At 45.5% G+C, this 144179-nt stretch overlaps 2 protein-coding genes across 6 annotated transcripts; one reads left to right on the top strand and one right to left on the bottom strand.

The window, feature by feature from the left end:
* Window positions 1-32336: 32336 nt before the first annotated feature.
* Window positions 32337-94256, bottom strand: ZC2HC1C (zinc finger C2HC-type containing 1C). The gene is made up of 3 exons (XM_086937509.1): window positions 94155-94256; window positions 77919-79482; window positions 32337-34427 (listed from the first exon to the last, which is right to left on the bottom strand). Exons 2-3 carry the CDS (start codon window positions 79461-79463, stop codon window positions 34158-34160), a joined length of 1815 nt encoding a protein of 604 aa, XP_086793635.1. The 5' UTR covers window positions 79464-79482; window positions 94155-94256; the 3' UTR covers window positions 32337-34157.
* A 79-nt stretch (window positions 94257-94335) lies between these two features.
* ACYP1 (acylphosphatase 1) lies at window positions 94336-143788 on the top strand. Of its 5 annotated transcripts, none has more exons than XM_086936611.1 (4): window positions 94336-94430; window positions 105005-105117; window positions 116083-116170; window positions 143208-143788. In XM_086936611.1, exons 3-4 carry the CDS (start codon window positions 116087-116089, stop codon window positions 143421-143423), a joined length of 300 nt encoding a protein of 99 aa, XP_086792737.1. In that variant the 5' UTR covers window positions 94336-94430; window positions 105005-105117; window positions 116083-116086; the 3' UTR covers window positions 143424-143788. The 5 variants fall into 5 exon arrangements, with proteins under 5 accessions (XP_086792737.1, XP_086792738.1, XP_086792740.1 ...); XM_086936612.1 differs by having other exon boundaries at window positions 116078-116170; XM_086936614.1 differs by having other exon boundaries at window positions 94340-94361.
* The last annotated feature ends 391 nt before the right edge of the window (window positions 143789-144179 follow it).

The following is a 144179-nucleotide window of genomic DNA, read 5'->3' as shown; positions in this document are numbered from 1 at the left end:
ACTACAGTATTTATTATAGAAATGTTTTATATCATTACTAATTTTTTAAGATTATTAAATTTATACCTTTATGAAATTTATGTATTATAAAACAATATAGCTTTAAATATTATTTAATAATACATAAAAAGAAGATTTTGGTTTAAAAAATTAAAAACTTAACATATTAATGAAAATGTCTCTTAAGTATGAAAAAAATAAAATTAACTTTTTAGAAAAAAGAATGTAAGAGATATAATTCATGAAAGTTTTGGTTCCCACGGTTTTACATTGATTTCAATGGGTAATATTGTCCTTCTTTTATTTTCAGGATATTTGCTATGAGTCCCGCGGTACAGAAAAAGAATGTTGAAAAGAAGAAGAAAGAAGATATAAAGAAGGGAGAAGAAAACAGAAAACAGGTAAGGAGACAAGTAAGTAAATTTACAAGTTATAGATAAAAAAAATAAGTAATGCATATTTAATTGAATACAATAAAAAGACGATAACATTTTTATAATGTTATTATTTATTAAAAATTCATAGTAAATTTGTTGGTAATTAGTACAATTTATTACATATTTTTTCAAATTTTGAACATAAGGAAAACATTGTGAAAATATTCAAAAACAATTTTTTATTATTATTAAATAAAGTAGTCCCTTTTTTATCGTTGCAGCATTCCATTACGCAACGACGTAAACGTGAGCGTAAGCGGCCATTTTGAAGAGTATCCAAGGTGGAAGCAGCTGGAAGCTGATCTGCGTCCAGGTAGGAAACATTTTAAACTTTATTTTATAGAAATAATTTTAAAAAGGTATACATTTATTGTAAGGGAAGGATAAGGAGAGGTTGCTATATTTGAAAATGTTATGTACGTAAAAAAGCATGTCGCTAGTCGTATATCTAGAGTATGCCTATGTCGGGTCTGTGGGAAAAAAAGTTCAATAACTTTATCCTGTTTTGAAAAAGTTGTGTTTATTTGAAAAATTGTGCAAAGTTATTTATGTTTATGACTTATGTTATCGCTACGGATGCAATGTTTAAAAATGCATTTTTGACATTATCGATTACTTTTGGTTCAGAAAAGAAAGAGAAAAATTATGTTAAATTGTTGAAAAAAGCTTCTTTGAAAGTAAACAGTTGTATTATCAATGTTTTTGGTTATGGATTGTTTTTTTAGGATTTGTGGTGTTGTTGAACACAGAACAGAGAGATTACGTAGTATGAAAGGGATTTGTCGGTTTTTAAGAATTAAGGTTAAATAAAAAAATGTTTTCGGATTTTGTTGGCAATATTTTTGAGAGTTATTCTTTTTGTCTTTTTTTGAAAATAGTTTATTTGTATAAGGAGAGTTCAGATTGAAAATGTTATTCTTTTAAGTAAAGATTGTTTACATTGCAGTTTTTTTCTAACGTTGAATGTGGAGAAAAGATTCATTGAAGAAACAAGAACATTTTTTATTACACATGGAGTGCTTTGAGAAAAATGAACTTGTACAAGTGGAGTATGAAAATGCTTTGAAATATTTTTGGATAAGGAAAATTATTATTACATTTTATTTTGGATTAAAAAATATGTTGTGGCCTTCTAGAATATGCCAATGAAGATGGGTGAATTTAAAGAAATCCAATCTGAAAAATGATGGATTGCTTTAAAATTTTGGAATAAAAAATATGTTGTGACCTTCTAGCATATGCCAATGGAGATGGTTGCATTTTAAAAAATCCAATTTGAAAAATGATGGATTGCTTTTTTGTTTTTGAAATGAAAACAAATTTAGAAAAAAGATATTTTCAGTATAGAAAATATTTTTACAAATCATGCTTACTTATGTGAAGAAGCTTAATTTTTACATTTTTTGTGAAAAGAGAAGAACAGAAGAGTTTTACTATTTATCAAAAATGCATTTTTAAATGATTCAAAAATTGGAAACATATTTTGAAAAATACAGGATTATTTTTCATACTTAATGAAAAGAAGAAATTTATTGGATTATTTGGATTTTTGGATAGATTTGCAACTAAGGGTTTTAAAAAGTTGCATAAAGGAGAAAAAAAAGAAAATAGAAGACAATTTAAGGTAAGGAGACCCGACTGTATTTTTTGATAATTAAAAATTTAGAAAAATGTAATAGCCAATTAAATTTAGAGAGGATTAAAATTTGGAGCAAAGCAGGAAAGTAATGTGTAGGAGATAATTAAAAACTAAGAATGTTAGCAAGATTTTCCAGGTAATCTAGAGCCACACACAACGTAAACTGTTGTAATAGTGCCAATAGTCTCTCGGACATTTCCTTTGTTTTTTGAGTAATTTGTGAGTTTAGACTACCTGTTAGAGTTTGGGAAATTCTCATTTCCTGAAAACTTTGCACCTTCTTCAAAGTTTACAAAAAAGAGTAGAAATTAGGGTGGGGTTTTCCAATTAGATGGTTGAAGGAGTTATGCCATCCCTCAATGGCATTATTTGTTTTTGCGTCTCCCTGTAAGCAACTCGAATAACAGTTCCACCACTCCACATGGAAACGTGGCTTCCTCCTGCGACCCGATCTGCTTAGGTGTCCAATCCATGTGTCTTCCATATAATTTAGAATGGGTGCCAATTTTTCCTCATTTGCAATGTAATAATCTGATTCTGTAATGGCAGTGTAGTACTCGTCTACACTTTGGGGAGGGACAAAACAAAGAGCAGTCAGTTTTTTTAACTCAACTTGTAGTTTGCTGTCTGAGGAGTATTCTGTAACTAGGGGTGTTTTTGTAACTTACGCCAGAATGCCTGGGAAAAATGGAAGAAACACCCCTGAATTTGGGTATCCGTGTACGTTTTAGTGATCACATTGATCATGCTCAATTCAAAATCAATAATAATTTTCCTAGGGCTTTGTTTTGATTTTGATTTTATAACTGACAAAAGTTCAGTGTACGTTGCAGAAGGCTTATCAGGCAGCAAACTATATACTAGGGGGATCACACTATTGTTAATTTTAGCATGTATAGTATAAATTTGGGTGAATGGACGGGGGCGTACTTTTAAACGTCCCATCCATCATTCAAACTTCACTAGTTTCAAGTTTTAGAAGGTTGCGGGGTGTACTATAAATTAATATACGTTTTTGAGGGTTTTCATTATCATGCAGAAGGAAAGGTTCATCAGCAAAATAAATAGTAAGTTCGTGAGGAATAACTATGTCAGAAAAGGTATGAGGTGTATTTGTTTGTGTATTACTTGCCTGCTTTTGACGTTGAATAATTCTTCTCAAATTATGGATGGTAGGCATATTACTAGCTACATGACTAGGGACATGCTGAGCAACCTCTCTTAAAATGGATCCTGTAGAATCATTGGAGGTGCTTGCAAGTACTTTCATTTTGTTCACCGTTTCTCTGACATCAATCTCCATTGCAGAGGCAGAGTGGTTATGGTCAGTTGTTTTTACAATGATATCATCAACCGTAAACGCTCTGCCGCTGCAACGGATTGAAAAGTATTGCACGCACCTCCAATGATTTCTAGGATAACTTATCCTTTCCTTACAATAAATGTAACCTGCATGATTTAATAGTCGGTTTCCTTTTCTGGACTTAATGTATTTCGCAGTTGGATGAGTAGACATTTTCTGCAAGGAAAAAAATTGTTCTTACGTTTGTGCATATGTTTACTTTAAATTTTTAAATATAAATAAACACTTTCTTGACTGCAATATTTTATTGGAGTTAGATTAGTAATTGAAATCTCCACATTATCCAGCACTTTCCCTACTGCAGCACTTACCAGGAGTTACAATAGTCATTAATACCCCCACACTATCCAGCACTTTCCCTACTGCAGCACTTATCTGGAGTTAGAATAGTAATTGATACCTCCACATTATCCAGCACTTTACCTACTGCAGCATTTATCTGGAGTTAGAATAGTAATTGATACCTTCACACTATTCAGCACTTTCCCTACTGCAGCACTTACCTGCAGTTTGATTAGTTAGTTATACATTTACACTTTCCAGCACTTTTCACTACGACAGCACTTTCCTGGAGTTAGAATAGTAATTGATACCCCAACACTATCCAGCACTTTCCCTACTGCAGCACTTACCTGGAGTTGGAATAGTTATTGATACCGTTACACTATCCAATAATTTCCCTACTGCAACACTTATCTGGAGTTAGAATAGTAATTGATACCTCCACATTATCCAGCACTTAACCTACTGCAGCTATTTATCTTGCACTTTTTAAAATGTGTTTCACGTGTAATGGTATTTATTTACCTTTAAGATTGCTGCTTGTATTTGTGGAGTTTTTTTGATAGCTTGTTTTTCTGTTTTGTGGTTTCTTTAGATGTGGAATTTAGTATTGTTGAAAGATTGATTTGAGTTTCTAAAAAAAGAAAATAAGAAATGTAAATGTTTATTTAGTTTTTTGTTCAATGTTGCTGGATTGTCATGAGAAAATTAGACATTATATTTATTCATCAATATTCTTACAGCAGTACATTATTTGAGTGGGAATAGATAATTGACACCTTTACACTATCCAACACTTTCCCTTACTACAGCACTTTCATGGACTTAGAATAGTAATTTATACCCCTACACTATCCAGTTCTTTCACTACTGCAGCACTTACCTGGAATTAGAATAGTTATTGATACCCTTACAGTATCCAGCACTTTCCCTACTACAGCACTTTCTTGGAGTTAGAATAGTAATTGATACCCCCACACTATCCAGCACTTTCCCTAGTGCAGCACTTACCTGGAGTTAGAATAGTAATTTATACCCCCACAGTATCCAGCACTTTCTCTACTGCAGCAGTTACCTGGAGTTAGAATAGTAATTGATACCCCCACACTATCTAGCACTTTCCCTACTGTAGCACTTAACTGGAGTTAGAATAGTATTTGATACCCCCACACTCTCTAGCACTTTCCTTACTGTACCACTTAACTGGAGTTAGAATAGTATTTGATACCCTCACACTATCCAGAATTTCCCCCACTGCAGCAATTTATCTGGCATTTTTAAAAATATTTTTTTCGTGCAATGTTATTTATTTACCTTTAAGATTGTTGTTTTTATTTCTGGTCGTCTTTAGATCGTTGGTGTTTGGTTAGTCTTCTTCAAAGATTGTTTTGAGTTTCTAAAGGAGGGAAATATGAAATGTGAATGATTATTTTGCTTTCGTTTGAATGTAGTTGGATTGTGAAATGAAAATTATTCATTTTGTTTTTTTCACTTTCCCTACTACAGCACTTTCTTGGAGTTAGAATAGTAATTGATACCCCCACACTATCCAGCACTTTCACTAGTGCAGCACTTACCTGGAGTTTGAATAGTAATTTATACCCCCACACTATCCAGCACTTTCTCTACTGCAGCACTTATTTGGAGTTAAAATAGTAATGTATACCCCTACACTATCCAGCACTTTCCCTACTGCAGCACTTATGTGGAGTTAGAATAGTAATCGATACCCCAACACTATCCAGCACTTTATCTACTACAGCACTTACCTGGAGTTAGAATAGTAATTGATACCCCAATACAATCCAGCACATTCCCTATTGCAGCACTTACCTGGAGTTAGCATAGTAATTGATACCCCCACACTATCCAGCACTTTCCCTACTGTAGCACTTAACTGGAGTTAGAATAGTATTTGATACCCCCACACTATCTAGCACTTTCCCTACTGTAGCACTTAACTGGAGTTAGAATAGTATTTGATACCCCCACACTATCCAGCACTTTCCCTACTGTAGCAATTTATCAAGCACTTTTAAAAATATGTTTTTCGTGCAATGTTATTTATTTACCTTTAAGATTGTTGTTTTGATTTCTGGTCTTCTTTAGATCGTTGGTGTTTGGTTAGTCTTCTTCAAAGATTGTTTTGAGTTTCTAAAGGAAGGAAATATGAAATGTGAATGATTATTTTGCTTTCGTTTGAATGTGGTTGGATTGTGAAATGAAAATTATTCATTTTGTTTTTTTCACTTTCCTTACTGCAATACTTTCCAGCAGTTATAATAGTAATTGATATTCGAACACTATCCAGCACTTTCCCTAGTGCAGCACTTACCTGGAGTTAGAATAGTAATTGATTCCCCCACACTATCCAGCACTTTTCCCTACTACAGCACTTTCTTGGAGTTACAATAGTAATTTATACCCCCACACTATCCAGCACTTTCTCTACTGCAGCACTTATCTGGAGTTAAAATAGTAATTTATACCCCTACACTATCCAGCACTTTCTCTACTGCAGCACTTACCTGGAGTTAGAATAGTAATTGATACCCCAACACTATCCAGCACTTTCTGTACTACAGCACTTACCTGGAGTTAGAATAGTAATTGATACCCCAATACTATCCAGCACATTCCCTATTGCAGCACTTACCTGGAGTTAGAATAGTAATTGATACCCCCACATTATCTAGCACTTTCCTTACTATAGCACTTTACTGGAGTTAGAATAGTATTTGATACCCCTACACTATCCAGCACTTTACCTACTGCAGCAATTTATCAAGCACTTTTAAAAATATGTTTTTTGTGCAATGTTATTTATTTACCTTTAAGATTGTTGTTTTGATTTCTGGTCTTCTTTAGATCGTTGGTGTTTGGTTAGTCTTCTTCAAAGATTGTTTTGAGTTTCTAAAGGAAGGAAATATGAAATGTGAATGATTATTTTGCTTTCGTTTGAATGTAGTTGGATTGTGAAATGAAAATTATTCATTTTGTTTTTTTCACTTTCCTTACTGCAATACTTTCCAGCAGTTATAATAGTAATTGATATTCGAACACTATCCAGCACTTTCCCAAGTGCAGCACTTACCTGGAGTTAGAATAGTAATTGATTCCCCCACACTATCCAGCACTTTTCCTTAAAACAGCACTTTCTTGGAGTTACAATAGTAATTTATACCCCTACACTATCCAGCACTTTCTCTACTGCAGCACTTATCTGGAGTTAAAATAGTAATTTATACCCCTACACTATCCAGCACTTTCCCTAGTGCAGCACTTACCTGGAGGTAAAATAGCAATTGATACCCCCACACTATCCAGCACATTCCCTACTGCAGGACTTACCTGGAGTTAGAATAGTAATTGATACCCCAACACTATCCAGCACTTTCCCTAGTGTAGTAATTACCTTGAGTTAGAATAGTAATTGATACTCTAACACTATCCAGCACTTTCCCTACTGTAGCACATAACTGGAGTTAGAGTAGTAATTGATACCCCCACACTATCCAGCACTTTCCCTACTGCAAGCAATTTATGAAGCAATTTTGAAAATGTGTTTTTCGTGCAATGTTCTTCATTTACCTTTAAGATTGTTGTTTTGATTTCTGCTTTTCTTTTTATTGCTGGTCTTTGCTTGGTCTTCCTCAAAGATTGCTTTGAGTTTCTAAAGGAAAGAAATAAGAAATGTGATTTGATGGTGTGTTGGTTCTAAGGATTTTGTGTTGTTGATGATCTGGAGATTACTAAGATTTTTAAATAAAGGATACAGGAAATGGCAATGTTAATTTAAAGTGAAATGTTTCCACTGTAGATATTAATGTTAGCAAATCTGTTTTTATTAGCCTCTACATATGTTTCAATTTCTATTTTGCTGTATATCCAGTTGTTTTCAATTTATATTGATACTTTTATAGTATTCCACACGTTATGTTTAGCAGTACATATTTTGATTAACAATATCTGGATTATGGTTTATGGATAGAAATTATTACTCTTTTATCATCTCACAATTCCCTTTATGCTGCACTTCACTGGAGTAGATTATAATTTGATACTTCGACACTATCCTCAAGTATTTTTCGGGAGTAACAATTGAAAATAATACCCTTTTAACATCCTATACTTAATACATTGCTGCCACATTTGGAAATTTGTTTAGAAATTCTGACCACTACATTATCCTGTAATTTTCTTACAATAGTTTTTAAAATAATTATATAATTACCTTTTTAATTTGTAGACGTTTCAATTTTCGAAGTTGAAAAAATTAATTTTTTCAAAAATGATGTTCTCTGTATTAAAAGGAAATAAAATGTGTATTAATAAATTTATTTAAGTTTCGTGTGTTTAGAATTGTCGAATAAAATACTTAAAAGTACCTTCAAATTATTTTTGAAGAGCAGTGTTGGCTGTGTTATAAAATACAATTTTTTGATACTGGTCTTTAGCGGCGTTCTTTTGAGTAGTTCGACTAATAAAAAAATTAACATTTTGACATGTTAGAAAATATATTATATTTATTTTTTGGATTTCATTTGAAAATATTACACGCATTTTATTATATGTATTTCTCGGTTTAAAAAATGTCGGGTTATGTATATATATATATATATATATATATATATATATATATATATATATATATATATATATATATATATATATATATATATATACATATTTAAATAATTGTAATATGTGTGTGGTTTGAAATTGTCTTTAAAAAATAAACTTGAACATATTAGGAGCAGCGTTAATAATGATTAAGATTATTATTTCGAAAAGTATTTCAGTAACTCACTTGTAAACCGAAAAATAATTCTCCAGAGATTCGATAAGGATTCCGTTTAGGTGAAGAGGTCAGAGGGTCAGGTTTGGCGTCTGGTCACTCTGGTAGTTGAGAATCAACTGTTTTAAAAATGGTGTCTGACTCGTATTTATAAGTTTGGGTTAGTGTCTCGGTTTTTTTTTTTAAAACATAGCGTTGGTATGCTTGTATTATATATGTTTTATTTCTGTGTAAACATATAATTTAAAACTTAGTTAAAAGATATGTAATTTGCGTTTATCGTGCCATTTTGGCATCCATTTTGATAGTAGTGTTGTGGTATTATTTCATGGAAATAGTAGTAGGACTAGCGTATAAATTACATATTGAAAATGGCGACTGTTTGGGAGTACGTTTATGTATAAATTTGTTGGGTATAAATAAATAATTTCAGTCATTCCTATATATGTTTAGTATATCTGTTTGTAAAATCGTGTTTGTAATATTTTCTACAATATGGAAATTATGAGTATTATTTTTAAATACTTGAGTATTAATGTTAATACTCGAGTATACATTTCTAAAAATGATAGCATTTTTGTTTATTACGTTTTAGTTTATCTTTACATTTTTAATACACTTCCCCACCCAAAACCCCTATTTTCCCTGCATCCCGTTCCAGGTTTTAGAGTACAAAAAAAAAATATCTATTGTATTTGCGTTGTAATGGTATGCGTAGTAAACGTTTTCGTTGTAATAGTATTTTTCTATTAATAGTGCTATATTGCGTTGTAATAGTATTCGTTGTAAAAACATGCGTTGTAATAGTATTTGCGTTGTAAAAAATGCGTTGTAAAAGTATGAGTGGTAAAAGTATGCGTGGCAACGTCATATATCCCTGGTAATACTTTTTGCACCTTAATGCCTTATCTAGCTCCTTTCTCCACTAGGGTGGAGAAAATTCAGTGGTACACCTTATTCAACAATTGCCCACAAGAATTGCGCTCTGTCCTTGCCAACAATGGGCTGCACGGTGTAAAGCTGTCTTAAAATAATAAAAAAAAGGGATAGAGGGGTATTTTTGTAAATGATTAAGCTCTTCGTGCCTGGAACTTTAGTGCCATAAGCCTATCTGCTTTATTGCCCTTTTCATAAAATGTCTGCTCCATGTATACTGAGGCATATACCCCCTTCTTTACCCTTAACTTTTTTAATTGGCTTCATATCATTGCAAACCTAATAGGCTGTTTCTAGGAAGGTTCTGGCTTCTTCTAAGGTTCAGCTTCATCTAGCTCTTTTAAGAGCTGGTTCTCGATCAGCTATTCTCCTTTCTTATCCTAGCTGTCAGGGCAATGGTTGCACCCCATCGCAGTGCTTTAGCTGAATCCCAATGAGTGTGAAGGGAAGCGTCCAATCATTTCCCTTGAAAACCGTCTGGATTCCTTAACCCATTGGCTCTCTGTTTGCCAGGTCCCTATGTAACCTTAAGTGCATTCACCATCACCGTGTAGCATGGTAACCACCCCTCCACCAAACACCTATTCCAGATAAGAGTGGTCTGAATCTGTTACCCCATGAAAACGAGCGCTCTATAGCCTGCCCAAGAGACTCTTGGAGAGGAAGAGATAATGGATACTCTTATACATCCTGTAAACACATTAATAAAAGGAATACTGTCTTTGCTTGGGGTGGAAATACCAGCAATAGTTTGTCAAGACAGATTAGCAAATTCCCACTTAATTTTTTAAACATTGCTTTAGTATTCTGAGATGTGTGTATAGATATATCTAGAATGGAGGTTGGGAGCACACTGCCCTACAGTCCCAGCACAGTTCGCCCCTTTGCATCCTGGTAAATGCAGTGCACAGTTCAAACTTACTTTAAAATTAGCTGGAGTTTTTCACCAAAGTTGGTGCAGACATTGCTGTATATCTCTAGACACGTGTTTCTGGGTTGAGCCCTTCATCAGTAGAGAGCAGCAGTTTTAGAGAGCAAAGAAAAATCATCTGGGGTTGCTGGAAATGCTGCCAAGTTCCTCTCAGGTCATAGTACCACTCACAGGCACACAGGTGCATCTCCAAAGCTCGTCAGCTTGCTGGCTCAAGGGAGCCTTTTAAACAGACTGGGGGTTGGGAATCCACTGCCTCACAGTCCCAGCACAGTTCGCCCCTTTGCATCCTGGTAAATGCAGTACACAGTTCAAACTTACTTCAAAATTAGCTGGAGTTTTTCCCCAAAGTTGGTGCAGACATTGCTGTATATCTCTAGATTCGTGTTTCTGGGTTGAGCCCTTCATCAGTAGAGAGCAGCAGTTTTAGAGAGCAAAGAAAAATCATCTGGGGTTGCTGGAAATGCTGCCAAGTTCCTCTCAGGTCACAGTACCACTCACAGGCACACAGGTGCATCTCCAAAGCTCATCAGCTTGCTGGCTCAAGGGAGCCTTTTAAACAGACTGGGGGTTGGGAACCCACTGCCTCACAGTCCCAGCACAGTTCGCCCCTTTGCATCCTGGTAAATGCAGTACACAGTTCAAACTTACTTTCCTCTTATTACCACTGAGGACATAATTCTCGCCAATCACTGCAGTGTGGGAGCAGCTCAGTCCTGTACAGGATCCCACTGTTGCAAAACGTGACCATCCTTTGGGGTCCATCTTGGGATATTACTCTCTCCTTGAGTCAGAAGTTCATTATTTGCATCACAATGTCTCTTGGGTCCTGTTTGTCCTATGCTTACTCGGTGAGCTCTCTATCCCTATTTGAAAATAATGGCCCTTTTTAGGTCTCGGCCTGGCGAAAAGCAGCGCATGCGCTGCTCTGCCATGCAGAGGACTTTTGAAATTGATGCGATTCCAGCGTGCACGCGGGGAGACAAGAGAAAAGATGTGCATGTGGGGATTGGATGCTTTACTGGCGGCATGATACACTGGAGACTTTTTTTTTCTTGCTGCCAGTAAAGCCAGTACCCCCGTGCACATCTTCTGTCCCTCACAGGACGGGCTGTGCTTGTTGTTTATTAGGTCTTGGCCTGGCAAAAAGCAGCGCATGTGTTGCTCTGCCATGCAGAGGACTTTTGGAATTGATACGATTCCAGCGTGCACGCGGGGAGACAAACAAGAGAAAAGATGTGCACGTGTGGATTGGATGCATTACTGGCGGCATTTTTACTGCCAGTAAAGCCAGTCCCCGCGTGCACATCTTCTGTCCCTCCCATGACGGGCTGCGCTTGTTTTAAAATGTACGGGTGTACATTACGCATGCGTGGAAATTTTCAATGTTCAGTTGCGCTTTAAACTTTTTTTTCTAGTTTTTTCTCTATTGGGATTTTTATAAATCTATAACTAAACTCCTCAGTATTCCATGAATTTAGGTGGAGCTAGTTTATTTGAAGACTATTTTAGTCCGAGAATATTGAGGTTTGTGTTTACATTTTATTTGTAACCGTTTATTTAGTTGACTCGAAAAGATCCATCAGATTTAAGTGTGTTTTAGCATGCGCAAGCTCGTGGAGAAATTATCTTCGGCCCTCAGATAACTTTGTAACCTTTAGCTAAAAAAAAAAACAGCACTACAGCAAAGCAGCTTCAACGCCAGAAAGCTTGGCTTGCTCTAATGTTAGAACAAGGTAATATTACTCAAATGTTTTCGTAAAGTACGCCTTTTCTATTTGAGAAGTTTTCTTGACGCTATGCAGACCCGCTATACCTAATAGATGACCCTTTTTAGAGATCTAAATCGTTTTCATCCATTCAGAAGTAGCTCTGCCCCTTGCCTCCCAGTCTCAAATAATAACTCTGCAGTCTTTACACCCTACCTGCAAGTATTCTGTCTCGAGAGCGACAGCACTGCTGTATTTACACTGTACCTGTGTGACAGAGCAATAGCTCTGCTGTCATGTCCCCTGAGTGTATGCCATGAGGGATAGCGCTGCTATCTCTAAACTCTGCCCTGCGTGCACGACCTTGTTACACGCACAGTAACTTTGTTGTTTTTGCACTCTAACTGCAAGACCAGTGCGATTTGAGCAATAGCTCTTTTGTCCTAAAACTCAAAATGCAAAGCGTATGTTGTCTGAGCGATAGCTCTGCTGTCTTTACACCCTAACTGCTAGACCTGTGTGATCTGATCAACAGCCACCTTGTCTTTAGACTCTCCCTGCAGGACCTCCATGGTTCCAGCGATAGCTCTGTTGTCCAGGTACTTTCTCCCTGCAAAACTACCTCTGTGTCCTGAGCATGAGACTAGAGTAATAGCTCGGCTGTCTTTGCACTCTGCCTGCAATTCCTGTGTGACCTCAGCGATACATCTGCATGTAGGATCATGCACGACCTTCACCACCGTGTAGTGGCAAATATAATGCACTTCAGCACCCCTCAGTGGGGCCTGAAGCACTATATAAATCTTAGAAATACCACAAATGAGCACAAAGCCCCTGTCCCTAAGGGTAGAAAGGAGCTCCAGTGTCTAGCACAGTCAATCCTCAGTCTGCTGACTGAGCTGGCATTTGGAGGTGTCTAGAACAGGAAATGATTCCTGTTTGGCTACTATTCCTTCCGGGTCAAATGCCTCCTGCTAAAAGTGCGAGCAGAGTCATTAGGAGTTGAAAGTGGGAGTGAAGAGGAGGTTTGACTGTAAATTAACTTATGGGCATGGGCATCCGCAGAAATTTTGCCAAGGTGGGGGCTAACCTGGCAAACAAAGGGGCGTGGCTAATTTTAATCAATAGGGGCGGGGCTAAAATGGCAGACAATCAGGATCGGGTAATGCTCAGGCCTAGTTGAGAAAAAAAAGTGGTGAATTCTGCATTTGAAACTGGACAACAATTAGAACACACTTATAAACCCTAACATTACCCCCCTGGCCCCTTAAAACTCATACATTCCCTGATCCCTACAATTAGCCCCCTGGCACCCCAAAACCCATACCTGCCCTGAACACTAAAATGTCTCCTCTTGCAACCCAAAACCCATACCCACCCTGAACCCTAAAACTACCCCTGGCACCCCAAAATCCATACTCACCCTGAACCCTAACATTTTCCCTGGCACCCCAAAACCCATACCCGCTCTGAACCCTAAAAATACCACTGGCACCCCAAAACTCATACCCACCTTGAACTCTAAAATTTTCACTGCCACCCCAAAACCCATACCCACCATGAACCCTAAAATTACCCCACTGGCATCCCAAAAGCTGAACGCTACGGGTCAAAAATTCGGGACAAAAATTCAGGACAGCGGGTTAAAATTCAGGACAAAAGGTAAGGTTTACAGACATATACTATTGTGCAACCTTCTATGATTTTTTTTTTGTAAATATCTTTTTATTGCAGCAAGATCAGAAGTGCAGACAGTAAATTTAAGCCATTCCCCTTGGTGCTCAGTGAAAGCGCCGCTCCCTCACCCCAGTATCACACAGCCATTCAGCTCGCACCCCGGAGGTCGAGCGGCAAAGTCATAGGTACAAAGATACTGCGCTGGATCGTACTGTACATGGCTGTAGCCACCAAGTGGGTGGGAAATGGCATAGCTGCTTTTGGGTCCTAACACTCCCTCTTCCATGTCCCAAGTCCAGTGTGAGCCAGGAGTCCCCGTACACCCTTCATGAACAAACCCCCCCCCCCTTCCCCGTAACCCCCTCAACCATTCCTACCCCGCCACCCACGTCTAGGATCCCCCCCCAGCTGCTCCCCACCCCTGCCCAGTCCCCCCACCCCCCAGGCGTGCCAGAGTATCACCTAACCGAGCTCTCAACCCCTTCACTAAGATCAGCTCCGAAACAAGGCCCCAGGATTTATCAGCAATCATTCATAAGTCATCACAATGGGACGCAAGGGTAGCGAAATAGCAGCGCGGGCTTATACTGTCCCCCCGTCAGGCGGGTGTCCCGCAGGAGCCGGGCTATGCACCGGGGAGTCCTCCTCCTCCACATCCAGGAGCGTGAGATCTAGGACCAGCCCCTCCCACGCCCTGGCTCTCTCCAGTGCCATGTCATTGTCTAACCTAAGCGCCGCTCGCAGGCGAAGCTCACCCTCACATCTGGCCCATTTAAGTAGCTCAGCCTTCCAGTGCTCTACTACGGGGCCCCGGGACGCCTTCCACTGGGACGTAATGGCCCGCTTCGCCAGGAGAAGCCCCAAGTCCAGGAACTTGCTAGTGACTTTATTCTTTGATGTGTGTGGGAACCAGTGTAGTATGCAATGTGCCATGGTGAGTTGCAGGTCCCTCTCCGTCACCTCCCTCAGGACCTCCACTACTTCCTCCCAAAAGGGCCCCAGCTCAGGACAGGACCAGAACATGTGTTGGAAGTCTGCGGGATCCGCCGGGCAGCGCGGACAGGACGCCGGGTGGGCCGGGAAGTACTTATGTAGTTTGTCAGGGGTCAGGTAAGCCCTATGTAGGACATAGAAGTGCACCAGCTGGAATCTCGCGTTGCGCGTGCCATTCCGGGCCCCCTCCAGTATGCCATTCCAGGCCTCCTCGGGGATCTCAGTCCCCAGATCGGCCTCCCATTTCGCCTTCAAGGCCAACAGTGGAGCGATGGATTCCGAGAGCATGCGTCGAGATAGGCACGTGACCGCCCTGACCGTCCCCGTCATCATCACGACGTACTGGCAGCCCAGCGACAGCGTCGGCTCCGACATGCCCGCCCCCCAGTGCTTGCGAATCGCCGCCGTTAACGCCGCATGTAGGAGGAAGTCCCCCCCCCGCCAGCTCAAAGCGCTCCTGCAGGAGATCGAAGGGCAACATCACCCCGTTTTCGTACAGATCGCCCATGGAGGAGAGCCCCCGCTGATCCCAACCGGCCAGCCCGTGCCACGAGCCCCCGTGCGGCAATGTCTCGCAGAGTCTAAGTGGGATCTCAGGTGCGTACGGGACCGTGACACCGCACCTCCGGCGGTATCTGTTCCAGCATTTTCGGGCCGTTGCAAACTCCTGCGTGAGGTGGAAATCCCCCATCGGAAGTCCCAGGACAATCCGGGACAACACCTGGACCGGACCCGCCGGCTCCCCCGACCCGTCCGCCTCTCTCCTAGCCCGCGCCACCCACTGCGTCAGCCACTGCAGCTGTGCCGCCAAGTAGTAGAGCTCGTAGTCCGGGACAGCTAGACCTCCGTCCGCCCGAGGGCGGAGAAGTGTGGCAAGGGCCACCCTACGCCTGCCCGCCCCCCATAGAAAGCCGATGACCATCGATCGCAGCCGTCGAAAGTAGCTCGCCGGGATCCAGATCGGGAGGGTCCCGAAGAAGTAAAGCAGCCGCGGCAGGGTCACCATCTTGAGGAGCGCCACCCTCCCCATGAGCGATAATGGGAGCGTGCCCCAAAAGTCGAAGTTCCCTTTAGCGTGCCTGATCGCCGTACCGATATTCCCCTCAAGGATATCGGCACTGTCATGAAAGATCGAGGTGCCAAGATATCGTAGGCTCCTCTCTTCCCAAGTCACGCCTTCCGTAGTTAGCGGACATGTTCTCCGTGGGCGGGCCGGGAATAGGTGAGATTTCGCCCAGTTCACTCGAAGGCCGGAGACCTTACTCAGCGATTGCAGGAGAGTCTTAGCCCCACGCAGGGAGTCCGCCGAGTCCGCCAGGAACATCAGTAGGTCATCAGCGTATAATGCGATGTGGTGTATTTGGCCATAGACGTCCAGGCCCTGATATGCCTGGCCCAGCCGGGCCCGCGCCGCGAGGGGCTCGACAGCCAGGGCAAACAGCAAGGGGGAAAGAGGGCATCCCTGACGGGTGCCCCTGCCCACCCCACACATCTCAGAGATGACCCTCCCTGTTCTGACTCTTGCCGTCGCGTTTGTATAGAGCAGCCTCGTCCAATCGACGAAGCCTTCGCCAAGGCCCAGAGCTCGTAGCACATGGAAGAGATAAGGCCATTCCAGGCTGTCGAAGGCTTTCTCCATGTCGACAGCAAACACCACTGCCTCGTCGCCGTCGTATGTGTCGGCCTCTAGGATATGCAGGAGTCGTCGCACATTAAGCGCCGTGTTGCGGGCCGGGATGAAACCCGACTGGTCCGCATGTACCAGCATGGGCATGTGGGGGAACAAACGCGTCGCCAAGACCTTGCTCAGGATCTTGTAATCCAGGTTGAGCATGGACAGGGGGCGGTACGCCGATCTGTCCCATGGCTGCTTACCCGGCTTCAGTAGGGGGACAATCAGCGCCTCCCTCGTGGTCGCAGGGAGACAGCCCAGTCGCCTCGCCTCGTTGTACAGCCACGTCAGCCGGGGCGCTAGGAGATCTACGTAGGTAAGATAGAATTCTGTAGGGAATCCATCGGTGCCCGGTGTCTTGTTTCTCGCCATGCTCTTGATGGCGACCCGCACCTCTCTCTCCTCGATCTTGTCCCCGAGTCGTTTCGCGTCCTCCTCTTCCATTTCCGGCAGGTCAAGACCCTCCGTAAAGGTCTGGAACTCCTCCACCGAAGGGAGGACCCTGCTGCGGTAGAGCTCTGTATAGTAGTCGTAAAACAGCGCGTTGATCCCCTGCTGGTCAAATCTCGCCGCCCCCGCGTGGTCTCTGAGCTCAAGGATGACCGAGCTCCGGCGGGCCGGGTTGGCCAGCCAGGCCAGAAGAGCCCCCGATTTGTCGCGTTCCGAGTGCACCCGCGTGAGGTAGGCCTTGTAATCAAAGCATCGGAGGCGCTCCACCGTTGCCGCCACCGCCTCCCGCGTCCCCAACAGGGCCTCGTGAATGTCCGGCCGTTCAGGCCTCTCTCTCTCCAGCCTCCGCAGGGTCTCGTCCTCTTTCTCAATTTCTACCAGTGGTGTTCTCCGCACCCCCGATGACGTCGCAATGCACTGGCCCCGTAGTACGGATTTGAAGGCGTCCCATTCCGTCGTGGCCGAGCCCGCCGTGCCCGCGTTAGTTTGGAAATACGCCTCGATGCCCGAGGCGATCGTGGTACGGAAGAGCTGATCTTCCAGTGCCTCAGGGCGGAGTTTCCAAGCCGGTATTCTCGGGCGGATCCGTGACCAGCGCAGCCGCACGAGAAGCGGGTTGTGGTCAGAGATCGAGCGCGTGAGGTACTCGCTGTGGCACACTTCCGCGTGCACGTCCTGTGAGCACAGGAAGGCATCAATACGGACATGTAACTCGTGGAGGGCGGAGAAGAATGAGTAGTCCCTGTCCGACGGGTGGTTAGTCCTCCAGGAGTCAACCAGTCCCCACTGGCGTTGCCAGGCTGAGCGCGCGAGTGCGAGTCTACCAGCTGGTGCGTTCGGAAGGGGGGGATGGGATCTATCCAGGGCGACGTCGGCCACACTGTTAAAGTCGCCGCCCAGGAGCAGGGGCTCCACTAGGAACTGGGCTAGTTTATTGGACAGTAGGGAGAGGAATGCAGGTTGGTCCACATTCGGGGCGTACAAGCAACCCAGGTTAAGGTCCCTCCCGTCCAGCTTGCCTCTCACCATTATAAATCTCCCCTCCGGGTCAATTACCTGTTGTGTGCACTGAAAGGGGACCCCCGCCCGTATCCAGATGGCCACCCCCCTAGCATAAGCAGAGTAACCGGTGTGAAAGACCTGCCCCCTCCAGCGCCTCTGCAGTGCCCTCCCTTCTTTGTCCAGCAGATGAGTTTCCTGAAGGAAGGCTATGTGTATGCCCCGCCTGACCAGATAGGAGTGGATCTTATGGCGTCTATGCATCGAGTGCATCCCCCTTACGTTCCATGTGAGACATTTGTAGCCTAGGTCGGATCCCATGGTAGTGTCCACCAAGCCCCGTTCGCCCTCTCAGCAACCCCCCTGGCACGCCTAGGTCCCACCCTCGTCCCCCCCCAACTTGCATAATCAAACTACCCCAACACCCACACCCCCGGACAGACAACCAACGTGGAAACCCCATCCAAACTCAAGTATCCGAAAGCGTGTCACTACAAAATAGGACTGGAGAGGCAGCGATGCCGGCTCCATATGGGCCCGAAGCCCCCCGCCCCGCCCCAACACCCCTAACAACAAACAGGAGAGGTCCCCCGACTCTCCCCGTCCCCAAGGTCTCAGTAAGAAGTCCCGAGGGGCACCCGCATCTCACTGCATAGCGTCCGGAAGTGGCCCCCCCCCGCCTGCACGCCCCAGTACCTTACTTATGTGGCCGGTCTTCCACGAGCCGTCTCAGCCAAGGATACCATCCGCTGTCTGGGGAGTCACCACCGGCATGTCTGTCTCTGACAGCTCGTGCCCACTGCTGGAGCCAGGGCTGGGAGCACTGGCCTTCGACTGCTCCGACGTGCTGCTGGAGGGGCTGGCGTCCCCCTGGCTGATGGCCGCCACTGCCTGCACCGCCTTGGCTCGTTCCTGCTGCCAGCCCGAAGGGGAGCCAGAACGTCGCGCCGGTGCCGTTTCCGTGGAGTGTCTCCTGGGAGGGGTCCGTGGTGTGTGGGCCGTGCCCGGCTCCCCCCTCGCGTCCAACCAGCTCCAGGCCTCCTGTGGCGTTGTGAAAAAGTGTGTGCGTTCTCCATCGACCACCCGCAGTCGCGCCGGGAACAGCATAGCATAGGGCAGTTGCAGCGATCTCAATTTCCGCTTGACCGCCAGGAAGGAGGCTCGTTGCTTCTGCACATCCCTGGTGAAGTCCGGAAAAATCATGACCCTGCCGTTGTCGATTCTCAGGTCCGGGACGTCTCTCACCTTCCGCAGTATATGGTCTCTGTCCCTGAAGTGCAGGAGGCGCAGTACAATCGGGCGCGGAGGCGCCCCCGGTTTGGGGGGACGCCCAGGGACCCTGTGTGCCCGTTCAATGGCAAAGAACGGCGAGAGCCCCTCCGGGGCCACCTCAGATCGCAGCCAGCCCTCCAGGTAGGTGACCGCGTCCCGCCCCTCTGTGTTTTCAGGGACCCCAACGAGGCGGAGGTTATTGCGCCGAGAGCGCCCTTCACTGTCCTCCGCTCGGAGCTCTAGCACCCGTACCTTCTGCGCCATATCCGCCAGTGACTTTTTCAGCTCCACCACGTCCCCTGGGAGACTTTTCAGGGTAACCTCAGAGGTCGCCACCCGCTCCTTCAGCTTCCTGTGGTCGTCCTTCAGTAGGGTCAGGTCCGACCCAATGGTGTCTATGCGCTTCTCAAGAGCCTCCCGCGACGCCACAATCGCCTGCATTATGTCTCCCAGGGAGGGGTCTCGCGGGTGGGACGAGCTCCTGGCTCCCTCCCCTGGTGGGACGTCGTCGACAGGGTGTCCCGGGTCGTCCAGCTTCAGGGCCTCGAAGCCCTTCTTCCTGTTGCCTCGTACCATCCTCGTGGGCAGCGCTCGTCCGATGGCTCTGTAGTGGCCGCCGATACTCCCGCTCTTTGTCCGCCTCAGGTCCGCCGACTCCCTTGCTCTCTGGGCCCGCGCCTCGTGGGGTCCAGTCCGTGGAGCCGTCCAGAGGCCAGGTCCCGCTTCACCAGCGTTGTGGGGCACCAGCGCCCCAGGTCTGGGCACCTAGAAGGCTCCGGCAGGGTGTGCGCCACTGAGCACCAGTCCCGATGTGGCCCGCTGTAATCGGGCGTCCCCGGCCAGTTAGGTGCTTCCTCCCGTCTGTAAGTTCAGCGCCTCATGAGGGTGGGGAGCCAGCATCACATCTCGAATTCCCCTCGTCGCCCTCTTCGCTCCTGTGCCACCGACCACCTGTGGCGCAGGCTCCCTGGCTATGCCACCGCCAGGAGGGCAGGACAGGTGCTCTCCGCAGGCCCAGCACTCCCCGCGGCCACCGCGGCCCAGCAAACGGCCGCCAGGACCAGATATGCGCCTCTTCCCGCCTTCAAAGACAATGCCTCGTGGGGGAGGGTAGCCAGTACCTCATCCCCCGCTCTCCTCGGCGACGTCCGCACTCGTGTGCCCCCAAACCACCTGTGGTGCAGGCTCCTCGTCTAAGTCACCACCAGGGGGGCGGGTCAGGTGCCCCACGCTGACCCAGTGCTCTGCGCGGGTCCAGTGGGTCCACAGCCGGCCGCCAAGGCGATCACCGGGACTCTGTCGGCGCCATTTTGGAGTCAGGCAGGCCGATCGTCCCCCGTTCTCTGAGTCCGCCCGCGAGGGTGCCAGCCTCTACCCCTCACCTCCGCTCGCTCCCGGGGGGTCTCGTCTGGCCAGCGGCCCGCCAACACAGCGCCAGAGGGCTTCTCCTCCTCTCCCGGGCTCCGCTGCCAGGCGCGTCACAGCAGGACGGCGGCCGCCATTTTGGGCGCTCGCATCCCCGTGTGCCGCACTCGCCGCCAAAAGTCCGGCGGGGGCAGCTACAGGGGCCCCCCGTCCTCCAGAGTCTCCCTGCGTGCCCCTGATGTCCACCTGGGCACTGTTGAGGGGTCGGGGAGTCCGTCGGGGCGCAGGATATGTGGTGGTGCGAGGCGGGCACGGAGGAGCTCCGGAGTCCCGCTTCCACCTACATCGGCGCCTTAGCCACGCCTCGTGCAACCTTCTATGATGTAAGTAAGTAAACAACCACTAAAGTACATCTCAGGAGGATACTGTTAAAAATAATGTTGCCAGGGTTATCCTCCGGGAAATGACTGAATTGCAATTTTATAAATTTTAACTTGTGTTTTTATAAAGTTTATAAATGTATAGTGTATACTTTTATGGTTGTAATAACTCAAATAAAGTTTTAATGACTGACTGACACTAAAGTACAAGTGAAAATAAGTTTATATTAGGTTGAGACAATTGTGCACTTCATGGTTTCTCAGTATACGCGCAGCTTTAAGCAAATGTGCAGGTCTTTTTGGGTTAACAAAACCGTACCCAACCTTTCCTCCTACCAGAGAAAACACCAGATGCCCGGTCCGGCCAGTCTTGCCTTGATACCACCCGCCAATGGTGCCCCTCATCTTCATATAGACCCTCTCTCATGTGTATTTAATTTCTTCTATACTGCTACTCATCCCAAGTATGTGGGGCAGAGTTTTGGAGTGTGTGAAAACACACACATATTATAAAGAGACAAACACTTATATAAATGGGAAAGTCAATGTATAGGAAATGTTGCTAAAGATAATGGGGCTTACAATGTGTAATCATACTTTCATCCATCATTCAGTCTTTCACCATTCATTCTGTCCTTCCATCTGTGTGCCCAACAATGTCCATATTCATCCATTTACAAACCTATCCATCACGTTTCCTTCCAGCCATCATTTTACTTCTCTATCCCTCAATCCACCCTTTTACTCATCCATCCATCTACCCTTTCACCCTATCCATCCATACACTCATCCATCCACTCTTCCACCAATCCTTCCCTTACCTTATCCATCCAGCCATTCACCCATTCAGTCATCCATTTACCCATCCCCATCCCCCTTCCACTTAGCCATCCATCCACCCACCCATCCATCTACTCATCCACTCATGAATCCATCCATTGAACCTATCATTCATTCATCCTTTCACTCATCCATACACCCTTTCACTCATTGATCCATCCTTTTGTCCATCTACCAGCCCTTTCACTCACTCATCCACCTTACATCCACCCTTTCACTCATCCGTCCATCCATTCCCCCTTTCACTTATCAATTCATCAGTCCACTCTTTCACCTATCAATTCATCAATCCATCAATCATTTCACTCATCCATCCACCCATTCACTCGCCCGGCATCCACCCTTTTACTCATCCATCCATCCATCCATCCATCCATCCATCCATCCATCATTTCACTTATCTATCCAGCCATCCATCCACACATCCCTTCACTTACTTACTCACTCATATTTTCACATTAATTATGAGACCTATCAAGAACTCCACCCTTGCTGTAGTTCCTAAAGCAAGGGGCGGGGTGGAGTGGGTTCACTGTGCACCTGCACATAGGCAATCTGAAAAAGTGGAAGGCATGAGTCGTGCATGATGCACAGTGCCTTGACGTGGGGCGACTGACATGGTGTTGTTTCCAGAGCGTTAAGGGTGTTTAATGTAATAAAAATGTTTGGCTTAAAACACATAAGCTAAAAATCTGTGCTTAATATAATGTGCCACTCGACTTGTATTTTTGGTGCTTCTGTCATTGCATCCAGATATAAAATACAAGTAAAGTTACACTTGGAACAAGTAACGTTAAACCTACAACAAGCCAGAACTATTGGCTTTGCCTATGGTTGTTAGTTGCATAAAATAAAAAAGCAGCAACCATGGCTGCTACACTATAACTATAATCCTTTCCTTTCAACACCTTCCTTTGGCTAACTGGATTCTCACCTAGCAGCAGCATGGGCGTTTTTGCACGTCTGTGTGACAGAATGCCCTGCCCTGGCCCGAGGCTGGAGGAGGCCACCACATGCTGCGCTAGCCCAGACTGACCCATTGTCATTCTGTATGTGGCAATCAGCCCCACACAGAATGATAATGGGCGGGGTGGAGCTGCTCTCGTGCTCCGAGCTGGAGTGCGAGGCGCCCCATCAGGGATCTGAGGCCTTTTGCAGGGGAACATCTCTGTTCCCTGCAATGCCTAAAATTAAGGCGGACGGTTGGATGATGTCCTACCTGAGGATGAGCCCTGGCTTATTGGACATGTATGAAAGCTGTATTTCATAAGGCTCAGATCCGATAAGAGCTGGACAAACATGGAACAAATGAGGACACCCATTTTATGTCCATCCGAAACCGTGGGACCAGTATAATGGAACTTTTGACACATTGCTTTTTTTTACTTGGAAATGTCATAACCTACTCGTAATGAAAATGGACGTTGCCTAGGACATAATTCTAAAAGGGCAGGAGGATGCCTCCTAACATAAACTGGTGGGAGCTAGGGTCTCTGGGACTTATTGAAGCTTGCATGGAGGGATGAGGATCAAAGGAGCACACAGGGTTACAGGATACGTTCTGATGCTGTCAGGGCAACCTACCAAGCGCTTTGCCTTTCGCCCTTGCATGTGCAGGGAACCCTAGCGTTTGGTCATTTCCAGACTAGGACTCACCATACTGCTGCCCTTCCACCTCTAGGAGCTTGAGAGGAGCTGGTGCAGCAACCCCTGCTCAGAAGGTTGGTATTCCTCTGCCTTACAGGAGTAGATGAAATCTGGGCCTTTAAAGATTTGTGGTTTCAACTCTGGTTGCCACCTTAAGTGCTCTTCACGTCTCTTCTTGCTCATGAAGTGCACATGTACAGCTCTTGGCTGTAAACCTGCATTTAAAAAGATTCTTGGCTATTGTTTCTTCTACCAACTCCATTTTCACCCTTTGGCATCATTTTACTCATTTGACAGCATCTGGGCCTTCTCAGATTACACCCCATGTTTGGTGTACACACAGACCCCGCAGACCCTCTGGTAGGTGGGTGTTGTGTAGCTGCCCTTATGTTTTATTTGACTGCCACCAAAGTGGACTGTCTCTAAGGCAGATCACCCAGGTATATCCCTGCCACCGTTACATGCCTCCTTCCCCTTTCGTCTCCCCCCCCCCCTCTCCTCCATAATGTTCATGCACATACTGATGGCAGTCTTGGCGCTGCGTCCCAAGACCAGCCGAAAGCACCTCTCTAGTCACTTTCAAACGTCATCAAAATACTTCCCACAGGGGATCACAACAGTACAACACTCTCCCAACCACCCCAAACACTATGTAGCGTGTTATCCGTCCAGTAACGAACTACCCATAATGGGTTATGAAATGCTACATAAATGCGTCCGTACAATAAAAAAAATCTGGAACTATCGCTGTTCTCTGGTTTGGGATCTCCAAATGGACCTGGGCTGTAACATGCACTTTTGGTCATGCACTGTAGGCATAATGTGGTCATATTGTGTCCAGAATAGAAGTACCATAGTAGATATGGGACAAATTACCCCAGAGTGATTTAAGGGTAAGAAGGAACTGCTAAATGGGCTTAAGTAGGCTCTGTGACCTGATGTCAGATTCAGTCGTAGTTCCTATAGTTAAACCGATGACCAAGAGAGGTCTAATTTATAATACTGTGAAAATATCAGCTTTATCATAACGATTTCATTTTGTGCTGTAATATTATTTAACAAGCATTGGCATAGCCAATAGGTCTTGCCTTTGGGACCTTATAAGTGTTTAGTTATCCAGCACAATATCCTTGGTGCAACAACATCAAGTGTTGCACTTATAAGGTCCCAAAGGCGAGACCTATTGGCTATGCCAATGCTTGTTTATAGTACAATAGAGCTCTACTATAAAGGTACCATATTACCCCCCTCAGTCGGGTTTCTAATGCGAATGTTATGGTGTCAAAATCGATTCTCCAAGTCTTCACAGTTTGGCGTTAGCCATATCGGTTGTGATTATAGTTGACATGGATGTAGTGGTGAGTTGTCTGCATCTGACTGCCCTTTTTCAAGCTCAGGTGCAGTCTTTGCAAGTCGGATTTAAAGTCTGCAATGTCCATGCTTATTTTAGGCCTCCGCTTTGCCAGAATATCTGTTAGGGATTTTCCAATGGTCATTTTCAACTCAAGGAGGAAGGCCTTGAGGTCTTTTTTCGGTAAAGACCCCTGTACCCTTGGCCAAAATGGTGTCTGTTACTACCTTGGGAGGGAAAACCCCTGCAATTGGGGAAGGAGGAATATGCTGATCGTTCTTTGCTGACATTTTGGGGCGCTCTAAAAGCATAATAAAAAGCTTGTACTCTAGCCAGGAACCTCCCCAATTCCTAGGATCCTGTGAAACTCATAACTCAGCCATTGCCTTCATGCCAGCTATATCTCCCACCTCCTTCCGTCACAATCTCAAACAGTGGAAGTAAACAAGCCCCTTGTGTGATTTCTGGATCAGCAGGGCTCCCCTTCATATTTTAGCCGTCCACTCGCCTCACTCCATTCATGTTCTACTGTCAGGCAGATTTTGTGGTTCCCAAGTGCGGGTGTCCTTGTCCGAAAGTTGAATTTAATTATCTGATAAGAGACTACTAGCCGCAGATTCCTTAACATAGAATTATTCCCAGGCGTGAGACTGGATCCGGAAATCTTTTTGTCACAGCATCCCTGCACACAGGGGTGACGGCATCACGCGACTCCGCCCAGGCGTCATCCGCGTACGTGACATCAGCGAGGTCACATAAGTCCCACCCCGGCGCGCCTATGTCAGTTTTTCTTCCTTTTCCGTGTGCAATGCGGATACGGTCTCTGTTCGGGCCTGTATGGGCCCTTTTTTCTTTCATCATTGTGGTATCTTTTGGCGGAACAGTGTGCAAATGCCTTCAGACTTTAAGATTTGCACGTCGTGTGGGAGCCTTATGTCGGCGATGGACCCTCATCACAGTTGCATGTGGTGTTCAGGAGAAGATCACGGCACTACTGATTGTGAAGTGTGCCATCAGTTGAAGCCGAAGTCACGGAGGGAGCGCCGGTTGAAACTACTCTTGGCGCGTCTCCCAAGGCCGCTTCATCCCCTCGATCAGCTTCGGCAGGTTTCAGAAGCGGCCGTCGGCGACGGCGTCCTCATCACTCTCCGATGTCGCATGAGCGTCGCTTCCCAGTGGGTAAGTGTCACAGCTTGTCTCCGGGGGCTGGTGTTCGGCCTGCCGGGGGAGTGGGCTCTCCGCAGGTGATGCGGCCCGAGTGTCGTTTTCCTATCCACCGTTTCCCGGTGAGGGGGCGTTGAGAGCCCAGATGGAGACATATGCGGTGGCTTTGCAGGCCTCACAGGCGTCTCCTCCTCCTTCCCCTCCTGGGACGTTGGCGAATCCCTTGCATTGTGCGGGGCCTTCTGCGGCGTCGGCGCCAGCTCGGGCCCTGTGCTGACTGGTTCGGCTCCAGGCTTGGAGGATGTGGTGCCGTTGGGTTGCGGCCCTTCGGCGGTCCCTCCTTTGGACCATGGCGCCTCTGCTTTGGCGCGGTCGCATCCCTGAGCCCCTCTCGGGCCTCTAGACAGGCGGCGGCCTTGTCTACGGCTGAGGTGACGCCGCTACAGCACCAGCAGCTGCTGGTCCAGGCGGCGCCACAGGGGTCAGTGGACCCCCCTCGTCCCGCACTGGGTTGAGTCTGGACGGGGACCCTTCGTCCCCCTCTGGGCCCCTCTCGTCCCTCAATGCAGGCACTGCCTCTGAGGAGGTCGTGTTGGAGGTTGAATCGGCCCTGGCAGTGCCGCATGGGTCGGCGGACCACCTCAGTCACATTCTGGGCCGAGGCTGGCGGAGGGCTTCTTGTCACTCCCCTGGTCCCTCTCGTCCCTCCACGCTGGCAGCTGCCTCGTCTGAGGTCGAGTCTGTGCCTTTCCGGCGCCACACCTTGGCCACTTCGGCTCGAGCTCAGCTCCGGTCCCCAGCGCTGCGTGACTTGGAGGAGCCCTGTCCGGCTTCTCCTTCAGCACCGGATGGTGATGACCTCCTGCCTCAGGCTGCGGACTCTATGGCGCCGGACAGGCGTCGAGTCGCGGATTCATCTTCGGATGCTCCCTCTTCTCCGGATGTTGGGTGCCTGCTGGTGTCATTCTCCCCAGAAACAGGCCGCCGTGTGGTGGCTTTTTCACCGGCGTCATCAAAGGGAAGCTCCGCGCCATTCCCGAGGCCGCGGTGTTCGCCGGAAGAGCGACAGGTCCCCCACTCATCGGTTCCTCCTTCTCACTTCCATGTCTGGCCTTTGCCCCCCCTGCTTGGCTTCGGGAACGGCCGCCTTAGTTTACAGCTGTCGCCCACGGAGGAGCTGCTTTCTCCACCGCTGGGCCTTACGGAGGTGGGTGCGGCCTTCGCTCATGCAGTGTCCACGGCTGTGGGTATTCTGCGCATGGAGGACCCGGCTGCTGATTTCCCGGCAAACCATCTTTTGGAGGTTCTCCACCGGAGCTCTTGTGGGAGGGAGCTATTGCTTCCCTTTGAGGGTTTGCTCCTTTCTTCCCTGATGGGGACTTGGGGGCGCCCCGCCACAGGGGATCCGGTACCCAAACACTTCCTGCACGGCACCTTCCAGCACCAAGTGACCTGGCGTGTCTTTCCCTCCACCCCTCTGCCTCCAGTCCAATTTTGCGGACTGCTTTTCTCTCCCTGCCACCACTGTTGTCTCCACAGTCCCGAGAGGCCCTCTGGCTGGACTCTTAGGGGCGTAACATGTTCACCTCGACCAGCGCTGCTATGCGGGCCCTAAGCACCTTATATGTGTTGGCTAGGGCCACCTCTTCTTTGTGGGACTTGGCGGAGTCCTTGGAATTCGCCTCTTCATAGGAGACTGTTTAGGTTGACTTACGGCATCATGCGTTGGATGGCTGGGAGCTAGCAGCGTTTATTCTGCCCTCTACTCTGGACATCTCGGAGGTGCTGGGCCGTGCCCATGGCTTCCTCGGTCGCCCTCTGTCGCCATGGTTGACTTCGGGACGGTGTGTTCCCTGAAAATGTTCAGGAGCGGCTGGTTGATCTTCCATTCGATGGCACTCTGTTATTCCATGCCCCGGCAGATACCGCCATCCAGAGGTTCTTGGCAGGGCTCCGCCCTCCTCCTCCTCCTTCTCCTTCTCCTCCTCCCCCCCCCCCGCCCGCCCTAAGTGACTACTGAGTTGATCTGGTTCTTGGACCTTCTTTTGGGCCGGTTGCCCTTGCTCTGAGGTGTGTTTTATGGCCACTCGAGTCCTCCTTGCTGGGACTGTGGCTTTGTTGGCTGCTGGACGGCCCTTTGTTGACTGTGTTTTTGCTTGAGTTATCTGCTCTTTCCTTTTTTCCTCTGCTGCGGAAGTTTCTGCCAAAGAGGGTTCCCATGTCTTGGGACTTAACGGACCCTATGTGGGGTAGTGGTGCTGTTATATAGCGTGCGCTCTGCTAGGGAGTTCTGGTCGCCTTCGGACCTCTGCTCTCCATGGCGTTTATGTATGTTGCTGATGCTTCTTTAGGTCGTGTGTGCGGACCCCTCGTAGTAGTGTGTCCGGGCATTTCTTCACCTTCATGCTCCTGTCCTGGATGCTGGGATGGTTCTGTGTTTCTCCCTTTGTCAGCCGTAGCCTGCCTGGTGTTCCTGGGGCCCCGATCTGTTCTTCCTGCGGCGTATTACTGCCGGCGCCACTCTGTCTGGTCTGTTGCCTTCCATCTATGGTGGGCTTGCCTTCTTTTCCCTCGTTTCCTTGGGCCCTCTAGGATTTCTTCTTCCTCTTCCTTGTTCTGGCATTGGATGGAAGCTCTGTTGCCTTGTAGGGGCGTGGGGTGCTTCGGTCTCCCTGGACTTGCCCTTTGTTTCTCTGTTGAGAGTGAACGGGCGTCTTCTTCTTCTTTATTCTTCCCACACCCCTCTTGGGGTCGGTGGTGTTCTGCTTGTGGGGGTTCCCCTCTTGCCTGGGAGGACGGGGCTCTTCGCCCTGTCCATTGGACTAGTCCCCTGTGGGACCCTCTGTTATGTCCAGGCTGGTGGGGTCCTTCCGCAGACCCTCCTTCCCCGCAGGAATGGCTAGGGTATTTATTCTATGTTAAGGAATCTGCAGCTAGTAGTCTCTATCAGATGTACGAGTTACTTACCTTCGGTAACCATGTATTTGGTAGAGACGATTCTAGCCGCAGATTCCTTCACGCCCGCCCATCCTCCCTGTTCTGCGAGAACCGTTTGGCTTGCCCTTCTGCACTCGCCTCCCAGTGGCCTCCCAGTGGATGGCTATGATGAGTGCGTGCATTCTTTAGCTCTTTTGACAAGACGTTGTCTTGCTTTTTGTTCCTTCCTCTTCTTTGGCAATGTAGAGGCTGGGTCTATAGGTACTCCTGTGCTTCTCTGCTCTGGTTGCTCCAGGACTGAGGCTGGCCTTCTTTCGTCCCTCCTTTCCCTCCCTCTTGTTTCTGAGGGCCCTGGCCCCTCTGCTACCCTCTGGGTTTGAGTCATTTGGCCTTGCCGTGCCCTGGCTCCCTTAGGGGGGTGCGGGGGGGGGGGTTGTAGCTCTCTGTGAGGGTTTGCCTTTGAGGTCTGTCGTTCCCTGTTTGTCTTGGAAGTGGCTCCCCTTCATGGGTCTTGGTCGGGGTTGTAGTCCTGCTGCATGTTGTCATGACATTTTGCATATGTTCCTTGTCTTAAGGGGGATACTGTTTTCATAACTGGCAGGGTGGCTGCTCAGGGCTGTGCTCTTTTCTTTCTTCTTTCCCTGCTTTTGGGTACTGCTCCTTATGGTGTTCTTCATCACCATTCCTTTTTCTTTTCAATTTTTCTGCTGTTTCGCACACTGTTCCCATGCTCCCACAGTTTCTCTGCTGGCTCCGCGTTGTGGCGCGGAAAAGTTCTCCGAAGAAAACGGACATAGGCGCGCCGGGGTGGGACTTGTGACCTCGCTGATGTAACGTACGCAGACGACGCCTAGGCAGAATCTCGTGACTCAGTCCACCCCGGTGCGCAGACATGCTGTGGCAAAAAGTTTTCCGGATCCAGTCTCACGCCTGGGGATAATTCTACGTTAAGGAATCTGCAGCTAGAATCGTCTCTGCCAGATACATTGTTACCAAAGGTAAGTAACTCGTACTTTAGGTCTCTCAGTGCCTGCGCTAAGCTCATGTGTCTGCTATTCTGACCACTTTCTGATATTCCAAAAGTATGGTTTGTAGTTTTGCCCCTGTTCTCCCACCTCCCCACTTGTAGTTACGTGCACAGCCTCGACCGCTGTACGTCCTCCCGGCCAATACGAAAGACGTGACCTGTGGACCAGGGCCACCGTCATTTTCGGCGAGATGCGTGCACTTTGGAAGGTCGGAGATCCGGAACCACACTTTCCAGCTCCATGTGCGGGTAAAGAGGAATGTGCACAGGATGTGACGCGTCAATAAGCTTCCGGACGGCTACGTAAGCCAGAGCCGAACAGAGACAGTTTGCAGATTAGCCCGGCTTAGCTGTAAGACGCTTTGAGACGGAGTTTTGGGCTTCTGCCATTCCCTGTGGGGTAAGGGTGTCAGTGACACCGCCAAGAGTCATTTCTCTGTGATACTTTGTTACGCTAGCAAGTGCTAGCTTTCCTGGGTGTCGGTGACACCGCCAAGAGTCATTTCTCTGTGATACTTTGTTACGCTAGCAAGTGCTAGCTTTCCTGGGTGTCGGTGACACCGCCAAGAGTCATTTCTCTGTGATACTTTGTTGCGCTAGCAAGTGCTAGCTTTCTTGGGTGTCAGTGACACCGCCACAAGTCATTTCTCTGTGACAATCATTTGCGCTAAGTGAGCGCTAACATTTCCTGGACATTCCGGGACATTCTACTGGTATTGATGCCAGGTGGTATATTTATTTTTTCTTTCCACTACGTGGTACAGCACTTGGAATATTGCTATGGGTACCACGGTTTGAAATTGGATAACAGTGGTTAACTGTATTGGCAAAGTTGTTTAATGTGCAATAAGTGTGTGTTTGCGCTTATCTTCTAGCAAGGGATGTAGAGAGGGAGCTGCCACATAAGCATATCCTTCTTCCATTGTGAGGCCCGCAGCCATACACTGACTGGTGGGTACTGTATGTAATATAGTGGTTACAGAGGTGCATTTGTCATCTTCCCTTGTGCACTGTTTTATGTTTCCTTGTTCCTTTGTTTCCAGTGCTCCACCAGCAACCATATGTGTCTGCCCTAGGACTACCAATACAGGGTATCCCAAGAGAAGGTCTTGATGATTGCCAATCGTCCTTCTTCTTGCGGTTATCAGAACTGAGTTACTTTTTATTTACAGGTAGACTTGTGATAGAAGAAAATCCAGATAGCTTGAATTGGCCATTGTGACTGTTAGTGCAGTGTGTCTAAATAACCTTTTTTCATTTACAGGTCTCCCTCCCTGCTGTTCTCATCCTTTCCTTCCCCGATTGACCCCCTTGATCTTCCGTGCCATAACGGCAATTCGGAATTGAGGTTGTCAATAGGTGGACCCCATTGAGCAACAAGCCGATCCTGAGAGGCCTCCGAGGGACCACGACACTCGTAGTCTATATATTCACTTCAGTAATAACGCTAATGAGTCTGCGGGCTGGCTTACTCTTGCAAGGTTGGGATTTCTTCTGCTGTTTGCTTCCCTCGTCCAACATAGTCTCAGTCCTTAGGGGCTGACCATATTAAATCAGCTTTTCTCTTTCTACACCAGCCTCCTCCCCAATCACCATGATTCGCACCAAGTGTCTAACTTCTGAAGTTCCTTTGGTTATTCCTATGGTGCGTCTTCAAAGACTACTTTGCATGAAGCTGGTCTCTGTCCCAATGGGCACACTAATTTTGAAAAATGATGTACTGGAATGCAGCACCGGGTAATTACCTGTGCCTGAGATTAACACCATCTGTTATGATTTTGTCAGTGGCACACCTTCAATACTACGATTTTGCTCACAGGTGGGTCTCCTGCTTTCTATGGTTTAGTATTCAAACTGCACTTCACCTATGTTGGCCAGCAAGTTTGAAACTGGTCTCCGGTTGATTATGTTCCCATTCTGATGAGATAAGGCTTCACTGCTCAGGTGGGGCTGCTTCTCCTGGAGCATGGCCAAGAATTAGTTGCATAAGGTTGATCACTGTCTGAAGAGGGACGGTGAGAAAAAAAACAATGGACTGGAACGAGACCCAGAGTAATTACCAGGGGCGGAGATAAATTTTAACATTTCATCCCATCACTTTTTTGCTCGTCTAACATCTCAAGATAGTCACTGTTTCTTGGGTCCACTACTCATGAAATCTTTTCCATTTTATTGGCCTCCATCGAATGATTCTTAATTTTAGAATGAGATGCCAACCATGTGTCATGTTAACTGGAATGTCTAATTGCCGCATGTTTCATTCAATCCAAATTGATTCTCTAATGTCTCCTAATTTGTGGGATTAAGATGCATGCATCTGCAAGGGATTTGATTAGCACTGTGCACTATGCTGTCAGAAAACCCTAAAGCATTGTTATGGATCTTCGTAAAATCACATGCTGGAAAACGTTTATTCAAGCACTCACTCTAAAGTAAACGACGTCTTACGATCATTGAAAATGCCACAAAGTGTACCACGCAAATATTTTATATAAAAACAAAATTCAACATTTCAGCTTTTGAGATTTACATAGGAGCTTGATCAAATCATTAAAAAATATTAGATGTGCATGGCAGAAAAACAAAACACACGATCCAGTGCAAAAACAGTACTTCCCAGTAGTCAGTCAATGTTTTTGTCTCCCACAACATGATCACATTGCCCCCAACCCTTCCCCATAACTCATCCGGATGAAACCTTCAGAACTTATATAAGAAGTCTCAAATGCTATTTCTTTCTTAGAGCAAAGTTCTTATTAAGCCTGGGCAGACTCAGCACAAAAAAAAGTCCACTGTTCTACGCGGAGCTCCGCAAGCAGCAGAGTGCGCTAGATAAATACAGTTCGCTGTGATTATCAGTGCCAGGTGCTTGTCCGCACTGTGCAATCATCGTGAACGGTACCATGCACCGCGCAAGCTGGTGCTGCTTCTTTTCTGCCGCTTGAGTAGATTTTTACTGGAGCAGCAGCTTTCCGAACGTGAACGGACGGTTTCTCAACGCGATGAGAAATCCGACACCCATGTTGGGAAATCTTGCCAGGAGGTTGATTTTCCAAGCTCGTGCTTGCCAACTTGATGTTGACTATCACGACCTTGGAAAAATCTCGCAGGGAGGTGGATTTTCCTCATTTGCGCTCACGAACTTGACGTTGACAAACACGAGCGAGGGAAAAAACTCTGCGAGCTCCGCATAACACGGAGTGTGGAAAACTCTGCACACTCCGCGAGCGGAGCGGAGTTCACTGCCCAGGCTTAGTTCTTATACCACCACAAATACAAAGTTTAAACTGGGGAGGTCTGCTGTGGTTGGGTATCTCCCACATAAGATATTATTCCTAATGCTCCCTGTCAAGGAGATAAATGATTAGTTGGAAATGAGCTAAGGACAGGTGACCTCAAAGGCACAAGACTAGTCTCATCAGCAAAGGCACAAAGATATCAAGAACACCATACTAAGTAGTAAGTATATACACACACAAACACACTGGTTTCGCCACATTATAATTGTCTTTTCAGCTTAGGAGGTTCTCCTCTTCGATAAATGCAGCAGCAATGGATGCCTTGGGATTACTTTTGAGTGTTCATTTTATTCTCAAGAGATCCTTGTAGACATTTCAGGCCAAGAGTCAGCGCTTAATAGGTAGACGGGGAGTATGGTGAGTGTGTAGCTGGCACTGGGAGCATCTGGTTATTCAAGATGGTACAGCAATTTTGAATGTTCATAGTTAATCCATATTTATTGCGACTTTAAGCTTGTCAATCAGAAGAACAAACAGTACATTAAGTGTTATGATTCTCTAGGAATGGGTGTGGGGGGTGACTGAAAGTACCTGAACACACAGGCATGGTCCTTTGAAGATGCAAAAACCACAAAGACTTATAGGTGCAGGCAAATGTGTGAGACCGATATGTTGTGGATTTGACGTATATTTCATGGATGTCTTCTATGACCCATGCCCTTGATTCTACATTTCAGAAGTAAATTATTTACACGAAAACCAGTATGTAATTACATGTGGTCACAGGCTTCAAGAATTAGGCACTCGGGACTGTCCCAGTTTTTGTCCTGTCAATTTGCTCCCATTTCTCCATGACAAAAGCCTGCCACTTTACAATAACAGGAACATATGAATGTAGAAGGTAAATGTGCTTGTCTTATCTATCCCCCTTCACTCTACATCTAAATGGAAGGTATCCACTACATAGACTCTGGCAGTTCAGTCTCATGATATCCCTGTTTGTCCTAATTTTCGGGAAACTAGAGAGCGAGCTTGCGAGGGGAGGGCTCTTATCGCCTCCGCTGTGGAGGCGGTCGTGGTTTGCTCTTGATAGTCTCACACTTGGGAATGTGTCTCTCAGCCACATTGGGAGCAAAACGGCGGCTGCAGTGTGGGCAGGCAACATAGTCTGGATTTTCATCAGGAGGCGGTGGAGGCAGATCTGACAGCTTCCCCCCCTTGGCGATGACCTGTTGTACCTCCCTGGCCTGGCGAATATTCCTGATGAACGTTTCATGCTTCTGCCTCCATGTGGTCTTCTTGGCCTGGATTTGCTGCTCCTGGTTAAAGAGGAGGAAGAGGAGCATAAGAAGAGATATTTGCATGCAATACTATCTTACTGCAATAAACTAAAGCAAGACAACATGGCATTGAAGTATATTGCTCTACAATCACAATGCCTCCCCAGCACCGTTTTCTCCTCCCACCTCCGTCTACCCTCTGACACCTTGGCTTTCGCCTCCTCTGCTAGAAGCCTAAATTATATTGGCCCATCGATGCATATGGATCAATTTATCATCACGACTGCTTCAGCAACTCGGTTTCAAATGGTTAAAAAAAGAAAATACACTCCACTCTTCCATTGTACCCTGACAAAACAGGAATCAAATCCTGGGTACTCTCCAAACTGGACTACAGTAACAGCCTGGTCACTAGACTACCTCACTGCTTCTTCTCTCCACGACTCAAACCTTATTTACCCTCCCTAAACACACTCCCACCTTTACCTTCTGACATGAAGCTGGATAGTTGTAAAAAAAGAAAAAAAGCAGGGCACTCTAAAAACTATTGATGCTTGTATTTAAAGCAGTTAAGTAGATCTTTCCTGGCTACTTGAATGACTTTTTGACATAATAGGAACCCACCAAGAATCTTTGATATTCTACGCTAAATCTTTTTGTGACTCCCTAACCCTCCTGTTCATCAACCCGATTCTGGCCTCGCCATCATCTCGGCCATGTCACTGGAACTCCCTACCCCAGGAGTGTCCAACCTTTTCTGTAATAAGAGCTACTAAAGTTAAACACATATGCCAAGCTACTAATATTGTTAGTGTTGTAATAGTGACCACATTGCATAAGATTACATTAGTGGCCATCTCATGCTAGTAAATGAGAAATGATCACATTTGTGCATCTGGCAGAGTTGCCAGCAGTAATCTGGAAAAGATTTTATCAATTTGAAAGCCTCTACATGGCTAATACATAACAGCCATAACTGCAGTGCAACACAATCATAAGTCTCCCCAATGCCACATAATTTATCACTCAAATATCAGCTTTAAATATAACATGTATTTGTAAAGTGCACGTTTACTTTATAAATTATCTTGGCACTGAAATAACATGTTTATTGTTAACCAACTGAATTATTTCAGTGGTTGAATTGAAAATTCAACTATTTTAGTCAAACATCCGCTAATGAATTCTGAAAATACACACATTTCCATCTCAATTGCGGGCTTTTGAATTCTGGTATACATATTCAATAATGCAAATGCTTCTTGTTGAGTAGGCTGAGCTGGAGAGTTACTTCAAAGTCACGAGCTACTAGTTGGAGAAGCTACCCTACCCTATAACATAGGGCCATGTTCTTCACTCAATGAGTTTAAAACTGTCCAGGAAATTAACCTAATATGATCTGAAAAGAAGAATAACTAATTCCATTATTGTACTCTGATTAAATGTATGTAATCTGTATTTGTATCTAAAGTTTAGTACTTTGCAGTTTGTTTCCTCATCACAATTCATCTATTTCATACGACATTTCTGTAATCTTAACTGGTTTATATCTCTATATATGTTTGACCCTTATGCCATGTACTGCTTTTGCTTTCATGTTCAATATGTCTGTATCCCTTGCAACAATAATAAACTAATTGTAAAGCAGAAAGTGTGGATTATTAACCTGCCGATTGGTACTGGAACTGGCTGTTATGGCTATACCTCTAACGATATCAGGGTTTTATCAGCTTGCCCCAAAGCCTAGTAGTTTGACAGCAAACTTGCTACAAGTGGTAGGTCCTTCAAATGTGTAGGTCCTAGACCACATCTTACAGCTGGGAAGTAATAACATGTGTGGCCTGTTTTCCGCAGTTCTGCCTATTCTATGCCCTGGGCTGGCATGCTGCCATTTTGACCGCTTGGAACAATAAAGCCTGTCGATGCTGTAGTTCATTGTTCTTGAGCAAAACATGAGCTAACCCACTCACAACAGTTTCTAACTAAAGGGGCAGGAAGCAGGTAGTCTCTAGGTTTCTACCTTAGGAAGGTAGGGAGGTTGAACTGTTCAGAGTAGGGTTTTCCTTAGCATTTGAGTTTTCTTCTTATCCTAGAACCCTCACCACCCCACTCAATATAATCTCCTTCATGAGTATATACATGCAAAAAATTGAACGCCTCATGTTACAGAACGGAGTACTTACAGGTGAGATGTTTTTTGGCTATATTTAAATATCTTGTGAAAATTGCAAAATGTCCTGAGCACAACTCCACATGTAACACAAAGAAGTCCAGTCAATCTTCTTTATACACGGCAATTTTATTCTTGTTGTTCGATAAAATCTTGTTAGTCACAAATAACCTTCTCCAGATCACATATAGCTAACACGTGTTTCGTCAGTTCTGATGCCTCCCCTTCTCTGCCTTCATCAGGGCTATTCGGATATCCATCCACAGTCTAATTACACGGGTCACAGTAGTTCAAGGTCAAAATTCTCAATTCCGCAAAAGTGTTCCACGTCAGTTTCATATAGTCCCCATCCAGCACGTAATCTGTTCTCCGAGCAGCACAGAGTTTTCCCCACCCGAATCAAACGGGGATATGAGTGGCTGTCCCCGCCCTTGGAGCACACTATATTAGTAGATTGCATTTAATTTAGGGGAACACTTGAGTAACTTTCTGCGCAGGAAAAGCCTTGCCACTGATTATTCTCTTTTTTCTTTTAAACATGTTGTGTTGTGTATGGGAGATGAGGTGGAGTAGCAGAAATGCACCAATGCTTGAGAGCCATCCTCTTCAGTGTTTAAAGTATAACCAATTTTATCAGGAAAAACTGAAACTCATCAGCCAATGTAAAAAGGTAGTTTCAGATGAATATCATAAACACCATTTATCCTCCATTGTTACTAAATGAGGGAATTAATTTAGAAGGATCTGTCAAAGGTAATAGTGGCCTTGTGGGGATCTCCACGCCTCTTATCTATATTTTTAAAATAAACTATGTATTTCAGGCTTCACTTGGCTGTGAGGGTGAATATCGTACCGGACAACCATGCTGGATCCTCAAACAAATCTTTTCTTGGAAAATTAGATATAAACTAAAAAGAAATGATGAATGGTGTTACAATAATGCGGATTCGTAAGAATACCCGTAGATGTGCCACCCTCAACATATGCTTCCCCCGGGAAGAAACAAAAATATATCTCAGAAAAATGGATGCCAAATCTAATATGCATGTGTAAAGGGACCAAACCCTGAAATTGAGTGGGGATTATAGATACAGTCAGTTGTGTGCCACTGGAAATCCGGTGACACAATGCTTTAGTAAATGAATTAAGTGAATGCAAGCAGTAAGCTATCAAGTGTGTCATGGCCCCTAAGGCAAGGCAGTAAAATAGGGGGCATATTTATAAAATGTTCACGCAATGCAGCAAGCCTCTTTGCTGCGCTATGTAAAAGGGAGAGGGCAGGAATGCACCGTATTTAACATTATACAGTGCATTCCTACACTCTGCCAGCGCTGGCGCACAAAGTGCTGCCTATCGCCAACGCAGGCACTCTTGCACCATGGTACAGGGGTGCCTGTGTTGAAAGCAGAATTGTTTTTCTGCAGGAAGGAATACCTCGAGGGCATTTACCTCTTTCTTTGTGTGCTGCAGAATGAATATTAATAGGTAGGGAAGTATGTTTGTAAGAAGGTGAGCATCTTGTTTGGGAGGCGAAAGGGAGGAATACCCAATGACTAACCGAAGAGTGATGTAAATGAATTCTCATTCTCCCTGGACATTTCATTTAAAATGTAATGCCTATAAACCAAATAAAAGGCTTTAAAAAAAGCCTCCGTTATGGCGGAGGAGCGATGCCCACCACTGAAAGGCAACACATAAAAATAAAATGATAATAATACTATTAAATTACAATTTTATTTTTCACTTACTTACCGAGTATTATACTTGCTACACCAAGTCTGCGGAGTCTAAGGTGGGGCGGGGCCATCTACTCCGTCAGCAGCAGGGAGGAGGGGAGTTGTGCACTATGAGTGCGCATGTTGGTTTTGCCCGCTGTCTTAGGGCAGCCAAACTGACAGGCACACTTAGAATTCCCCACCTGAGCTGTGTTGCACAGCCGGGTGGAGAACAAGCACATACTCCCAGGCTCTTACTGAGCTGCACTTTAACCCTCTCAGGCCAATCCGAGAGCTTCTCTCATGCTGGGTACAAGCATGAGAGCAGCATCTGGATTGGGTGGGAAGGGAAGCAGAGGAGCACTGAGGCGGTGTCTGGCAGTGGCAGGTAAGTAGTTTAATTTTTTATTCGCTCCCCCTGCGCTGCTCCACCAAGTTTCATTGCCAGCAGCTGCCACTGATTGCTTACTTTGGAGGGTTTATGTTGTAGGAGCAAGCCAAGTCACTTCTGAAAATGAAAAAAAACTCTGACTCTTGGAGATCTTCAGATATTTACTAGATTAATCATTAGCTGGGAGGCAGTGGAAATTGAAACATAATTCCTCTAGACATTAGGAGTTAGATGCCATAGTATTTTTTACAAGATCTTAATAGGCTCAAAGTGATCATCAGAGGTAGGACAACCACAACAACATTAAGAGTAGAAAAGCTTATCGCAGTCTTATCTGAGCCAGTAACAGACTCGGGAAGTAAGAAAAGTAAAAGGGGAAGAGTGATGCTAACAAGGAGGAGACCTCGAGAGACATGATGGAGAAAACTGCTGCACTTTGCGAGCCAAGCAAATGAATGGCGGGGGGGGGGGGCAGGTCTAGTTAAACAGCAGGTCTTGAATCGCTCAGAGGAAACATGAACTTTGGTAAGGGGATGAATTAATTATGATTAAGAATAGTTAGTAAAAAGTGGGGGGCAATAAAAAAATACGCACACAAACAGAATTTTGCAAAGAAAAACGTTGCCAAGCCAAGGTGAGACACAATAAGACAAAGAGATCGAACTACCAAACGCTCTGGTTTCATTGGGAATGTGTTGGACTACAAAGAAACAGATAACAATTAGGCCTGGCTGAAATTTTAATTCTGAGGGTGTAATTTGCGTAATCTGGTGTCAAACCTGTTATGCAAAATCCTGAAATTGTACAATTTTTCCACGCGTGTAATTATGTACCATTCACAGTAAATTCAAAATTTGCGGTAATTAACAGTAACAAGCATTTGCAATGCAATAGGTCTCGCATTAGGAAAGTGTGAGCTATTGGTACTGTAAATGACAATTTTTTTAAATATGTGTTGGCTTTGAAAATATATAAATTAATAGCATTGTTATTCACAAAGCCAATAGCTTACACTTTCCTAATGCGAGTCCTATTGGTTATGGCACTGCTTGTTGGTAGCAAGCAAGGACAGTGCTGTTGTGGTGCTGAGTGATGATGTGGTTGGGCTGAGTGATGTGGCGGTGTCCCAGAGTGATGTGGTGGTGTATTAGAGTGATGTGGTGGTGTCCCAGAGTGATGTGGTGGTGTCCCTGAGTGATGTGGTGGTGTCCCGGAGTGATGTGGTGGTGTCCCTGAGTGATGTGGTGGTGTTCCTGAGTGGTGTGGTGTGTGAGGGTGAAGGTGTGTGGGGGTCTGAGGGGGTGAGGGTGAGTGAGGGTGAGAGGGTTGTGAGGTGGAGTGAGGATGGGTGAGGGTGTGAGGGTGTGTGAGGGTGAGGGGGTGTGAGGGTGAGGGAGGGTGAGTGTGACGGGGTGAGGTTGATGGGGGTGAGGGTGATGGGGGTGAGGGTGTGTGAGGGTGAGGGGGTGTGAGGGGTGAAGGGGTGAGGGTGTTTGAGGGTGAGAGGGTGTGTGAGCGGGAGGGTGTGTGAGGGGGAGGAGTTGTGAGGGTCCAAAGTAAATGGTGGCAGGGCAGACATCATAAGACAGAGAGAAGAGACTGTGTGGTGACTGCATTGGTCAGTTTCAGAATCAGGAGGGCAGAGTCAGCACAGTCTGCGAGGGATCAACGTGTCTAGAGGCAAAGCATAGTGGATGTAGCATTGCAGCTAGCAAGTCGAGTGTTTTCAAGCTGAGTGTCCCTAGAGAGATAGCAACACAGCAACAGCATTTGAGCCATTGTTATTTGTAATATCAATTTGTTATTTGTAATATCAATACATCAATATATCAACATCAATACATCTAAGTCACGTAAATACAACACATATTGCATTACAAATGCTATAGTTGTCACATTTGCGAAAGTTAAAACTATTGGCATTGTAAATGACAAAGATATTAGTTTAGCTATTTTCAAAACCAACACATAAATACAAAATGTGTCATTTACAATACCAATAGCTCAACCTTTCCTAATGCGAGACCTATTGCATTGCAAATGCTTGTTTACAGTGAATTTCTATGGTTTTTCAAAATCTATTTCCTAACTATAAGGTCAATGTAACCTTTGGATTTTTTAAGTGAATTTCTATGTTTTTTAACTGGTAGTCATGTTTGCAGAGCGGTGGGGAAAGGGGGCAGGCCTCTGACTAGCTAGCCTGGCACTGCACCAGGGACTGGTTAGTGCTCATCATTAAAACAGCGAAACGTCTCTCCGACGCTATAATTATTGATATCCAAACCACAGAGAGCCACTTCAAAACCCCACTAACATCATGATCATGCAAAGAGAAACTTGACGATCAGAACAAAGAGATGGCTGAATACAAAGAATATCTGACCCAAAGCACAATGAACAAATTTCAAAAAGAAATTCAGCTATTCCAAAACATACCCATACGCGGAGAATGACTATGTACCCCTGAACAAAACAGATGGCACCTATGACAGCTCAGGAGAAAACACATCTATATAAAGCGACTTGAGCGCAGGCTCCAACAATAAACGCGGTAGAGGACGCCGAGGCCAACGCCGGCCACAAAACTGGCAGGGACCACCACAAACTCACACCTTCGGCCCACCGCCATTTGGACAAATGCAACATGCATACTATGGATACCCACCCCTATACCCACCTGGCCCAATGCCCTTCTACCAAAGGAACCAAAGACCCCCTTTTTAGGACAGGGCCGCAGATCACGCAGCAGGAGACGGAACTACCAGCAAGTCCAATGGGAAGAAGACCCTGTCAGCGCCAACACCCGCAATAAATTCCGGGAACAACCATAAACGAACAAACAGTGACTCCTGACACACCCACATCCCTGGTGTTTAATTTATCGAGTAAACCTGTGACAGAAAGCGAGACAGTGGTCCTCAGTAAAGGCCTCTCGTTCGTCCCTACCACACGACTGGACAAATTTAAACTCAATGTCGACCTAGCTGAGTTTTTTGAAAGCTAAAACTGAAGGCCTTCTTTGAAAAAGTGACACCGGAAGAAACTACCACCGATACCAAGCCCAATGAAACAGGCCTTAGGTTAAAATCCACCTTTGTGCCACCTCCTACCAGTGTACCCACAGAAATCTCTACCTTTGAGCAAGCGGTTTACACTGACATAAAGAAACTGAACCTTCAACAATCTATCGAAAAAAGACCGGGACATCATAAAACGCCTACAAAATAACCCCACCATTGTCATCAAACCAGCTGACAAGGGGGGAGGGATCGTCCTTATGGATAAAACCGACTACGATCAAGAATGCCGCAGACTCCTCAGCGACACACGTAATTACAAACGCCTGGATAAAGACCCCACCGCGGAACTGCAAATCACCATACACACCCTGGTAAATAGAGCCAGTGACGCTGAACAAATCTCAACCCAAGAGGCAGAATACCTGTGCACCAAAAATGCGAAAGTAACTTACTTTTAATATGTACCCAAAGTGCACAAGGGCACCATACCACCTCCAGGAAGACCCATAGTCTCAGGGATCAACTCACTATTGGAACCACTTTCTAGGTACTGTGACCTTTCCTGAACCCACTGGTACAAGAAACCCTTACCTACATAAAAGATACCAAACACCTCCTGAACATCATCAACGAAATGAACTTCGATCAAACCACCCAACTCCTGGTGGGACTGGACATAGAAAGTCTTTACACCAGTCTCCCATAAGACGCCACCCTTTAAGTCCTACAATATGTATTGATGCAAAACCCCTGGATGTACCATACACCACAGCAATTCTTCCTTGACTGCGCAGCCCTAGCACTCAAGGAAAACTATTTCGAGTATGAAGGCACTTACTACCTGCAAACCAACGGTAGCTCTGATCAACCCATACTCACAAAATATAAAGATCTGGCGCAGGTACATAGATGACATCTTCGTGATTTGGGAGGGAACACATTTTTCTCACTTGGCTTAATGAGCGTGACCCTTACCTACGATTCACGTGCAACTCCAGTGCCACCGAGCTGGCCTTTCTGGATCTCAACATTACAGCAGAACAAGGGACTCTGCGCACTACCACCTACTACAAACCCACAGCTAAGAACTCGCTGTTGCGGTTTGATAGCTTCCAACCCAGACCCTTAAGAGAAAACCTACCCTTTGGGCAATTCCTGCTGATCCGCAGCAACTGCAGCCACCTAGCGGACTACAAAAGACAATCCCGCACCTTATCACACAAACTACAGGAGCGTGGATACCCAAACGCCATTATTGCCAAAACCAGCAAAAGGCCCGCAATATAAACAGAGAATCGCTACTGGAAACGGTGACAAAAGACCAGGAACTACCACCCATGACCTGTGTCACCACCTATAATACAGCGTCAAATCAAGTTTCTAGTATCATCCGCAAACATTGGAAGATAATCCATTCAGGCACCAGAGAATGGGAGACTCTGCGCTTTGCATTTAAACGTGCTAACAACCATAAAGACAAACTAGTGTCAACACGACCACGTGCCAGTCCTAAATCTATGGACAATACAGTCCTCAACTGTTAGGGCCTCCCCCAAGTCACTGGCCATTACCCATGTAACAACTGCAGTGTGTGCCATCTCACTAAACCAACGAAATCTCTCAACCTTGAACCTGGCAAAATCTGGACACAATGCCAACACACAAACTGCAACTCCAGCAACCTTAAGTACCTCATAACATGCCCCTGCGGGCTCTGTTATGTGGTTATGACGACCCGCAAAATCAGGACTAGAGTGGTTGAACACAGAAGCATGATCAGGTGTGGCAAAAAGATCAGCAGACTGACAGAGCACTACCTCACGGCACACCACACCCCCAATTACATGTCCTGGACTGTCATTGAACAATTTGACATTAACCAAACAGACAATGACCAGATCCTTCATACAAAAGAACAGAGATGGATCTATCGCCTCTCCACCCAGCAACTGGGTTTGGGCTTGAATGACTCCATACCTTGGAGCTCGCTGAAGACATGACTTTTTTTCTCCCCACATGAAACACTACTCTTGATTCCTCTCCGTGCTAAATGTCTCTCTGTTGTATTAGCCAGTTATAATACACATGGCCGCATAACTTAACCCTACAGCGTTTAAGTCCTTTTTCACCGTTACCGCTCTTAATTTCTCAACCGTTCATGTTACCACACCTGTACACTAATTTGTGTACACTGGGAACAGCTAACAGAGCCACACCCAATGCGCAGGCGCCGACAATCGGTACAGCGCATGCTCATAGCAGAATACACTACTCTCCCGCACATGGGCATGCTCACAGCAGGATACACTACTCTCCCGCACATGCTCAGCATAGCCAAAACTCAGCATGTCCCTGCACATGGGCATGCTCACAGCAGGATACACTACTCTCCTGCACATGTGCAGCATAGCCATGACTCAGCGTGTCCTCGCACAGTCTGTTTTCTCTGTCCTTCCCCGCACAGGTGTTCTGAATGATGCAGACTGCATTTAAGGCACAAACACGGCCCAGGACAGTCTTTCGGAGGCCACAGAGACAACAAGAGGTTCAACGCAGACACTGATTGAAAGTTTCGTGAGTAAACCGAGCGCTTCAGCTACGTGCCGGATAAGCTATCTTTCCACAGGTCCCTAACCCCCTGAGGCCCTTTTATCTTCCCAGGGTCCACTCCTCTGACGGACTACTCCATGGGGCTAATTTGGCAACAAGCCAACGTGAGGATAATCTTCCTTTCATGCACCTACCACAGTTTTTTTGTGTTGATACGCTTACGATGTTTAGCCCACCACAAAACTTCATGTATATATGATAACTTTCACCTTAGTCATACCACCAATATGGCTACACCATTTGCCGCTTATTTATCGTCTACACAGCACAATAGATATTAGCACTCAAACTGTTTTGTGAATATGTTACCATACTAAGACTCTCCCTTGTATGTGTGTTTTGTCATACTTGTTGTATGTCCAGTAATGCTCTAAGAGGGAATCCCCCTCACACATGTAAAGCACCTTAGCGAGTGCTACACATTTTCAAAATTACACAATCACTTGAAATTAAGTAATCTGCACCTACACACTTTGGTCCTGAGGAAAGCCAGTTTTAATCATAAAGGCCTGGCTGAAACATGTAGACCACACCTGGATGTAGGAGACCCTAATTAACACTCCTATAACATCCAACAGCCTTTTTTTAATGCTAACAGTGACCCAGTTATTAAAATATAATTTACCCTCGGGTACTGGGATCCCTGTATAGCTTTTAAACTTTCACCTTCACGTCACTACTGTCATATAGCTAATTCTTTTCTATATACTGTGTTAAGTTACCATGGGCTTATTAAATGTTTAAACACCATTTTTCCTTTCTGCTTCATTTTGCACACAACACATAATTGTTGCTTTAGCTTTCAACCCAGAAGAGCTTTGTGATTTACTTAAGAAATAATATGTTATTGCTCTGATATCAGTTTTGCTTGGTACACTGTCTGCACAGTGAGTGCTGAAGGCTCCAAGGATAACTCGACACGATGTTGTTGTGAGGTCTGATCTTCGCACTTCTAGAGACATAACACACATGCTGCTACCAAAATCTGGCTCTAAGCGGGTTTTATATTGTTGTGCTGAACACACATGTAACACACTTGATGGTGCTTCGCATGCAGAGAGATGGTGGAAGATGATGTGATCCTCTGCCACTGAGATTTTAAGGTATGGGCCCGCCCTGCTAAAACCCAAATGAGACCTTCATAGATATAAAATACTATGCTAAATAGGGAGGGTGAGAATTAGGTGTTGTTAATTCCTATTAATTTCAGCATCTTAGTATGCTGTCACCATTCGCCTTTTATGGACTAATAACTATGCTGATAACTTTGTTGCTTATAATGTGTTTGCTAGTATTGTATAAGATACTGCGTTTGAGAACCCTCCATTAGTAAATAAATATTTCAAATATGCAAATGTCCTCATTTACTCCACGTTCTGGTTTGCAATGATTATATAACGAAAGAGAGTTCATGTGTTCCACGATACCTGAGGTAAACTAAGTTCATGTTCTAGTCTGTTTAAGCATTGGGAGTTTGTTATGACCAATGAGACACTATAGCTAGCTCGGTAAGGGGATTTTGGGTACTGAAATGAGTTTTGGGCCATCCTAATTCACCGAGGTTCCAGGTCTCTATGCACAGTTCTGTAGGAGAACGGAATTCCCGCTACATGGCGCCCATACGTTGTTGGCCTTATATCATGACACTCGAGTAGTATATCATTCAAACCTTAACTCCTTCACTGCCGTTTCCGGAAAACGGTGGTGTCAGAAAAACCTACCTATTTTTAAAATAGGTCTTTTCAAGCTTGAATCTTAACTAAAACGGTTTCCTTGAATTACTACCCAGTTGTGCTACAAAGTTTACTTTGTTTTTCATATTTCTTGTGCTGTCATGGCTGCCGTGGACATTCCGCAGCATAGTCGCATTGCGGTGCGAGATGATTTGCGGATGAACAATGTGCCTTTGGAAGGCTTGGCTGTGATCATGGTGGTGAGTGCGGATGCTGCTTACCCTTACGAACTTTTTTATTCGTGGGTGACATTTCCGGAGGTGGACGCTAATTCTCGTGTGTTCCACACGTACACTCCCACGGCTGTACCTAATGAGTATACTCCGTACAGGGCACAGGAAGTTCCTATTGACGTTTGGCAGCATCGAGTTTGGTTTGGTGGCGTCCTACCCCATTCTTTGAACGCTTCGAGGTTAGGTCCTTTGTCCATTCCTGGCGCTAGTTGGCCTGTTTTGGCTGGATTTACTCCTCATCCTCTACACGGCAATTGTAACGTGGCTGAACTTCGACGAGTACATGTAGTCGCGATTGCCGTGATTAGAGCCTTAGTGCATTACATGGGCCGTAATCTTCCGGGTGGAGCCCCGGGAGGTGTGGCGCTTCCGGCCGGACAGGGTGGTTTGAAACTCAGTCCCGTCATGGTCAATGCCGTAATGGGCAAGAAGCCCCAGGATAAGGATGATTTTCCTTTCTGGCTTGCCGAGAAATTTGACCAGCTGGAAGCTGTATTTCCTAGTACGACTCCTGGTGAAAAACACCGGATTCTTACGCTTAGTTTGCCGAAAGATTTGGCCCCTGAGCTCGTTGACTGTGAGACCTGGGGTAAGACTTTTGCAGCGGTCTATGCAAGGTGCTACGGCACCCCATCTATGTCAGTGCTGTCTACGGTCCTTAAACGTGTTCAAGATGATCACGGACCGGAGTCTGCGGATGAGTTGGGCATGCGCCTGTGTGGCACCTTTGATGTGGTTTGCGATCTCATACTTGCTAATGTCAAGGGGGATGCAGACAGTGAACTTTCAGGTTGCTAACGCTTTGGCAGCGCTTCCCGATGCCGAAAAACCCCGACAGTTAGCGAAAATTATTGTGGCGGCTTATAAAACCGTGGGTCGCAATAGTAAGGGTCTTAAGCCTTTTTCTGTTAAGGAGAAAAAGCAGCCCCAGGGACAAACTTTGGAAACGGAAGTTCAGCCCAAGAAACAAAATTGGCCTAAAAACAAAAACAGGGAAAGCAACGGCAACAACAACAATCCCAGGCTTCTCGTCCTGCGTCTCCGTTGCCTGCGCAGTCGGAACGTGTTTATGACTTGCGCGATCGCGCGACGATTAAATCTCCTGATCGATTTCAGGCTTCTGACCAACTCTCTCCTCGTTCCTTTCAGGACTCATCGGCCCCGACAACCGGTGGTGGAGGGGGCGGCAGGGGTCAGGGTGGCCAGCAAGGACGTGACCAGCCCCGCCCGAGGAATGGTGCAGAAAAGCAGGAAGGCTCTACGCCTAAGAGACCGCAGTTTGCCAAGAAGAAAGTCGCAGCCTTAACAGCGCATCGATATGCCACAGATAGTGAGAACGCGGCTTCGGAATCTGACATGGGCTCTGACCTTGCTGGACAGAGCAGCAGAGATTACCATTGTGAGAGAGGCCCTGCGTCCACTACTGAAGGGGACACGACTGATACTTATGTTGTGATTGAAACAGCTGATACAAGAGTTGCTCCGCCTGATAGACTTTTTGAAATTGTCCTGTTAATCGAGGGTGACATACAGCGAACCATTAAAGGGGTATTTTGGGAAAATCTTTTGTCTACATATGACATTTAGTTTTCGGAGGCTGACTGGCCCCCACCTTTTGTTATCGCAGCTCCGCGAGGGGAGGAGGTAATCCTCCCCAGTTTCGTGAACACAGTCTCGAAAGAGGATGCGCTGCATTTTGCAGAAGAGTGGGCTCTGGCTCTAGCGCCGGCTGTGTACCGCAATCAATGTGGTTGGGATAAATTGTCCCCATGCCACGAGATTCCTTTACGGTCTCAGCCACAACCTCAACCCCAATATCCCATACGGCGTGAAGCAAAGGCTTCCGTCGCGGCTATCCTTGAACAATTGGAATATCAAGGTGTAATCGAAACATGTGTGTCACCAATGAATAACCCTCTTTTTACTGTGAACAAGCCAGACGGTTCATATCGTTTGGTATTGGATTACCGGCATTTAAACTCTCATTGCTGTAACTGTGCAGTACAGACTACTCACGGCTCTGCCCTAGTGAATAGTCTTGTGCGTAAGCGGTTTAAAACCACGCTTGACACTTCCAATGGTTTTTATGCCCATCGATTGGATGGTCTAAGTTCCCAATGGACCTCCTTTACTTGCGGCGGTGTCAAAAAACAATTTCGGCGTTTGCCTATGGGCTATAAGAATAGTCCTGGGATTTTTACTGCCCGCATAGTCTCTCTTTTAGAGAGAATCGACCCGGATGCTTGTTCGTATGTGGATGACATATATCTCACAGACGAACTTTGGGAGCATCTGTGTTGAGTCAACGGGATTATTTGTACCTTTGCAAACTTGGGTTACAAATTCAACTTTGCAAAATCGCACATTGCAGAGTACACAGTGTTGTTTCTGGGCTACGAGCTCAACAATGAAAGAAAAGGATTAGCTCCTCACTTCCTGGAGAAATGCGCACAACTGCGCGCTCCGACAACACTGAAAAAATTACAATCTTTACTGGGCTTCTTGAATTTCGGGAGAACATACATTCTGGAATATGCCCAGCGTATCAAGCCTTTGTATGCTTTGATACAACCAACTTTTTCCAAATCATGCTGGCTGCCTGAGCATTCAGCTATTCTGCAGTCTTTGCAAGCTGATCTGCTCGCTTCTAAATTCTTACTGACTCGTGATAACCAGACTAACCTGGTGATAATAATTATCCCTGGGACGGTAGGTTTCACGTACCTGACTTTTAATGAAGGAGACACAGTACCTATTGCTTACAAGTCACACTTGTACACTTCGGCTGAGTTGCGCTTTTCCACTGTGGGGAAGGTTTTGACGGCTGTGCAGATGGCAATTCTTAAGGAACGTGCCCTGTCACAGGGAAAGCGCATGTTGGTTGTTACCCCGTGTCCTGCCTTGGAGGCAGTCACGAAAGCCAGTGTACCAAATTCCAAAGCTTTGCACCCTCGGTGGATTCAATGGGCTGCATCCTTGACATCCCAGGATGTCACGTTTATTTTTGATGCCTCATTACGGTTGCAGGAGTACTTACAGTATGAATTTGTTCATCCAGCTACTTTAGCAATGCGACCCATGGAGGATTTCCATTGCATCATTTACACTGATGGTTCGGCGCAGGTTGCGCATGGCTCTAAACATGCCTACGTTTCCGCCTGCGCCATTGTGGTCGGTGCCATGGTGAACGATGAGTTCAAGTCCAGTGTCGTGCACACGCAGACACTAGGGGACTGCACTGCACAATTAGCGGAGCTTCGTGCTCTGATGCTTGCGTTGGAGTACACAGATCCTAGTGTGACAACACTTATCGTAAGTGATTCTTACTACTGTGTCCAGTCTTACAATGAGAACTTGTTCTTTTGGATTCAGAATGACTTTCGTGATTCCAATGGTAGCACAATAAAATATAAAATGATCTGGGTCCGAGTGGCTGAGCTTTAGGAGCAGTTGCCACTTGTGTTTGTGATTCATACTCTCGGCCATCAGCGTATTGGAGTTCACGCTGTCGGTAACTCGCTTGCTGATGAAGCGGCGAAATCTGCAGTATCAAAATATTTAGTTGCAGCAGTTACACGGTCCAAAAGTAAAATAGATGATGACATCTTGGCAGCAGTAAATGCCACTGAGAAGGGAGGTAAATGTCCTGCGGGGTTCCCTTCGAAGTACACATACCACTTAAGTCCCGATAAGGTTCCTTATGTAAAAATTCCTGATGTTGGGAAACGGTTGATTCCCAACTCGCATCGCAGGGCTACATTGATTACAGCGGCGCAAGAAGGTGTGGCGTCTGCGCATGCGGGCGTCTCGGCCACTGTAACTCAGCTACAACAAAGATTCTGGTGGCAAGGACTGTACAAACAGACGCGCGATTATGTCCTTCAATGTGACCTTTGCCAGCAGATTAAGCCTTCGACTGCTGCGCGTCCGCCACAGACACAGTTGTACATATCTAATAAACCACTAGGTTGCGTTTCTTTGGATCACTGCGGTCCTTTTCTTCTGATACTGCGTATAAGTACATCTTAGTAGCAGTTGATTCATGCACACGCTTTGTGTGGATATGGCCCCATCGCAGCGTTGATTCATGGACTATCATAAGAGATTTGCGTGTCTTTGTAGGGATTTTTGTCTGTAGGACCTTCCATTCGGATCAGGGTCCGGCTTTCGCCTCTCAGGCGTATAAGGATGCTATGATTTCGTTTGGGGTCCAAGTCAAGTTTTCGTCTCTGTACAGTCCTGAGGGTAATAGTGTAGTGGAACTAATGAACCGTGACTTAAAGCAATCTTTGACAGCTCGAGTTATAGGCACCTGCAGAAACTGGTTGACCCATCTCAATGGCGTGCAGCGTGCTCTAAATAATCTCCCTAGAAGGTCTCTGGGTGGGCGGACGCCGTACGAAATGCTCTTTGGTATCAAGATGTATGTCCCTGACCTCGACGGTCTAGACTGCGTGGCTCAAGCCACGGCCTTTGACGTAGATGAACATTGCAATGTTTTACAGGATCTACAAAAGACCAGAGACAGTCTTGCAAAGGAACATTTGCCCTCCACATCGGATGATGCGTTGCAGATCCCGGTAGTTGGCTGGCTACCCAAAGTTGGAGAACTGGTTCGAGAGAAGATCGATAACAAGAAAGAATTTGGTCCTTCCTATCGAGCACCGGTTCCCGTTCTTGGAGTGAAGGGCACAAGAACCGTCATTTTACCACCACTTCCAGGTCGTAAGGAAAACAGGTTTATCTCTATTGACAATGTCAAGATACACAGGGTGGCCGATTCTTCATTGTATGACACCGGCAGTCTCCTGTCCTTCGATTGTGAGAAATTCTGTTTTGGCCACTACTTATAATGCTGAGCCAGGAATGGCCCTCGAGAAACCTGCTGTTTCCAATCCTTTATTGAATACTTATCACGTTAATAATATTGATGCCCTAGACTATGCCTATCCTGCTGATTTGTCGATGGCTGATTTACAAACACGTTTGGCCACAGAATCCCGATTCTCATTTGACTCTGTTTCAGTAAATTAGAAAAAACCCTCACGTTTTGCAACATATGCCACATTATTTAAAAAATAAATTTTGGGGCAATCTGTGGAAGACGAAAGGATTTGAGAAGTGGGACATGATTGGGATCAGTACGGTGGAGGATCTATGGGCACGGGGCGCGGTTAAATCCTTCGAGTTATTGAAACTGGAATACCGGCTTGATGATAGAGAGCACTTCCGGTACATGCAGGTGAGGCATGCCTTGTCCTCCGTCTTTCCATCTGGTACCGACATACCGCAGTCCTCCCCTTTGGAGGATCGGGTTCTAGACGGCCACGTCCCCGATAGCACTATCTCCTTGATATACAAAAAGCTTGTCAACAACAGGGCGGACCAACTTGAGAAGCTTCGCGCTTCCTGGACGGCTGACGGACTCGAACTAGACGACGAGGACTGGCAGTCAGCTGTATCCTCCCCTAAGGAGGTGGCTATTCCGGCTCGGCTTCGCTTTGTCCAGTTGAAGATCCTCCACCGTGTGTATCTGGCTGGAATGCGTCTGGTGCAAATGGGTTTGGTTTCGGATGGACGATGTAGGCGTGGGTGTGGGATGGATGGTACCTTCCTTCATGTTCTGTGGGAATGCCCGATGATTGCAGCTTTTTGGTCTAGAGTGCATGATGTTATGGGTCGTGTCACCGGGATCCCACTCCTTCCTGAAGCACGACGTCGTCTGTTAAATGTGTGGGAACCGTCTGATTGTAATGCTGCCCAGACACTTTGGGTTACCCTGGGCAACATGGTCGCAAAGAGAGATATAGCGCAGCTCTGGGGCTCCCCTAGATTACCATTGCTCAGTGCCTGGAAAGAGAACATGGACTGGTGCATGTTCAGGGAAAAAACTGTGTATGAGGCGCGGGGGCGTCCAAAGAAATGGTCCCGGGTCTGGGCTCAGTGGAATTCGTATCGTGGAGATATTTGCTCTCCTCCATTGGACTATGAGGTTCCTCTCCCCTCCTCTCCATGATTTACGTTCCTTCTCCAACTCCCACCACACGCTTTGTTCTCCTCTCGTGCTCGCCCCCCCCTCGCCATACGTCCTTCTTTACTTGTTCACCTTCCCCCCCCACCTCCAGCAACCCTTGCCACTATGATACCATGTGTTTGTGTGTTGTTGTTCCTTTCAACAAAAACATAAAATTAAACCTTTCTTATCCTATTTATATGGTGCTATGTTCTATCCGATAATGTGGACTCGAGAGATTGCTTTAACAACGTACTGTCTCCTAATCTACTTTTTAATCATCCTGCTTATGTCATAGCGGCCGGCCCCGCGGGGTTGTAGGCAGACGCTGTGTATTGTGCATTTATAAATAAAGGTTTAAAAAAAAAAAAAAAAATGTGATCCCTCCATGGACATATATTTGGCTGGTGCTTTTTTCAGTGTATCTTTTTATGTCAATTGGTTATGTGTTTTATTTTTTCCGTCTGATCGATGGACACTATGTCGAGGAGAGAACATGCATTCAGCATCTTATTGGAACTTTGGCCCCCCTTTCCTCGTCGCATTCTGCACACAGACTGAAGAGAGACTTGAATTTTGTAAACATCACTGCTTGGCCGGTTCTTGATGGGATTGTGTGGGATGCAGTTAAATTTCAAATCCATGGCCCTACTGAAGTGGTTAATGTCCCTAATGTACTCAGAGTGAACATGGGGGATGTGGTGAAACAAAACATACGTTCTGATGATTGGGATGTTCAGGCTGTAGAATCATTACTCTCTGATTTGAAATATTATGCTGCCTTTGATGCAGAAGATTTGTATTTAGAATCTGCTAATTATGGTGATTTATTTTGCTTTCAACATTTTGCTAACCATTTCCTGCATAAAACGAGTTCCAGAAGGGGTACTGTAAATTACACACAGTGGGAACATTGCCCAGCACCATTACAAGGCAGCTCCAGTACATTTTTGAAAAAGTACACTTATTTTACCGACTTTAATCAATCAAGTCCTGAGACCTTTTATTTTAAGATGACACAAAAGTCCATGTCCAAAGTTAGACTTACCAATACTAAATTGTTGTATTCAAAGTCCTTTCTAGACAAATTAGGTGTAGAGGGCTACGAGCTATGGAAGGAAACCATTGACCTTAAATCGGTTTGGGGTTCTAAAAGTTGGCAGGTGCAAGGCACTGAGGCTTTGCACCGTGCATGTCTCATCCCAAATCATATGTTGCTTTTAAATTCTACTGTTTTCCAGACAACATGCTTTGGATTGGCTACGTCAAAAAAATTAAATACCCCTTCTATTCCTGATTTAGAAGAATATTCCGGTTGGAATATTTTCACACAGTTTTCCACTCGAGAATTGCAAACATTAATGCACAATTCATCCTTTAATGTATCCAGTTTGGATCCGAAGGGTTGGCTGATGTGGCACAGAAGCTCTGATTCTTGCCAACGTTGCTTTTTGGGTTTAACTGAAGGTTTTACACAAGTCAGGCCTGATCCACGTTTTGATACTGACCATACTGTCACCACTTACTCAGTTGGCAAATTATGTCAGAATTGGCTACAACATTCTACATTAGCTGCTGTTAAATTACATCTATCCAAGCTGACTGATGATGTGGATTTAAATGATTTCATAAAGGGCCCGGCTAATGGTAGATCTAAAAGATGGATTTATGCAATTTACAATGAAATCTGGAAAACTTCACAGGTTGAGGCTGCTAAGCGCCTAAGGCAATAGATCAAGCTCATTTGGAAAAGGTGCTTGCAGTTGTCGATAACAGTATTAACATGCTTTCTTCCCGCATTTATACGTTAAATAATATTGTATCTTCTGTTGTTGACATTGTACATGATGAAGTGTCTGTATTGTACCATGGTCAAAATCAATTGCGTTCTATTATGCAATTTGCATGGACCCTGCAGACGCTTAAGGCTGGTAGAGTGCCTTGGAGTTACATGAACGTGTCCTCCCTCTTTGCCCCATTTAATTTAACTGACAAACAGTGCATGCTTTCTATGCGTGGTGCGTCCTTTTCCATGTTACACATTGAGAGGTTAGAGTCTTTACCGTTCTCTGTAGCTGAGGCCCCTGCTGCAACGTGGCTTATCCACGGATTGATCACATTACCTTTTGCCTTGTACAAGTTTACTAATTGCATGCGTTACATTGCGATAGGGAGATATGAACCATTAGGGAGCTCATTCCTCCACGAGGCATGGTCTCTTCCGTTTACTTATAGATGCCTGAAAGACGAGAAAACATGGGGAAGAATGCACAGAGTCTCCTGACCATTCATTAATATACAGGCACATCCAGTTACATGGTTCCTGTAATCAGGACCGGCCTAATTTGACCTGTTTTTTAAAAGGGACTCCGGTTCCTGCAATAGTTCCCACATTCACATTACTAGCGAATGGTAGTTATTTGCTGTTGAATAACGAAGAGTGTTGTGGTTTAATTAAAGGTGTCGCTTATGTGGTAACTGTATCAGAACGTGTCGTCTGTTGCAAAAACGTTCTATATCCCCATACGCATGGGAATTCAGCTGTATCCATCTGGCCGCGCATCCCAACCTTGAAAGCAGAGTTCAATGGTATGAGTAGAATAAGAGCCCTTTTGTCTCAAAAAGAAGTTGCCCTGAGTTCGGCCCGAGAAACATTCGTCCTTCACATAGCTAACACGCGCACAGAGGTGCAGGCGCTTTTGAATACTGATTTGCCGTTACATTTCAGCGAGCTGGTTCATCAAATCTTTAATGCCTCCTCCACCTCTGGCCTGGCTCACTTTTTTAAATTAGTTAGCAGTGGTCTCGTGACTTCATTCGAGAAAATATTTGGAGTCATCCCTGGCTTTTTTCATTCTATATTTTCAAGTCTGTTTGGTGGCTTCCCTGTTTTGCTGGCGTTAGCTGCAGGCGTTTTGGTGATATTTCGTTTTATTAAACATGGATGCCCGTCCTGCGTTAGAAGCCGCAGAGCCCCTCCTACTGCTGTTTCGCAACCGGATGCTTGATTACTATGGCACCCTGCCGCTTGCGACTTTAAGCATGGCATTTGGATTATCGTTTTGATTTTCCTATTTCATATGTGTCCAGCCTGTGTTTCATTGCCTGAGCTGCGATTTCGAATGGGCCCTTGATTTGCGTCTCTGCTTGACGGTGTCTCCTGACGTCGATTTTAATCATCTGATGAGCCCCGTAGTTGCTCACGAGTTGGTTTGTTCTGGCGAAAGGATTATGGCCTTGGCAGTGATGCATGGACTGATGAGTCATTGGGACATACTGGCAGTGGCGCATGAGTTCTTGGCACAGAGCGTTCTTGAAAACCCACCGAGTTGTCCTCTGATGATGCTGGAGGACCCAGTGCTGGAGGAGCACGTATGTTCTTTTCCGCTGCTTAATTGGGTGGCTGAACTGTTTTCGGATGATGACAGTGATTTCATGTTGGAGGCTGTTGCTGCATATTTTGTGTATACAGTCCTATCCTAAGATGCCTTGGAGACTTTTTTATTTGGGGACGTACCCGTTTGTATTTTTGAAGGTGCCTTTTTCTTACAATCAGTTCTTTTTATACGTCCCTGGCCTATTGACTTAAACTGTAGGGGCCTTGATTTGAAATGTTTAGACCATTTCATTTGGCCACTGTAGGCCATCCTGTATGATTTTTAAGATTAGCTTAGCTCATTATTATTGAACTTTGCTTTCATGTTCTGCCCCTGTTCTGGTCTTACCTTGCCTTGATTTTGTCCGTGCTCGGATCATTGGGGGGGTGCCATATGGCTAATTCTTTTCTATATACTGTGTTAAGTTAGCATGGGCTTATTAAATGTTTAAACGCCATTTTTCCTTTCTGCTTCATTTTGCACACGACACATGATTGTTGCTTTAGCTTTCAACCCAGAAGAGCTTCGTGATTTACTTGAGAAATAATATGTTAATGCTCTGATATCAGTTTTGCTCGGTACACTGTCTGCACAGTGAGTGCTGAAGGCTCCAAGGATAACTCGACACGATGTTGTTGTGAGGTCTGATCTTCGCACTTCTATAGACATAACACACATGCTGCTGCCAAAATCTGGCTCTAAGCGGGTTTTATATTGTTGTGCTGAACACACACGTAACACACACTTGATGGTGCTTCGCATGCAGAGAGCTGGTGGAAGATGATGTGATCCTCTGCCACTGAGATTTTGAGGTATGGGCCCGCCCTGCTAAAACCCAAATGAGACCTTCATAGATATAAAATACTATGCTAAATAGGGAGGGTGAGAATTAGGTGTTGTTAATTCCTATTAATTTCAGCATCTTAGTATGCTGTCACCATTCGCCTTTTATGGACTAATAACTATGCTGATAACTTTGTTGCTTATAATATGTTTGCTAGTATTGTATAAGATACTGCGTTTGAGAACCCTACATTAGTAAATAAATATTTCAAATAAGCACGTGTCCTCATTTACTCCACGTTCTGGTTTGCAAATGATTATATAACGAAAGAGTGTTCATGTGTTCCACGATACCTGAGGTAAACTAAGTTCATGTTCTGGTCTGTCTAAGCATTGGGAGTTTGTTATGACCAATGAGACACTGTAGCTAGCTCGGTAAGAGGATTTTGGGTACTGAGGTGAGTTTTGGGCCATCCTAATTCACCGAGGTTCCAGGTCTCTATGCACAGTTCTGTAGGAGAACGGAATTCCCGCTACACTACACTGCACACTCGGAAACATACCTGCTCCGCTGTATTCAGGCGTTGAAGCACACACTCGGTGTCACTGGGTGGGCCCAATGAAGAAGCATGCCACCAACCAGGTTGGTGGGTGAGGGCTTCATGAACAAACAAAAGGGTTTGTACCCTGTCTTCGAGTCTTGAGTCTATGCAAATTCACAAATAGGCTAGTCCTTATTGATTTCACATATAAAACCCTGGGGATACGGACTAGCTACCTAGTCCTCTCTCTCTCCTTTGATAGTGATATAATGGACAATTTACACATGCAATGCACTGCTGCTCAGGACAATGGGAATAGATCAGAGTGCATGAAAGTTAGTGGGCTTATGGGGAAGAGTTACTAACAGCAGAACACCATTTCAAGAGGCAGCAAAGGATTTTCTGCAACATAGGGAAGTCAGTAGCTAAAAACCAATTCAGTCAGTAGCTAAAAACCAATTAATCATCAGGAGCCATGAATAGAGACCAGGTGTAAGAAAGACTGAGTGACATTCTTACATTTTGCTCTCCACGTTGTGTAATGGGATCTTTGAAGGTATTAAAACTCCCAAATCCTAATTTAATCCTCAAAGATGAGAAAAGACTGATAGACGTGAAAACTATATACAGAATCCACACTTCAGTGGTAAACCTAATATACAGAGATCAACAGGGCTTCATCCCAGGTAGATCAAAATCATTTGACTAGCAGATTTGATTCATGATTTGTCAGAATTGATAAACTCAGCAGTTGAGAAAGAAAGAATCCTTACTGTTCATGTTTTCAACAGTAGTGTACCTTAGGGTCAAACAGACTATCTTATGGTCCCCTGTCAAAACAAGCATTTGCAATGCAATAGGCCTCGCATTAGGAAAGTTTGAGCTATTGGTATTGTAAATGACAAACTTTTTATTTATGTGTTGGTTTTGAAAATAGCGAAATTAATAGCTTTGTCATTTACAATGCCAATAGTTTTAACTTTCGCAAATGTGACACTGTTGTGAACGAAGCACGCTTCACAAGTTTACTTATAAATAAATTAACAAGATATTTTATTATGAACGCTAGAGAGTAGTTGGTGTTCCCATTACAGCTGACAAACAACTCCCACAGAATCTAATGAACTAGAACCCACCTCACATAAAGATCTAAACAGAATGTTACATTAAAGTGAAAGATACATAAAATGACATATGAGATTACAATAGACACCTATAGCAATGCTATATGTGTTGTATTTACGTGACTTAGATGTATTGATATTACAAATAACAATGGCTTTTAATTTTTTTAAATAATGAATATTTAAATAAAAGTTATTGTAATTTATAATGGCAATAGCTTTAACTTTTGTAAATAACTTTTGTGAAGATTATGTTCAGTGTATTTTATTGGGACGAAAATCCAAGAACAGAAGTGAAATATTAACATCTTTTTGTGACATTTGTAAGAAAGCTTGAAACATTGAGAGAACATATTTGAACCAGTTGTTGTTGAATGGTTGCATAGATTGATGCTGTGGTAGTGCTGAGTGATGCAGTGGTGGCGATGAGTGATGCTGTGGCGTTCAGTGATGCTGTTGTGTTGTAGCGCATAGTGATGTTGTGGTGCCCCTGAGTGATGCTGTGGTGCCCCTGAGTGATGCTGTGGTGATGCGATAGATAGAGTGAGTGCGATAGATAGATAAAGGGCGGGCGATAGATATTTATTATTATTATTATGTTTCTTATATAGCGCCTGAATCGAACCCCGAAGGGGTATCTCCGGGCTTGCCTTGGGAACCCGTCCTGGCTTTTCCCTGTGAGATAGCCCCTACAGGGCATCCCCAAGGTAAAAGCCAGGCATCCCGCCGCGGGGGGCCGTTGTGGAGATTAAGCAAGCTTAATGCCCAGAGTTGCAGAGTGTGAACCCATGATTAGGTCAGGCCCGAAGCAAGAATTATCGAGTCCATGGACATTTGAGCTCAAGACCCTGCTGCGTCGGGAATTGAACACTGGTCCCGGGTCTGACCTCTGCTTCAGGGTCTGCCTGCTCTAACCAGTGAGCCACACTTCTCCACAGATAGATAGAGGGCGGGCGATAGATAGATAGAGATGGGGCGATTAGATAGAGGGCGAGCGATAGATAGAGGGCGATAGATAGAGTGAGGGCGATAGATAGATAGATAGGGACTGAGGGCGATCGATAGATAGATAGATAGATAGGGACTGAGGGCGATCGATAGATAGATAGATAGGGACTGAGGGCGATAGATATATAGAGTGAGGGCGATAGATGGAGTGATGGCGATAGATAGATAGAGAGAGGGCGATAGATAGAGTGAGGGCGATAAATAGATAGATAGATAGATAGATAGATAGATAGATAGATAGAGTGAGGGCGATAGATAGATCGTTAGAGTGAGGGTGATAAATAGATAGAGTGAGGGCGATAGATAGATAGATAGATAGATAGATAGATAGATAGATAGATAGATAGATAGATAGAGGGAGGGCGATAGGGATGAGAAGGTAATCATATCTAAAGAAATGATTTTTTTGCTACTTATAACATAAAAACGTTTTTGCACAACTGAATATTCAAGATCTTCTGGGCCTAAATATATATCCATCCACGTGTTGTTTGATTTTTTTAGGTTTACAATGGACCTTTTAGTACAATTCACATTAACTGCACGCTTTCAAATAAAAAATCATTCAATCTAACAACAGAACTTCTCAGAAACATATTGAAGAATAATTAGGCAAAAACATTCCACTCAAAGGTGTAAGCAAACAGATCAATAAATCATGAAATGCAGCTCAACTCAGCAGGAGACAAACCCCAAGATTAGAAAGTGTGTTTGCCGCATACGCAGATGACCCAATATTCCACTACAGGGGCTTTCTCTTTGTGGCAGGCACCACCAAAATGATAGCCAAGGTAACAAGTTAATTGCCGTAGAATGGGGACTAACGGAGGGTCCATTTTTTACCAAGCAGAATTCTGCACAGTATTTTATTTTTCGTGGGGTTTAATGGTAGTAGGAAAGTGTAACTGATGTCATGGGGTGAGTCGGAGATCTGGCAGGACTAGATAAGAAACTAAAGAAAGCTGGTTGGTGGGTAAGCATTATATTCTCCCCCTGTGCTGATATGAGGTGGGGCAGGGCTGCATTGAATAACAAGCCAATGACAAATATAGGTGGAGAGTGGGAGGGGCTTCTATTCCATACTCCAATACAGCATGCCGCAGAGCAGCACATGCGCTGCCCAGGCTTGACCTAAAAAGGGCTGCGATTTGAGAGTGTCTGACAAGCAATTTCCTGGTATACATGTGGGACTGCAGCACTGCTGTCTGCTAAAGCTCCCTTTCTTCTGACCTCTACATGATCACGCGCCCTATGCACAACTTTCCATGGCAGAAATGAGTGAGTTAAATATGTTTTGTGATCAGCCCTGAAAGCCTGGAAGACTTACACAATAGAACATTTATCAATTGTTTGCACCAGGAGTAGATGACATCACCTTAAGTTACACTTTCTACGCTCTATACGAGTATATGCTATGCAAAGCTGAAGTATTCCTCGCCGCTTCAGAAAGTCTAAATGTGAGTCTACCTCGCCTCATTAAAATACCCTTTACAATCAAACCTAACACTAGGCCAGGTTCTAAAACAAACAGTTATATGCCCTAATGTGACACCCTCTGCCAGTATGTAGGGAACAGCAAAAATGGGCGGTCTCCAGCATGGCGTTTACACCCATGTACAGACTTTGAGATGCTGTCCCTGAAACCGCCCCCACCCCTCCGCACCCACACCACCATTCCAAAAGCCAGTGTGTCGACACGGAAGTAGTTACTCTTGGGCTCTGGATACCGGAAATGACTTATGTGCTGGGGCAAGTGTTGATTTTTGTTTGTTTGGTCTCTAGATCACTGGCTTTGAAACTTGCAGCTTCGTAGGCAGAGCTAAAGCGTCCATTGAGATTGCAATAAGCACCTACGGAATGAACACACATGCCTAGCACAGGCCGAGCACACACCTTGCAGCCGTCTTGCAGTTTTATATAGCTCAAGCTTGACCCGAAGTTAATGGAGCGCTTTACATGACAGTTACATTACACACGGTCACAATTCTTTATTTTTTGGGCACGGCGAGATTAAGTGCTTTCCCCAGAATTGCAGGGTGTTGAGCCCACGCCAGGAGTAGAACCTGGTTCCACAGTATCAAAGTTTGCTCTGACCGTATTGCAACATCCTCTCCCTTGTGCAGGTGATGGTCACCAAGTGCCTCCTAAAGCATGGCCTACGGACGGTTTTCTTTGCTGAGGCCCCTGCAGTCCGCACTGGACGTGTCTATGGATTGTAAATGTGTGATATAGCGCAAGCCTAGCTTCAAGGAATACGAGAGGCTTTACAGAGGACATTGTATTGCAATGGTAGAGCCCAGACAGGAGTTGCTACACCTGGAGAGTGCGGTCTTTTTGAAACCCACATTAAACAGATTGTTGGATAGCTTAAGTAATGGAGGCAGTCAGTACCTGATCCCTTTGTTTCATTTTGGTATTTTGTAACTCGCACATATTTTCATACTACACAAATGTGCATGGCATATCTTCCCAGATAGGGGCAAGGAATATAACGTGATTTCCAAGATGTATACGATTTCCCCTTCAGTTCTGGCACATGTGACTTTACCCAGGCCCATCGCCCCATCCTTCCTCACACCAAATCCTGTCACATTGGAATCGAATTTTCGATTTACAACCCTGAATATTTCACTGTTTCTTCTTCTATTATCTACTGTTACACAGGGCTGCATCAAAATCGACCTTCCAGAGGTGTGCCCCCAGCACGGAGGGAGACGGCGATACCCACGCGACTTTACTTTTTATTTGTTTCTAATTCTATACATTTTTCCTCTTCATTTTTTTCACTTCCATCTCCGAGAGAACTTTGCTGAGATATGGGCTTACTGCGACAACAATATTTGTTTTAAAGTAAAGCCAATTTGAAGTAGAATCTATAGTTCGGAATGTTGCCAAAATCCTCATGATATGTGAGGCTGAAGGTCATCACACAAATGACCTTGGTGCCCCATGTTTGTGAAATGGTCCTTAAAGTTTATAAAGCTGTGTTCATGCCGACCCCTCTCCTAGTAACCCAGTCGCTCTGTTGTCCACTGACACTCTCTCTCTCTCGTCACCCACCGGCTCCCTGCGTCCCTCACCTCAGGGGCGCAGCTCTCCGGACTCTCTGCCAGCACTGAGGGCTGCTCTGCTTCCGCCTCAGACTGCGCTCGCAGCAATCCCCCCGGAGGGGGTCAGCTGTGAAGGCCGGAGCTAGAGAGGCACGTGAAGGCAGGATAGAGACCGGGGACCCATGAACTCTGCCCACATTCATCGCCGGGGTCACCCCCTCCTGCCTGTTGGAAGAAAGAGATGAGCCGGGAAGCGGCCCCTGGCAGTGCCTTAGCCGAGGCGCGTGTGCCTAGAAACCCGCGGCTCACACGACAGGAGATCACACAGTGAAGAGACAACTTCAGTGGGAACAACCTGAGAACACTGCACACGGGTCTAGTGTTGGAGAGGGGGGGGTGTCACACAAACCCCATTTACACAGATGAACAGTGGCTTAAGGGCTAGGGCGGCAGACTTTGGAGAGCAATGTTCTCAATAGATATAACTGAAAAATCGTGGGAAAATATCGATTTTTTTTCCCATTTGTTATACATCACTTCCGTTTTTCACTCAGGAGCACCGGCCAACTACAGTTTCCTTACCCGGTTGATGTTTATGTGTTACTTTGGGGATTACTTCAAGAAATCAAAAGTGTTGAAGCCTGCAAACATAATGTGAGTGACTAGAAGAATACACTTCAGATGACTTGTTTATAATGGTTCACGCTCATCTTGCTCACCTTAAACCTAGAAAGCATCTTTCAAACCACCATAACGATGTACATGTTTAGACCTGACGCACCCAACATGCACTCACCCAGTCCTTGGTCTTTAGTTTACATAGACATAATGCATTTCCCCGTCGGGTGGCCCAGGCAGGCGGCTTCAGAGTGCTCTATGGTATATGACATGCCTTGAGCGGAGTACGAGCGGCGGTAAAGACACTATCACATGGTGCGTATGCTTCAGGTACTCTGTGGTGACATGCCCTGCACGGGAATCACACCTTGTCTCGTGATGTTCGAGTGGAGCTGTTTCAAGAATTCCCCATGGATGAGCCATCGCTACGGGCAGGGCGCATGCTCGCCTCATCGGGGCCAAGTGTTGCAATGAGTCAACCTCCCAAGCACTGTTTATTCCAATTAATGAATGCATACCGGACATACCTGTGCGCATACCAAAGGTGCATGTGCTTCGGCGAGAGGAAGTGCCTCGGTGATCGATAGGTGTTGATAAAGGCTTACAATATATTAACACTGGACCTCGTCTCAGTGCACAGAAGTAGAAACGTGCATGGAGCAGTCATCTTTCCCAAAACGTTCCACCACGAGGCCCAGTACTCTCCTTAGAGAGGGGCTGGTATTAAGCAGCATGTACATGGTTAATTCACTACAAACAGGCACACTCTTCAATTCAACACTCAGCTCCATTTCGGTGGGGTTTCTAGGTACTGCTACTTTGCAGCCTTTGTCCAGGACCAGAAACACTGAGCGCCTATACTAAGGGCAGCCTCGTACAACAAGGAATTCAAGAGTGGGGACGTTGATGCGGCGCAGCAGATATGAAGGGAAGAAGCTTGACCTCAAACAACAGCCAAGCCACCATTAGCAGCAGCTCATGGGTTTTGCATGCTGTTGCGTTTCAATGCTTCCGAGTACGCCTTAGGTTCAGGGGTAAAATTAACACACAATGAGGAGGCGTGGCCAACTGCCAACGGAAATGGCCGCTGGGTAGCCTAGCTCCGCTGCACCACTCCTGAAAACATCCGTTCAGTGCTATCCGCCCTGGCCAAAATTCGCTCCTGAGGGGACGGAGACACCTCCCAGTGTGTGGACTACCAGCGGATGAAGTTCGGGCGATTTTTGAGGGGGACGATCGTAACAACACCCAGCACTGGCTCTTAGTGTTGTGGCCGAGCCACAGAAAAGTGAAGTTGCCCGGCGCTGAGTCAGAATGCGAGGCCGCGGTTGCGGCCTGTACTACGACAGCCCTACAAGTGAGCACAGGTGTAGCTGCGGAATCCTCAAGTGTGCTGTGCGGACCCCTCCCGCGTTCCCGACTGAGGTGAGCGACTGAGGGAGAGCCCCGCGGTGGCAGCAAGTCAGGAGTGGTGGCTGAAGCGGTAAGTGGGGCTTAGTTGTAGGGGGGGGCCGCGGCGGGGGGGTGTGTGTGTGTCTGTCTGTCTGTGTGTGCGCGCGTGTGTGCGGCCAGCTTAAGTAACGCTGTGTGTGCGTGTGTGCGCGCGCGCGGTTTATATGTAAGCGCGTCCACAGACCCCAATCGGCTCGTCCACCGGTCTGTCTCCCTTGAGAGGCATGTCGGTGACAATAGGTCTCGAGAGCGAGACCTAAAAAGGGGGACAGATTTGTAGAGGTGGTCAGATCAGTATACAAGAATACCAGAGCAAAAGTAGTCGTAAATTAGGTCTTGTTAAATTATTGTGGTGTGACCAGGGAGAGAAAGTAAGGATGTCCCATCTGAGTGACAGTTTTTGCTCTCTACATTGAGACTGTGGCTCAAATGTTAGGAGAAGCACAAGAAATCTTACCCTTTAGTCTTGGGGATTGGACAAGGAAAGTAGCTCTGTATGCAATGTACCTAAGATTAATGCTCCAATTTCCAAAGTGTTGAAAAGACATCAATACCACAGACAGAAATGGAATGATATCAGGAAACAAAATACATTTGAAAAAACTAATTAATGAATTGGATTACAGGAAAACATTTATTTAGGAAATGGAAAATCAGATACCTGGATGTTCAAAAAACTAGAAGCTGTTTTTAGCGTGAACTTTAGGAAAGTGGTGAAACACCTGGATTTTTCTATGGGTAAAATGGGCCAAGTTGCCTAAAAATATTAATAGGTCATACAAACACAGGCCAGGTTGCAGGTAATAACATTCATTAGCCATATGAACAATTATCCTTCGACCGCAAACCCTTGTTTAAGAACCACCTGACATGCTTGAGCGAATGGAAATTCCTAAAGTCCAATTCATGATAAAGTGGTTTATATGAAAAGTTCTGAACCTGATAATATTTTGCATAAAAAACAAAAAACTGCAAACATCAGTTATGGAAATTGGGCAGGCCCTAACAAATTTAAAAATACATCACTGAGTCTGCTAAAGCCTATACGGAGATTTATCAACTACAACAAGCTTCAACTTTTCCATCTTAAATTTGCAAACCCAAGGTCCAGAAAAAATATGTTGGATAAAGGTTGCATCTTATTACTTCAGACTTAGCATAACATTCTTTATATCTAATTATACTACCGCTACTACTACCACCAGATTGTCGCTTATGGAATTTTCTGGGCTCCAGAAATCATTATTGATGACCTCCATAATATTAATAATAACAGTGTAAGTGGTCTATTATGTCATGTAAAATTTTAACACAGAAAGACAAACAAGACAGAGAAGATTTGAATACATTTAAATATAAAGTTGGTGTATATGCACAATAGACTTTACAGAAGAAAAGATGCCTCCTTGAGAGTGCTTGGGAAATATGGAAGTCGGCAAATGCATTGCCAACGTGCATATTTAGAATCCAACTATTTAATATAGATGAAAATGGCAAACTTAGAAAACAATATCTTTCACTATTTGGGTTGTGCTGCACACCTGCCATGATGAAGAATTTCAGCAACAAGGGCAAAAGGATAGCTAAAAGATGTACTGAGGTGGATTTGATAAGAAATGTATGGTTTATAGTAGGAACTGCATGGAAGTGCTGCTGCAACGGTGAGCACCATAATATCAGGTCTTTTGGAAAAAAAGCATCAAAGTAATCAAATATGCCCTGTCATCTGGTGTTATGGACAATTAGAGATATAAAGGAAGGTAGGATTTTAAATGATGTTGTAGCCTAGATCTTCCTCAACTAAGCTATTGATTAAAGAAACAATTGCTAAAGCTGAATCTTTTTTAAAAATCGTGGAAACCATAGTAAAGGATAAAGTTTCTAAGGGCTTTTAGACAAACTAAGCAAAGAGCTGACAACCTTTGATCCACTTTTCTTTTTGAAGTGGGGTTGTTCTCTCCGGATATTGACAGATAAGGAGAATGGTTCAGTAACATTTTGTTTCTGTCAGCTGTTTTGTTCTATGCTTAAGTTACAATTCAGCTTTGAATTAGACACATGGTATGCTTCATTGACATTCCTGTCTGATTCTATTTAAGAGGTTAGGGTAAAATAATAATATGTATTTATTTATTTATCCTGAAGTTTTATATAGCGCTGGCCAGACCCGTTTACAACAATGGTACTGCAAAAGATCACAAAGTACAACAGTAGTAAAGAACATGGACGGAGAGTTTCAGCGGGTTGTGTAACCAAGGGGTATTGGAAACTTGGGCTGCCTTAGCGAGTGTCATAGTTATTGGGCGGAACTCCTCTTCCAGGGAGTAAAGTTTTACGCTTCTGCAGCTCCTGTCCCTTGGCTAGGGAGCGATCTAGGAGCAGGTTTTTGAGCTGGCTTTTGAATTTTGAAAATGATGGGATCGTTCTGATGTGTGGGGGAATAGAGTTCCAGATTTTGGGTGTGTTACCCGCGAAGGAACGGGCTGCGGTTTTTTGTTTGCAAGCTTTCAGTGGGCTGAGTAAAAGTGTGTTCGAGCTTCTGAGGGTCCTGGTCTGGCCGGCTTTTTTGAGCTTGGCAGCCAGGTATTCAGGTTTGCCTGTGTGCAGGGCTTTGTGCGTGAGGCAGGCTGTTTTGAATCTAGCACGCATTTCAACTGGGAGCCATTTTAGTTCTCCGAGTGCGGATGAGATGTGGTCAAATTTCTTCCCTCCTGTGACCATTCTGCCTGCTGCATTGAGAGTTGTTTTTAGTGGAGCAAGGTGTGCTTTTGAGGTACCTGTGAGAGTAGCTATTCCGTAGTCTAATCTCGACAGCACCAATGTTTGGGTCGCTTGCTTGAGGTCCTTGGATGGGATGAAAGGTTTTATTTTGTTCAGGAGCTTCAGGTTAAGAAAGGTGCTCTTGGCAGAGTTCTATTGAGGGCTATATTGGTTGTTAAAGGTCCTGAAGAATAAGTCACTTACCATTGGTAACGCTTTATCTAGTAGAGATAGGATCTGGCCACAGATTCCTTATATTAGAATTATCTCCAGGCGCCAGACTTGAGCTGTACGTTTTTGTACAGCAATACCTCTGCACGGTGGTGGATAGTGTTGAATGACTCCGTAGCTACATTGTCCATATCCATATAAGTCCTCCCCTGATGCGCTAATGTCAGTTTCTTCTGTGACTATTTTTCGCACCAACAATGCAGATCCATTTATAGACACTGCTTATGGAAGCAGTGCTCCAAAAAAGAGACATCCTTGTGTCAAACAAATATGAAGTCCTGAAGAATGGCATCAGAATGCCAAGAAAAGGGATCTTGTAGGTATCCAGACCAACAGTTCACAGAGCAGGGAGGATGGGTGGTTTGTTAAAGAATCTGAGGCTAGATCCTATCTCTACCAGATAAGGTGTTACTGAAAGTAAATAACTTATTCATCTGATAAAGACATCTAACCACATATTCCTTATCTTAGAATTAGATATCTAATCAACACCATCCTTGGAGATGAGTCTGAGAACTGAACTGAGAAAAAGATTCCTGAATAGGACTAGCCGGTCCACAAAGACATATAGTAACCTGGCTGTCTAAAGAATTATAGGTGAAGCTAAGAAAGCACTCCATTGGACTGAATGTGGGAAGTCGGCATGAAAAACAAATGGCCAACATTACCCACAGTGGAGGGATAAGGAAGTGTTGGAGAAAAACACTTCATAGAAACAATCACACTTTGTAGCCCTATCAAAGAAAATCAACCCATGGCTGGACATAGGTAAAGGACCAAGGACATCAGCCCATACCTCTGAATTGGAGCACTGGTTCCTAGTCATCAAAACTAGAACATGATCTAATCCCACCCTGTGATACAGAGGAAAGGGAATCTGAGAACACATCTACAACAGAACAGACTGAGAGATTCTGACAGTGCTGCATGAAAGCATTGTTAGAGGAACAACAGAAATGATTGGTATAGACCCCTCTCAGATGGAGAAAAGCCTCCAAGAGAAGACAATCCTCTGGAACTATGAAACATGGAAGCACAGAGGAGAAATGAAAAAGAAATGCAAAAGCAACTTCCAAGTCAAGGTTAAACTAGAGCCTCAAGTGAAGCGTGGTGACAAAAGCAGATAGTATTCCCTACGGAAGTAGTTCAGCACAACCATACTTGCAATATATACCTGTATACATGTGAAAGCTTGCATTCATCTAAAGAGAGATATATATATATGTATATATATATATATATATATATTTATATATATATGTATATATATATATATATATATATATATATATATATATATATATATATATATATATATATATATATATATATATTACCTACTGGCGGTCACCAGTAGGTAGTTATAGTTAGGACCTAGCTACCATAGGAAATCCGCAACATTCTATTGGGAATAACTTTGGCGCCGGTTGAGGAATTTGTGTGTAATTTTCCAAAATTTAGGCCAGCTCTGCTCCGCTCCTTCCCTGAAAGTTCCGGGGGGATTCATGTAGTGGGTCTGAGAAAAAAGGGGGGTCCCAAAACGTGTTTTCCCCATGTTAATTTCCATAGGACGAATTGACAAGGCTACAGCCTGAACTGCTGAATGGAATTACGCCAAACTTTGCAAAATTGTAGGGACTGGTACGCAGATGTACCTTTGCTATATTTGGTGAAATTTGCTCCAGTGTTTTTTTTTTAAATTAACTTCAAAAACGCATATATATCTATAGGCGCGCTCCGAGCGCTCACCGGTACGCGTACCGGGGAGCCCACCCGGTGCGCTACGGGAGTGCGCGAGCAGAAAGCTGATTGCCTGTCGACATTCTAAACAGTCCGGAGAGTCCGCCATCTTGTGTCTCTGTAGAATCGAGACACAAGAGGTGAAAATAAATAGGGGGAAATGATTAAAAGGGGGCAGGGTACACACCCCCTGACCCCCTAGGTTTTCTGAGGGGGGCCAAGAAGGACCCTGAAGGGCAAAAAAACTTATTTTTTTTTGCAATTTACGCGGGGTAAGCGCTGGGTGCGTTCCCATGTAGGCTCCCTGGTACACGCAACCTGAGTGCACCACTTCACTCACTCCTTTACAATATATAAAGAATATAGCTCTTTTTGGAGAATTGGAGGTAGTTCTAAAAAGAACTGTTTTTTTTCTTCTTTTTTAGTTTTTTTACTTTTTCGGAACGTTTTAAATTTTTTTTGTTTTTTTTTCAGAACAAAAAAAAAACTAGGGAATGCCAAACTGCTCAACAGGAGCAAAAAAAAGGGGAAAAATTAGGGCTGGGGAGGGCACCGGTGTTCTTCTCTTTTTCGAACAATTAGTAGGATACTCTGCTCCCCATAACAAAGCAGTTCGTCACACTGCTTACACCTATTGGTAATGTTATTAAAAACAGGCTGAATGTTTGGTATCAGCTTGACTGCTCTTCCTCTCCCCGATGATGTTGCTTCTCCGGTGGAAGTCGAGGCGCCATCTCTAGGTGGATTCCGTGCCAGGTCCCTGACACTCTCCCGGGCATAGTTCTGGGGGTGCCTTCTTTGCACATGCCTGATCATGGTGGAGTTCCCAAAGCTGTATTTTTTCCTGGGGTCATAACGAGATAGAATAGTGTTGCAGATCTTACTTTCCACCTTAGGAGCATTTATCTTCATCTCCCCTTCTGGAATGCTAAAAAACCTCCAGATGAAGTGCTGCTTCACTTTTGGCTGAGGAGGTTCCTCCTGGAGAAACTCATCAGAGACATCACTGCTGCTTGGTGGTCTTGCAGCCATTCTTTGTAAAGAATTGAAGAGAAGAAAGGAATAGGTCTTGTTCTCTCCAAAGTGAATGAGGTAGTGAAGGAAATGGATGGGGTTTTCATTAGTTGTAAAAAAAACTGTTAACAACCAATGAAAAATGTTATTTTAAGGTCACATGACTTGACGCGCTTACGCTACGCGCTCCGGAGCGCTTCCGCGGCACATACGTAGGCCCTTCCGGGGGCGCTTATGCAGCACATACGTAGGCGCTTCCGGGGGCGCTTACGCAGCGCGCCTGAATGACTTTTTGTTAGATTTTAGGAAATGCGTTTAAAGGTGAAATTCAGTTATTAAAAATGAAAATTAGTACTTTTATGAGTATGCCACTGAATGTCTTGCATTATTATTTACTTTAAATATATAATTATATATTTTTTGCACGCGGGAATAGCGCTCTCGCTACGTGTACGGGTGCGTTTACCGGTGTGCGCACCCAGAGCGCTCCGAGGTAAAATGGTAAAAAAACAGGAAAAATACATTGAAAAATGTATTTTAGAAAAAAATAAAAAATAATGTTTTTAAAAAAAATATTATAATAGTTATAAAAAACAACTATTAAAAAAATTAATAATTCACTTTAAAAATCGTAGGTTACAAACTCGTTATAGTAAGGAATTAGCTTTTAAAAAACCTTTGAAATTCACTGAAAAAACCATAGGTTTCACACCAGTTATAGTTAGCTGGACATTTTACTCATACAAAACCATTGAAATTCCCACGTTATAGTTAGTTGGGCTCACTATAACTCGCACGCCCGCAATCCACTGCTGATGATGTTACATATTACATCATTCATGACATGGTCAGTGACATCACTAATGACATCTCAAATGACATCACTGATGACATCTCAAATGACATCACTGATGACATCATCCAGTGAATGTGTGTTTCTGTAAAATTAAAATATGTTTTACAAACTGAAGAATGAGTGTATGTATGAGTGTGTGGATGAAGGATTTAGTAGGTGCGTGACTGACTGTATGAGTGAGTGATTAAATGTGTCTTACTGAATGCATGGGTTAGTGACTAAACTGTCTGAATGTGTGCATCATTATGTCTGTTGTTGTGTAAGCTGCTGCATGTGTTGATTAGTAGCTATATGAGTGGCTATATGGGTTATTGATTGGTTGCCCAAGTATTTGTATGTGAGGGCGAGTGTGTGTAGGGGTGGCTGGGAGGTGTGTGACTCTGTGCATAGATGTGTGAACAGTTGATTCACTTGGTGTATGGGTTCAAGAGTGCATGTGGAAATAGCTGTATGGGCGGTTGACTGTGTGCATGGGTGTGTTGGTGAGTGAATGAATATCTCAGTGCTACATGTCCAAGTAAGTACATATGTAAAACACAGTGCATGTGAGAGTTGGCATATATAAATGACTATGTGATCAGTGATGTCAAATGAGATGTCATCAGTGATGTCATGAATGATGTAATATGTGACAGCATCAGCAGTGGATTGTGGGTGCACGAAATATAGTTAGTACAACTAACTATATAGGAGCAAATTCAATGTTTTTTTAAATGCTAATTCCTAACTATATAAGGCCTGAAACCTATGGTTTTTTAATTGAATTTGCAAGGTTTTTAAAATGCTAATTCCTAACTATATAAGGCCTGAAACCTATGGTTTTTTAAGTGATATATATATATATATATATCAAACCAAAGGATCCTGCAATGCGTCTCCTCGCACCACCGTGGAACAGATCACCAAAACTCCAAAAGTAGATTTAAGATGTGGCTTTATTTTTCCTCGCCATCGGCATGACGCGTTTCGGCCGTCACAAAACGGCCTTGATCACATGGCCTCAAATTGCCAATGGGGGTCTTTAAATACTGTGTCAAACATAGAGGTAGAAATGATAACAGTAGGTCAAGGGGGTCAAGGACATAGAAAAAATACTTTCGTTATGCGCAAATGTGCAATATACGAATACTCAAATGGACATTACATTATCCTGAAAATAGAATAAAGTGCTAGTGCAATAATTAATAATCGTATTTACAGATATATACATAAATGCCAAATGAGAAATAGACTTCATTTCATATATTATGACCGTCAACACATAGGTGCACAATTTTATCAAAACATGTCCAAAAACTTTATACACGACCTCCATTTATGTTATCAAAGAAAAAAGTGCTCAAGTGCTCAAGTGCATAAAGATTTCGCAGAAAGTACATATATGCTATGAAAGCAATCAATCATGACACGGAGATGTCATGAACCCCCATGTACCTGCGCTCGTGTGATGATACCCTCCACAGTTAAAAACAAATAGGCATTACTGCTGATGCTCAAAGTTCACTATAGCCATAGTGACTAAATAAAGTTTAAATGCCAAGACCAAAAGTGAATAAATCAGATAAGTTTAGAAATGCTTATTATAATTTATACAGTTCTACTGAAAATTGGGTCAACAATAAAAGAATAGATTCCACAAATTACAGCGGGAAAATAAAAAGTACTGACAGTAGTTATTCTAATCAAGTAAAGAGCAAGAGGGGTTGATTCAAAGGTGAATTTACAGAAAAACTTGTAAATCTTCCCCCCTGTTAAGCCCATTGGGTATTCGGGTATTTAAGAGGACAATGTACTTGCTCTCTAATTGTCGCAGAGTCTTTTCGCGATCCCCTCCCCGGATGTTTTTAGGGACGGAGTCAATAACAAAGTAGGTTAGATGGTTCAAGTTCTTAGCGTGTACAAGTTCAAAATGCCGGGCAACAGGGTAGTTGGAGTCGGAGTTCACTATTGCCCTAAGATGTTGCAAAATGCGGTTAAACACCTGTAACTTGGTGCTTCCCACATATTTAAGTTTGCATTTACACTCCAAAACATATACAGCGTAGTCTGTACGGCATGTATACAGCTCTTTAATGGGTGTGGGCAAGGGATAAAAAGGGGATTGAAATTCCACCGTATTTACCCCGAACTTGCACGCTCTGCATGAAATGCATTTGTGAAAGCCCTTTTTATTGGAAATTCTAACTATGCTATTGCTCACTTCTGGGCTGGTTCTGACCAAATAATCTCTCATTGAGGGTCCTCTCCTAAATATAATGGAGGGTTCAGAGGGCAATAGAGGATAGACTGATGTCGGTGTGTAGAATAGGCCAATGCTTCTTCAGGATGCCCCTGATTTTTCTCTCTTCAGTATTAAAGGTGGTAATTAAACTGACCGTGTTGGTGTCATGTTTAGGGGTCTTCTCTACATATCCACTGACAATCTCCGAACCATCTTCTCTCACAACATCAATGCTGGCTCTATTAGCTTTTTCCCTAGCCATAAGAAGATTATCCATGGTATAACCACGTTTTACAAATCTTTGGATAGCCTCTTCCTGGCAGATATTCAGGTCAGACTCAAGGCTACAGATTCTGCGCATCCTTATAAACTCCCCATACGGGATACTTTTTATGAGGTGTCTAGGGTGCGCGCTCGACGCGTGCAGAATAGAATTGCCTGCCGTATTTTTTCGATGGAGTCTGGTGGCTAAGGTGTTGTACCGGATGTAAATGTCCACATCCAAAAACTGGATATTCGTTTTACTAATTTGGCTAGTAAAAGAAAGATTCAGATTGTTGACATTGATGTTGTTGACAAAATCAGTGGCAGACTTCTCATCCCCTCTCCAAACCATGCAGATGTCGTCAATAAATCTCCAGTAATGGACGATATTATTGGCGAATTCAGGGAGATGCCTGAGGACATGCTCCTCCCACCACCCTACATGCAAGCATGCATAGGTTGGAGAGAAGCATGCCCCCATAGCTACTCCTCTGAGCTGTTATATACCACAAGTTTATCAGAATACACTTAAAGTATTATCATCCCCATTGGAGAAGCAAACCCCCAGTCACCCGTGGCAAGCGGGGAGACTGGCCAGGGTAGGAACAAGAAACTCCATAGGCTAGAGGTAACCGTTGAAAGATAGAAAATATGCGAGAGCAACAGAGTGAAAATCATAGATATACAGATATTTTCACCAAGCTGGGAAACCAGCAACATAATATCAAAGAGAGGGAGTGGAGGAGCACCACCCACCCCAGAAAAATCAATGGCAACCGCCCATGAACCAACACTAAAGAGGTTACCATAAGACGGCTAATAATAAATTAAAAGAAAACAGCAGGTGTGAGAACTTCTGCTAAGAAGGAAATAAAGACCACCACTGGGCTCCATCCAAAGATATAGTCAAAATAAAGGCTCCTCACATAATGCCTCGACAGATAACGATTTCCATCCATCAGACAGAGATATCAGGTAGCAAGACCTGACTGACGTCCCTTGATAAAAGATGGAATATCATAGCCGGGAAGGGATGAAGCCCAATGAAATGAAAAGGCCAAAACAAAACAATGGGTGATAGTGCATACAAGCACAACAAGAATTGAGGTCATTAAGAAATTTCTCTACCGGAGACACAATATATTCATGACTAAAAGTGAAATACAAACCCACATCCTCCAAAGGAAGTAAGTAGAAAAAAATCCCCAATGCAGATGAATTTCACTAATAGATTGGAAATAGTATAATGGACCTTTGAGTAATAGGATCCTTATCACCTTCGTGAGGAAGGAAAGAACTTTCAGAAAAAGGATGGAAAGGGAGATCCAGCCTCCTTAGAGACCAATCCTCTTAACTATGGAGTTACAACGTCAAAGGGCCACACGTTTTAAAAGGAAACCTTTAGAAGAAAATCTTTAGTCACAACCCTGACAAAAATGAGAAATGAGGTGGCAACTTCTGAAGAACAGCCAACTGTAAGAAAATGCTGTGGCTGTAGTCCGAATTGGTAAATAAACAATGATTGTATGAAGAAAGGATAATAAAGCATTCCAGATACTACAAGAAATAATACCCTGTCAGGGATGAAGCAGAGAAAAAGAAGCAAGACAGTGGCACAGAACAAAGGTCTCCTTGCGGCAGTGGTGGCATCTGAAACATTGAAATAGGTGGGCCTTGAAACCCAATACCCCACCGAGTAATAGCTCGAAGCCTGTGTAAACCCTGAGGTGTGCAACCAGGCACATTGACGTAGTGCTACTGATGAGGTCATAGTCCGACCTACAGAATCAGTGGTGTCCATACCACAGTGAATAATTTGTTTAGCTGCGTGTTGCCCATCCCATACCAGCGGAACAAGATCGTTCCAGGTCTCTTCCAGAAGTGAGGGCAGAAGGCACTCCAACGAGTTCCACAATGCATGCGAGAAGCATCCAAGGACACAAGATTGACTCCACGACTTCAACCGCCTGCATAGCGATTTACCTTAGAACTTTGAAGGAGAGTGACACCCAACGGGAACGGCTCCGGGATCGTCCGGTCCTTGGAGCGAGAAGGGGACCAAGGCAGATGGGACGTCTTACACGACTGCAACTGCGCTGCTAGAAGCTTCATCCAACTTCTTTCAGTGCCTTCGGTCGAAGTCATTGACACGAGTCACACTCCTCTGAGTCATGGTGCTCCCATAGGCACCACATACAATTACTGTGAGGGCCTGTCGCCAACATTTGTCATTCACAGGGTCCACAAGGTTTGATAACCAAGGACATATGAAAGGCACACTGTTCCGTTCAACGAAATGTTGAGTTAGGCCAAAAAACGGCCTGAGGAACTCCACTGATCGGATCTGCTGAACGGATCCAATGATCGGATCTGCGTTGTAAGCGCGGAAAAGAAGAAACTGACTTCAGCACGTCAAGAAGGGTTTATATGAACTTCGTTGACGTCACATCCAAGAGACAACGCTACTATGGAGTTGTTCGATGCCCTCTACCGACACACAGGGGTACTGCTGTACAAAAATGTCTGGATCCAGTCTGGTGCCTGGGGATAACTCTATAATTAGGAATTTGCAGCTAGATGTCTATATAAGATCCTGAGTTATAGGCCGAAGTCGCAGGTGAGAGCCTATAATGAGTGTGTGAGGGTCTTTACCAACTAGTATAGTCAGAGACAGAACAGCTACATTGCATGCACCGAAGGTAGGATGCTCCACATTAAAAAAGGAGAAAGAAAAACATTGGTACATTGGAGCAGAAGGTCTCTATAAGCCATTGTTGGCCCTATGCTTTCCATTACTGTGTTTGGCTCCCAGTGAGAACTACTAATGTGAACAACTGATTCTAAATCTGGTTATTAACTGCTAAAACGTTGCAACAGTGGGTAACAAAATGTGTTGTCCACTTTTGCTACGTCATAAAGGAATCTCAAACTGCCCGAGAAGCCTCTGTGAGAGCCTGTTAGCGGAGCACTGTCCCTCTGCTCTGATGTAGACCAAAGGGTGCATTATTGGGAGGTTAGGTAGCAGGATGGCCATGCAGAATCGAGGGCTGGGTGGCTGGAGGCCAGTTAGTTTTGATTTTTTTTTTTTTTTTACACATGCGACAGGGAGGAGAAGCTATATTAGGTATGCCTCACCAATACTCCTGTTTCCCTATTGAACATTTGAAAGGAGGGGCCGATGATTTGGGGGCCATACATCATATTAAATAATACATGGGGATAAACAAAGTTAATAACGAGCACTCCAAGGACATCATAGACAACTCAAGCTTCACTCTTGTTGTGTAATTGATGTCACTCAAACCCCCTTGGTGAAAAAAGCATCCATTATTCCCTGTTACCTATCTATGAACCATTTGTCTGCAATGGAGCTCACAACATTACAATGTTCTAATAATAATTGTTAACCTAGTCAGGTATTTTCTGTTCACTAAGCACTTGGCAGGTTCATGTTCCTGAACTTTTCACTGGGGGATATTACTTGCTAGAATACGATCACTCTTTTGACCATGTTGAGCTGCTTAGAAACCACGAAGATGAGGCTACGAGGCAGATGGAATAGAAAAGCATATTCATATACTCTGCCTCCAAGGGGCACCACATTGCAATTATTAAGCAGGCGTTCTTATTTTTTTTTTTTGCGATATCAGCATTGCCTTAAAGTTAGAGGTTTTCTATCCTATAATTTCTAGTAGGGGCACTGTGGATAAATCGTTCTAGGTAAATTCAGTCTATCAAGATGGGCCCTCTGTCAGTGTCTTCGTCTGATCACCACCATACAATCAATTCCTTGCTATGTTGCTGTTTTTTTTTACTACTGAACATATTTTTATAACATTTCCCTGGCACTACAAACCATCCTGTACTGCCAGCTCAAATCCCACAGCATGATTCTTCTCCCCTTTACATTCCTTTTTGGTCCTTTGACAGTGACAGCAGCCTTCTCCCACCCTTGCACTCCACAATACAGACAATCTTAATGGTAATGATGCCAGCGTGTTTATAGAGGGACGCAGTCTGTGGCACAACAGGCCTGCTGCCGCTTTGTCCTGCCCCCCTTTTCGCTTCCTTTCTCATAATCACAATGTGGTGTTGGCTTATACTTTTAGATAGGCTCCCTGTTCTTATCTACGAGGGGAGAGGCCACAGGTAAACTGACAGTGGTGTGTTCCTGGCAGGGAACTCATCCATGCTGAGGCATACATGATGACTTGGCTGCATACTAAACACTTTCCCTCACTATCTTCCCACAAAGCACCATTTTTTAAATTAGTACTTCCAAAGTTACTTTCAGGGGCCTGCAACACTTGCTCATTAGCAGCAATGTTTTCGCTATGTCCCTCATCCACCTTTTGAATACCTCGTGTTTTATGTGCCTTGATGCTTTTTTGCTACACCGCGACTATTAATCTCTTACAACTGGCGAAGTCTGAAGTACCTTACATTGTGTCAGTAGAAAAAGCATTTCCACACTTAGTGAACATCTCGTTCTACTGGGTAAGACAGTTAATAATGTCCAGAACATACAGTGTAATGAATAGTGTGAAAAACATACATGGTGAATATGGGAATGTTTGCCTGGCATCGCGCCATGAGAGATTTTACCTGTGCTGGGTTGATTTTGCTCTTCCGATTTAAATATGGCTCTAGGTCGGTGCCTTTGGCCCTCGCCTTAGATGAGTCAAACACTTTCCTCTTTGAATTCTGCATCTTCCTGCAGGCTTCCCGATGCTTTTCTAGGCGTGCTGCAAGAAAACGCCGCCCACAAAGGTGGCAAGGTACCAGTTCGGTGTTATTTTCCACCTCGTAGAGTCCCTCGTCTACGTCTACGTCTTCATCTTCATCCTCATCTAGACCTGCTTGTGTTAAGGCACTCATGGGGGGTGGAGGCTGCTTCGCTGAGGATGCAGAGTGTCTGTAGTCTGACCCATGGTCAGCCTCCCTGAAGTAAGGGCTCACATAAGCCTCATTGACTGCTGGGGATGTTCTGTTTCTGGAGGCATTCCTAGAGCGATATGAGGGAGTCCAAGACTCTCTGTCGGAGGGGGGTGGCATCTCTCTGCCTCGGATCTTGCTGTTACTTGCCACCAGCCTCTCTTTCTTCAGTCTCTCTACCCCGCCTTCATGAGTACCAACCATGGGGCTTGGTCTTTGTGAAGGCGTCCTAGTAGAGCTCATCCAGGATCCGTCACCTTGGCCATATGCATTGTTCCTGATCAGATAGCTGTTCTCGTAATCCTCGCCATCATCAGAGCTGTCCTCCTCCATGACTTGGTTTCTGAAGCCATTTCCTTGTTGTAGCAGTGCTGTTGTTGTGTTCCTGTTCACCTGGTCCCACCTTTTCCTTTCACGGGCTTCACTTTTTTTATCTGCTTGCTCAGTTTGCTGTTTCTCTCTCTGGATTCTACGCAGTTCTTCCTCTGTCCTGCGCAGTTTTTCGCGCAACTGGGCCTCTTTCCTGCGAATTTCCTCTTCGAGGTTGTCTCCAACAGCCTCCAACTTGTGCCAATGCTCTGCTCTGCTTGGATTGGATCTTGATCGTTTCTGAAGCTCCAGCAACCCAGGGGAGAAGCCTGTGCTACTCGGAGTCAGTGCCATGGTGGACGGAGACTTCCCATTGGTCCTTGTGTTGGACTGAGGTGCAGGCCTCAATGGCTTCAGTGATTGATCTCTTGTCTCCTCAACTGCTGTGAGGTTATTGAGACTGGAAGCCTTCTTGTGAAATACCGGTTTTAGTGGATATGCTCGATCTACTCCTGAGCTCTTCTTGGCTGTCCAGTTGGAGGTCTTGGTTTCATTGCTGAGATCAGAGTTGTACCTGCTGCTGTTCCCTGCCGAGAGAAATCCTTGTCTCCCAGAGGCAGGCTGGGGGTCGAGTTGAGCTGAGAGTGGGTGTTGGTAGGTATGGTTTCTGGCTTTGCTCAGTGCACTCTGCTGCTGTTGGGTGTATCGATTCACAATCTTCATCTCTTTCTCCCGCAACAGTTGCTCATGGTACTGGCTCCTCATGAGTTCCAGGCGGGATTGGTGCTTGGGTGTTGAGGCAGAGTGCCTGTCCTGTCCCAGAGAGGGGAATTTTGCGGCAGCCATCTTCTCATAGGAGGGCATGGTGTCCGGGTAGGGGTGTGGTGCCATCTGCAGACTAGCCATCTACTATCTTTTCGCCAGCCTAGTAAAACATAGGAAGAAAAAACACTGGATAGCAACTTGTCAGGTAAAAGCATAAAGGTACAGAAAACACTCACAAGAACCATGTAAACAGAAACACAATCTAGCTGGTGTTTCACAGCGTTTTAGACCAAAACTCGAATACAAGTTGTATAGCTTGTGCAACCAAAGATGGGCTCATGTTTTTACAAATAAATGTACATATATAACTTTAGGCCTAATGTAAACAGCCTATTTGCAATAGCAATCCCCACAGTGCCCCAAACACAAGGTTTTTGATGTATTCCCAAGTGGGGAAAAAATGTAGGCGCACCTGACCTATATTTCCCAATGGGTGCCTTATACAAAATATTTCATGTTTGGAATAGCAAATGCAAGGATGATGATCTGCAGTTAATTGCAGTTCACCACCCTTGCATTTCCAGCCATTCACACCGGGTCTCAAAATCCGACCAGTTTAATTAATATTCATTAGGCAGGTTGGTTTGCCGCTCGCTGAGAATTGACAATTTGCCAAGTGCCCAATAATTATATTAATTGCATCACATATTACATCCCAATTCGCAAACCAGTCGCTGTGAAATTTCCACATTACTGGTTTGCAGATGGCGACAGTACTTGAGGAGTAAATCCTCGTTATGTTCCTCTTTTTGCTTTCCAAACCAGAAATGTTGTTCCCTCGTGTTAATTTTGCCCAATGTATCCCTTCTTTGTTAAAGATAATTGTTCACGATTTATACTAACTGTGCGACCTTTCAACTTATGTAAAGTGCTCTGACATGCTTCGGTCACATCCACACTCTACAAAACAATAAATAAAAACATATATATAATAAACCTTTACTCCATGCATAGCAAATACACTGGAAATCCAGAATGCAGGGGAAGCGCAGGGATCCACCAGGAGAAAAGATTAACATCACAGTGAAATTGAGAATACCCCCTTCCCTTCGCCTAAGAGTTTCTGGCACAAATAGCTGGTAGGGTAGGCTCCATGCCAACTGCAGACCCTCCGATCACTTGTTCCAACCACTATGCTGTTACTTTTCAGTTTAAAATTGATCCTGCCTCCACATTTGTGAAGGACATCCCTTCTCCATATAGACCCTAGTCCAAACTGAATTGCAACAATCTGAATCATACTCTCTTTTACTCCATTCAGCTCTTAAGTCCCGACATCTCTTTTAATTACAAGACTTGCAACAGCTGGATTTATTTTGCCATAGATAAAAGTCTACTTTTAAACATGGCACTTGCTTCACAAACACTTTTGGAGCTTAATGGTTCTCAGATAGCCTAAAAAACGTAAATACATTTTAGAATATAACTTGGGCAAAAACTGCTTCTCGAAAGCCAAACAAGACTATTCATCTGCCCAGCTATAAATGACAAATTAAAATAGCCATATCTGTTTTATTTACTTTGCATACAAAGTCACTAAAGCCTTCAATTCCTCACATGAAATCTTGAGGATTGTTAAAGAGCTCTAGGAAACCCCCATACTGTCTCCAAAGAACTCTGATCCTTGCTTGCAACCTTCTTACATGACAAAATTCATGAGATCTTTAAGTCTTTTCGCCCTCCAGCTGTGAGCGCAAAAACTGTGACTGATCCTAACCCATGGGTTCAGCCTAACTCCCCTTTTGTTCTCAAATACTTCAATCTGCTCTCCCTGGACTTGGTCTGCAAACCTTTGAAAACCATAAAATTGGGGTCACCATCAGATCCATGCATCCTGTCTCATGCCACTGACACAGTAGCACCCATGATACTCCAGGTTTGTAATTCCTCACTTATTTTCAGCACCGTTCCTGGTGCATGGAAACATGCCCAAGTTATCCCCTCTTATAAAAAGTCACAGCTTACCCTTTTTCAATTGATCAACACTCACTGCTCAAGATTGGTCAATCAGGCTCTAGATCCTTTCATGTTGGTGAAACTGCTCTGCTTTGTATCACGGACGATCTATGCGGTCTTCTGGATCGGGCGGCTCTGCCAACCTGATAATAAAGGATCTCTCCTCTGCATTCAATATGGTTTCCCTCAGAATCCTATTGTCATGCTTCGGGTCAGTAGGCATTCGTTTGATTCCAGTGGTCTGATAATTTTCAGCAGGGTGCCCCAAGACATTTAACTGATTTCAACACCATTCAATGTTTCTATTACACCACTGATTCTACTGATTCAGTCATTCGACATTAACGTTATGTCCTCTGTGGACAACACACACATTGTCAGTATGGGAAACAACACTCGGAATAGTCTGGAATATTTTTCCTATGCAAGTCTGAAGTGGCCATGTGGATACTAGAAAATGTTCTTAAACTCAATGGAGACAAAACAAAGCCCTGACCATTGGGTCCCCTGCATTCATCTGGTCATTTGCCTAGTGGCCTTCTGCACCTGGATTTACTCCTGCACCTGTTACTTTAGCTAAGAACTTATGCTGTATTTTAATTATCTCTCTCTTTCATCAATCAAATCAATAAGAGAAGCTCTGCTAGCTTCTGCCACCTGCAAATGTTCTTTACAATTCTCACTTAATTCCACTGCCAGAATCCAATGTCATTTTCATCATTCTATCCTGCTTGGGCTATGGCAACTCTATATCTTGACCTGCCTGTATATTTACCAGTTTCCTACAACAGTGCAGAATACTGCTGCATGCTTTTGCTCTCGTGTTTCTATTTTGCTCATCTCAATTCACTGCACCGGCTACCCACATACTCATAGCAAAATGAGCCCTGTTTAACACTCTCTGCATCTGCTTTCACGCCAGTACCTGTTTATACAGCCAGCTCATTCTCCTTCAGAGCACCTACTAGCTCAAACACCACAGCCCCTCCTTTCTCCGGGTCAGCTGTACTTGATTTCATGGTTAATCATTGCTCTGCACCCAGCCAGTTTGCAAAGAAAAACATGTTCTTGGTTTTTTTGACAGGTAAGATCGCTCAATCGATTAAAGCACTTACTTCAGCTTTATATGTGCAACCTGCAGATTAAAGGTTCAAATTCATGTGTGACCAACTCAGCTTTTCAACTTTTCAAGGTGATCAATTGAGATGGGTAGTGATAGCTTATTTCAGTTGGTTGTCTGCATTTTATAAACAGTGACTATTTTTATATCTTCTTATACCTAAATAGATATGTTTATGTGGCTATCACTTCCCAGATTGGCTGCCTTCCAGATGCTAGTATCTACCCCAGCCCCACAGGCCCGCTCGAAACACAGACCCTCGTCCTCATGGCAAGGCATTTCTAACTAAGGCCATAGCTGTTAAACACGCAAACCAGGTGCCCCAAAACAAAGTGGACACAAAGAAAGTTTGTACAAGAAACAAGGAGGATAAGACTAGTAGGTCCTCTATGTTTGTATCCGTCTTTTATTGATGTTCCTCTTCAAAAACCAGAAGTACAGCCACTGTGTTTTGCCTTAACAAAAAGGCTTTTCTCAGGGCAGCTCTATATAGAAAGCTACTCTCAGTCAATCTACATGAACAGCGTCGCAAGAAACAACCAGTTTTTGATGGGTTCTTTTTTTAAGAGAGGGTTTGTGTGCATCAAAGCTTGAAACACTGAAAAGCCTATAGTCCGCGTTATGTTGCACCGTCAAAATTCTGCAGTCAAATCATTTGAGCCTTGCTCGGCATTTACATACAGCAGGTCACATTCTCATCGTCTAACATGTGTCCAAGGCCGTAGCTGGAAAGACAGATGGGATTTGAGGGCAGAGATCACCCACAGGACTGGAGGGGACTTCTCACAACATGTTCATGAGTTCCTCTATTTCTATTTAGCACCAACATGTAGCCTCCAGCACCTTCGGGCTTTTTAGATCTCAGAGTTGGGTTTAGATGCAAAGTAAACAGACAAGTCTGAAGCTCAGATCATGATAAAAGCAGAAATACCAGGTAAGGCCGAGATGAAAAGGGGTGCCTTGTAATTCTTGGGTGGTGCTTAAAGTGGGCAAGTTGTGGGATCACTGTGTGTGTCCACAGATTTAAGCACTTCCATCTCCAAGGGACCTTTGTTTATAGTCCTTGGAGTGTCCCCAGGCGAACGTCCCTCCTTTCGGAGCAGAATGTTTTAATAAAGGGTGTTTGGTCCTACTAAGGTCAGGCGGGACCTTTAAACATTTTAGTGAAACGGAGAAACAACCTGACCTGCTATTTATAATCTGCTGTTTTAATTAGTAAACAGACTTTAGACCTTTATGTGTTTCGAATAGTCTGAGTAATGTAATTACTGTATTGATGAAACCATTAAAAAATGTATTACAAATTTACAAATATGCCTGTCAAAAAGACACACGACACAACCAATTCAATACATGTCAAGAACTAAAACCGTATACATGAACGCCAGTCAGTTAATTCAACCAAAATCAAACAACAACAACCGCATTCACAATTGACATTACATTATTTAACCTACATAATACTACGGTTGTTGGACTACTGGGTGAACATTTATGAATCCAATGTGCATCCCTATTTACATGAATGTGGTACTCTTAGATTGCTATAATTTTATAGGCCCAGTAGTAAGGTAAACGCTGGCGCGATCCGAATCCCAACATCCATTCACGGGATTCTCATCAGGGCATCAATCAATCAATCAATCATGGCATTTATAAAGCGCACTACTCAACCGTGAGGGTCTCAAGGCGGTGGGGAGGATGCTGCTACTGCTCAAAGAGCCAGGTCTTGAGGAGTCTTCTGAAGGTCAGCAGGTCTTGGGTCTGCCGTAGGTGGATGGGGAGGGTGTTCCAGGTCTTGGCGGCAAGGTGGAAGAACGATCTGTCGCCGGATGTCGCTCTTCGGATACAGGGGACTGTGGCGAGGGCGAGGTCAACGGAGCAGAGCTGGCGGGTGGGGGTGTAGAAGCTGAGCCGTCTGTTCGGGTGCGCTGGTCCGGTGTTGTGGAGTGCCTTGTGTGCGTGGGTAAGGAGCTTGAAGGTTATCCTCTTGTTGACGGGGAGCCAGTGCAGGTCTCTCAGGTGGGGTGTGATGTGGCCGCGGCGAGGGATGTCGAGGATCAGGCGTGCAGAGGCGTTCTAGATGCGTTGCAGCCGTTTCAGGAGTTTGGCCGAGGCTCCTGCGTAGAGGGCATTTCTGTAGTCCAATCTGCTGCTGACAAGGGCCTGGGTGACCATTCTTCTCGTTTCGGTGGGGATTCACTTGTAGATCTTGCGGAGCATGCAGAGGGTGTTGAAGCAGGAGGAAGAGACAGCGATGACCTCCTTAGTCATGGAGAGGGTGGAGTCGAGGATGATTGGTGGGTGTTGAGGCTGTTCCCAGTGTGGTCAGCCACCAGGAGCCGTCCCAGGTCGAGGGGGTGGATCCGAGGATGAGGACCTCTGTGTTGTCTGAGTTCAGCTTCAGCCAGCTGTTCACCATCCCTTCGGCAACAGCCTTCATTCCTTCGTGGAGGTTGGTAATTGGGGGTGTGGGGGTCCTTGGTGAGGGAGAGGATCAGCTGGGTGTCATCGGGGTAGTTGATAATGTTGAGGTCCTGTAATCGGGCAAAGTGGGCGAGTGGTGCCATGTAGACGTTAAACAGCGTAGGGCTGAGGGATGAGGCCTGGGGAATGCCGCAAATGATCTCGTGGCTTCGGAGCGGAAGGGGGGAGGCGGACTCTCTGTGTACTGCCGGAGAGGAAGGAGGTGGTCCAGTCCAGGGCCTTCTCCTGGATCCCGGCGTTGTGGAGGCGTGTGCATAGTGTGCAGTGGCAGACTGTGTTGAAGGAGGCTGACAGGTCCAGGAGGAGGAGGGCAGCGGTTTCTCCGTTGTCTAGCAGGGTCCTGATGTCATCGGTGGCGGCGATGAGAGCGGTTTTGGTGCTGTGGTTGCTGCGGAATCCGGACTGGGACGGGTCCAGGATGCTGTTTTTCTCTAGGTAGCGGGTCAGTTGTTTCTTGACCGTCTTCTCGATGACCTTCGCCTGGAACAGGAGCAGGGAGATGGGCCGGAAGTTCTTGAAACCATCGGGGTTCGCCTTGGGCTTCTTGAGTAAAGCGTTGATCTTGGCGTGCTTCCAGCTCTCCGGGAAGGTTGCGGTCTCAAAGGAAATGTTGATGGCTTTCCGGAGATGGGGTGCGATGGTGGTGCTATCTTTGTTGAAGATGTAGTGCGGGCATGGATCTGATGGAGAACCGGAGTGGACGGTGTTCATGATCTTGATGGTGTCATCGTCGTTTATGTTGGTCCAGGAGAGTAGGCGGTTGGTGCGGATGGTGGTCATGGGGGCGGAGGTCTCAGTGGTTGTTGGGGTGGTCGTGGCGTTGAAGCTGGCATTGAAGCTGTTGTGGTTGTCTGTGATCTTGCGATGGAAGAAGGTGGCCAGCGAGTCGCATAGGTCCTGTGAGGGTGGGATTTCGTTGGAGTTGGAGCTGTAGCTGGGGTTGGAGAGTTCCTTCACGATGTTGAAGAGCTCTTTGCTGTTGTGTGCGTTGTTGTCAAGGCGATCTTTGAAGGAGGCCTTTTTGGCGGATCTGATGAGGTGATGGTGTCTGCGGGTGGCGTTCTTGTGGGCTGCGTAGCTGTCTGGTGTTCGTTCACTGTGCCAGTTCTTCTCTAGTTTTCGGCATGTTTGCTTGGAGGCCTGGAGGTCTTCAGTGAACCAGCTAGCTTTCTTTTTTTTTTTAATCCTCATTTGCCTTGCCCTCCTCTTGATTAGCCTCCAACTGCCATGAGCGTCTTAAATCTAAGTGCAAAGATTTACTGCACTAGAAAGAGCGAATTCTGGGAATCGGCAGGACATGACCCGAAGAGGTACAGCTGGCTTTCTTGCTGGTGTGGCTGTTGGAGGGTTTCTTGAGCGGGGCAAGGGTGTTGGCGCAGTCGTCGATCCACTGAGGTTGCGGGCGGCGGAGTCAGGGTCGCCGGGGTCGACGGGTGGGTTCTGGGCGAGGGTGGCGGTTAGCTGGTCTTCGGTGACTTTGCTCCACCAAGCGGCGAGCCATCTGTTGGGTCCGTTGATGCGTGGTGGGTTTCCGAAAGCTGAAGTGGATGCAGCGGTGGTCGGTCCAGTAGAGTTCGGTGGTGTGGTTGAAGGCGACGTGGAGGCTTGTGGAGAAGATGGGGTCAAGTGTGTGGCCAGCGGAGTGGGTGGGTGTTGTGATGAGTTGTCTGAGTCCAAGGTTGGTGAGGTTGTCGATCAGGGTGGTGGAGTTGGTGTCATTGTTGTTCTCGAGGTGGAAGTTCAGGTCCTCGAGGAGGATGTAGTCTGTAGAGGCGAGGGCGTGTGTGCTGACAAAGTAGGCGATGGAGTCACGGAACTGTGGTGGTCGGGATCCGGGGGGGGGTCTGTAGACTAGGGTCCCTCTGAGGGTGGAGTTGGGGTTGGTGTGGATCGGGTAGTGCAGGTGTTCGGCGGTGCTGAGGGTGTCGTCAGTGTTGGTCGAAACTCTGAGAGTGTTCCTATGGATGATGGCGATTCCTCATCCTGCTCCGTTGGTGCGGTCCCTTCGGGTGATCTTGTAGCCTTCCGGAATGTCGGGTGCCGAGGAGGCGTTCAGCCAGGTCTCCGTCAGGAAGGCAACGTCTGGGGAGGTTGAGTCGAGAAGGTCCCAGAGTTCAACAGCGTGTTTGTGGGCGGAGCAGGTGTTGAGAAGGATGCATCTGAGGTAGTAGGGTTTTTTCCTGGTGGGCGAGTTGACGGGCTGGGGGCTGGTGAAGCTGCAGTTCCGGCAGCAGAAGGGTCCTTGGGTGCGCTTCGGGCGGCCAAGCAGCAGGTGCGAGATCGTCCGGCGTTGAGTGCGTGGAGGGTGCTGGCATTGTAGCAGAGGCTGGCATTGTGGAAGCCAGGGGGTCTGGCGCTGGGCGCGGTCCAGGCATGGACAGACGCAGATGGGCTTGCCTTAGGCACGCCAACGGCGCTCCCGCTGCATGCGTTGCCGCTGCGCGGCCTCTATATAAAGGGAGGTGGGAGGGAGGAGCAGCTGGAAGGCGGGAGCGGGCCGCGAATGGGCGAGCGGGGTGCCGGGGCCGCAGGGACGTAGCGGCGGGAAAAACAGGTGAAGGACGGCAGGGGAACAGAAGGCAGAAACGGGGCACAGAAAAAAGAAATAGCAGGAGGGAGAAAAAAAGAAATTTTAGGCAAAGCACAGCAAGACAAGTACAACAAAATCGATACAGCAGCAATGTAAAAAGACAATTACAACCTAGGGCAATACAGCAGCGTGGGGACCGACCTGCCTGAGAGCAGGGTCAAAGGTCGCCTGGGACTGGACAGGAGTTGTTTTTTATTGTATGGATTCCGTCTCTGAAATGATCTTTCACAACGAAGTGAATCTGCGAGAAGCCGAATAAGATCAAGATTCGACTAAACGGCAACATTGTCCTCAAAACCGGAGCTCTTGAAACCCTCTCGGCAGAAACTGCCCCGCGCACAACATAGTTGAAACTTATTTGAAAATAGGAACATTGCTTTCAAACACAATACTAACTTGTCCATTAAAAACTAAAAATATAAGAGGCTTCAGGTCTTCACATGAACTAAATATTCAGCAATTCACTTCAGAGACAGAATCCATTAAATGAAGAACATCTCCTGTCCAGTCCCATGCCCTGATGAGAATCCTGTGAATGGATGTTGGGATTCGTAATGCATCTGCGTTTACCTTACTACCGGGCCTATAAAATTATAGCAATCCAAGAGTAGCACATTCATGTAAATAGGGATACATATTGGATTCATAAATGTTCACCCAGAAGTCCAACAACCGAAGTATTATGTAGATTAAATAATGTAATGTCAATTGTGAATGCGGTTGTTGTTGTTTTGGTTGAATTAACTGACTGACTGTAGTAGGACGTGTATTGAATACATCGAGCAGCGGTCCGCGCAATGTATATCCACTATACATTCTCGCGCATTCAGCGCGCTTCACATTATGTATTGTTTCAAATGTTATGGCTCACGCATGGAGGGTTCGCCCTGCAGGATTCTAGTGTTGACTGGTAGTCACCATTGGGTTTCCTGTAGAGCTTCATGTGTTGGGTGGAGTTATTACTTACATTAAAGTGAACTTCACCATGATTGAGTTTCCTTGATTATTTTATCTTAACATGTGGCGACGAGGATGGGATAGAAAAGTTGACCTGTTGAAATCCGATATCAACCCTAAGGTATTCGGGGAAAAAGATATTAATATGATTGGATATTTCCCTGGCTTAGTCCAATGTCTCGGAAGGGAAACAATGACTAAAATTTACATTGCAGAGAAGGGAAAGAATATAGTGGGATGGAGAGATCTCGCTAGCATGGGTCTGTATCTTGTTCCTGGGGATAAAATCCTACCAAGGTTGGTGAACTACCTGTGTCCAGCATTGATTGTAGCGGTCCTGAATCTGATTCTGTCAATTTAAAAGAAATTCTTTCTGAGTTCAAGCAAGTCTTTAATGACTCTGTTGGCAGCGTAAAGGGTTTTGAACACAAGATCAGGTTGATTCCTGGGGCTCAACCGGTTGCCCGCAAAGTTCGGTCAGTTCCTCTGAGTGTGTAGAGCGAATTGAAGAAAACCTTAAAGGATTTTTGCGATTAGGGCATCATAGAACCTGTAGGTTCTTCCCAGTGGGTCGCACCCATCGTAGTCACGCGTAAAAAGTCTAGCATAATTAGACTTTGCGCGGACATACGCGCTTTAAATAAGAACATTATCATAGACTGCCACCCCCTTCCTAAAATACACGAATTACTTGCAAACATCGGTGAGGCTAAATGGTTTTCGCTGATTGATTTAAAATCAGCGTACCATCAAGTCTCCTTATCAAAGGAATCCCAAGAGTTAACGGCTTTCATCACCCCTTTTGGGGCTTACAAATTTTTACGTCTTCCATTCGGCCTGGCATCGGCCGGAAGCGTCTTTCAGAAGCTCATGGATTCACTGTTTCATGAAGTAAAGGGGGTGCAGGCGTATTTAGATGACATCCTAATTTTTGCAAAGTCCTTGGACGAACACAATAAAATTTTAAGGCGTGTTCTTTCAATTTTGATGTCAAAGAACATGACTGTTCGTAGTGACAAATGTAAATTTGCAGTCAACGAAATTGAATATTTGGGGCACACTGTTTCGCATCTGGGGATTAAACCAAAATTTTCAGTCATTAGAGCCATCGAGGATGCTAAACACCCCACGGACAAGGATTCCTTACAGTCTTTCCTTGGTTTGGAGGAATATTATGCCAGATTTGTCCCGTCTTGCTCTCAGTTAGTTGAACCTTTACGGACACTGTTAAGGAAGGGTATCAGTTTTGTGTGGTCTCCTGAACTTGACAAGGCATTCAGTGAGGTCAAGAAAATGATCGTATCGGCAAAAGCTCTTCATGCCTTTAGAGAGGATTACATTTCCATTATAACAGTGGATGCTAGTATGTCCGGTCTCGGAGCAGTACTTACCCAAAGAGTTGGAGGTTGTAAGCAAACTGTTGCATTCGTCTCTAGATCCCTCAAAACATTTGAACAAAAATATAGTACATTTGAAAGGGAGGCGTTGGCATGCGCCTGGGCGATGCATAAATTCAGAATGTATATATGGGGGAGAAAATTCGAACTGGTTACTGATCACAAGCCATTAATTTATATCTTTAACAAAACAAATTCAGCTTGTATGTCTGCAAGATTGATGAGACTCGTGTTCGAATTGCAAGAGTTTCATTTTGTGGTAAAACATATCCAAGGGGGTAAGAATTTCCGGGCAGATTGCCTTTTTAGGTTGTCTATGACGAATGATGATGATGAGGATGTTTCTGCCGAGGATGTTGAATGTGTTACTTTGGTTGATGTGGTGTGTGAGATGAGTTCTGTTATATCCGAAGAGGATTTGAAGTCTGCTTACAAGCGTGATGTTACATTACAGATGGTTATCGATTATTCCACACATAGTTGGCCTGAGCCCAGATGTTTAGAAGGGGAACTACGCAGATTTGCACAGATTTCAGAAGAGCTTTCCGTTGAGAATAGAATTGTTCGGAGGGTTGACAAATTCATTCCCCTATTCAATTTGCGTTCCTCAATCATTAACAAGGCTCATCAAGGTCATTTGGGGGCTACCAAGACTGTTATGAGGATAAACCAACATTACTGGTGGTCAGCACTAGATGATCAAGTTAGGAAATCGATTGACACTAGCCCAGAATGTCTTTTATCAGACAAGCATTGGCCTACCTTAAAAGTTCCCCTACACCCTACTGAATGTCCTAATACCGCATGGGAGAAAATTGGCATCGATTTTTCTGGGCCATATTCCATTTTGAACCAAGAAAAAAAATACCTCATTTTATTAGTGGATTACTATACGAAATGGATGTATTTCGAGTTTGTGAAGTCCCCTGATTCTGATTCCACTATTTCTTTCTTAAAGACAATTTTTGATTTGGAGGGTGCCCCGAAAGTGATAGTTACAGACAATGGGACACATTTTATATCTAGAAAATGTGCAAATTTCTGAGTAAGCTTGACATTAAACAATTAAAAGTCGCTTTGTACTCACCTTCATCAAATGGTCTGGTGGAGAGGGGGAACAAAGTAATTAAAGAAGAGGTTCAAACAGCTGTGGCGTGTAATCTTAATGTTGAAGATTTCATTAAGCAAAAAGTATGGCATTATAACACCTCACCTCATTGTACCACAGGAGTACCACCATTTACTTTGCTGAGGAGGAGAGAAAGTCATTCATTATTGTTTCCTTCTTGGCTGCAGCAGAAATCTGGTAATTCAAAGGTTGATCTGGACACGATCCGCAAGAATGTAGGGGTCAAGCAAGATCAGAGGAAAATGTATTTTGATAAAAAGATGATTTCCTCTATAACAGATATTTTGTTGGGGGACTGGGTTTTGATTAGGAGACCCGGGGTGTTAGAAAGGGGGAATCAAAGTTCTTTGAACCAGTTCAAGTTCTAAAAGTAAGTAGAGGGACTGCGTTTGTCGACAAGAAAGGTTGGTGGAATAAACGCCAACTAGTTAAGGTTTCTCATCAACAAGTGGAAATTATTTAAAAAAAGGCGCAGTAACTCTAATGAGGAGTTAGATTGGAGTCATTGGTTGGATGCATCAAAAAATAGTGCTTGTATGACATCTTCTGATCCACTTCCTAGTTGCTCAAATGTTCAAAATTGTTCAAATGTTTCTAATTGCTCAATTGTTCCAAAGTGTTCAAATATTGTAAATAATGAAACCCGTTCTACCCGTGGGAGGACTATTAGAGTTCTGAAAAAGTTTGATGGATTTGTTAAATTTTAGGACTTTTTGTACAATGTATTTTATTTATTTATTTATTGTTTCCTTTTTTTCTGTTTTTGTTTTGCTGTTGTAAGGGGGAAGGTGGTGTAGTAGTATGTGTATTGAAAACATCGCGCGGACCACCGCGCGATGTATATCCACTGTACATTCTCGCGCATTCAGCGCGCTTCACATTATGTATTATTACAAATGTTATGGCTCACGCATGGAGGGTTCGCCCTGCAGGATTCTAGTGTTGACTGGTAGTCACCGTTGGGTTTCCTGTGGAGCGGAAGCTTCATGTGTTGGGTGGAGTTATTACTTACATTAAACTGAACTTCACAGTGATTGAGTTTCCTCAATTATTTTATCTTAACACTGACGTTCATGCATATGGTTTTACTGTACGTATTTCATGTATGTTGCATATACTGCATTATAATTTTAATTAATTTCTGCTTATTTCTTGACATGTATTGAATTGGTTGTGTCGTGTGCCTTTTTGACAGGCATATTTGTAAATTTGTCATACATTTTTAAATGGTTTCATCCATACAGTAGTTAAATTACTCAGACCATTCGAAACAGATAAAGGTATTAAGTCTGTTTACTAAATAAAACAGCAGATTATAAATAGCAGGTCAGGTTGTTTCTCCGTTTCACTAATATGTGAGCAGACAGCGCCCATGTTCACCTCAAAGTGTCTTAGGTAACTGTTAGAAAGTAATTGAATGTCTTGATAGTCAAAACCTGATGCACTGAAAATGATTATGTTAGCTCCTCGAAGGCCTATATGCTCCTTCTCGATCCAGACATCAAAATGTCACCAACTTGGACATTGCATTTGATGCAAACCACCCACTAGGGAGTATTGTAGTTAAGATGCATGATATCACTTACATGTCATATGAACAGTACTGCTTCTGTTACTTCTACATCAAAGAATCTCATTCAGCTTGGCAACGGTAATCTCAAATCTTTTAAATAGACAATAGCAACAATATTTAAGGGGCCTCTCTTTAAAACCATCACTAATCTGCAGTTTACAACTATGCCTCTCACATTGCCCTCGGTCTAAAGTGCACCAGTTCCATTGCCCCTGCCTGATGTTGCTTCATGGAACATCAATCACACAGAAGATTGAATTTAAGAACGTTTGACGTGTGAATAAGGACCCTCCCTGTTGCCCACTTCTCCGATGCACTAACCTTTAATCGATGACAATACATCATCTAAAACTGAACCCTCAGCAAACGTCCTGTATCTGTCTCCCCCTCACTAGGTCGCCCCGCTGCATATATGGCTTGAGACATTAAGTCTACTGAGCTTCGAGTCATTCATTATTTTAGGTCCCATATAGAAATAGTGTCACAGATGCAAGAGCAGTAGCGAGTCACGAGTGCCCTCCGGAGGCTGAATGGGAAGCTGGGATGTAAATCAGTGGAAGTACTGAAAGAAGCCTGTAATCTGAAAATGACAAGCCCGTTGCTGCATGGGTGCGAAATCGTAGAGGAAAAAAATCAATCCATCAGCTTCAGATGGTGGAAATGTCAATTTGGAAAAGCTGGTTAGGGTCTATAAATAGTAAAGTACGAGTGGAATTGGTCCAGATACGTTTATTGTTTAAATACTATCAGGGGCTGTTGAAATATAATTATGTTATGGAGGGGGTCGGGCCATGTACACTAAGACAAGCAATTAAATCGGGAGGACCAAAATATATTACCGTGGCGAAGAATTTACAAAGCATAATAAGACAAAAGGCAGGCCACATACCTAAAACCGGGGAAATTTCAAGATCGTGTGGGAAGAGATTGATTTTAAATAAAGGGTGAGGGAGTTGGCCTTTTTAAGTGATGCTAAAGACTATCAGAGCAAACCTGCACCTCGCTCTTTACTCTACTACCTCAAGTTTTAGGTAAAATGCAACCCTATCGAAAGGACATAATATGCAGAAATACCAGGAGATGGGCCCTGATGAGGAGACTAGGACAAATCCTGATGTGCTTAGAGTGGAAAATGGGAATGAGAAAGGACAAATTAACATCTGATTTGTATGCGCTGGTAGATGCAAGCATGGACAGAGAGGAGAAAATGCAAACAGGAGGACGGATTGATAGGCTAGGGAATATAGGGGCGTAGGTGGGCCCCGCAGCACTTGTGGTGAAGGCCGGGATGAGGTCATGGGGTGCAAGCTACTCTGCCAATGACCTTTGAATGTCTTTGAAAGTTTATGGGACTAGTCCATAACAAGTGTAGAGATCTCTCAATACATTTTGCAAAAAGGGAGGGGGTACAGCTGTGTGTTTCGCCACAGGACGGGCAGATACATCAACAGATGCCTCGCTGTGATGCATGCAGTTTTGTCGGCCCCTCTCGCCCCCATTCTGCGTTTATGGGTCTCGGTACAGCTTCGGCACAGAGGGTGTGATCAGGGCCGCTTCCCTTACCCCTTTTGTCTTTCAGATGCATCCGATCTTCTCCCGGTTCGGTCACGGTTGCTCCCGCTCCATCACTGCTCTCCCCAGACTTTCCTTGGGCGTGTTTGGAATGTTTACCTCGTTGCTAGGAAACTTTCACAGTGACGTCACTGCGTGGAACACGTTCAGAATGTGAATCACGTGACCTGTTTCCGTTGTGAAGCGGCTAGGAGACCGGTGGGTGCGTTGTACGAGTCTGCGCAGTTCGTTCTGTGGTGGAACCGGGGCTGCGGCGGGCAGGATCAGGTGCGAGGGCGAAACGGGAGGGAGGTCCCAAGGTGGAGATGGGAGGGAAATGTCACCCTTGCCAATGGAAACCCTGAGGTGGGTGCAGTGAGAAGGAGGAAGAGGTCATTACCTCCAGGGAAGCCACTGATAATTCACTTTTTCTAACGACTGCATCATGTGAGGGAGGAATGTAGAGGGAGGCCACATAGGATGACGGGGAGGTGGACACGGACCTTGGTGAAAGATGGTAGTGGTATTTCCTTTTGGCTGTTTTATATAGCGCTAACTCGACCCGAAGACGTCGCTTTTTTTTCATGACAAACAGTTACACATCGCACAAGGTTGCATTCCGTTTTGAGGCACGGGGAGTATACATGATTTGCTCTGCTTTTTTAATTCCAAAGTCGGTAGTTTTGGACATATGCCACTCCCTCCCCACCCGCACTCCAAAGGGTTTGAAGCAAGTGAATGTGGTGGGCCCGAGGACCTTAAGATGAACTGGCAGTGGTAGCTATGATTTGTGCAGGCCTCTCGGGTTGCCACCTGGCTGTTTTTTACCGACATAATCAAGGTTATTATGTTCAGTGCTTGAAATGGAAAAATAGAAGTGCAGGTACTCTGTAACCAGAGTACCTGCTTATTTCTGAGAAGTGCCGGTACTCTCCAATTAAAAGTATAGCATTTCTCTTGAGAAGTGCCGGTACTCTCTCTCTCTCAAAATAAAAAAGTGCTGGTACTCCTTACCGGACTGTACCGGCCCATTTAAAGTACTGATTATGTTCCTGCGAGCACATAAAACAGAAAGAAAATCACCTAAAGAAGGTACTTTTTACCTATAACAGTATAATCTTAAAAAGTAAATATAAATAGAAAACACTTAAAAATGCATACTAGACCTGCGTTAATGATCTCTGACCGATAAATCAAACAAGACAGAAGGGGCTTGTTAAAATTAAATGAACACTGGTGACTATATATGTATATATATTGTCAGGAGTTGGCTCTGTATATAATATACCAAAAAGAGGTATAGTGTGCACAAAGTCCAGTGAATCTCCAAAGGTATGGCAGTGGTTAAAGTAGCTAATACCTTACTCTCAACTTAGTGGTAGCTGGGCTGAGCAGTTAGGCTTATCAGAGTGTAGTGTGAACGCATTTGGTGTACATACTCCTACAAGGCAGAACACCGACTCAAGGACTGACTCCAGGCCAGTGTTTGTAGAATAATATTACTTTGTTACTTTTATGTCTAGGAACAAAGTTTTAAAACATTTTTTAACAGAGTTTTATATGGCACAAACTTGACCCGAATCGGGTATCAATGTGCTTATAGCACAAGTTGCATTACACATTCATTTTTGTTAGGCTCGGGGAGATTAAGTGATTTGCCCAGAATCACAGGGCGTTCAGCATCATTGCCGAGATTCAAACCCAGTTCCCCAGATTCGAGGTCGACCGCCCTAGCCGTTAGGCCAACTCCTCTCCTCAAGTTGAACTCAGTTACAGGTAAATAGACTTTTATGCAATACTTTCTGTTACTGGCAATAGGTTTTGTTTGGTATTCAAACAATACTGTGCATGTGCATGAAATGCTTTCCAATGCTGAAAGAGATACTTTGTATGAAGGCTCACACTTAGTACTATACAGTGAGACCAATGCAGTCGTATGGGATAAAGAGAGGTGAGTAACTTACAGGTAAGTAAGCAGTTCTCAAGTTCAGTCTCCGGGGGTTTGGGTCAACACTGGGCCAGGGTCTGACCAAGGTAGGTACTGCACCACCAGAGGTCACTGGGCCCAATGTTATCCTATGGAGGCTGGTGGCACCTCGAAGAGGCACTGGTTAGTGGTAAGTACCTGTGGTTCAGGGACACAGGCCCTGGAGGTTAAGGTCAGCACTGGAGGGGCCTCCAAAGAGCACTGAGACTGCACCACGAGCGGCAAAGGGGCGGCCGGGTGCATAATGCAAAGAAGGTGTCGGGGGCCATGTTGAAATCAATGGAGATCCTCGGTGGGGTAAAACTGCTGCATGCTCAGTTCCGGAGGTTGGCTGAAAGAATCCCATGACTTTAGAGGTAAGTTGGAGGGATTCCAGGACACCGTCAGTTGGGCACACCAAGGCCTGGGGGGCTGTGGGTGCAGGGGTGTCTTTTGGCGTCGGCTTTTCTCAACATATCCGGTTGCAGTCGTTGGACCCTTCAGATTGAGGCTGCAGACGTTGAGGGGGAGGTCAGGAGAGGCCTTACAATGCTTGGTCCCAGCTCAGGATCATCAGGGAGACTTCACTGGATGGGTGGGCTGCCTTGATTCGGACTCTGGGCTTCAAGTGCAGAGTAGTGCAAGTGTCGAGAAACTGACTGGATCCAGAGTCCTTCTGTTGGTTGCTTGAGTGGACCAATCTGGTGTAGCTGTGAGGCAGAGGTTTGTTTAAGACTGCGCAGGTTCCCCGGGATTCTTGATGTTGCGGTGTCTGCATGCCACGCCGGTTGCTTGGAGCAGGGTCGCTGGAGGAGGAGACAGGCTTGTAGGGCTGGGGACAAGTCAGTTGTCGTCGTCTTCTCCACTGCTGCACAGCTCTTTAGTGGGGAACAGCGTTTACAACGCAACTTTTACCACGCAGTACCTTTACCACGCAACTTTTACAACGCAAGTCGTTACAACGACTTGCGCTGGGGGGGGCGCTGTAGGATAGGAAATAGTTTAATTTACTATCCAAAACCTTCCCTACTATCCACGAGGACTGGATTTGGAATAGTAAATTAAACTATTCACTATCCAGCGCCCCCCAACGCAAGTCGTTGTAACGACTTGCATTGTAAAACCTGCGTGGTAAAGGCATGCGTTGTAAAAGCATGCGTAGTAACAACATACATCCCTCTTTAGTCCTTCTTCGTAGTTCGTCGAATCTGAGGAACAAGGTTCAGGAGGGCTCTTAAATACAAAATTTAAGGGCGTTACTGAAGGCCGTAGCCAACAGCTACTGTCGCCTATGGTGACTACACACATTTGGTCCGCAGCTGGGTCTCCTATCACGCTAAAACCTGCTCTAGACCTGCCTTGAATGTAGTCTGAGTTCAGCACGTTTGTCCCTGAAGCATCTCTGCTAGAATTGAGTAAATGTAAATGTAAATCCGGTTCACCCGGCAATCCTTGCCTGGCTAAGTTCTTTAAACTGCTGGCTGATTGGTTCAATCAGCAACTTAACCCTATTTGGAACTCTTCCTTGATGACGGGCATTTACCCTACCACCTGGAAAGTGGCCTATGTCTTGCCGATCCTGAAAAAAGTGGACACCGATCCAGCAGAGCTCAAGAATTCACCCTCCTGCCTGTCCTGGCCAAAATCCTTGAGAAGGAAGTACAGAAGCAAATATCTAACTTCCTTGAGTCTAACAACTGTCTTCATGACTCCCAATCAGGCTTTAGATCGGGTTATAGTACAGAGACTGCCCTCTTGGAAGTAGCGGAAACTGTATGTGAAGCATTAGACCAGGGCAGCTCAGCAATGCTTGTGCCACTGGATTCAAGCAAGCCGGGCTGAAGATGGCTGGAATGCCAGAAACCGGTCCTCGGAAGCTTGTTTCCGGTCCAGGGAAGACATGGCTTGGGAGTTCGGGCTGGACTGTTCCCCCCCCCCCCATGAGGCACAGGGTCAGACTGATTTGCATATAGCCATGTCTGAACTGGGGTGGCAGAGTGGGCTAAAGAACGGTGATGGATTAAACCCATATCTTTTGACTGGGTGTGAGTGTTTGATTGATTCAGATGCTCCGTCCATCACCACCCCCTTTTGTACCGCTTTTGGCCGCCATAAGTGTGGCAGGGTATGCTCAGACGTGAGTCCCTTTCTCACTTTGCCACTGGATTCAATCAAGCCGGGCTGAAGACGGCTGGAATGCCTGAAACCGGTCCTCTGAAGCTTGTTTCCGGTCCAGGGAAGACATGGCTTGGCAGTTCGGGCTGGACTGTTCCCATGAGGCACAGGGTCAGACTGATTTGCATATAGCCATGTCTGAACTGGGGTGGCAGAGTGGGCTAAAGAACGGTGATGGATTAAACCCATATCTTTTGACTGGGTGTGAGTGTTTGATTGATTCAGATGCTCCGTCCATCACCACCCCCTTTTGTACCGCTTTTGGCCGCCATAAGTGTGGCAGGGTATGCTCAGACGTGAGTCCCTTGCTCACTTTGCCACTGGATTCAAGGAAGACGGCTGGAATGCCAGAAACCGGTCCTCGGAAGCTTGTTTCCGGTCCAGGGAAGACATGGCTTGGCAGTTCGGGCTGGACTGTTCCCATGAGGCGCAGGGTCAGACTGATTTGCATATAGCCATGTCTGAACTGGGGTGGAAGAGTCGGCTAAAGAACGGTGATGGATTAAACCCATATCTTTTGACTGGGTGTGAGTGTTTGATTCAGATGCTCCGTCCATCACTACCCCCTTTTTGTACCGCTTTTGGCCGTCATAAGTGTGGCAGGGTATGCTCAGACGTGAGTCCCTTGCTCACTTTGCCACTGGATTCTAGCAAGCTGGGCTGAAGACGGCTGGAATGCCAGAAACCTGTCCTCGGAAGCTTGTTTCCGGTCCAGGGAAGACATGGCTTGGCAGTTCGGGCTGGACTGTTCCCATGACGCACAGGGTCAGACTGATTTGCATATAGCCATGTCTGAACTAGGGTGGCAGAGTGGGCTAAAGAACGGTGATGGATTAAACCCAGATCTTTTGACTGGGTGTGAGTGTTTGATTGATTCAGATGCTCCGTCCATCACCACCCCCTTTTGTACCGCGTTTGGCCGCCATAAGTGTGGCAGGGTATGCTCAGACGTGAGTCCCTTGCTCACTTTGCCACTGGATTCAAGCAAGCCGGGCTGAAGACAGCTGGAATGCCAGAAACTGGTCCTCGGAAGCTTGTTTCCGGTCCAGGGAAGACATGGCTTGGCAGTTCGGGCTGGACTGTTCCCATGAGGCACAGGGTCAGACTGATTTGCATATAGCCATGTCTGAACTGGGGTGGCAGAGTGGGCTAAAGAACGGTGATGGATTAAACCCAGATCTTTTGACTGGGTGTGAGTGTTTGATTGATTCAGATGCTCCGTCCATCACCACCCCCTTTTGTACTGCTTTTGGCCAGCATCAGTGTGGCAGGGTATGCTCAGAAGAGAGTCCCTTGCTCACTTTGCCACTGGATTCAAGCAAGCCGGGCTGAAGACGGCTGGAATGCCAGAAACCGGTCCTCGGAAGCTTGTTTCCGGTCCAGGGAAGACATGGCTTGGCAGTTCGGGCTGGACTGTTCCCATGAGGCACAGGGTCAGACTGATTTGCATATAGCCATGTCTGAACTGGGGTGGCAGAGTGGGCTAAAGAACAGTGATGGATTAAACCCAGATCTTTTGACTGGGTGTGAGTGTTTGATTGATTCAGATTCTCCGTCTATCACCACCCCCTTTTGTACCGCTGGATTTATCCGCAGCATTTGACACGGTGTCTACTGAATTTTACTGGAGAGACTTGAGCACCTGGGGGTGACGGGTACTGCGCTGGCCTGGTTCCGCTCATTTTTAGAGGGCCGGTTGCAGCAAGTATTTCTTCACCCCCACGTTTCCTCACCTAAACCCCTTATGTGTGGGGTGTCCCAGGGCTCAGCTCTGAGCCCCATCTGGCTTCTCCCGTCAAGCAATGGGGAGTGAAAGCTGTCTCCTATGCTGATGATACTCAGCTGGTGTTCTCTTTTAAAGAGCACTCGGAGGCAGCTTTTGACAACTTCAAGAAATGTTTGGCCAACATCTCGACCTGGATGACAGATTGTTGCCTGAAATTAAATACTGACAAAACTGAGGTATTGTTTTTAAATCAACCCTCTCCTCCGGAACTAAACCCTCCACCCATCCCAGTCCATTCGGGTAGGAATCTCTGTTTCAAATTTGATACGCACCTCTCTTGTAAAGCCCAGATCTGCCAAGTCTCCTTGGCTTGTTTCTGGAAATTAAAAGCCTTGCGGAGATTCTTGCATTTCATACCTATAGATTGTAGGAAGACTGTAGTCCACACTTGGTAACATCGAAGTTAGACTATGCCAATAGCCTATACCTGGGTCTTCCTGCTTATCTGACTCAAAGACTGTAAGTTATTCAGAATGGGGCGGCCAGACTCATTAGAAATGTGCTGTTTTGTCATCGCATCTCTCCCTAACTGCAGAGCCTCCATTGGCTGCCTGTCCAAAGGAGGATAGAGTTTAATGCACTCGTCATCGCCTATAGAGCTTCCAGGGATAGGGACCCTGTGTACCTGAGACAGAGACTCTGGAAATACCACCAGGCTAGGGCCTTGAGATCCAATCTTCAGTAACTTCTTAGGATCCCCCGTTTTTCTAAAGCCAGGATTGGTTGTAGAGCTTTCACAGTGAGGACTGGGTCTTTGTGGAACTGCAACCCTGACCACCTTCGTATGGAAGAGACTGAACAAGTATTTTGGAAAGCATTGAAGACCTGGGTGTTCGCCTGTTTGTAGTTTACCCCCCTCTTCCTTTCGGCAGGATCCGAGCCGCTTGCTCTACAAATGACCTATTGATTGATTGATTGATTGATTGATTGGATGCTCCCTCCCTTTGGGGAGAGGGGCATATCCCTGTTCCTACTGGGCATAATTCTCTAATTTAAGATGGAGAATTTCTAAGAGAGGTGCTCACCTCAGCTCCTGGCAACCCTAGTAGTGTGCCAGGCAGAGGTGGACACTCCTACTCTGCTTACTAATTTTCCAGCCTGTCCCGCCGCCAAAAGTGGGGCCTGGACACAGGGGTGGGCATCTCCTCTAGTTGGAGCTGCCCAAGTAAGCACATCACAAGGTGAGAGCCATTGAGGCTCACCACCACGTGTTGCTGTTCCTGCCAGGGTGAGGTGTGTAGCACCTTCAGTAGGAGCAGGGTATGTTCCTGACCTCCGAGAGCACCAAGGCTCTCACCCCATGAGGTCAGGAACTTGTCTCGTGGTGGCTAGCTGGCGGGGATCAGTCAGCCAATACACTAGTAGTTGGTTGTTTTCAGGGGGCATCCCTAGGATGCCCTCTGAGTGCATTTTTATAATAAATCCATCACTGGCATAAGTGTGGGTTTTCAGTAAAGCCATTATGGAGCTGTGGAGTTCGTAATGACAAACTCCCAGCCCACGTACTCAAAATGGCTTCACTGCACTTACAATGTCTGTGAAAGGCACAGACCCTATTGCTCATGCAGCTATGACCTCACCTGTGCTATGGTGCACCCTGCCTTAGGCCTGTAAGGCATGCTAGAGGGGTGACGTACCTATGCCATAGGCAATGGTAGGTAGGTATGGCACACAGGGATGTGTGCCTTGTTGGGTTTGCGTTTTGTCTGCACCAAAACACACAGTCTGCAATAGCTGTATGTCTTAAGTAATCGGTCTCTGGGGGTGGCAAAGTGCATGTTGTAGCCCTCAGAGGCCTTCTCTGGCCACAAGGCAGTTGGTACCAGTGGTACCTGGGCCAGAGGTGTGCCAATTGTGAAAAAGGAGGTACGGTTTTGGGAAAGAAAACACGCCCTGGGAAACGGATTGGCAGGGACCCAGGGCACACTTAGTTTAAGTGCATCAGAAATCTGGTAAAAAGTGGGGGTCTTCAAAATACCACACTTTAACTTGCATACCAGGCATTTGATGTTTGAAATTAGCTGTTTTATTTAGTAGCAGGTCATGTTATGTTCCACCCCTGACTGCTTCCCTAAGGAGTTTAGGGGGACAAAAATCAACATAGGCTGCACAGCCCTCATTCGCCTCCTCACCCCTCCTAGCGGCTGCCACCAGGATGAGGGGAAACTCTGGCTCCAGGATTTTGGACGGCCTAAGAGATAGGTAACATTATTTGGTGGGCAGAGGGGCACAGGCAAAAAATGAACACTACAGGGTTTCAGGGAATGTTTTTCTTTTAATGCTGAGAATCCTTCCATTTTTTTTTACTGAGAATAGAAAGTAAACACATTTTCATTTTAGTGCTTCTTCAAAAAGAGGCATTACAGAGCCGTACTGTGATAAAAATATTATTAAAAATGAAGAACTGAAAACAAACGTGATAAAATCAGAAAGAGACATACAAAATATTAAAGATGCATGCTGTATTGAAAACAGTTATACAAAAGCAAGTGCATGCATTCATTGACACATTACTGAGGTTGTATATTTAGTCAAAAGGATGTTTCACTGCAGATGAGAATGTATATCTATGGTTGTAGTGTAGGGACTACACACTATTATTTAACTCCTTCCGTGCGCATGACGGATCCTGGCCGTCAGTCACGGTAGGTGTGTGCTCATGACGGCCCGGAGCCATCAGAAAGTTGCCTCTCCGCCCATGCGCGATTAATTCCCCGCCTGTGCTGGCGAATTAATTAGTGGGTGGAGTTCTGACGGCTCCCGGCCGTCATGAGCACACGCCCACCGTGCTTTATGATGGCTGGGCGCCAACATGAGCACCGCGGCGCCACGCAGACCACCCCCCCTCGCACCTCAGCAGAATTCGCGCCGCTGCTAAGAGGTTAAGGGATGTAGCTGGAGAGCATTCGCCTTTTGAGTCTTTCCAAAATGTTCCAAGGACATGCCTTTTCAATCTTTGTTTTTTGTGGGCAATTTCCTTTGGAGGAGTAATTCAATCTTAAATATACTAAATAACTTTATGGATACACACCCAATAGATCGCGGGCAGGATTGTCCTCAATGTAACACAATTTCAAGGACTATCTGCTGCATGGACTACACATTAAATAGGGAGTGCTGACACGTTGTTCAAAACAACCGGAAGACTGAAGCAATGTTGTTTTTATTGTAGTTGTCACCATTTTTATGTATTTAAACACTAGCGATTGCTTTCTTTTTCTTTTCCTTGTGTGTAATTTTAATGCACACTCCAGGTATTAGTGCTGAGAGTAAAGATTATTATGCCACCATTAAGTAAATTAATAGTGTACTTTGAAATCATACTTATATATAAGTGACTAATTGAAGTATTAATTGAGTTACTATTCTATGAATGATCTTTCCCCACAATATACCATATCTATGTTTAGCTTATTTCATGTCCAGGCATAGTAAGGTCATTCTGGCCCTCCCCTATATGTTGATACTTCATAGCCATTTTAAACTGAGGCAGTGACTATGGTATTTCTTTGTACCTTGATTTTCCAGAATACATTATATGAAGTTGTAATCGATTCAAAATGATGTTGGCTGCCTGTTTGGGGGTGGGAGGAGGCATATCGTTTTGAAAATGTAACTACTTCTTGCCCAGTCTCTTCGGGCTTCCAAGTTGCAGTGTTCCCATTTTAAGGTTATTACGTCTTTTGCCATCTGACTGTCTTTGGTAGGGTCCTCGGTACATGTAGGACAAATTGATGCACCATATTCACTCTTTTCAGCTCAATTCATGTTCCGTGAGACTTGGGATTTCTCCACTTCACAAAGGCATATATCAGTAGCAGATTCCTTTTTATGCTGGCTCCCATCCTTTGGAATAGTCTTTCTGAAGAATTATGCCTCTTCAACATTTGTTTTAGGATTTCGAAAAGCTAAAATTATGGTTTGGTTGTTATGAAAGTAAAACAGACTCCGTTTGCTCCATGTCCCTGAATCGTTAAAGCCATTAAAGCAGTTGGTCACAATGTACTGGATAAAAGGTGATTGAATTCAGATGAAAATTGGTCGCTCCTCACTCTTGACTACGAAAACTGGGCACTACAGCAACCACATTTTGCCGTGCAGCTCTTCCAAACTCCTGAATTATCCATCAGCTAGGCAGTTTTACGCTTTGTAGAAATTTGGACTTGTTCCTATGTTCAAGAGCAAGACATTTCCTGCAAGCAACGTCAGCCTTGAAGATTTAGTACCCCAAAAACTTTAATCCAAGTCGTATACATGATGGCATTAAACCAAATTACCAAACATGATTATTGAAAATAGTTGTCTCCAATGGATGCACTGGTTGTCTCGGTGCTGCACAAATACCCCAAATATATTACAGTAGCTGGCAGTATAACTGTTTTCATGAGTTGTAGTCTTAGCTCTTCCAACTTCCTGCCCATCTTCCTGGCAGCATTTTGGGGGTACTAGCACTCTTTTTAGGAACAATGTCTTTTACAAAATTAGTCTTCACTGTCAAGAACAAACGCTTATTTACAATTTTTGATGCCACAGGACATGGCTGGTGAATGAATAGGTTTTAGAAAATGTGTTTAAGGGAAGGCAGTGCTTACAACAAAATCTGCTTCCAATACTATCTCCCATGGCCATCTTGTGTACTTCACAATGGCAAACAACAAGAAGGTCTTGAAGCCTTTCCACATGTTGGAGCAGCTGTGTGACTTGCATAGAGAGTACGCGATTCCAAGCTTGTGCACAGCAGCGTGGCTGGATAAATGTAAACATTAAAAAAATCTCAAAAGTTATTGGTAACACTTTGATTTGAATTTCTAACTAGTTTTAATATCAAATCCAACTGTGCCTGCCACTGTTTTACATTTAAGAATAATGTGTGTTGCGTGGTGTCCTATGCTGCTGTCCTAGTTTTTAAACAACTACCGTTTTCTCTCTTTACAGATTCCAGGTTAACCCACCACCCTCTACTGCTCAAAGAAGGTGCAGAGCAAAGCAGTTCTCTGTTTGACCGTTCATAAAATATATAGGACGACATTTAAAAGGCTTTTGCATACGTAAGTTAGAAATGTCTAAATAATGAATGCATACAAATATGCATGTATAGGGTACTGTGCCCAGGCAGAGATCGTAATTTACAGAATTTTGAGTTACCCATCTTAAAGTAGATACTCATTGGATTTTGGAAGGTCACTCAAAAATTACTTTCCATGTTTTATAAAAATATTTTTTTTGTATTTACTGGTGATGGTCAATGTCATAATCTAAACATGTTAAAAAAATGTTGTTGTCATATAATAAGAATAGCTTTCGTTATTATTCTCGAGAAGACAGCCCATCTGGGTGCTGCTTGTGCAATTAATTTGATATCTGTACCAGAGCTCTAATGACTTATTGTTTATATACAGACTTATCAATCAGTCATTTGTAGGTGTGGAGTGAAGTGGGTCTGTTTGAGGAGGTCCAGGATGAGCCTGGCTGTGGCCTTCTGTATGGTCTGGAGTCTTCAAAGGAGTTTGGTGAGGATTCCGGCGTATAGAGTGTTGCCGTAATACAGGCAGCTGATGATGAGGACCTGTGTGAAAGTTTTTCTGATGTTGACTGCGATCCATCTGCAGAGGTTGTGGAAGTAGGAGGAGGCGACTAGGTTGACTTGTCTTTTTATGGTGTGTTGGCTGTCGAGGATGTTGCAGAGGTTGTGCTCATGGTCGGTAGGTGTGGGCGTGAATCCGAGTTCTGGTGGCTACGAGATGTGCTACCAAACGGAGGTGTTCTTCCCGAAGATCAGTACGTCTGTTTTGTCAGAGTTGAGTTTGAGGCAGTTGTCTCTCATCCAATTGGCTAATTTGATCTGGGCATTGCAGAAGTTGATTTTGGCGATGGAGGGGTCCTCTGTGAGTGAGAGGATTAACTGTTGTCTGCGTATGAGATTATGTTGGGTTCATGGGCTCTGAGGATGTCTGTGAGGGAGGTCATGTAGATGTTGAACATGGTGGAACTTGGGGAAGGTCACTTTGGAGATGGACGTGTCGATGCTGCTAGTGAGCGCATTGCTGATCGGGTCGGTTCTGAGGTTGAAGCGATGGTGGGAGCAGGGGTTGGTGGGTGTCACGGAATGGATGAACAAAATGATGGCTGTGGAGGTCTGATGGTGAGTGGAGACCAGTTGATGATTCTTCCGCTGGTGTCTGCTGGGAGGTAGAGGTTGCTGAGACTGAGGCAGTTGGTTCAGGAGTTGAAGTTGTTGTAGATGGTGGTGATAATGCTGTGGAAGTAGTCTGAGAGGGTGCCACAAAGTTCTTGGTACGGGTGTGATGTTCTCAGTGGCTGTCGGGTTGGATAATTCCTTGACTATTTTGAAGAGCTCTGTTGTGTAGATAGCCGCAGTGTCGATGTGAGTGTCAATGGCTGCTCTCTTGGCTCTTGGTGGTAGTTGCTGACCGCTGCTTTGTGAGTGGCTCTGTCAGAGGGATTCTTGGTGGTTTGCCATATCGTCTCTAATCGTAGCAGTTGCTTTTGGTGGTTTTGCACTCCAGGCTGTACTAACTCGCTTGTTTTGAGGTTTTTGCTGGTTTCCATAGAGCGACTGTCGGCGCGTTTGGTGGTAAAGACGGAGAAGTTCTGGACGGCTTGGTTGAGGTCCACTGCCCTTTCTGGTTGTGTGGAACTGAGGGTCTGAGTTCACTCAGTTTAGGTTACCGTGCTCCAGCTTCGGTGGAACGGACAGTGGTGTTTGGTGGTGGTATGTTGGGGGTCGGAGATGGTGAAGTGGATGGTCGGCCCAGGTGAGGTCACTGATGTGGGTGAATTTGACTTTGTTGCTGGAGGTACAGATGGAGTTGAGTGTGTGTCTGTCTTTGTGCATGGGTTTGGTGACCAATTGGGTGAAGAGGGTGTTGCTCAGATTCTCCAGGAAGGAGATGGAGTTGGGTCGTTGACGTGGAAATTTAGTCGCAGAGTACGATGTAATAGTGGAAGTTGGGGGCCAGGGGGGTGATGAGGTTAGAGATGGCGTCACAGAAAGCTGGACAGGGTCCTGAGGGTCTGTAGGCGAGAGTGCCTTTTATCGTGGTCTTAGCTTGGTCTGTAGCCGGAAGTTGAGTTGCTCCATGAGAGCTGTCTGGTCATCGTTGGTGACGGTGCATCGGATGGTTTCCCTGAAGATGATGGCAATGCCTCTGCCTTGTTTGTTGGAGAAATCTCTGTGGGTGATGTTCTAGTCAGGAGTGGCGATGTTGGGGTTTGATGAGGGGTTGATCCATGTTTCGGTGATGAAGGCAACGTTCTGGGAGAGAGTTGTGATTGTATCCCAGATTTCCATTGCATGCTTGCGGAGGAAGCGGGCGTTGAGCAGGATACATTGGAAGTGTTCCAGCTTGTATGTAGTCTTCTGTTTGGGAGTGGTATGGGGTTCCATTTAGGTAGGAGGTCCTGTGTGGCAGGCAAAGTGACGGTGGCGGCAGGTGAAGAGTCCTTTGGTTGATTGTGGAGAGGGTTAAAGTCAAGTTGTTTGTGATGAGAGAGAGCAAAAGAACACTCCTTTGCAGCCGCTCCCGAGTAGGCTCTCGTCACCCGTAAGAGGCATCAAGGGGCGATAGTGTGGTGCGGTCATCCTACTACATGAGATCGGTGCACCATTCGCGCTGCCGATGCGCTCACTGTTGCAACCCCAGGGGCATAGAGTAGCACGGCCAGCCACAGAGTGTGTGTGAGAAGCCCCTGCTGCCTGGAGCCTAAACGCCCAAGTAAGGGGTCTGTATTTAATTCAAGTGCAGAAGCACAGCGATTCAGTACTACTGTTGTGACACCGACCCAGGCTGGTGTCTCTACCTCCATTACAAGACTTGCCCTTTAATATCCAGTATGCGCTTGGTGTCCCTGGGCCTTGGACCCTCTGATAGGCCTCCTGGGCTGAATTTATACTTTTCCTGGGTGACCTGCTGTATTATCCCACCCATACATAATACAAGAATCTGAAAGTTCGTACCTGGAAGAGGAGAGTGTCTCCTACTTCCCTATTAGTGACAATTTTGTTGAGGTGATTGACGCCTCCATACATAAAGCAGTCTGAGAGGCGGTGGCACCTTTCATGACCCTTGCTCCCCTACCTCTAGGGGAAGCATAATGCAAGACCCACAGAGACAAAGAGAAAGCACATGCATGACCCTTGCGTCGACCTTGACAAGCTCAAAAGAGCGTTTATCGGTCACACTGACCCACTAGATTCTGAACCCTCAGTCATTCCTGCAACTCGGGCACCGGGCTAGCATATTGTGGGCACAATTGTCCATCCCTCCTCCCCAGACCCCCAGTGTGGTGAAGCGTCCCTCTCTGGCTCTGATAGGGACACTGAACCGGATAGGGCCTGGCACCTGTCTGTTGACATGAACTCACCAGAAGGGGTATCGACCCAGGACAAAGGTGCTTGAGACGTAGGGTCTGACATGCTCAACTCAGAGGACCTACTACATCCATGCTCTGCAGAATGGATCCTGGCAGAGAAATTAGCTGCATAAGTGCCAGGGAGTCTTTTAAAGCCTCTGGACAAGGAAATACGCAATCGCCTACGGACGGAGTTACCCCATCCGTTGCTGGATGGCAAAGTTGCACTAACACCTGAGAATGATGCCAGTATGACCAGGTATAGACCGGTCCTGGCGGTCATGTCAGGATAAACTCCTATATATATCCGGTCCTCTGACCAAGATCACTGACATGGTGGAGGATGCGAAGGTGTCAGGATTGCGCATATCCCTGTTGGTCCTGTTGGGGTGGGCTCAACAAGCCATTATATTTCTGGGGAATGCCAACTGCTCCCTCTCTACGTAGAGGCGCAGGCCTCTACTGATCAATATAGACCCACACCTGGGGGCCCTCCTACTTCAGAAGTGGGCCAAATCCCTCCGGGGTGGGACTTTTTGGTGACCATTTTAAAAGGAAATTGAGCACGTTTCCGGCCACCTGTAACTTGCTCGACAAAACCCAACCCTCTATAAAAAGAATTATAACACCCAGAGTTCTCACCGGGGCTGGTTGTGGCAGGTGCGCTTGGCTCGGCTGCTCCCAGTATCAAGACCCCTCCAGAGGCCACGGATCCAGGAGAGGTCAATAGTAGGACTCCTCCCGATTCAGAGGCTGAGGCTCTAGAGTAGCCTTTTTCCCACAAAAGCTTGGAGACAGGTTGGCAGTTTTTGCTTGCAACTGTTAGATGGTCACAATGGGCTCCTGGGCCCTTCCAACGATTCCAGTATGTTGAATCGAATTTTATGATTCCCTGCTCCTTCCCGCCCTCTTTAGAGGCCGTCCTGGTAGATGCGAAGGTGGCAGATCTACTCTCCAAAGGGGCTATATCGCATATGTCTGTCAACCTCACCAGCGTTCTCAGCAACCTCTTTCTGCTGGAGAAGAGGGATAAGGGCCAGCGCCCAGTCATCATTCTCAGGGAGGTCCACTTCAAAATGGAGGGAATCCATCTCCTGTGAGATTATCTGCAATTCAACGACTGGATGGTATGTCTGGATCTCAAGGACGCATACCTTACGATCTAACAGCGACATTGTTGGTTCCTACTGTTCCAGTGGCGCCCCAAACCTTCGAGCTCATAAATCTCCCCTTTGGTTTATCCTCAGCACTGTGGTGCTTTACCAAGATCATGAAACCGTTGGTGCAATACTTCATGCTAGGGCCATGCACTGCCTCCTGTATTTGGCCCAAGTAAGCTGTCAGAACAATTGCAGACAACGGCCGACCTACTGGAATCACTTGGATTTATCATCAGTGGGTTGAAGTCAGTATTGTCCCCAATACGGTCCTTTTCCTGGGGCTCGTGGTAGACACCTTGAGTCTTCCTTCTCGGAATATAACCAAGATCAGACATTAATTACGAAAAACTGCAGCCAAGCCGACCACCTCTCTCCGGCAAATCGCCATCTTCGATACAGGCCATATTTCCGGGAACCCTGCACTACCAGGCCCTCCAGTGCCTGAAGGCCTTTTCCCTTCGACAGGGACTTGCATACTCTCAGAGGGTCCCTCTATGTGATGGAGCTAGGGAGGGGATACAGTGGTAGATTACACGCACAGAGTGGTGAGTCGTTTTCGGATCCCAACAGGACCTGGTAATCGAGTCCAACACCAGCGGCACAGGCTGAGGGGGCAAGATGTGGGAAATTCTCCATTATTGGGAGATGGTCCACTCTAGAAAATACATTATACATCAACTACCTCAACTGATGGTGGGCTCATTTGCGGTGAAATGCTGGCCCAAGGACAAAGCACAATGCTGCGTCCTGAAGATGGACTACTTAGTGGTGGTCTTCTACTTCAATCACCCTCTCAGATCTGGCTTGGAACTGCTGGGACTGTTGTCTTGAGAATCTGATCTCAGTGACTGCAGAACACCTCCCGGGAAAAGGCCAATCGGGCAGCAAATTGGCAGTCGTGATATTTGCAGGATGTGAGTCTTGGGAAATGGGATCCATAGGTGTTCCGAGCATGCGTGACTAGATGGGGCCCATTCACGGTGGACCTCTTTGCATCTCGCCTGGACCATCAACTAGCCAGGTATTTCAGCTGGAGACCATAACCTAATGCTGTAGCGACGGATGCATTCCTACAAGATTGAGAGGCGGAAGTGAATGGCCCCCCCCCAATTCCTGTATGGGGCAGAAGTGCTCTATTTAAGTGGGAAAAAAGGGTGGGATAAAGAGGAGGGAAATATTTTTAAAAACCTATTCTCTTTGCCTGAATCCTCTATGGTACAGGCTGCAAGACTGGAGCTGGGAATTACCTTCTGGGCAGTAACTGCCTGTATGGCACTAATCCGCTTTTGGCAGCGCCTAGGGTCTGGAGAGCACTTAAAAATTTCACAGTGGTGTAAAAGTGAAATTGGCGCTAGCGAACTGACCTGGGCGAAAGAAACAAGAGCCGCACTAAGTGAAGCCTATGGTGTGTTGGGTTTAAAACTATGCCCGGAACTGGGTCATCCAGGTATAGCTAAGAAGGAACTGAGGTCACTGGTAGCTGAGACGTCCCACACATATGATAGAGAGTATCTCTCGCAGAAAGTTTCGGTGTCGTATATGACCCTGGCCTGGGAACTTAACCAACAGTACCCCTACTTAGACAGATTGCCAAGCTACCACCTAAGACGTGAGGCCCTAAAAGTGCGAATGGGGATAAACCCCTGCTATGGGAACAAGGAAGTCAAAATTTTTTATGATGAATAATAATGGAACCTGTACTTGCGCGTTGGGTACCCACTGCGATATTGTACATATTTTACTAGACTGTATGATGTTTTTAGGTTTATGAAAAGAGATTTTATGCCCGATATTTAAAAAATACAGGATCAGAAATAGGATGCAAGCTGCTAGCTTTATAGCTGAAATGATGTATCTAGATATAGCTTGTGCTATGGGGAAATTTTTGTGTAAAGTCAAGTTGTTCCTAAAGTGTACAGAGTAAATATCTTATGCGGCGCTCATGGGGGAGTATGAGCCTGTACATGTAAAGGTTAACGTTATGATTTGGAACCTTTGGAATTGATTTGATGCTCATGGAAATTACCTGGCTTACCTGGCTAGGGGTATTTTTGTATTTAGTACGAAGGAATGTACTATTTTATGGGAAGTACAAATGCCATGTTTTTAATATGATCTTGTTTAAGTTTTGACAGTAATTTTATGTATAGGGTATACTTGTAAGGTTGTAATTAAATAAAGTTTTCTTACTGACTGACAGAGGCGGAAGTGGGATATGTGTTTCTCCGGTTCTCAGTGATCATGAGGCTGTCAGCACAAGTTCTTAAACAGTGGGCAGACCTGGTGGTGGTTAACCCGACCTGGCGATCTCAAGTGTGATATCCAGTTCTGATGGAACTTTCCTGAGATTCACCAATCTGTCTACCCCAGTTTCCATGTCTCCTCAAGGGTCCCAGAGGGAAAACTCACCTTCTGGTGCTGGGTGGTGCTCTACAGCTTATGGCGTGGAGGATTACAGGGAACGCTGGAAGGTCCCATTCCTTTCTAGACAGGCTGTGTCATTACTCTCCAGGGCGTGGGCTAATAGCACGGTCAAGCATTACAGATCAGCTTAGTCTTGATGGATGTGTTGGTATAACCAGAGATAACTGGATCCCTTGGGGACAGACGTCCATATCTTGAATTTCCTTGCTTCCCTAGCCTCAGCTTGGTCCAGAGTGTTAAGGCGTATAAAGCTATGACGGAAGACATTCTCCCTGCTGGTGAAAGGCAGTTAACCCACTGCCGTTAGGAAGCCCCAAATGGCGGACTCTTCCTCTACCTGGGGGCATATCTGGAGGACATCCTCAATATGGCAGACTGGTCTTCAGAATCCAACCTTTAAAAGGTTCTACTTTAAACCAGTCCCTAGCATAGCAGCTCTGGTAGTTGACAAGCTTTAAACTAGCGTAATCCCCATTTCCGATCCTGACATGGAATGAAACATTTCCTAGCTATCGTTACGGAAAATTTAATTTCTATTAAGGACACGGAAGTGAGGATTAGCCCACCCTTGCAAAAAAAAATATTTCCAAATGTTTCACATAGATATTCAGTTCTCATACATTTATAGTATATTGTGTACGCGTTATCTGAAATGCTGATGTTTTAATGGATAAATGGTTGCTCATCATAAGAAATTGCGTTCTACTGGTTTAGTTCTTTGATGGATTCTCAACTTGAAATATAAATCTCCCTTTATTGGTCTTGCCTAGCGACGCAGCGCAGCTGCTCGCTAGCGAGATCTGTTGTTGTCGACTTGACTTTGGAAGGGGGACAAGAGATGTGCACTTTCCAAGACCTCCGATGTGTATGCTCACGGCGTGTCTATCAGCTTGCTCCCGGACAGCACATGGGCACACGCACGGCGTGTCTTTCAGCTTGCGCCCGGAGCTTGCTCCCGACAGCAGATGAGCACGTGCAGGCGTCTCTTAACTTTCGAGCGCTCCCACCCACCGCGCGCTCGCCTGGTTATACAAGTGCTTGACCTGCTCAGATGTGTCTGTACAGCTGACATTTGCACGCACACGGCTTGTCTTTCAGCTTGCGCCCAGAGCTTGCCCCCGACAGCAGATGAGCACGCGCAGGCGTCTCTTAACTTTTGAGTGCTCCCACCCACTGCGTGCTTGCCTGGTTATACAAGTGCTTGACCTGCTCAGATGTGTCTGTACAGCTGACTTTTTGTCCTGAATTTTTGTCCGACTTTGACCTTTTGTCTTGAATTTGTAAAGTAACGACCCAGAATTTGCCTTTTTTGTCAGATGGTCACCTGAAGTGCTACAGACATAATATAAAAAATACCGGCACTTCTCAGGGATCCGCAGAGGAGAACCCCCACATCCCCTCATTATCCGTAGGACCCTCATTATCCGTAGGTAATCTCAGTGTTACAATCCCCTACATATCTATAACTCTCTGTAAACGAGAAAATACCATTCAGGCTGCCCACGTCTTGCTGATCTTTGTCACAAACTCACTGTCCCCAGCTTGGCCTCCACTTAACTCTTCTCGCTCCTCTGGTCCCGCCTCTTCGCCTCACCTCCCTCCCACTGACTCCTCTCTCTCCCGCCTCTGTTAGGAAGTCCCTTCCGTAGCTTTCGCTTTCTGTTTGCAGTTCTACTTTAGTTTGTGATCGCAACAGACGGAAAGAGATGAGCAGAAACAGCCTAGAGTGTATATATATGCCAGTCATTGAAGGAGGGGGAAACGTAGACGCAAAAGGACAGCACGCGTACAATAAATAAACAGAGGAGGAAAGGGAACAAAAAGCCGCAAAAAGAGTTGGCGAACAGCTCAAAGCTTGTGTTGACGGCGCAACAGGCTCGCGTCATGGCATTTCTACAGGTGAAGTTGAAAGCCAAGCAGAAGGTGAGAGCCAGTGGGTGCCGTTCACAGGTTGCAGTGGTAGCCACAGGGGGTGAAACTAGCGACTGTGGGGCAGCACCGGCACACATGCCAACATTCCCCATCCAGACGGGAGGCTCACATTTTTTTAACCCAAAAATAACTTTACTTCGGGTTTCCGAAAGTGAAAGCCACTGGGACAATTATTCGTTAACGGACAATTATTTTCGACATCTCACTGTTGACTGCGATGTACGGGGTGAGGAGACACCTGCTCCGGACACTGGGTGGCAGCACACTACATAGGGCAGCCTCGCAATCCACCAGGCGTCTGCACAGAGGCAGCAGGGGCACCTACGCCTACATGGTCACGGGGTTGTGCTACACTCGACAGGCGGTCTGCCAGTGATAGCGGATTGGCGCATACTTGTGACATTTAGTGTGGCTTTTAACGTTGGAATCATGCGCACAAAACGCACAGCAAGCCTAATGCTGTTGGCAGAGTGACTCAGCAAGTAGGTGCTGCAAGAAAAGGCAAGCCCAACCATAACCTTCTTGAAGGGGTCCACTGTGGGAGCTGTAAATGTACAGGAGTTAATCAGCTGTTCACAACACGCATCGACAAAAAGGCACAAGTCCTAAAACAAGTATTTGCAATGCAATAGGTCTCGCATTTGTGAGAGTTTGAGCTATTGGCATTGTAAATGACAATGGTTTTTATTTTATGTGTTTTGAAAACATGCAAGCAGTGTTTATAGTCCTTGCTTACGAGAAGCAAGGCTGGCAGTAACTGCGCCTTTTACTGCCAGCCTTGCTTCTATAAGTACAAAGTGCGGATTTACACCGTTTGCAAGTTTTGAAAACACATAAATAAAAGGCGTTGTCATTTACAATGCCAATAGCTCAAACTCTCGCAAATGCGAGACCTATTGCATTGCAAATGCTTGTTTTTAATAGGGGCCGAGTTGTCTAAACCAGAATAGGGAGGATGATTACAAGCTTCTCTTGCAGGAATGAGGAAGGGGCAAGAGAGTCAACAAGGGACTGGGGAGAGATCCTGTTCACTGATTGGCTGAATTAAAGTTTCTTCTTTTTCCCAATGGTCCATGGGAAATGACGTTTATTGTTGTTAGAAATAGCGGCTGTTAAAATAAAAGTGAAAACATTACTGCATAAACCTCACCTCTGTGTCCTTAATAGAATTTATTAGCTAGGAAATTGTCCCTTCTCCTTCCCACCCATCTCTAAATAAATAAATAATATATCTCTTCCTGCCATCCACCCCCATCACCCTTTGCTTATACCCCACCCCTTTAAAAAAAAATACCTGGCTTCCTGGCACTCCCTTTGCAAAACACTTTCCCCGCCACATAATTTAAGGAAACTGCCCGTGCCATCCACCACAGCCCACTCTCAGCTTAAAGACGTGCTACCTATTCTCACATACCATGACAATGGCTCTTTGAAAACTGCTTCTCAATATGACTTTACTTCTCTTCTCAGCGTGGGTATGCAGAATCTCGTGCTTACATGGGAGGTGGTCAAAGCAGACACATCGCTGCCCTGATTCTTCCGTCTCCCTCAGATCTGTGAAGAGGCGGGATAAGGCAGGTGATACCACCATTACGCCACTATCTTCTGCCACCATCTCTAGAGATGAGGCCAAGGTAGCAGATCAAAAGGGAAGCAAGCGCTTCCTCTTGGTGGCATCACTGCAGGGGTAACTTCTTTGGTGGACAGCAGAGAATACCCATATTAAGAACAGGGTAATTCATGCTAAAGGCTTCCAGTGCAAGCCATATGCAACAAAACCATTCGTGACAGATTTAGTAAGCTTCAATTGTGTTCCCATATTGGAACTAAGATAAGGCTGTGATTATTGGTTATCCTAGCATGCTTGTTATTTGGTGAAAACCGTGATTAGCCACATATGTAGCTGTCCGTGTGGATATGGGTGATGTGAGAATAATTTTGGTGTCCTCTTCGAGGGGTACTACGCAATTGTGTGTGGCCACCATGTCATTCATTTAGGTGTAGAGTTGTGAGTCATGCAGACACTCTTTATCTCGTTGCACTGTCTTCTTTGGTATCTGAATATCCAGCATACCAAGCCCAGCGGTGACCATGTTGACTTTTGTTTTGTGTGTGACAGGATAGTGCCATGGCTGAGGGAGATGGCATGCTTTCAGTGGACTATGAAGTCTTCGGAAGGGTTCAAGGTGTGTTTTTCCGGAAGTATACACAGGTCTGTGGTCCATCATCTATTTCTTTGTGTTTCTTTCTGTTCCTTGTATTAAAAATAGTTATTTTGTTTGAAGTGCAATGTGGTAGCGAATTGATCTAATTTATTTTAGGGCAGACCACAATAAACGGAACATTGAAAGCTTATTGTTTTTTTGTTTTGGCTGCCAATTTTAGTAAAGGGAAGAATGCACTAGTCATTCTGCTGCAGTGCAAATTCTCCTCTTACTCATCATTTCTTTCAGGGTCCTAAGGCGGGTGTGAGAACACCGGATTTCCATATGATGAAAAGGATGTTTTTATTTTTTATTTTATTTGCTTGCTTTATTGATTTCATAGTAAATGTAACAGTAATACAAAATATGAAAAGCACACAATAAATAAGCTTTACGGCTGAATGTTGATTTTCATGCGTGCCTTTTCGGGCCACAAGTTCCCGAAAAACCTGTGCCCTAAAAATGCGTTTTGCATGCTGATGCAATTATGGATGTAAGTAGTATAGCATCTGTAATGGGGGTTTGGAAATAATTCAAATAAGATAATTAATTGTACTGTTGGGAGTTATACGTTATAATTTAATGCTGCCATACTTAATAAAACATCCAATTTCTAATGCTGTTTATTTGGTAAAGTGACTATCGGATGTGTTGTTGCCAGTTCTTGTTTATTCTGCGTTTGCTCGTGTTTTGAATGTGCTGTTGATAGTTCCAATGTATAATGAAAGTCCATTGAAAGTGAAGCATTTTCCACACGATATTTGGTCTTACCATGGCACACTTGACTCGCATTATGTTCATTTTACTTTCATAACTCTTTTCAATATTCTAAAACTTGGCATAAACAAGACGAATGCAGTTGTTTGATCCTCTACAAATGGCACTCACTAGTTTCATGGAGCAGTTTGGATTTTGCCGCGTTTACCCTAGAACAGTCACTAGAGGTGAGTTCTATTTTCAATATTCAATCATAACACCCAATACATTAAAGGCTGCTTTCCAGGATGCCTAGACTGGTGAACAGGGCCACGTTTAATGCAAACAAAACTCTGTGATTCATCGAATGACGGGGCTTTGCAACCACTACATTATTTTATGTGACTGAAATAAGTGACTCAACCCCCAGCTTCAATACTAATAATACACCCAGGTTCTTATACCCCTTTGACATAGAATATCAGGAAGATCGTTGGCACAGTCTCATTTTGCTATGCTTAACTGATAATATGACAAGTAGGTCACCAGATACTAAAACCATAAACTCTTCCAAGGGTAATCATTTACCACTTGGAAATAAATTGCAAATGTGCTTCATTTTGGTGCAGTCATTATCTCCCTGAAACTATTCTCAAGTGTAGGGGGCAGGCTTAGCTCTCATCCAGTGGAATTATTGGGAACATTAGTTACACCAGATGTGCACCTAGTGCCAGTCTATTCCGTGGTGTAAACATTTAAATAGTTGTCAATTTTTGTCACATTCGTCATTTTCTACATTCCACTGACTTAAGACACACTGAGACACACGGCGGTTGTTATGAAATTAGATGAGGCCAATCTGTACACACAACTATGAGGGATAATGTGCCTAATCCAGAAGATAAAGTATGGAATGTGGGACTTCCAAGCCACCTAAATAATGGAGTTGTATAAGTGTATACCTTCTTGGCAGCCCATTTCAACTTGATGAAAAGTGAACGGAGCCTAAAAAAAGTGAGTTACCTTTACATTGGGTGAAAAGAGTTTTACTTGTTACTTGCCATTGGTCTGACAAAAGCTTCAGTATTAACCAAAATTTGGCAATAGCTGCCATATTGCTCAAATAAACCGCTTTACTCTGTTGACTACAATTTCAAAATTCAATTTTTTTTGCCCTAAGATAGTTATCATCAACAGTGAAGCTAGCAATGGGAATAATTATTTCTGAATTGGACCGTTTGTTCCAAGTTCTAAGCAGGCACATCAGAAAATGTTCCTTGCCTGTAACTACAGTTCTCCAGATTTGGTATCTTTCTTAGATTCACATGCTTGAAATATTGCCTGTTCTCAGTCTGTGAACTGCCAGACAAAAATATCCAAACCTGCGTGTACACAGAACACTCATTTAACATTGCATCTTGTGCTGCCTGTGCAGCTCGTTCTTTGACCCAGACTTTGGCCAACGAGAGGCAGAGGCTCAGAGATCCTCTTCCAGGTCTCAGGCTTTCATAGAAAATCAAGTACCAGAAGCAATAGCCTCATAAAAATGTTAGAGTAAAGGGAAGCATATTTGTTAATGAATACAACTCATAAATAAAATCGAGATACAAAGCTGGAGAACTGAAATTGTAGATACACAACTTTTTCTCCACCTGCATTAAATCTTTAAAACTTTTGCAAGCTTGAATTATATCTAACAAAGCGGTACAGCAGTAAATATGTGGTAGGCAGGAATGATACTTACATTATGCAAGCAGATGTGCATTACTGCCTTTCCTACATCGGTTCCTCTTGATGGTTACATATCCAGAGAGTAGTGTTTTGATAAAGAATGCATTGTCCTTTGTATTGCTGCTTTCCAAATGTCCACCAGCCGGATACTAGAGGCAGTGTCCACTGTAACAGCCATGCCTTTGGTGTAGTGATCTTTAATACTACCTGGAAAAGGGCTGCCAGGCTTCAAATACATTTGTATGATGTAGGCTGCTGTCTTTCTGCCGCTCATCATGAAGGCTGATAATATATGTCCAATTTTTGCATAGGACAAGCCCTAGAATGTGGGTTCAATGCCTCAGACATGCCCAGATTGAAAAGCACTTAAGCATAATTTTGCAGGTGTGTAGTGGAACCTGCACTGGCTGTGTTTAGAGTGTGTCTACAAGCTCCATAAGACCAGGCACACTGAATTTTAAGTCCCCAGCGCGTAAGCAATTAGTGCCAGTGGCACCTTCATGATTAAAAATACTCTCCTAAGCCTGGCTTTAGTCATATCCGTAATTATAGCTACATCTCTCAGAACCATATACCAGTATTGCCTGGCCTGCATTGGTGCCATCATTGTGAAGAATATTACTGCTCTGTCAGCAGAGCTTATAGCAGGGATCAGCAATGAATGAGCACAATGAAAGTCAATAACGGCTGCTCATATTTAACCGACTAGCAACTTTACTGTGAGACCCGTTCACTATAGCCCATAACACCAGATGCCCATTCTTCACAGGCAGATGTTAAGGACATGAAGAGACTTTTTTGATCACTTGGTGCATCAACTTTACCTGTGCTTATCCTACCATTCCTTTCATTTCCACAATGCTATGCAAGATGATGGTGGAACATCTGTATACGTGGTCTGTACGCTCCAGATAGTGTCACCCTGTGAGACTAAACTGCTGATGATGATTGCAACCAGGAAGCTAGCAGGTGCAGTTCTGGCCTCCGACCCGATGACCTCTTCCTTGCCATACACTGCAACCTGAAGTCGCAATCTGTAAAAGCATGCTTCAGTCACAAGATTTCTTTGAGTGGCACCAAGCTTCTTGTGAGAAGTGCAAAACTGTATCCTGTGCTGTGCTGCAGCAGGGCCTCATCATGGCCTGTAACTTACTTGACCGGGTTTTGAGAAATGTGGTTTTCATAAGAGAATTGATATTTTTTGCTGCTATAGTTTCTAAAGTTTGAAGATAGTGGTTGCTTCCACTCCTCAAGTAAAAGTACAGAAGTACTGTATGAGGAAAATAACTTGATTTGTTTAGAAAAGCCACTTCTACCCATGGCTGGTCTGCTTTCGATTTGATGATGTAGCTTTAGTGTGGTGAGGATGCTTTAGCAATGCATGCATGGCTGGCCGTTGCAAATTGAGGTACTTTGGTCTCATACTGTTAAAAGCAATCTTTAAGAGCACCGAACATATTGACACAGTGGATCATGTGACATCGGTGGTCACTGAGCAGTTTCCTTGGAGTCTACTGTTGTTCACTACTGATCTCCCCGGGACTCCACTGTTGGGTTGGTTTGGTGCTTAGATACTATAACTTGTATTCTCATGCAATATCTAGTCAGAACTATCTCTTATAAGCAGAATATGTATTTTGGTTACTGACAGGAAGGCTTCACAGTTAAAATGGACCCCAGCAGAAAAAACTAGTGCTGTAGACCCTTCTGGTGCTGAGACACTATCTCCAAACACAATTGTACCATGAATGTGGTATGGCGCTATGTAACCAAGTTAACCAATCCATAACAATTTGTATCTCCTTCACTGTCTTCGGGTCAGCCAAGCCATTAGACTTTTCCAATCAATCAATCAGGACTTTGCAGAGCGCACTACTCACCCGTGAGGGTCTCCAGGCACTGGGGTGGGTGTGAGCAGTTCCATTGGGGTCATTCGAAGAGCCAGGTCTTGAGGTCCTTCCTGAATTGGTGCAGTCGGGCTCAGTCAGAGGTGATGGGAGAGTTCGTTCCAGGTCTTGGCTGCGAGGTCCTGCTCTAGTCCTGTAAAAATGTGGGATGGTGGCTAGTGAGAGGTCGGCTGAGCGGAAGTTTGTTTTGGGGGCATGGAAGGAGATTCGACCGTTGAGGTAATGGGGTCTGGTGTTGTGGAGGGCCCTGTAGACATGCGTGAGCATCTTGAAAGTATTTCTTTTTTTGACGGGGAGCCATTGCAGGTCGTGAAGGTGTTGGTTGATGTGGTTGTGCCGTGGGATATCAAGGATGAGTCTGGCTGCGGCATTTATGACGGTCTGGAGTTTGCGGAGGAGTTTGTTGTTGATTTCCTGCGCACTATGAGCTGCTTAAAAAAAAAAAAATATATATATATATATATATATATTTTGTAAAACATTTTTTATTGAAAAAGAAACAAACAAGCATCAGCAATAGCATGACAGTTCAGAGGGAGCCACTCCATCGGCATCGTTGGTACAATAGGTGAGTTTACAGAAATACATTTACACTTGACGGAAAGTCTAGTGTGACGGGGGATCGTCCATCGCTGGGGCCAAGGGAGGCTGACATATTTCTCCCCGGTAGGAATTCCAAGGGCCCCACACTCGAGAACATTTCTTAGGGCACCCACGTGCTACATACACAGTCTTTTCCCTAAACATTGCCCAGTCCAAGTCCTTTTCCCAATCCTGGTACGTGGGTCAGTGACCGTGCACCCCATCGCTGAGCGATATTCCTCTTAGCTAGCATTAGCCCCAGCGATACCCATTGCGACATGCGAACATTTAAATCAGTTGGCTCCCAGATGTTCAGAAGACACCTACGGGCCTCTACTCTGAGCTGAACAGACAGAACAGTGTTGATGATGTTGTGGATTTCGCGCCAGTAGGGTGGATGTGTGAACACTCCCAGACTATGTGAAAAAAGGTTCCCAGTTGGCCACATCCATACCTGCAGGCGTCTTCATCTACCCTTCCCATTCCATACCAGTTGGGGCCCCGTTATATAGATACGGTGAAGAAGTTTCAACTGAACAAGGCGGAGACGAGCTGGTACAGCTACGACTCTGGGGGAGGAAACTACCTCCTGCCATTCCTCGTCATCCATTTCTATAACATCTATGATCCATTTCTCTCGGAGAGCCTTGAGAGGGTCCGACATGGTATTAGCCAACTTTTTGTATATCAAGGAAATGGTGCTGTCAGAGAGATGACCATCTTGTACTCTGTCTTCCAATGGGGATGATTCCGTCAGTGTGGTACCAGGCTTAAGGTATGTGCGAACCTGTGCGTATCGGAAGCGCTCCAACTCCGCCATGTGATATTGTTTCTGTAGCGATGCAAAGGGCTTAATATCAGTTTTGTCCCACAGATCCCCTATGCAGGTGATACCTATAAGATCCCATCTGTCGAACCCCTTACTCTTCCACAGGTCACCCAATTGCTCAGAATCCCATAATGGCGTTGCGAGCGTTAGCTTCCGTCTTCAACTTAAACAGGAGGTAGCAGCGTGCCAAACGTGGGCCTATTAGTCTAAGGCGCCGGGGCCTAAAGTAGAGGGCTCTACTGTAGGTGTCCCCCCCCCCCCTCCGAGATGAGCCACCTATCCATGTTGTATCCCGTGTTAGCAGGATAGGCATAGTTGCAGTGGTTAATGAAGGACAGATGAGACGCCCAATAATACAATTTTATATCTGGGAGGCTAATGCCCCCGCCGTACCAGGTCAGTGATAGTTTGGTGAGGGCAATACGAGGTTTAACATTCCACAGTAGATCCCGCTGAAGGCTTTCGACCTCCAGGAAGTATGACGCAGGTATCGGATTCATGGGATTCTGGAGCGCGTATAGAAATCTGGGCAGGGACATCATCTTAAAAAGGGCTGCCTTTCCTAACAGGGAGAGGGGAAGAGTCTTCCACCCGGCGATATCTTTGTGCAGCCGGATCAGTGGGGGCTGGAGGTTAAAAGAATAACGGAGAGAGGAGTCCAAAGATAGGAAGATCCCCAGATACGCGAACCAGTCGGAACGAGTCTGTAACGGACACCAACATGGCAGAATCGGTGGCTCTCCCGCCACTACGAACATGAGGGATTTGCTCCAGTTTATGGAATACCTTCCAAAAACTGTAAAAGTGTCCAAAACCACACTTGGGGATCTCCTAGGGAAGGTCAAATACAAGAGGATGTCCTCCGCATAGAGGGAGATCAGATCTTCCCATTCTAAGGACCAACACATACCCCTAATCATCAAATCTTGACCAATCCAGGCAGCCAGTGGTTCCAGTGCTAAAGCAAATAGCAGAGGGGACAGAGGGCAGCCCTAGCGGGTCCCTCTGCCCAGCCGAAAAGTAGCTGACTTGTTGTTGACCACCACCTGGGCCATAGGCAGGGAGTACAATAAATAAATAAACTGTACCCATTGAATGTACTTTGGACCAAACCCCAGTTTCTCCAACACTGCCCACAAATATGGGCACTCGATGGTGTCAAAAGCCATAGCTGCGTCCAGGGAAACTATAACTGCTGGCTCCGATATAGAAGACGCCCTGCTCAATACCCTGTGGACTCTGCGTAGATTCAGCGCTGTGATACTGTGTGGTATGAAACCCGATTGGTCCGGATGGACCAAGGTCGCAATCACCGCCAGGAGGCGAGTAGCAAGAAGCTTAGCGAGGATTTTGGGCTCTTAATTAAGCAGAGATATTGGTCAGTAGGAGCCACAGTCGGTCTTGGGCTTTCCTTTCTTATGTATGGTAACTATAGTGGCAGTACGCTGGTCCAACGGCAAGATGCCCGTTTGCCTCGAGTCCTCGTACATGGTCCTCCGGTACGGGGCCAGCTTGTCAGGTTTAAGCTTGTACAATTCGATTGGTAACCTGTTAGGGCCCGTGGCTTTGCCCGGTTTAATCTAACTGATTGCTGCCGCTACCTCCTCGTTAGATATGTCGCTGTCCATAAGGTCACATTCGACCCGACAGTTTGGGTAAGGTAATGTCAGTAAGCAGCTGGCGGGAGTCCCCAACCGGGTAGGGAGCAACCGAAGTGTAGACAGCCTGGAAGTGGGCTGCAAAGTCAACAATAACTTGCGGGTCCGACAGGGAATTAACCCTCAGGGCCTCGAATTACCGGGACAAGTCTGCTTGACCATTCCCTCTTGTCCAACCATTCCAAGAGTTTCCTGGCCTTATCGTCCATCTCATACACTCGACCCTGAACTGCTCTGCCCATGGCCTTTGCTTGGTCTGTTGCACGCAGCCTGTATTCCTGTTGTTTGAGTTTGAGAAGATGGAGTTTGCCGGGTGTGACGTCTATCTCCAATTCCACCTCCAGCCTCCCCACCTGTGCCTCCAGTGCCACCAACTCTTTACGCTTTTTCTTCTTCTTCCCTGAGATTAGAGAATGGGCCTGACCCCGTATCAGTCTTGAATGCCTCCCAAAGCACCTGGGGGGTACTCAACCGAGCCCTCATTCTCATTGAAGTAATTATCAATAGCTTTAAGGAGCTCCAGTCGGATAGGGGGGATCACTTCGATACCATGGATTGATGGGGGCCACACGACCCACCTGCTGGAATCTGAGCGACAAATGGAGCCAGACTGGCGAATGATCTGAATTGCCTCTGGCTAGGTGTTTTATCTCCCGAACATGGGAGAGTTGGGATGCGGGTAACAGAAAATAGTCCATTCTGGACAAACTTCCATGAGCTCCTGATTGAAAAAGATACTGGGTGATGTTGGGATGAAAATCCCTCCACCCATCCGCCAACCCCATGGAATCTAAACATTCGGGCAACCAGCTGTGTGAGCGGGGGAGATTGCGTGGAGGGTGCCGGTCACAATCCCCGGAGACCACCGAATTAAAGTCCCCTCCCAGCACCAAGAGGCCTACTGAGATTTCCAACAGCAGCGTACCCAAGTCCCTAAATGTGGAAGCTTGGAAGCCCGGGGATACATACATCGAAAGGAAGGTGACAGGACGGCCCTCCCATGTGCCAGAGACTCCAGCATATCGTCCTCTCGCATCTGACCAGGTGTCCTGTACCACGAGGGGGAAGGATTTTTTCATCAGTATGCCAACTCCCCTGGAGCCCGTGGTAAACCCAACGTTGGCTATCAAGACGTAGCCCCCTCTATGCAGCGCTTTACATGTACTTCCGATCAAATGGGTTTCCTGCAATAGAACGATGTGAGGTGCCTGGCGCTTAATGCACTGGAGAACAACACTACCTTTGATCTTATCCCCCAACCCATTGACATTCCAACTCATCAATTTAACCCCACTGTTCCCGATCGATGCCATCTCTAAGTATACTGGAACTCACAGAATACAGTGCTGCTTCCCCAGTCAACACATCCATATCCACCGCTGATGCAATCAAAGTTACAACCAAAAAATTAAACAAACCACTTCAACTCCCCCCCCACCCCACCCCGCTGCCCTGCCCTCTGGGCTGATAACTGCCCATGAGAAAAAGAAAAAAAAACCTAGCAGAGTGCCTGTCGCACCGGAAAAGATTCAAGAAAGAAAAGGAATAAACCCTATAAGGGGGGAAGGGGGGGGGGGGGGGGGGGGATGCAGGGTCCGTCCCACCTAAGCCCAGAAGGTCCACACCGTACCCCTACAAGACAAATATCTCAGGTCTGTGCAAATTCACTTATCCATTGACCATAAATCCAAAAGGAACCCCCCACCCGGTCTCTTCACCCACCCCCAGTGCAAACAATACAAGTACAACCTCTGGTAGAAAGTTAATTCACCGCAAACAGTACAGGCCCAGCCTTTGGACGGGCGTCATCTCAGGTCGGTTGACTACTGTCAGTGCCACCCCACCTTGATCGGCAGGGCTCCTCGCTCCTCTGTTTTCGACCCAGTCAACTGCTGCCTCGGGATGATCGAAAAACCACACTCGCCTGTCCGCCTCAATACGGAGACGGGCAGGGAACAGGATGGAATACTTCAGGCCCTGATCTCTGAGAACGTGCTTAATCGACATAAACGATAGTCTTTGTCGCTGTGTCCGCTGGGTGAAGTCCGGTAAAAAGGAGATGTCTGAGTTCTCATAGCGCAGTGGGGCACCAGCTCTGGAGTTTTGAAGGATAACGTATGTCGCAGAAGTTCAGGACCCATGCCAACATGGGCCGCGGGGGAGCGCCCGGTTTGGGATGGCCGCCGGGGATCCTGTGGGCGCGCTCCACGACGAAGAACTTACTGAGGCCTTTAGGTTGCAAGTGTTTTAGAATGAGGTAAGAACCTGGGACTCTTGCATTTTACACAGGCTTGCAGGATTCTACCCTAATATACTCAACCTACTATTGTGTTTGCGGTCTCACGCTATCTTTTAAGCATGTGGCGCAGGAGACAAACTTTTTTAAACTAAAATAATTGTTGTATTTACTGCTTTTATCCTTGTACTCTGATAACTTCTAGTTTAATTCTGTTTTAACATGTTATGCCTATTTATTGTTTTATTGACTGTGCTGATATATTTTATGTGCACTTTTATGGCCATCTGACCAAAATAAAGTTATCAAAGAAGAAGAATGAGGTCCTCCACAAAAAGGTCTGGTGCTTGCCCCTCCGACTTCTCCGGAACCCCAAGAATGCATAGATTGTTGCGATGCAGGAGGCCCTCGTAGTCGTCCAACTTTAGGTCAGTCAATTTGCGGAAATCCTGGAGTTCCCTGACCGCTCCCTGGAGCTGCCAGACATCCTTCACCAGGCTGGTCGCCGTGAGTTCCACTTGCTTGACCTTTTCGTTGAGCTTGCCCATGTCAGCTCTGATTAGGTTGATCTCGATAGCCACTGACTCCAGTGATGGCGGCCATGACCTCTTTGAGCGAGATTTCCTGCTCCTCTTCGCCCAGTCCCCCTAGAGCCAGAGTCCCTGGGCACTCTGGCCTGCTGCGCCTCCTTCTGCACGGTATACCAGTCAAGTTTATTCGTCTGTGTAGTGTTGGATCCTCCGGTCCCCTTGGACTTGGTGCAGTCCATCTTGACCTGTCCAGAACTGTTCTAGCTGAAAAATCTTCAAGAGCGGCAAGGTTGCACTGGGCAGGATGCCATGGTCTCTTCTATACGTGGATAAGGATGGCAGAGACAAGGACTGCGTAGATAGACCTTCACTATTGGGAATGCGCCACTGCCGGTAACTGCCTCACAGCCGGTGCCTCTACCAAGCACGCCAACATGTGCCCCCGCTGCCTGCATGTTACATCACCCCAGGATCCGGTCTCTGCCACTGCCACAGGCTCCACAGCTGCCAAATGCAGTGGGCGAGCGCTGCTTGAGTACTTCTACAGGAAAGGTTTCGCAGTTATGCCTCACCCATAGTGGCAAGCTTAGGAGGCGCCATGGGCTCAAACTGGAGTGAGATATGGTCAGTTACCCAGCTGATATCTCCAGAGCAAAAAGGGGGGTCCTCACATAAGTCCCACACCCTCAACTGGTCTCCCTTCCAGGCGAATGATCCCACTCCCATACTCCTGGCTCAAGCAGCACCACCTTCCTCCCTTTTGCGCATGGACCCGGCTCTGCAGGCGGCCCCAGACCGCAGCAGCCTCCAAGTTCTCTCTGCTCCGCTGGCTCGGGGTCCTGCAGGCCAGAGCGGGGGTGAGCGATCTTCTCCAGCCGCACACTCCAGCTAAGACCGGGCCGCAACGGAGACCCCCGTGGCTCAGGGGACACTATTCGAACTCCCGAAATAGCACCCAGCAGCTGCGTCACTGCCGTGCAAAAACGGCCCACCAGGAGTCACAGCCGGCAGATGGGTATTTGCTTTGCGGTGGGCTCCGACTCGAGCCACAGTACGTCCGGGAGGGGTCAGAGGCATTAGCAATATGGGGCAGCACAGAGCGTCCGATTTCAAAGACGAGAAGCTGCCATCTTCCTCCCGCGCCCGCTTCCTCTGCGTGGTGGTATTTTCACCGCACCAGGCTGCACAGCTTCTCAGGCTTTTTTTCGGGGGCTCCACGAGCCGCGGCGCCGCCACCGGGTGTAAAATGGCCTGTTGGAGCTCCTCCTTCGGGTAGATCAATCACTTCACGTCCCGGCCTCGAGCCCAGTCACAGGCCGAAGCGTCCGGTCATGATTTCTATGCTGCTGTGCTCACTCTGAACATTGAAACTGGCGGGATGGGCTCCGCACAAGTTCCGGTCACTGGTGAGTGATGCAACGGATTACTGTACACTACAGGATAGATGTGGGCTAGGACGGACGACGGAGCCCTCTTACTGCACGGCCATTTTCAGCCGGGGCTTGGCCATATATATATTTAACGTATGAGACAACAGAGAAATAGGTCAGTTTCCTTTCTTGCAAAACAATTATTACATTATGTGTACCCACATACACATCTTAAAATATCACGTTACTGAAATAGTCTTCATCCCTCCCATTAATTTCAAGTATCATCAATACTGTTTCTCCTATACAAAACAATAGGAAACCCTTCCTTGCGTCCATCACGTAGCTAGAGCTTGTGGCGCCCAGGGCTATCCCTCAGATTGCCGCCCGTGGACTCCGCAGCCCTGTGATTGTGTGACCTTATGTCTCGAACTCGAATTTTAATGACTGAGTGACACTTTTTCCCGAGCAAAATCAAGCAATAAAGACGAGGGAAACCTATAAATATCAGAAATTACTCCCATTTGAGCAAAGAGAAAGTCTAACAGCTGCAAGGCACCAGAAAGGAGGGGAACTACCCTAGTGCCCATTTAACCTGATTGGACAGTGGCCTCAGACACTCTGCATCCTGCAAGGCTCAGGGGAGTGAGGGTGAGGCACACAAGTTACAGCCAGCCAGGGGGGTGTTGTGTGTAAAATGGAATGTCCAGTTATCAGAAAATCAAAACATGGCAGACGCTGAAACCAAAAGAGGACGGGTTAATGTTTGACATAGGCAACAAAGCTGCACTGGAGAGACAGTGAGTTCAGGTACCTAATATCTGTGGACTGATGCTGGGCTGCATCAGTTGCCTTAGATGATCAAATATAACGTGCACCGTTTTAAATCACTTTCTGAGCATGTATTTGACAAGAATAACTGAAATATGTTGCTCAACGACAATAATGTATATTGCAATTTTCAGTGCTACAGGCCAGTGAATGCAAAAGCAGAAGAGCTAGTAAAACCTAATACAGTGCTTTAAATTAATTTAGGAAGCAGTCACTGTATGGCAAATGTATTCAGGAAAAACACAATCCTTTCCCTCCCAAAGCTTGAGGTTAGCAACTCTCAGTATGTAAGTCACAGTATCAATTTATGAAAAAAGTGTCATATCATCATGATGTGCCTGCCGACGAGACCCTAAACACCTTCGATAGCTGCCAAGGTTTCAGATTGCTTATGTGTGACATTTTCATAATTTCAGTGTAAATATGAGTGGCATTTCAATGACCATGAGTGACACTTCCGCACGAGCAAAATCAAGCAATGAAGACGACTGAAGCATATAAATATAGGAAATTGCACCCACTTAGCAACAAGAAACTCTAAGAAGATCTGAAAACTGCTGCAAATGACCTGTGGCTTTGCTGTTACTCAATATTTGTGACTGCTGTAGTTTCTATTTTTATGTTCTTTGTCAATGCCCAACGCCATTGTGTGGTATCATTTATATGCCTTATCTTTATTTGTAAAGCACTCGAACATCTTTCAGCCCCTCTCTCTCAAATTTTTCATTTGTTTTCTAGTGCTGCTCATACCAATGAAGCGTGCAAGAGCACTTTACATCAGACAAACATTATACCAATACAATGACTCTTTCGTTGTTATTCCAGTCTAGCAAAATGTAATTTGTAGCACATTTCCCCTGACAACAGCTGAAGTGGTTTCATAGGTAGTTATGAAACGGAAGTGATTTGCAGTGTTCACAAGCATTTTGCCTAGTGTTCTACAAAAAATAGAGCACACATTTGAAAATAGCAACTTGGGGACCCAAGCCAGTAGGATATTTGAAACTGAAAATGTCCCGCAATATCACCTTAGTACTAACACAGGCAGGCACGCACAGGCTTTAATCCACCGAGCTCTCTCACCCATACTATTATTTCTGTCTAAATCTAGATGCTTATATGGCGCTGATTGGAGAGATTTGTGTGTTGTGTCGCTGTGGTTATGCGCTTGTAATGTACAAAGGTCGATACAAATTAGATCATCAGCATCCTAATGGAGCATTATTAAAACTTTAACTCCGGTACCAGCTCATTTAAAGCACTGCTTGTGCAGGTACCCCAACTTTCCCCTTACTGTGGGTGTCTGCCTCGCTGACTGCCCCGCCTGTAGGCATCTGCCCCTCACCCAGGACTGAACCTTCCCAGCTCCCTCCCCGCCGCCCTCTGCGCAAGTTCCACTCTTGAGCCGATCTGAAGGGAATGAGGTAGGGCATGAGGTATGCCATGCGCTCCATCACAAGTCAACTGGCTGACTTTAGAGGACACAGGCCGGTGGTGTAAGTGTACCACCCGCGACCCTAGCAGCCCACGTTGAGGCAGGTAAGAGGTCAGGGCCAGGGAGGGCTTCTGAGGCATTGGGCCACACAGGTCAGGACTTCAAACAACATCGTGCCTGCAAACAAACATCGAAAAACAAAGCTGCTGCCTGCTACCTGAGATGTGCTCTGGGCTAATCACTCACTGTCCATAACTGGCAAGGCACGAACGCTCGGACAGCTGCTCATGAAAGGAGAGTGCGTGACGCGTCACAGCTGCCTCCTGCAGTGCTGCGCTACATTTCAGCGCGAGGGCTGGCCAAACCTCGTGCCCAGGGTAGTCATTGGGAGCGCTTTCGCGCGCTGCAAGATTGACGGCCCTGGGACAGGAAACACAAAGGTACCTACCACGTCGCTTAACAAGCAGGTGTGGTTGCTGTTCACACGGGGGCCGTGCAGCACTGGAGACCCGTGGCAGCGGTCTTTATAATTCATTTGGGGACACGGACACTACTGTAGTGATTAACAGTAGTGTCAGCGAGTGTCCAAATCAATTATAAAGACAGCGGCCACGGGCCACCAGTGCCGCGCGGCCGCCGCCCCCAAAACAGTGCCGCCTGGGGCGGTCCGCCCCCCGTCCCACCTAGCTACGCCATTGATCCTTATTATCTTAGGTTTCTCCATCAGATTGTGACATTTGAGACGTCTCTTTGCCAGTACCAACACAAGATGCATGAATTTATACTGCATTTTTCTGTGTATAGGCTGGCAATAATGCCAAATAAACAACACTTAGGTAGAGCATCAAGTGAATCCCATTTGCCATGCATAATCTTTCAACCAATTCCCTCCAGAAATCTGCAAGACGCCGGCCTCCCTCATCCTGTTCCACTTCAGTGTTTCTAAAGCTACCCTACTCCATTTGCCATGCTGTTCAACTTCTTAGAAATGGCAGGCTTCAGAAGGCACAAGGAGTTCTGTATAGTGTACAAGCATCTCATATTCTATTAGCAAGAGAGAATGATCAGATAAGAATCTGCTCAAGTACCTTGCAGTGTGTATTTGAGGAGAAGCTTTGCCTGAGACTAAGATACGGTCCAGCCTAATGAGGGTATTATGAGTTAACGAATGACAGAGGTATTCTTTAACTGTCAGATTTAGAAATATCCATATATCTACACATCTCATGTTTCTCATCACCTCCGTCAGAGCAACAATCATACCGGTCTTGGTATTGTATTTGTTGTGCATCTGGGATACAATTGAAGTCAGTCGCCTATATTAAAGGGGCATCTACAGACGTGGCCAACAAGCCCTGCAATTTTTTTAAGACCATTTTGTCATCATTGCTATGCATTAATGTACACACTACCAAATTGCAGTGAATAAGAACATACCTTCCCTCTACCTCCAAGTATCTAAGATGGAAAGGATTAACAGAGGCCCTCCAAATTGGCATCTCCCTAGCATATGGGGAAGAGTGGACGAGTACAACTCCAGGACCAGAAGTATCAACTGAACGTACCGGATCACCGTTTTGGACTGGGGGAAAAGGATTAAGGGGTGTGGCTCAACTGTGACTTCAGATGGGGTTTTCTCTCAGAACCATAATCGCTAGGGAAATAATTCAACCATTCTGGCATCAGAGTTACCGACTCTCTGAGGTGCGTCCATAACACTTAAGGCGAAGAGGAAAGTTTTCCTCTGTGATCCTCTGAAGCTAAATCGTAACTCCTACCAATCAGGCAGTAGTGGCCACTCGTATTGGGAAGTGGTGGGCGGGGGTAAGGGGAACACAGACAAAAAAAACTGAGTTAAAAATAAAGAAAATTGGACTTGCCTGCTCCGACAACCGCTGCCTTTCTCCCGATTCTTGCGTCCCGTCCAGGAACTGCTGCACACTGCGCAGGCTCCCAGCTCCCAATCCCAGCACTGCTCACATGCTGGGAATACTATTCCCAGCATGTTGGCGGGGCTGGGATTGGTCTGCGCGCCTCTGTTTGGCGCTCAGAGATGGATTGGGAGTCTGTGTACAACACAGCTTGGGTGGAGAAAAGCTAAGTGCGCATGACGATTTGACCGGCCAAATCATCATGCCCCCACAACTCCCCCTTCCTCCCTGGTGCTGCAGCTTCAGTATAGGTGGCCACGCCCCTCTCGCGGCTCGTAGCCTGCAGGACAAAAAATAAAATGCTGTCAATTGTTTTACTATCATATTATTTTTGTACTTTGCCAGCTTTCAGCAGGGGGCGCAACACTCCTCCACCATAACAGAGTAGCCTCCCCTGCAATCAGGGTTAGTAGGGTATGAGTTGGGACGATGTGGGATTGCACTTGTGTTGAATAGTCCTGTCCATGAGCGGGATTGCAAAGCATTTTACAATAGATTACATATACTATTATTCATCTGAACTCAAGATGGGTCTCTGTAATGCCAGCACATAGACCTGTTGACAGAAACAGAACTCTCTGCATGCTGCCAGTTCAGCATAAACATCTGCCAGGCCTGTTCACAGTAGCAGGATTATAACTCACCCTGGGTTTGTCTCTTGCTTTTAAGTTAAAGAGTCACATGCATAGTCCCAATCCAAGTCTAAACGGAGTACAAGCCCTACTGATCAAAGGACCAGTATGTATTCTTCTTTAGAAGGTGTTGGAGGGAATCAAATACTAACCATGGTCCAGACTACTTTAATATAATTAACCCTTCTCCTGTCTGGTAAAAATGCAGCAGCTGATCAGGGAATGTGGTTTTGTCAAGAGTAAAATCGAATTATTTTAATGCAGAGTCGAGGGTAGTGGAAATGGCGTCTCGGTATCCAGTGTTAGCATATGTGGAGGGCCTGAAATGAAAAGTCATGTTGAAATCCTCCTGTCCATCACCCCCCCCAACTGTCCGGCAACCACAAGCTACCTTTATGGTCTCTCAGCATGGAAATAGTGTCCTCCCTTGTTGCACTACAGTTATTGTATCGTGCAAAATCAAAACTTCAATTCAATTTATACCAATTCTCTCTTGATTGTGAAAAATAATAGTCTGTGTTCTCCAGCTATTACATGAAATTGTTTGTTTTTTATTCAATTTCTTTGTGATTATATTTGACTTAAATGCACTGTATGTCTCTGTTTACCATTCACATTTATCCTTTAACTCCTCACTGTCACTCTGTGACAAAGCCCCAGCTCCGCAGCAATTAGGAAAGCATGCCCATGATGAGGACAACCTCACAACAGACAGCTACCATTTTGTCCAGGCACTCAGTCGGATCCTGTGCACCTTTTAACATTATTTCCCAAGTCACTCAGAATATGTGACCACAAAATCTCAATTCCTTTCTACCCCCTCTTGGTACAAAGAAAGTACATGAGTTTTGGGGAACTGGAGGAATAACACAGGGGAGAGTCTGTAGAGCAATTCCCCTCCAGGAGCACACATACAAATGGTGGCACTCAATTACTATTTCACCTACCTTCTAGTACTCCATTACCTAGTATGACGGGGCAGTAGGCACCTACTGTTCTCTTGTACTGGATCTTTCATAGACTCACATGCTTGAACCATTCCCCGTCATCGACATGTGAGTCCCACGGTATAAGTGTAAAACAGTACAGTATACTACACATAGCCTATACAGGCTAAAACACATTCACTTCATTAATCTATCAACCATCATTTATAAGAAACCAAACTTCAGCCAAACAGGTGACAGCACCCTCTAAAACACTCCTCACAGAGGCTGCATCACCTTAGATTTTCTACTGCACGTTGTGTGAAGGGAGTTTCCCTGAGCTCTGCTCAGTTTATCAAGTTTTTCTCTCGTTCAAAGCTATTTGTCACCAGGAAGTAAAACTCCACCTTCACCTGACCAGATGCGACTACTCACAATGTCCGAATCTGTAAAGAAAGGACATTTCAGACCTGGTGGAAAAAGAGACTACATTTAGAAGAGCCACATAAGGAGTGTATTTATTGGTTGCACAGTTCCCACAAGGTAAAGGATTGTAAAATCTGCTGCATCTTTTCCCTCTAAAATGAGAGGTGAGGCCTCTTGTATGGCTCCAGAAATTAAAAAGTAAGACTGATTGTGGTTTCTGAGGAGGATAGTGATGATTTCACACACTCTGAAGAGAGGTCACGAAAAAGAGAAAGGCCATAGGTCATCGTAGTCCCAAAGGAAGGTCTTTAAAAAGACTTGTGAGTCTTTAAGAGAAAGAGCATCAAAATAGCACTTTCACAGAGTAAAAAAGGGAAAAGTTTCCACAGAAAAAGTGAGATCTGAGCCAACTACTTCATCCGCCAGTCTGGTGTTGCATGGAAAAAACCCTCCTTAGAACAGTCGATAATAACTTCAAAAATAACCTTTGAAATGTCAACAACCGCAATATCGCTGTCGACCATACAAACCACAAGATTGACCATGACATCATCAACGGCAATGTTAACAGCGCCGTCGACAATGACGATAGTGATAGTGACACTGTAGATGAGGACAACGTTGACACAAGAACCGGCGATGAAAGGACTGACGACAAAGACACCGTCAGTGATGTTGAAACTACTGATCATGATCAGAAAGCCATTGACAATGCTCTCAGTGGCGGAAAAGCGGTCTCCGCTGTCTTTTAAAATGACAATGGAATTGTCAACGAGAGAAATGCAATTAGAATTTTTAAGACCAGAACATTCATCTCCAAGCAATGTTTCTCCTCTCCAGTCAAGTCACTTGATTCATGAAGAGGATTCTGACAATAGAGGGCAATTTGGAGAGGACCACAGTCTTTCAGAAGTTAATGTCAAATACAAAGAAGATAATGAAGAGGAATACTATGATTATTATTCCTCAGGACAGCAACATTATATAGAATGACCTGCACAATTTATGGAACAGTTCCCGCATTATAGTCAACCTCCCCTTCAAGAAGGCCTTGTTCAAGTTCCACTAGCTTTGTTACAAGACCTCCAGGGCATGTTGCTAGACTACTATAAAAGATGTCTGGAACCTATAAACACCTAGGAGGACTTCAACTTCAAATATAGCAGTGCCTCCTGCAGATGAAGCAGTCTCCTCAGATGAGGATAGAGAGGAAAGGGAAATCCCGACAACCAATTTATTCCCAATGAATGGGTCAATTATTTAATTCCAGCGCCATCTCCACCTGCATTGCAACCAGCGGACTCTCCACCCGATGACATCAGAGGCTTTTATAATCTCTTGAAAAGGGCAGCAAAAAGGTTTCAGTTACCTTTGACAATTAAGCAGTCAGACCGTTTTTATATGACTTTAAGGAGCCTACAAAGAAACTAGTTAGAGCAACTCTGTATTTTATTTGAGAAGAAGGGACTAAGATAATAAAAAACGCTGCAACAGTCTCAGCTGTTTTACCAAGGTTAGATGGAAAAAAACAAGGCACTGGAAAACCCAGTGCATGCCTTGTTGGTCATCCATAGACAAATTCTGTGGTGACGAAAGTAGCTCAGCGCTGCTCCAAAAATCCTTCGATGCCATATCCAAACCGCCGGGTAAAGAAGGCAGATGCTTAGACAAGGTTGGTAAGCACTTTTTAACTCTGTCAGCAACTACTGTGTGTGCTGCCAATTCACTAGCCATACTAGGCCGTTATGACCGACAAATATGGTCAGACATCGCTGCATACATAGATCTCTGGCCTCACGGGGTAAGAGGAGAAGCAAAGAAAATCCTTCAATAAGGTGAAAGAACTTCCTTAAAAATAATAGACTGCGCTATGGATAGCATCAACAGGGTTTCAACAGTTGGCGGGAGCTGCTGTCTTGATACAAAGATGTTGAAGGCCACATCATTCATGCTGGATGTTCAGAGCAAGATGTGATGAAGAGATGATGAAGAGATGTAGTTTGGGAAACATGTGGACGACGCCATCCTTACAGGCAAATAAAGAGGATACAGATATTGCAAGATCCTTCGGTACCATGCAGATAAGAAAAATGGCTTTTCGAGGTGGAAGAGGTTTATTTGCTTATAGAGGGGGATATCAGCCATACCAATACCAGCCCTTTTAGCAACAGTATCGGCCGTCCTATCAACAGCAGCAATTTCGATCACCACCAGCAGCAGCTTCTACAAAATAAGCTCCAAGAAGGAAACAAGTCTCACAAGGAAGAGACGCTGGCAGAAAGCAGTGACAATTTTAGAGTGCCAGTTATAGCCTCGCCATCCCACCAAACACTTGGAGACAAAATTTCAAATTTTCTACACCAATTGCGACAGATATCAGACAGATGGGTGTTAGACCTAATCACTAACGGTTATATGTTGGAGTTCACCCAGAGGCCACCAAACATTCCACGGAAGCCACACACAGCCTATTTTACACAAGTTAGCATCTACAACGGGGTTCGTGGGGGAATGCTTTTTCAATGAGATAGTCCGTGATCTTTGCTTATGCTGTTCCTCCAATTCCCCTTGATTCTAAGACTTCTCAGCAAAATGAAGAGGATACTGAACCGAATTATCCGGATTGCTCCAAGATGGCCCTGACAGCACTGGTTCACAGAACTGTTACTCCAATCAGAAAGGACTCCCATCCAGCTGAAACCCCTACCTGCATTACTAACATCCATACCCGATCTACTTAGTTATTGGTCTGGCTCCTGAATACAATGAGTTTGCAACCATTACCATCCCTCAAGAATGTAGAGAAATTCTTGAGAAAGCCAGAGCTCATACCACTAATAATATATATAAACTGAAGTGGAAGCATTTCTGTGTATGGTGCCAGAAATCAAATATTCACCCTATCTCAGCACAGTCAGAGCAAATTCTACCATATCTCCTACTTTTGGCAAAGTCAGGTTGAGTGAGTGGATTAACAACTGTAACACTCATCTGAAGTTTACCCATGAACACTCCCGCGACAGGATAACCTTTTTGGATGTCACCATCAACAGGGTGGATAACCATTTAGAAACCAAGACCTTCTATAAACCTACAGCAAAAAACAACTTGCTTCATTTTTCTAGTTACCACCCCAGGGCACTTCGTGAAAATCTCCCGTATGGGCAATTTCTACGATTAAGGCGAAATTGCAGCAATTTGTCTGACTTTAAACAACAGGCAAATGACTTGTCAAATAAATTGTCGAGAAGAGGTTACCCCAAAGGTATTCTAGAGAGAAGCCAAAAGAGAGCGAGAAATCAACCGAGAGCTGGACTACTGGATGATCACGACAATGGTGAGAAAGATGAGAAAGCAGAACCCCCACTGACATGCGTTACTACTTTTAATGCTCTGTCCAATGCAGTCAGTAAATGCATTTCGAAAAACTGGAGGATCATTACCAGCAATAAAACAGACTGGCAAAAGCCCCTCTTTTCTTATAAGAGAGCTACGAGTTTAAAAGACTCACTGGTACATACCCGCCCCCAGTGTCCACAACCAAACAAGCAGGTTCCCAGTGTATTGAACGCCTGGGGTTTACCCCCAGTACTTGGACATTTCCCTTGTGGGAATTGTAATGTGTGTCACCTCACCACGGACATGAAATTCCTTATCCTTCCAAATGGCTCTAAGTGGGACCAAAGAAGGCACACGAATTGCAACACTTCCAACGTTGTATATTTGATCACGTGTCGTTGTAATCTCCAGTATGTGGGCATGACCACCAGACGTTTCAAGACCAGGATATGTGAACACCGAAGTAATATTCGATGTAAAAAAAACACAACTAAACTAACGACACATTTCTTACAGTCTAATCACACACCAAATGATTTACACTGGACAATCTTGGAGCACCTGCCCGCAGTCTCTGAGCAGAAACTTTTTGAAAAGGAACAACGGTGGGTTTACCGTCTAGGCACCCACAGAACAGGGCTGAATGATGAAATCCCCTGGGGCAGCATCATGTATTAGTCTACTCTTACTCTGGTTTTTTCCTCATCGGGGGCTCTTTATAACAACCATCGCACACAACTGTCCGTATGTGTACACTTCTAACAGCAACATTATAGGGATACCAAGCTATTGAAATAATATTCATTGTTGCTGTCTCACTCCCCACTTCTAATTAAGGCGGTATAGTTTTTCATCTCCAAGCTAGTATATTTTGGAGATTTTATCCAAAAGAAACATTGCAGCAAATTTGATGCCTTATTTTATTAACAGCTACTCTACCTTCCATCTACAACGTTACGATTACTTTTTAACAGACGGTGGACACATTACCACTGTTTGTCTGCAAGCTTGATTCCTTCACAGAGGAGGGAGCGTAATTGTCTCTGCGAGTGGTTTTTTCCCCCCTCATAACATGGGAGGACTTTATGCTCCGTGTCAGTTGCAAGCATGACAATTTATGAGTTTTGTTTAGTTGCATGGTGTTCCCAATAACATCGGCACCATCATGCTCTTTTTACAATTTTGGACGTTTCTTTCATTGGGAACAGGGAATCGAACCATGATTGCTAACTTCTTTTGCCGGTATTTAGCACGTACCGCTTTAATAGTTTTATGGGTGTGTCGATTCTGCACGTCATTCAGTCCTACCGTGCCACATTAACATATAAGGAGGGACAGGAAGTTCTTTGTTTTCCTTCCGGGTAAGACGGCAGCCCAGAGTTTAGGTTTGAGGCGGGGAGCCGCGAGTAAAGCAGTAAGTTTGTTTATATTGTGCTACAAGCAGCAGAGTTGCCTCACTTTTATTGCTTTCGTACCAAATACTACCACGCGTACTTCTTGTTTCAGACATTTAACGCGTGAAGAGTACCCGCGCTGTCTTCACCTAAGGGGGATTTAATACTCCCCCAATGGCGTGAGTTTATTTCAGCATCTGGGCTGCTTCAGTGTGTGTTGCCTTGCTTGTGCTTCATATTTATTTTTACGCGACTTATTTTCAGGCGCTTTTTCATAATACCACAGTAGCGCACCTGGCTATAGCGACAGTAAAACCCAAGTCGCGCTGCACCCAAGGGGGTTAATACACTACGCCTACGGCATGAGTAGATTGCAACATTCAGGCACTTCGATTGTGTATTGGATTGTGGTGCTTTCTCGTTTTATTTTATTTCTCATCTATTTCTCGTGCTTTTAGTAATACCGCACGAGTTAACTCGGCGTGACTAAAGCCGAGCTGCCTTTCCGTTTTTACATTGCTTTTCTACCTGTTCTAATAAACATGACTGTGATGATTCACTGTGATAACTCATATATCTTCTTGGCAATCATTCTACCTAACACTATGTATTCAATACAGGTGTCAGATTATTGGTTGAACTTAAATGCTCACTGAGGCGGCATCACTCTGGTTTTCCCTGATCTAACTATTGAACCAACCATGCGATTACTATTTGAGTAATTTGTGACAGTACTACTTCTTTATCACGATCGAGCCCTAGGCACGATATTTACAATTCAGGCATGTAATGAAGACTTATCTGCCTCATTCTTACGAACTAGAATTGAGTTTGTTTTATTCATATTGGCATACAAGGGCTGAAAGTAATAGACTATGAGGTCTCACGCGTTCATACTGGGACGCTGAGATACCTTATTATTGCTTTCCTAAGATGGAGTGTATTGGCCTTGCCCTGATGCTCCTTCAATAACTTATGTCTCTACACTTAGTATAGTGTTAGAAAGTACATCATATGTCAATAATTCTTTTTTCTCTTCACAGGTCTTTTGGCCAGGCCGCACATTTTTGCCCTGACCTACATCACGGAGACTGCCCGTGATGGTTAAATGTTATTTATATTTTTTTCACACTTTGAACCTCACAGTAGGGTGCGCCTTAGCGCGCGCATACCACTGGGGGTCTAATTTTAGGTCCTGACGAATGCTGAGCAAATCGCAGTCTAACAGCAGAAACATGTTGACCATCATTTTTGTATAATCATTAAGGACATTGGTTTCTTAACACAGAACCTATCAGTCCGCTCACTTGTTTTTAACAAATACAGGTTGGTCATTATTAAAATAGGTATAAAGACTACAACCTAGTATTTTTTTAAAATTGCACCTACTATCACCACACTTTGATTTGGGCACTGTTGCATCCACCACATCCTGCTCCGCTGTAAACAGGCGTTGTAGCACGCTGGGGAGGTACTAGATCACCCCAGCGGGGACCCCGTGATGAAGCATGTCACCAGCTAGTGGTGAGTGAGGGTCCTTCTACAACAGGGAGATCCCTGTCCTGTTTTACAAAGTGGGATACAGGCACCCAGTTGTAGTCACAACCCAACTGGGTTAGGTGTTTGCCACTCCTGTGAGATATGTGTGTGTTGTTTTGTTAATCCTGACACATCACAATTTTTTAAGACATATGGTGTTTTGTAGCATATTAGTTGAGTTTGAACACTGTGCTTTGCACTCCTTCGTTGTTGTTACAAAGTCAGGTTTGGACCATACTTCCATTAAGGTGCATTTAGCAGCAATCTCACAATATAGAATATCGACTGGTTCACCGTTCTTGTGGTCTAATAGGATGATTAAGCACTTTCTTAATGATCTTCTCAGAGTGTTTTCTTCAATTAAGGCACCTCCTCTATCTTGGCAACGCAACACAGTGCATGCGCAACTGATAAAGGCTCTATCCGAACCTAGCCACAAACCTGAGCTAAAGCTTTTAACATGGAAAATGGCATTGTTGTTGGCCCTTACACCAGCAAGGAGAGTTAGCGAGATACAAGCCTTCACAATTGAAGAGCCTTTTCTACAGTTCAAGGAGAACAGTGCAGTTCTCAGAACGAATCCCAGATTCATTCCCATAGCGTCTATAGATTTTCATCTAAATGAGGCTATTGCCCTGAGGATATTCTTTCGAATCCATAAACAGCAGCTGAAAGATCATTGCATACATTTGACGTTAAAAGATGCCTGGAATTCCATGTACATCGTACTAAACAATTCAGGAAGACAGACCAACTGCTAGTAGCATATGGGAATCACCGTAAATGTCTTCCAGTTTCCAAACCAAGCATAGTTCGATGGATTTCAGTGACAAGGCCCTGGGCTGGACCACCTCCTTCCTCACCGACAGAACCCAGAGAGTCCTCCTCCCCCCGTTCCAATCCGGAACCACCAAAAACAACTGCGGCGTCCCTCGGGGATCCTCCCTCAGTCCGATGCTGTTCAACGTCTACATGGCTCCCCTCGCTCGCATCGCCAGACTACACGACCTCAACATAATCTCCTACGCCGACGACACCCAACTCATCCTCTCCCTCACCAAAGACCCCCTCACCGCCAAATCCAACCTGCACCTGAGAATGAAGGCCGTCGCAGACTGGATGGAAGCAAGCCGGCTCAAGTTGAACACGGATAAGACGGAGATCCTCATCCTTGGGCCCAACCCCTCAGCATGGGACGACACCTGGTGGCCCCAATCTCTGGGACCCCCCCAAGGCACCCACCAACCACGCACGCAACCTGCGGGTCATCCTCGACTCCAAGCTCCGCATGACCAGCCAAGTCAACGCAGTCTCCTCCGCCTGCTTCCACACCCTGCGCATGCTCCGCAAGATCTACAGATGGATCCCGACGAACACTCGGAAAACCTTCACCCACACCCTCATCAGCAGCCGTCTCGACTATGGAAACGCCCTCTACGCCGGAGTCCCAGCCAAAGTCATCAGCAGACTCCAAAGAATCCAGAACGCTTCCGCACGACTGGTCCTAGACGTCCCACGCAGAGACCACATCACCTCGCACTTCAGAGAACTGCACTGGCTCCCCGTCGACAAAAGAATTACTTTCAAACTCATAATCCACGCACACAAAGCACTCCACAAGACCGGCCCTGCCTACTTCAACGGCAGACTCTCCTTCTACGTACCCAACAGGAAACTCCGCTCCGCTGACCTATCCCTGGCCGCCGTCCCACGCATCCACAGAAATGCTTCCGGAGGTAGATCCTTCTCACACCGCGCCGCCAAGAGCTGGAACACTCTCCCCCTCCACCTACGACAGACCACAAACCTCCCGGCATTTAGAAGACTGCTCAAAACCTTGCTCTTCGACCACTAGCTGCAGCCTCCCCTTCCCCCCCCCCCTCTCCCCCCCAGCGCCTTGTGACCAGAGCGGGTATGTAGCGTGCTCTACAAATTACTTGATTGATTGATTGACTTTCCTGCTATGTCACTGCAAGGATGGTAGATTTCTGACGGACAAAGTTAAACTGCACTGTAAGAGAGCGGTTTCTACTAAGATTGCTCTATTTACTGGTGTGCCTCTCGGATAAATATGTTGAGCGGCAACATGGAAGAACAGGCATACGTTCACGCAACATTATTGCCTGGAATCGTCCGAGGACAGTGATGCAGCTGTAGGACAAGCAGTGTTAACGCTTTTTGTTTCAATAAGGTGAGCCTTTTTTGATTCTATAATTCCACCTTCCTTTGTTGTGCCAATGTAATGATGATTGTGCAAATGCTACAACTGCAAACTAGTCTGATTCAAGCATGTGAATCTATGAAAGATCCAATACTCAAGAAGAAAAACGTTACTTACCTGTAACTGTATTTCTCCAATATTGGCATCTTTCATAGATTCACATACGACTCACCCTCCTCCCGGTAGAGGCTAACCATGTTGTTGTGGGAATACTTTTCCCAATAGTGCTTGAAAATTGAGGGAATGAATCCTCTGTGAGGACTGTTCTCTAGAGGGTGCTGTCACCTGGCTGAAGTTTAGGTCCTTCTAAATGATGTGGATATGTTGAAGTGAATGTTTTCTTGCCATTATAGGTTATGTGTAATATGCTGTACTGCTTTACAATTATACCGTGGTAATTCCACTTCGACAGGGAATGATTCAAGCAGGTGAATCTATGAAAGGGTGTCAATAGCTGGAAAACTAAAGTTACAGGTAAGTAACTTATTTCTTTGTGCTTGAATTACTCTTAGAACAATAGAGTATGTTTCCGTGTGGTTGATAGTGAGGAAAAGCATGGAGCTGCTCAGTGAACTGCTGTGTCCACTGATAGAAAAGCACAGTAAAGGTCAAAAAGTCACATTTTGACAGAGTGGCACAGCTTCCTTTGCCATGTAAGGGCCTTTGTCCCTATTGACACTTTAATTCATTAAAGAAGGTGTTTGTAAAATCTATGTGCCATGGCTATTATGTGGCTTCCCTGCATTATTTATTCTAAAAGTGTTGTAGCATGTTAGCCTGAATTCCCCATTGTTTATCCCACATCATGGAATACAATCTGTTTGTTTTACAGGCAGAGGGAAGGAAACTTGGATTGGTTGGCTGGGTCCAGAACACAAATCAGCAGTCCGTTCGAGGGCAGTTGCAGGGGCCGAGGTCCCCTGTCCGTGACATGCAAACGTGGCTGCAGAAAAAAGGGAGTCCCAAATCCAGGATCACCCGAGCTGAATTCAGCAATGAGAGGAAGATCACCAAGCTGGAGCACAGTGATTTCTCAATTGTGAAGTAATTTCCACAAGAGCACTGCAGATGGACTCTTGGAGATCTGCATTATGGCTCGATAGTTGCATTCTCACCTATTGGAGGAACCACAGCTCTAATCTGTCCCCTGTTTGCAGTATAAGTGTTCTGTTATATTTATATTTTATTTTATTATGACTAGTCTTTTTATTTAGAGAGGTAGAAGCAAGTTGCTGGATGTGTAGTTGTTTTGCACACTCATCCTCCAAAATGTAGTTCAACACAGTAAACTCATTAATGTCTTTCTTTGGGAGACCTTAGAATGGAATGGTCTACTCTTGCACCAGAAAGTGGCATTGAGAGAGAGGGATGATGGAGTCTGCAGATGTTACATGTAATAAAACACTATCCCCATTTTCTTTTCTCTTTTTTCTTCTTAACCCTTTGGTTATTGTATGGTCCTCTGTTCATTGTATGGTCTTGGACTGCTACATACATCTTGTTTAAGTTGGTCTGTGGCTCAATCTCCCTGTCCCTGCCATTTTTCCCTATTTTTGAAGAATCACTTAGAGTGCGGATACTTAAAACCTGTCTCTGATGTCTTTGTTCGTAGCAAAGCTGCATCCATAAGTTAAACTAAGTTTACTGTTATCTGCAATTCTTTACCACTTATAGCAAATCTCATAGCCTTGCTTGTGGGTTGAAACCCTTTGTTAATAAATAGTGGCCTAAGACATTTTTGCTGATCCACTAAAGCGTGGTGCAGAGAGAGCCCCTGTGGGTTAATTATTCATTCATACATACA

The sequence above is a fragment of the Lissotriton vulgaris genome, chromosome 9, assembly GCF_964263255.1.
Source record: "Lissotriton vulgaris chromosome 9, aLisVul1.2, whole genome shotgun sequence".
Lineage (NCBI taxonomy): Eukaryota > Metazoa > Chordata > Amphibia > Caudata > Salamandridae > Lissotriton > Lissotriton vulgaris.
The sequence above is the reverse complement of the archived record's forward strand: the minus strand, read 5'-3'. Positions and strand labels throughout refer to the sequence as shown.

Excerpts from the sequence above, each read along its gene's own strand:
- ZC2HC1C (XM_086937509.1), bottom strand. The coding sequence starts at position 79,463 with ATGGCTAGTCTGCAGATGGCACCACACCCCTACCCGGACACCATGCCC. Across the intron at positions 34,428-77,918 it reads GCAAAATCAACCCAGCACAG|GAGCAGCAAATCCAGGCCAA; the intron begins GTAAAATCTCTC and ends CTCTTTAACCAG.
- ACYP1 (XM_086936611.1), top strand. The coding sequence starts at position 116,087 with ATGGCTGAGGGAGATGGCATGCTTTCAGTGGACTATGAAGTCTTCGGA. Across the intron at positions 116,171-143,207 it reads TTTTCCGGAAGTATACACAG|GCAGAGGGAAGGAAACTTGG; the intron begins GTCTGTGGTCCA and ends TTTGTTTTACAG.